The sequence below is a fragment of the Rousettus aegyptiacus genome, unplaced genomic scaffold (assembly GCF_014176215.1).
Source record: "Rousettus aegyptiacus isolate mRouAeg1 unplaced genomic scaffold, mRouAeg1.p scaffold_m13_p_18, whole genome shotgun sequence".
Classification (NCBI taxonomy): domain Eukaryota; kingdom Metazoa; phylum Chordata; class Mammalia; order Chiroptera; family Pteropodidae; genus Rousettus; species Rousettus aegyptiacus.
Genome location: NW_023416293.1, coordinates 15,736,174 through 15,872,385, shown reverse-complemented (window position 1 = coordinate 15,872,385; position 136,212 = coordinate 15,736,174). Strand labels below are relative to the sequence as shown.

The 136,212-nt window shown below is 61.7% G+C and overlaps 5 protein-coding genes and 2 pseudogenes across 13 annotated transcripts; 4 read left to right on the top strand and 3 right to left on the bottom strand.

The window, feature by feature from the left end:
* The first annotated feature begins 1,116 nt into the window (after nt 1-1,116).
* FAM89A (family with sequence similarity 89 member A) lies at nt 1,117-10,324 on the top strand. Its single transcript, XM_016163441.2, has 2 exons — nt 1,117-1,461; nt 9,474-10,324. Exons 1-2 carry the CDS (start codon nt 1,177-1,179, stop codon nt 9,714-9,716), a joined length of 528 nt encoding a protein of 175 aa, XP_016018927.2. The 5' UTR covers nt 1,117-1,176; the 3' UTR covers nt 9,717-10,324.
* A 10,533-nt stretch (nt 10,325-20,857) lies between these two features.
* ARV1 (ARV1 homolog, fatty acid homeostasis modulator) lies at nt 20,858-31,590 on the bottom strand. Of its 2 annotated transcripts, XR_001599237.2 has the most exons (7): nt 31,352-31,590; nt 28,223-28,342; nt 26,394-26,547; nt 23,916-24,140; nt 23,136-23,282; nt 21,592-22,380; nt 20,858-21,460 (listed from the first exon to the last, which is right to left on the bottom strand). XR_001599237.2 is itself a non-coding variant. In XM_016163426.2 (6 exons), exons 1-5 carry the CDS (start codon nt 31,559-31,561, stop codon nt 23,140-23,142), a joined length of 852 nt encoding a protein of 283 aa, XP_016018912.1. In that variant the 5' UTR covers nt 31,562-31,590; the 3' UTR covers nt 20,858-21,460; nt 23,136-23,139. The 2 variants fall into 2 exon arrangements, 1 of the variants encoding a protein (XP_016018912.1); XM_016163426.2 differs by lacking the exon at nt 21,592-22,380.
* Nucleotides 31,591-31,777: 187 nt separating this feature from the next.
* Nucleotides 31,778-85,378, top strand: TTC13 (tetratricopeptide repeat domain 13). Of its 6 annotated transcripts, none has more exons than XM_036235562.1 (21): nt 31,778-32,075; nt 41,408-41,502; nt 44,453-44,528; nt 47,688-47,758; nt 55,757-55,873; nt 56,775-56,885; nt 61,968-62,050; nt 63,331-63,472; nt 63,571-63,745; nt 65,477-65,633; nt 68,156-68,286; nt 69,186-69,318; nt 69,699-69,791; nt 70,353-70,436; nt 71,120-71,204; nt 77,777-77,883; nt 79,764-79,899; nt 80,811-80,890; nt 83,013-83,091; nt 83,228-83,307; nt 84,593-85,378. In XM_036235562.1, exons 1-21 carry the CDS (start codon nt 31,778-31,780, stop codon nt 84,705-84,707), a joined length of 2,448 nt encoding a protein of 815 aa, XP_036091455.1. In that variant the 3' UTR covers nt 84,708-85,378. The 6 variants fall into 6 exon arrangements, with proteins under 6 accessions (XP_036091455.1, XP_016018840.2, XP_036091458.1 ...); XM_016163354.2 differs by having other exon boundaries at nt 77,774-77,883; XM_036235565.1 differs by lacking the exons at nt 55,757-55,873; nt 56,775-56,885.
* On the bottom strand, nt 64,433-64,551 carry LOC118613530 (annotated as a pseudogene).
* Nucleotides 85,379-90,231: 4,853 nt separating the features above from the next.
* CUNH1orf198 (chromosome unknown C1orf198 homolog) lies at nt 90,232-111,401 on the top strand. 3 transcript variants are annotated; one of them, XM_016163439.2, is made up of 6 exons: nt 90,232-90,431; nt 90,540-90,794; nt 91,292-91,581; nt 101,636-101,686; nt 107,610-108,071; nt 109,165-111,401. In XM_016163439.2, exons 1-6 carry the CDS (start codon nt 90,245-90,247, stop codon nt 109,219-109,221), a joined length of 1,302 nt encoding a protein of 433 aa, XP_016018925.2. In that variant the 5' UTR covers nt 90,232-90,244; the 3' UTR covers nt 109,222-111,401. The 3 variants fall into 3 exon arrangements, with proteins under 3 accessions (XP_016018925.2, XP_016018924.2, XP_036091454.1); XM_016163438.2 differs by having other exon boundaries at nt 90,234-90,379; nt 107,571-108,071; XM_036235561.1 differs by having other exon boundaries at nt 90,234-90,431; nt 107,571-108,071.
* A 5,746-nt stretch (nt 111,402-117,147) lies between these two features.
* On the top strand, nt 117,148-117,262 carry LOC118613472 (annotated as a pseudogene).
* A 2,959-nt stretch (nt 117,263-120,221) lies between these two features.
* On the bottom strand, nt 120,222-123,571 carry CAPN9 (calpain 9). The gene is made up of 4 exons (XM_036235338.1): nt 123,410-123,571; nt 122,459-122,601; nt 121,375-121,559; nt 120,222-120,557 (listed from the first exon to the last, which is right to left on the bottom strand). The coding sequence occupies exons 1-4, from the start codon at nt 123,569-123,571 to the stop codon at nt 120,328-120,330; spliced, it is 720 nt and encodes a 239-aa protein (XP_036091231.1). The 3' UTR covers nt 120,222-120,327.
* Nucleotides 123,572-136,212: the final 12,641 nt, after the last annotated feature.

Below are 136,212 nucleotides of genomic sequence, written 5' to 3'. Positions count from 1 at the left end.
CCGTGTCTGCGGGCCGGCCCCGCCTTCCCGACCCCTTTGTCCCTAATCTGCTGTAATTTGGTTCTTCCCAGGAGGGGGCGAGCCTGTTTCTCTCTTCTCTCCCCTCTGAGGTGAGTCGTGGAATTTTCCCGTCGGAGCTTTTGATCCTTTCCTGTACTCTCCGTCTGGAGTTACTCGCGTTCACCGCCAGGCTGACACGCGCGTTTGTTTTCAGTCCCAGGGTCGACCTGGCGCTCTTGGCCGGACGCGCCATTTACCGGGAGGGTCCGCGCGCCCGAGCGAACGAGCGACCCGCGGGGCCTGGCCGGTTCCGCCCTCGGGGGTCGCGGGGGTCCTGAGGCCAGACCTCGGTCGTCCTGCCCAGGGCGGGGTCCTGGCCTCCGCGGACGGCGAACGCGGGCGGGGTTCCCAGCCCTGTGCGACCTTCTCTCCAGCGCCCGGCGCCTCGGAGCGGGGACCTCCGCGCCCCCACCCCCCGCACCGTCGGGCTCATCGGGGCGCGTCTGACGTGGGGGCCCCCGACAGTAATTACGAGCAGCTTTGGTGGCCGGTCGGGGAGCTCACCTGGCCGGCCGGGGGCAGAGGGGCAGGCGAGGGGGGGCGTCCCGCGAGGGGCTGGAGGAGAGCGGGCGCGGACACAGGGGCGCACGGGGGGCGGACAGGGGGTGGGGCCGGAGGAGACCCGGCACCGAGGTGTAGGCGGGTCCTGGGAGAGTGGGCGGGGCTGGAAACGAGCCGGGCCGGTGGGTCTCCGGGGTCGAGGGCGCAGGGCGGGGAGGGAGCGCGAGGAGGGGCGGGGCGGGGGCTCCGGCGGGCAGGAAGGGGCGGGGCATGAGGGAGGGGCGGGGCGGGCGCGAAAGGGGCGGGGCTCCGGCGGGCGGGAAGGGGCGGGGCATGAGGGAGGGGCGGGGCGGGCGCGAAAGGGGCGGGACTCCGGCGGGCAGGGGCGGGGCGGGAGGGAAAGAAGGGGCGCCAGGGGGCGGGGCGGGAGGGAAGGGGCGGGGCGCCAGCGGGCAGGGGGCGGAGCGGGGATGGAGGGAAGGGGCGGGGCGGGAGGGAAGGACCGGGCCCCAGCGGGCAGGGGGCGGGGCGTGGGAAGGGGCCGGGCAGGGCCCGGGAGCCTCGGCCGGGCGGCGGCGGCGCGGCGAGCAGGCGGGCGCGTGGCCGGCTGGCGCGATGAGCGGGGCCGCGGCGGCGGCGGCGGCGGCGGGCGCGGCGCGCGGACTGCGGGTGGACGGGCTGCCCCCGCTGCCCAAGAGCCTGAGCGGGCTGCTGCACTCGGCCTCGGGCGGCGGCGCGGCGGGCGGCTGGCGCCACCTGGAGCGGCTGTACGCGCAGAAGTCGCGCATCCAGGACGAGCTGAGCCGCGGCGGCGCGGGCGGCGGCGGGGCCCGGAGCGCGGCGCGGCCCGCCAAGCCGCCCAACCTGGACGCCGCGCTCGCCCTTCTGCGCAAGGAGATGGTAAGGGGGCCCCGGGCCGCGCGCGGTCCTCGCGTCCGGCAGGTTCCGCTCCGGAAGTCCCCGCGCCCGCGCGCCACTCCCCGCTCCTTCGCCCCAGGGGCCGGCGCGGCTGGCGCGGACGGACGGACAGACACTGGCCTCTCCACTGTCCTGCACTTGTCCTCTGTGACTGCGACTGGACCCTCCCCCAGGGAGAGTCCCCACTCTCCAAAGCCAGCTTTCGGAGACCGGCCAGCCCCGGGCTGCTGGAGGCGCGAAAGTGGGGTTCGCCTGTAGCCTCGGGGGGCGGGGCGGCCTTATCACCCCTCAGACCGCCGCCGGCCCCCTGGGTCTGGGGACAGCTTGCGCCGCGCCCGAGGGGCTAAGAGCTGTGCGGCTGTGTTTCCCCGCCCCGAGCAGAGCAGGACAGCTTTGTCCCAGCGACTGTGGCGTGGGGCGCCCCGCCCCTCCCCAGCGCCCCGGCGGCGCGTGCGGGATCGGGTTACAGCCGGGCCCCAGCCCCAGGCGGCGAGCGCGCACCGTGGCCCCTCCGCGCCGCCTGCCCGGGCTCCAAACAATGGGGCTCGGTTGTGGGCGCTTGGACAGTACGTTAGGTGTTTGTGGACCAGGACACACGACGTAGGGTGGCGCCAGAGCAGGGCAGGAACCTAGGTGTCAGTGAGCCTTTCCGTGTGGCTCCGGCCAGGCCGGGAAGGGACAGAAAAACGGCCTCCGCTCTGACCCTTGTGCTGGCTGGCCACCACCCGCCCCCGGCTGGCCCCCTCTATTTAGAATCTGGCTGCTCCCCCTGTCCCGGCACAGGTCAGTGTTAAAGGAATCTGGTGTGTGAAAGCTAATTTTTCCCCAAGAAAATTTTGCCAAAAGATTTATCACAGGAGTCCTTTAAACATGCATCTAGTGCATTAAGATATTGTTTAGCAAAGTTCAGTTTATGCATCCTTCTTTTCCAGGAGCGTATCTGCTCTGAAAATCGTGACTTTATTAAATCTAGAAAAGCAGCCTTAACACTTTTTAATCAGTTAGGTATTGTCTTCTCACTCTGTAGCTGGCATCGAAGTTATTCTCTCTGAAAAGACTTTTTAAGCTTCTTACGGAATGACTTAAATTCCAAGCCGACCTTTTTATTTACTAATAAACGTTAGTCCACACTGGCAGTGCTGTGTTTGAGTTAGGTGAACCCATGCCTGTTATGGTTACAGTCTGGACCTGGATGTCCCATAGATGTGGGCGTGAAACGGGACAGCCCCTCCCAGCTGAAGTCTGAGACAGGAGGAGAGACAGGAAGACCCCAGGACTGCTGCTGTCACCCTCTCGGGTTGACTGCTCTGGAGTCTTGCTGTGGCAGCTTGCGAGTCAGCATGCCATTCCCCAAAGTCATTTTGCAGGTCCCTCCCGGTGTGACTCAAGCCACAACCTTATAATTATGCCTTGGGCCAGTGCTCTCCCAGGCCTTGACTTCGAGCTCGAGCTCCAGATACACAGCTATCTTAGGTCTGTCTGATATTTAGCTGAGATGAGGATAAGATAGGGCTACAGGCCTTGACGGGTCCCTTTCAGAAAATGTCACAAGGTCTTTGAAAGTATTCTGGTCTTTTGGCTTTTAGGAGATTAGCTAAGCTGGGGCCGTGGGGTCCGAGTGGGCACCTCAAGCTCTGAGGCCCCCACCTTGGGGACCTGGTGACATAAGAGCGGGGAGTCCTTCCCGAATTATCTGTGGGAATTATCTTGTGCCGAGCTGTTTAATGCGAAGGCCCGAGGTCAAATCTGTGACAAGGGAGGTAACTGGAATTCGCAGCGGAATGCGATTAGCCCAGCGTCCAGCAGCAGTGACGGGGAGGCCAGTGCAGGCCGTGGCCTCTCAAGCAAGCAGGAGTCGCGTGCTCCCTCTGACAGGCGGGTTCTACCCGGAGGGGCACAGGGTGTGTGCCGGAGCGCGGCCACAAACCCACCTCATGCGGAGGAAGAATGACGCAGGTTGACGATTCTCCAACTCCGTTCATCAAAACAAGGCTGTGTGCGGTCACTGTTCACGATTTTAGGCCGTAATTACCCCGTTCAGTACTCACCCCCATTCCCGGATCCACCCCCCGAAAGACAACTGAGTGAGCGAGTGTGGTGGTGGGTGTTGTGACAACCTCGTGTGTCTGTGGGGGGGGGGGGGAGTCTGGGGGGGTGGGCTGTGCTCGCTCACGGCTGGTGTTGCAGGGGGCTGGGGGGGCGGGCTGCGCTCGCCCACGGCTGGTGTTGCAGGGGGCTGGGGGGGCAGGCTGTGCTCGCTCACGGCTGGTGTTAGCTCTAAGCGAGGTTTTGCTTAGAATCCCAAGATCTGAAGATAGAAAGGACCGAAATATTTTTTCTGCCACTTTAGGCTTTACCTTTACTGTAGCTACACGTGGGGACCATAAAGTAAGATTTTTCTCAACTCCTAAGCATCTCACAGGTAGCACACCCTTCTGCTCCCCGCCTTCGGCAACAGGTGTTTGTCCGGCAGTCAGCCACCGCGGCACTTCCAGAGGCTCTCGGCCGAGCAGGTGCCAGGTGTGTTTGCATCCTGGGGTCGTCAGCGCGCTCTGGGCAGGCACGGATGTCCAGGGAGGGCCGAGCAGAGGGCTGTGGCCCCACCCAGCAGCAGCTGGAGGCTGTGTGTCTTGCTCCCTGACTGCCCACCTAACTCCACGGGAACCCCAGTGCAGAGAGCTCATTTTTCACGATCCCGGGCGGGACAGGCTGCACACAGACCACAGACCCGGGGGGCTGGAAGCCAATGCTGAGACTGGCCAGGCCAGGTACCTGCCACCCTGGCCCAGCACCATCCCCCGGACCCCTGGCCTCCGCGCACCCGGTCCTGGCCCGTGCACTCCGGACGCACTTGCGTGACAAGCAGTCAGGCTCATTGGGCTGTGTCTCTCCTGAGGCGCGTTCCTTCACTGACACTTGACACAGAGGCTTATTGTCCTCGAGGAGCTTTGGAGACAGAAGGACCCTCAGCCTGCCTTATGGGTCTGCAGAAATGCTTCCGTTTGTTCGGGCGCTTTCTGTTCGCTTCCTTGATTGGCCCAGACGGCTGCGGGCTGGCCTTGCTGTGCAGAGATGCGGGCCTATCTTTAAGGGCTCTGGGAGGGAGGTGCTGGCCTGGCCTGGGGGTGGAGGTGGAGAAGGGGACCTCTGTCCGCCCACCTGCATTCTCCAGGGGAGGGTGACCCTGTGGACACCAGGCAGGGCTGGGCTGAGGAAGACACTGTGGAGATGAGAGGTCATAGGAAGAGGGTGCTTTATTAGGTTGTTGAGTGCGCTTAGACATGGAGGCGAAAATAGCCTAGTTCGAAGCAGTTAAAGAGAAATACAAGGTGTTTCGCATCCCTTCTAACCACAGATGTGGAAATTGAAACAAAGTATCATGTTTTATCTGAAGAAGCAGCGCAGATTTGGAAGAATGGCCGCGAGGACGGGAGGCTTGAGGGAGCCGGCGTCGCCAGGTGGACGCCGGCCACGTTTCGCTTCTGGTGTCGGGCGTCCGGGAAGCACCGGTGCTGGCCGAATGGCCGAAGTGTTCTGTGTACTGCCCCAGAACCGGTTTTCTGGTTTTTGCTTCAGATTTTCTTCCTTAACTGCCCCTGCTGTAACGGAGGGGGAATTTCGGTTAAGTGGGTGTCATTCAAGAACAGGACGGGACACGGGCTGCGCCTGCAGCGTGAGCCGAGTTCCAGCCGTCGCCGGTAGGTCGTCTTTTCCCTCCGGCGGCACCTAATTCTTGGGTCGTCCGTGTCAGCAGTCACCACCTCGGGTCATGAACTTCTGGACCTTCGATGTAAATCTTGGGTGACCGGCCTGTCGTTTGTGGCCCCAGCACTGGGAGGGGATTGGAGGGGAGGCATTCCACGTCCCTTCTCGGCCTTCGCACCCGCAGTTTCCTTTATAGGATAAAAATAGTCACGCGAGTGAGTAATAGTACTTATGCATGGGTATGTATTGCAGTCAAATGTAACAGAATTATGTAATTGTATAGAATAGTGATAGAATACTATACGATTGTGGAAAAGAGTATGGCAACTATGTATATATATGCACATAGATCTTCACAGTACGGAAACTAAGTTACAGAACGGTGCGTGGATACATTTGTATAACCAGTAGCAGCAGCTAAAAGCACGTTGGATGTGCGCAGAGCCAGAGCGACCTATGCTGACATGCTAACCGTGGGTAACTTTAGATCGAGGTTCTTAGTATGGTCTGGGGACCTCTAGGGACCCCCCAGACCCTCTTGGGGGCCCATAATTATATGACGGTCATATTGAAAAATATGATTTTTCAAGTGTTACCTAAGGAAATGTATCAACCTTAGGAAGATCTGCATAATTCAGTGAATCAATTCCCCACATTTTTCTCACAACCGGTGCTCGATGCTGTAAAATCATGCGTGGTCATGTGACCCATCCAAAGTGCGAGACTGAGGGGTTTTTAATTTTTTGTTTCACACCTGCAGCACCCGGTCTAACTAGGCCGGACCCTGCTTAGCTTCCGCGATCAGCCAGGATTGGGCGTGTACAGGGTGGTGTGGCCATACACAAGGGGGGCTGGGGACTGCTGGAGTTTAATGTGACAGTATGAAGAGTTCGTTTGCATAGTTTCAGATTCCACTCCGCAGCCAGCTAAAGGGGAGCGGCGAAGAACACCCAGTGATCGGAAAGGCTGTTAAACACTCCCTTCCCTCTCACGTCTGTGTGAGGCCAGATTCTCTTCAACCAAAACATGTCACGAAAGATCAAAAGCAGATGCAGATGAGGCAGACGTGAAAGAGATTTACAAAATGCGACTGACTTCATAAAAATTTTATTTACGTTAATTTTTAAAGGAGTCCCAAGACCAAAACGTTTTTAGAGTACTGCTTTAGATCCTAGAGTTAGGGAAGACTGGTTTCTTCCTAATGGTTAGGAACCCCTGAATTTTTAATGCGTTAGAATGTTCTATTCTTATAATCAGGGAAAAAAGGACGTCTCTTAAAGCGGTCGCTTGCTTTACTCATCTGTGTCGTCTGCCTGGGACAGAACAAGAGGAAACGGGTTGAATTGGCCCGAAGGTCAGTTTAGGTCAGAGACACAGGGGACCTTCCTGGTGGGGGCTGTTCGGTCGCAGAATGGGCGCTCGGCGGGGCCAGAAAACCCAGCCCAACCCGCCTAGGGAGGAGAATCCGTGGGAAGGTGTGTGTGTGGGGTGGGCCGGCTTCGGGCCAGCCTTCCTGGAGAAGCAGGCGGCCGCCTGGGCCAGCGCCTGCCTCCGAATCCCCAGGGTGCTTCTGAGTCCTGTCCTCAGTGTGGTGAGGCTAACGCACTTGCCGGACCCACGTGTTTCCACTGGGGAGGAGAATGTGCGGGAGACCACGTGACCGGCGGAGCTCCGCACTCTGCGCAGCTCCCTTCCACGCTTCCTTTCACCTTCTAATCCTGTCTCCTGGTGGCGAGCTGGCTCGCGGCCCCCTCCCCGGGAGACAAAGGCTCCTCCCGTTCCTACTGAACGGTATGCAGGTCAGCGCTCCTCTGTCAACGCGTCCTTTATTCAGAAATCAGGTTATGATCCGTTAGGTCACTGCTTTCTTCATTGCCCTCCGGTCCCGAGGACACTTACGGGACACCCAGATTGGATTTGGGGCACTTACCTGTGCGAGCGTCTGAAATAAATACACAAGCGTCCACATCTGCTATCCATTCACTGCGTTTCCGGAAGAGAACTCAAAGTTCTCTCCTAAGTGAATACATGTTCATAGCAGGGAATCTGAAAGATCGAGAAAAGCCGAAAACAGAAGTCGCCTGTGCGCTCGGCCGCTTGCTGAAGTGCGGCCGGCAGCGTGGCCTCTTCCTGCAGCATCGTGGGCTCAGGCAGTGCGGGGCTCGTGGTGGGGGCAGCAGCGGGAGTCCTCCAGGCCTGGCCCCCGCGCCCTCGTCCCCCCCCCCAGTCCGCGTGCCGCTGGCCGCCACCTCCCAGTGCTCCAGCTGCTCCTCTTACCCGACGCGACACCTGCCTCCCAGAACGAGGATGAGGGTCAGGTCCACCTGTGTGCACAGCTGGTGTTTCTTTGCATTCGGCCCCCGGACACGAGTGGCTCAGCCCATGACGAGCGCCGCAGTGTGTCAGGGCTTCCTGTGGCATCGCCCGGCGGCCTTCCGGGCCGATGGCACGAGCGTGCCATCTCACTGCATGCAGAGTGTGCCCATTCGTTACACTTTTAATTGTCACTAGTTTTTAAATTTAAGAGCATCATGCTCGTTGAGAAAGGAAGAGGAGGCAGCAGGGACGGTCGTGAACACCCAGGCACTTTCCCGGAGGCGGTTCTGCCGACACCACGTTTTCCGGTGAACGCTCACGGCAGAGCGCAGTGTGGCACGCGGGCTCAGCCCATGCCGCCCTGGGGCTCGAAGGCCGGGGAGCACGGGGTGGCTGCCCCGCCCCCCATTCCCCCCCATGCTCCCGCCCCGCCCAGCTGCTCATCTCTGATTCCAAGGCCCGGCTTTTACCGTTCGACTGTCACACTTCTCGAAACCGAGCTCCTGTCCCCGGTTAGGTTTGGACCTGAACTGACACACGCCAAGCGTTTTCCGCATCGGTCCCCTTGACTCCTGTACCATGGTGTCTGATTCCGCAGCTTCCCGGGTCCGTGCGCCCTCCGCCCCGCGGGAGGGGGCGTGGGAGGGGGCGCCTCTCTCCTCGGCTGAGGAATTGCAGTGACAGGAGATTGACGGCTGCTGGGGGCGGGGAGGGCTCATGGCAGAGAGCGGCCCAGACCAGAGTGACACCCGCAGACCAGCCCGCCGGCCCCGCCCACGGGCCCGCTCAGAGGAGAGCCGGGCACAGACCAGGCCATTTCCTCTATGTCGCTTAGGTCCCTGCTCCTCGCTGCACTAGGGAAGACGTCGCTTTCGTTTATGCCCCGTAAACTGCTGCTGAATCTCCCCAACTTCTATTTTCAGTTTCTTGTTCTTTAATACAATTATTTTTTTATTTCTAAAAAATTTCCTAAGCTTTTTCCTGATGCTTTGTTTTGAATCAACAAAAATCTCCCTTCAAAGCTTCCTTTCATCTTCTAAGCCTGGATCCTGATGGCGACGTTTCTACTGTAATTCTCTTTTATTTAAGTTGAGAGCTCCCTCCCACAGCAGCCTCCAGAGATACTCAGAGACTAGTGACCCGAAACCCAGCGGGAGCCACCGCCCTGTCTGAGGTGTGTGTCTGCGGCCAGCCTGCTGTGGGTTTTCGAAGCCACTTCTAGGGCAGCTCAGGGCCGTGGCTGCATTGCTGCTGCTGTGTGTGGGCGAGCACCGGGGTGCAGGGAAGTCGGGGAGCGGAGGGGAACGCGATCAGGAAGGAAGCAGGAAGCCGGGACAGAGAGGAAGGAAGCGCGTTAGTACTTCGAAACAATGGAAACCCGTGGACTGTTTTCAGGTCGAAGGTTAGAATGAGGGGCCACGAATTACACAGCGTCTTAGAATTCTGTGTTTTCTTAAACGAGACTGAATTTTTTAAAGGTGTGCTTTCGAAGGAGAGCCGGTCAGAGGGTGGGCGCTCCAGGGGGCGGCACGTGACACTGGCCGGGGAGCCGCTGTCGCTGGGGGGGGGACCGTGTTGCCCCGGGAGCTGACGATGACCGTCATGGCAGGGATGGACACGTGGCCCTTCTCCGGATCTGGTCGTAGCCAGAGGAAGCCACACACTTGCATCTCGGCATCCAGAGTGAGAGCAGCCGGGGCGACCAGAGGGCGGGTGCTGCTGTGTGGCCCGAGGGGCAGGAGGGGCCGAGGGGCAGGCGGGGCCTTCCCCACACGCAGGGCGACGTGGGCGGTGCGGGCACCACCGCGAGGGCGTCTCGGGCCAGGTCCAGGGCGCCCGGGCGCGCTCCGCGGAGTCGCCGCATGCGGGGCGCGTGGGCGGCGCGTGGGAGGAGCGCGCGGGAGGGGCGCCCTGGCGCACCCGCCGCACCGCGCCGCGCTCACCTGCCGGTCGCCCCTCCCCGCCCCCCGCAGGTCGGCCTCCGGCAGCTGGACATGTCGCTGTTGTGCCAGCTGTTCAGCCTGCACGAGTCCATCCAGGAGTACAAGGGCGCGTACCTGGCCGCGCCCAGCCCCGACGCACTGGAGAACGGCTTCTTCGACGAGGACGAGGACGAGGCCCAGGGCCAGAACGCCCTCTGCGAGGGGAGGGCGCGAGGCCCCCCGGGGGCCCTGGCGCCGCCCGCCTGCGCCCTCTCCGGCGGCGACTGCATCTAGACGCCCTCAGGACAGGCGACCCTCAGCGCCGGACGCGCCACCGGCCTCCGCGGCCCCTGCGGCCCGGCCCCGCTCCGCACTGGGGCGGCCCCGCGCGCGGGGTGTCCCCGGGACTCCCTGTGCAGCCCGCCCTGACGGCCGGTTCCTGTGTCCGTGGCGTGGCGGTGCCGAGTGGCCTCCATCTGTGGCACCGACGCCCGGCAGGGGCTCCTCAGGAAAACAGGCAGGGGGGGCCTCCGAGAGGGTCCCCGCGGCACTTCCTGAGGGACAGCACCCGCTGGCTACTTCCTGGCGGACCGGACGCGGCGGCCCCCTCGGCGTGGTCTGTCTCGCGTCCGTGGTGGACCGGGCCCGCCTCCCACGCCCGCCCGCTGTGCTGCTCCTGCGCCTCGGGGCGCTTTCCAGCCCGGCGGGGGGGCGGGGGGGAGGGGCGCGGGGGGCGGCTCTTCGCTCAAGTCAGCCCCATCGCCCACGAGGCTCCGTGCTGAGAACATTCAGGTCACACCAAGCAGCCGCGTCCTCCCCACCCGTCAGAAAAGTGCACCATGGCCTGCGCATCGGATCCAGGAGGGCAGTGTGCACATGTGCCAAGTGGGGGAACCGCGGGCCCCCCCCCCCCCGGGGCGCTCCGAGCCGAGCCCACGGCGGTGGCCAACGTCTTCGTGTTTGGAGTCCGGATGCACCGCGGTGCGTGAGAAACCGAGCCCCTCCCAGTCACCAGTGATCACCCTGAGCCTTAACATATTTATTGAAATCCTTTGTGAACACTTTACACTTTGTAGCTTAAAAATGAGGATAAAACGCTAAACTCTCTGTCCGTAGTTGTGTATTATTTGGGGCGAATTCAGAGTCATTCACTTTAATTACGTCGATGCATTGAATCTAATCAAACGCGGGAAGAAGATCGCAGTTTCGTTTCTTCCGTTTAATGACTTTATTTTCCAGTGCTGCCGCGTACAACACGGACGTAGTTTCGCATGTGCCGCCCGTGATCACACATCCACCTCGCTCCCGAAGCGATCGCCCGGCCAGGGCTGCCGCCCACCCAACACCGCCCGTGGGTGTCGCAATGTTACTGACCAGACGCGCCCAGCCGAGCTTCACGTCCCTGTGACTGTTTGGTGACCCCCAATTTGCATTCTAAATCCCTCCCCCTTTTTCACCAGCCCCCCCCATTCGCCTCCCATCCGGCGCCCCTCAAAATGGTTTCTGTAAGTTCGTTTGTTTTGCGTGTCCGTTTATTTTGTTCTTTAGGTTCTGCACGTAAGTGCGATCACGTGGCATTTGCCTTCCTCTGTCTGCCTTCCTCCACTCCGCGCGATGCCCTCTAGGTCCACCCTCCCCGTTGCAGACGGCGAGCTTTCATCTTTCTCTATGGCTGAGTCACGTTCTGCAGAGCACGCTCACCACCTCTTCTCTATCCGTTATCCACTGATGGGCACCCAGGGGACCCCCACACCTTGGCTGCTGTAACGAAGCCTGCAGTGACCGTATGGAGCCACGTGTCCCCTCGAAGCAGTGTTTTGAGTTTCTTTGGAGAAATACCCGGAAGTGGGATTCCGGGTCCTTCTTTGTCTCTTCTTACGGCCCTTGCTTTAAAGTCCGTGTTGCCCGATGGGAGGATCGCTGCCCCGGCTTCTTCGTGTCCATGTTCAGGAAACATCTTTTTCCACCTTTGCGTTCGGTCTGCATGTGTCCTCAGATCCAAAGGCAGTGCGTGGAAGGGTCTTGTTTCCTTATCACTCGGCCGCCCTATCTTTCGATTGGATCATTTAATCTGCCTACACTTAAAGCAACTGTTGCTAGATATGTAGTTAGTACCATTATTTGTATTTTTGTCACCCCACCCACTTCTTAAAGAAGCCCCCCCAACATGTCCTGGAGTGCCGGCTTGGTGGCGATGAACTCCTTCAGCTCTGTCTTGTCTGGGAAGCTCTTGTTCTGACCTTCGATTCCAAACAACAGCTTTGCCGGGCGGAGTCATCTCAGTTGTAGGTCTTTGCTTCTCATCACTTTGAATATTTCATGCCGGTCCCTTCTGGCCTGCAAAGTTCCTGTTGGGAAACCAGCTGTCTTCTGGGAGCTCCCTTGCGGGTCTCTAACTGCTTTTCTCTTGCTGCTTTTAGGGTTCTCTGTCTTTAACTTTTGCCATTTTAACGATGATGTGTCTTGGCGTGGGCCTTGTTGCGTTCACCTTTGGGACTCTCTGCACTTCCCGGGCTGTATTTCCTTTGCCGGGTTAGGGAAGTTTCCTATTATTTCTTCGAATAGGTTTTCAATCCCTTCCTCTTTTCCTTCTGGCGCCCTATGATGTGAACGTCGGCACACTCGAGGCCCCTTAACCAGTCCTCAGTTTTGGGATTCGTTTTCCTGTTGCTGTTCTGATTGGGTGTTTTCTGCTTCCTTATCTTCCAAATCACTGATTCGATCCTCTGCTTCATCTGATCTACTGTTGATTCCCACTGATGGATTCTTCATTGCAGTTATTATATTCTTCATTTATGTTTGAATTTTTTGTTTGTTTCCTGTCTCTTTGTTAAAGTCCTCACTGATTTCATCTGCTCTTCCTCTACGTTCATCGAGCATCCTTGTCGCCAGTGTTTGGAACTCTGCATCTGGTAGATGGCTCGTCTCCATTTTGTTTGCTTCTTTTTCTGGACCTTTGTTCTGTTCTTTCATTTGGGACGTGTTTCTTTGTCTCCCCGTTTTGGCTGCCTCCCTGTGTTTCTTTCTGTGTATTAGGTGGGGCTGCTGTGCCTCCCAGTCTTGGTGGAGTGGCCTTGTGTAGCAGGCGTCCTGTGGGGCCCAGTGGTGCAGACCCCCTGGTCACCTGAGCCAGGTGCCCCAGGTGTGTCTCTCGTGTGGGTGGCGTGTGCTCTCCTGTTGTCACTGAGCCATGATCGCTGTTGGCACATCAAAGGGCGGGGTCGGCCCTCAGCTGACTGGCTGTGAGGACCGGCCGTGACCACGGCGGAGTTGCTGTGTGCAGGGGCCGACCCCGTGGAGCAGGGCTCACTCTAGCAGGGCCCTGGCGCCCGCACGGTCTGCCTGTGGGTGTGCCGTTTGCGGAGGTGGCCGGGTGCTGCTCCGCTGCGGTCTGAAGCTGGCCGCCAGGTGTGTCGTTTCTGGGGCCGGAACACACTGGGTGTGTTGGTTCCTGGCGGTTGGGAGGGGCTCTGGTGCAGGCCAAAGTCAGGTGCTGCCTGTGTCCTGCCCAGGGCCACCTGGTATGAGCTACAAAGTGATCAGCAGATGGTCGCCACTTGTGCTGGGCTTGGAGGCACGTGGGAGAGGCTGAGCTGTGAACCAAGGCCGACTGCCTCTGGGGCTGGGCTCGGGCTGCTCACCAGGAGGTACGGGGCATGCGGAGGCCAGATGCTGCTTGTTTGGGATTTGTGAACTGTTGAGAGACTTTAAGAAAGTCCACAGCATGAGCCAAGACAGGCTGTGTATATGGAAAAGCCGCAGGTAGCGCCTTGGGTGGGCCTGCACGTGGGTGGGAATCTCGGAATCACCAGGCGGAGCCGTCAGTGTCAGCCAGGTGATGGAGACTCAGGTGTGGAGCCACCTGCGTCTGTGTGCTGGGCGTGGGGAGGGCTCTGCACAGGAACTGTGGCCTCTGCCAGCGCCTCTGCCTGGGAGGAAGCCGCCCCTCCAGCCCTCGCCCTGAAGCCAGATGGCTTGGTCCCTCCCTGCGTCCCTGGTTCCTTTCCAGCTGCGTCCCCAGCGCCAAAGCTCAGAGTGAGTGAGTCCATCAGCGGTAAGTGTGCGTGGGCCCTTTAAGAGGACACCCGGGACTCCGGCTGCCTACGTGTCATTCAGCCACCGTCCCTGCTGGTTTTCAAGGCTGGACGTTGGGGGGACTTCTCTCTCCAGCTCTGGAGCCCCGGGTGGGGGAGCCTAGTGTGGGGCCGGGACTCCTCGCTTCTCAAGGGACCTCCACGGCAGGGACATCGCTCCCGATGTTCAGCTGTCACACGCGGTGTGAGACCTGCCCATTGCTTGTCTACATCCCTCCTGCCAGTCTCAAGGTGGCCTCTTCTGTGTGTCCCTAGGCGTAGGACTTCAGTGCAAGCGGTTCTCAGTGACACCTGCTCTGCAGTTTAGTCGTAATTCTGATGTCGTGGGAGGAGGTGAGTGTGGTTTTCCTCCTCTGCCGTCTTGCCTGGAAGTCAGTTTACTTTCCATGAGCTCGGAAGAAGCGTTCGTACTCCCTCGGCTTTTCTCGGACGTGTGGCAGCCACAGCAGACTGCCAGGCACACGGACGCTCCAGGCCCCCCGGCCCTCCTGCTGCGGGGGTGTTGACTGGTGGTGCCCCTCTTGGGCCGGAGAGGGCGTGAAACTCGGCCTCGCGCCCCAGCACGCTGAGGGGCTGTCGTGTTCGCATCCGTGTATCAGCATCTGGGGCGAGGCGCAGAGACGGTTTCCTGCGTTGAAAGCAGTGACGGGGGCGGCCGTCGGTCACTCACCTTCGGTGTGTGACGTGCTGTCCAGTGGGGACAAGAAAACCGAAAGCGACAAGACCGAGCGAGGTCAGCTAACCCGCCGGAAGCCGGTCCTTTGAGGCCGGGCCCCAACTGTGAGCTGGACCTCAGGTCGGCTGTTCCCAACCCTGATCATACTGGAATCTCTTGGGGTCTTTTAGAAAGATACGAAGCCTGTCCCAGGACCGCCGCCCACCACTGACTCCATAGGAGGGGGTGAGCCCTGGGCCCGCGCCTGGTTCGGGAGGTTACCCCAGGTGATGTTCCTGCAAACCCAGCGGAGAGCGAGGGTTCAGAATGCGGTCCATGGAGCCGGCGTCACCGGAGATGCACAGTCTCATGCCCCACCTGGACCCACTGAGTCAGGCCCCGCGTCTCAAAAAGATGCCACCGATGGGTCTTCTGCACCAAGCTCAGGAAACTCTGCCTCGTGTCCACCCAGCACCCGCACTGCCGCTGTGAGGCCGCCCGAGTCCTGGTGGCAGTGGAGAGCGGCCCAGCCCGCAGGCCGGGAGACCCGGTCCCTCGGGCCGCGCTGACGGCCGCTGCGGGCTCGGGCGGGGAGCCCTCTGCCCACAGTGTGCGTCCCCTGGGTCTGCGCCTCTGCGTTCGCGGCCAGCGCCGTGGGTCCCTGGGCCCTCGCGTCCTCCCGCTGGGCAGCCCGTCCGAGGCGGAGGCGGAGGGAGTCGGGGGCCCCGCCATGGGAAGGCGCTCGCGTCGCCCCGATGGAGAAGTGGCGCATGCGCCGTTTGAAATACACATAAATCGCCCCACACTCCCTCTTACTCCGAGCGTGGCGGGCTGCTGAGACCACGGCGTGGTGGGGCGCTTTCGTCCGCCATACGGGGAAGGGTGTTCCGGCCCCTCGCGGGGGCGCACAGACGACCGGGAAACGAATTGGGGGGGGGCACACAGACGACCGGGAAACGAATCCGGGGGGCGGGGGGCGCACAGACGACCAGGAAACAAGCCCGCCGCTGGCCCCTGCTGCCGTGTGGCATCGGCCGCCGCCCCCAGGTTCCGAGGGGCCTGGCATGCTTCCCGGCGGCCCGCGGAGCGCCCGGCCGGCAGAACGGGGAGGGGGCCGTGCTCTCCCGCGGGCGACACGCGGCCCTTAACGAAAAGCCGCTTTCGCCGCCGCCTGGTGGTCACGAACCGACCTGGCCCCTGGCTTCGGCGCGCGGCCGCGGGTGGTGTCCTTCAATCCACAGCGTCCACGTAGCGTCCTTCCGGGTCACGCCGAGCCAGGCGCAGGGAACAGACGGGTCACGGAAGGACGTCTGGGGACACAACGGTCCCCAAACGGCCTCACGCGCACGTTCAGCGTCGGGATCCGGGAGGTACCGTGGCCCTCGGTCCTCGAAAGGGACTCAGCAAATACTTGGGGACGTCGGAGCTGGCTGGGGCGTGACGAGAAGGTCCAGCCTCCGAGAACAGGTCAGCCGAGTGTCGTGTGGCCTCACAAACCGCGCTCGTTCCCGTCGTTGGAACGCGGGCGGTTTTCCTTGCGGCGGGGCCGCGCCGGGGCCCCAGGCGCGTGAGGTGCACGCGGGTGCTGGGGGACGAGCCGGGCACGCGGCCCGCGGCTGTCCGGTGGCTTCCCGTGCGGTGTGGGCTCCCGGATCGCGGGCTGACTGTGCACACAGGCCTCGTCGCTGGCAGGATCCGTGATGATGAGTCTGCCCAGCGTAGGGGCGACGGAGGCTGCAGCCACCCACGTCTCTGCCAGCCCGTGTGCCGTTATTTCATCTTTTCTGCCCAAAGAAAACTTGCTGATTGCGAGGCCCAAGCATGTCCCGTCTTCCTGTCTGCATGGAAGACTGCGCTTTCCGTTCAGAGACTCGTCCCTGACCCCATCCTGTGTGGCGGTGGCGGAGCTGAGAGACGGCCTCGGAGCCGACCCCGGGGCACCTGCTGCATGGCAGGTGCACACCGGCCTGGGCACCTCCTCCCGCCAGGCATGGGCTCTGGGACGTGCCGGCAGGTGGCCCGGCGCCTTCGTTCTAACCGACTCTGGCAAGAGCGCATGGCCTTTCCACCTTGCTTCTCTGGCCACCGGTCAACTGGGGACAGGTCCCTAGACACCCCACCTCCTACCTGGTTCTCCTGACCCCCTGGAGAACCTGCACGAGCAAGCTTAGCGTTACAGAACATCGAGCAAAGCCATCATTGCACAGGCCGACCGAGCAGTGTTAGGGAAATGGAAGCGTGAGCCGGCGGCCGGGGGCGGCAGGTGCTGGGGGTGGGGGGAAGGGTGTGGGCAGGAGAGTCCCGCCCCGCCCGCGGGGCAGCAGCTCCGAGACCCCGCCCCCTCCCCATCCCACCTCCAAGACGGAAGTGACAACGGGGGTGCTGAACCCCGCAGTGCAGAGCCCCTGTTCCTGGGGAGGCCGATTTTGGCGGGAGGAGACTCGCCTTAGAAACAGCCGCGGGCAAAGCCACAGTCACCATTCAGCCCCGAGAGCGCGTCCCAAGCCCTTACCAGGGGTCCGCGTAGGAGAGGTTAGCGCTTAGCTCTGCTCTGGAGCTGAGGGAGGCGAGGGGCCTCGCCCTCCTCCCCTTCCTCCCGCTGTCGGGATGAGACGCAGAGCGGGTCAGGGGGAGGAGGGAAGGGGAGGACCGTTTGGGACAGCCGGGGCGCCTGGCGCTGGGAACAGGGCCCCAGGGACTCCAGGCCGCAAGGCAGGCTGGGAATGGTGGCGCTTCTCTGGCGTGTCTGAGCGTGGGTGCCCGGGGGAGCCGGGGGGGGGGGGGGGGGGGGGGGGGGGGGGGGGGGGGGGGAGGGTTGGAGACAGGGCCGCCCCTCCCCCGCCGCCCCTTGCAGGGTCCGTCTCGCGCCTCCCGCTGGGCGCTGGCCCTCTGTGGGGCCGAGGCCCATGTGCCTTTCTGGCCGAAATACTAGAAGACAGGTTCGACCGAGCGCCCTGTGCCACACGCCACGCGACTTTTCGACGATCGCCGCACCCCGATGGCCATCTCTGGGTCACTAACCTGTGCGGGCTCAGGTGCCCGACCGAAGCACCTGCAGTCTGCTGGGACCTCACACGGGGGAGGCCGACCCGACACCTGGGACCGAGTGTGTGGCCCCGAGCTGAAGATGGACGGAAGGAAGCCGGCCCACAGGGCGGGAGGCGCGGGAAGTGCCCGAGTGACATTTTAAATGGATCGGCGCGACTTACGTCCCACGCTTTTCCAAAAGCGAATTCAGGCTGCTTTGTAAAAATTCGCACCACACAGGTAGATCAGGACAAAGGGCGTCCGGGGGCAGGGTGGGTAAGACGGAACCAGGTGCCGAGCCCGCACAGAAGCACCTGCCATGGGAAAACGGGCCCTGTTTGCCGGCAGAGCGTTCTGACCTGAGTACAATTAAGGCCACAGGTGGAGGTGAACGCTCCGCTCTGGAGCAGGCATTGGCCTCGGCGTTTTCTGGCCAAACAGGCCCCAGCGAGGGGACTCCCAGAAGACATGGGGCAGCGTGCTTTCAGTGTTGCAGGGGACTCTTAAGAGTTACGTGGGGTCCACTGCCGCCCAAAGCCGGGTCTCCTCCATCCCACGCGTCTGGTCAGGGAGCTTCTGCCCCTGCAGGTCTAAGAGCAGGTGCCTTCTCAGGGCTTGGTCATGCCCTGAAGCCTTTCCCCTGAGACTCTCACAGCAGAGTCCTGCTCAAATTTGGGAGGGTGTGTGTGTGGGGGGGGGCGGGGGCTGCTATTAGCCAGATGATTTGGGGATAGGCTGAACCTCCCCCCACCAAGACATCTGGGCCAAAGACACAATCTCTGGAATCTGTAAACGCTTCCTTATTCGGAAACAAGGTCTTTGCAGATGTGATTAGGAATCTGAGATCACCAGATGATCCTCGGTTACCCAGATGGGTCCCAAATACCATCACGGCGGTGCTGAGGGGCAGAGCCAGACCTGACGCACACGGAGGAGCCTCCGGCGCTGTGAAGATGGCCCTATCGTCGCAGCTGCAAGGCAAAGAATGGCAGCAGCCGGAGAACCTGGCCGAGGCGAGGGACCGGCCTCCCCCTGGCCCGGAGGGAGCGCGGCCCGGCCGACACCTTGCTTTGGGCCCAGAGAGGCGCCCTCTGGACTCCAGGCCTCCGGAACTGAGGGAGAAGAGATGTGCGCGTTTGAAACCGCCAAGCGTGTGGCGGTTTGTTTCACATCTGCAGGAGGCCGACGGGTGCCTGGGCACCTCAGGCTCCTCCCCTCCTAGCTGGCCGTGTGTCAGGAAGGGACAGCGCCATTCGTCTGCTGGCCGAGCACTCTGTGCCCGACGGACTCAGGAGGCGTCTCCGGAGGGACCCTCGGCGTCCGCCAGGCCGAAGGTGTCTTCCAGGATCATCGCGAGGATTAAAGGGGTCGGTGATCATAAAGCGCTGCCGAGGGCGTCCGGCACGAAGTGACGGTCTACACGGATGTGTGTTAAGTGGGAACGAACAGCTGAGGCTCTTCTGGGATGCAGAGGACACCTGGCACTCGGTCCCGGGGTGGGGACGTGCGCCTTCGAGAAGTGCCCAGCGGTACGCGGGGGCTGTGGCCCGGGTCGGGGACGTGCGCCTTCGAGACGTCCCCAGCGGTACGTGGGGGCGGTGGCTAGGCGCGCGAGGTCCCGGGGACACGGCGTGGGGAAACCAGGGCTTTCCACCGAGGAGCGGACACCCCGAAGTGTCATTGTCCTGTGCGGTGTCCTCCCTCGGGGACGCAGCACTGACGTTTCCATCTGGTTCCTGTCCCGAGTTCCCTGTTTATTTAAAACTTGTTCTTTATTCCTAACCTTATTTGAAGAAGAGCAAAGCATCTCTTAACGAGGCGAGAAGACCCAGGGCCCCTCCCCCCCCCCCCCCCCCCCCCCCCCCCCCCCCCCCCCCCCCCGTCAGACCAGGACTGAGATCAAGGCTCTGGTCCTCGTGGTCCTAGCTCCGCCTCCGTATGCCCGTGTGACTTGAGCAGGCGCCTCTGGCCATTCCAAGCTCCAGCTTCTTCGCATGAGACCCCGGTTTAGAACATCTGATTTCACAGTGTTTTGTCCTGCAAATGGCTGGAAAGACCCTTTCTTTGGCTCGTACACAGCACGTTTTCTTCCCAGTTTAGCCCAAAGGGCTTCGAACGCTCTGACGGAAAGTCTCGTGACCAAGACCGCTCGCCCTCCTTCTGCGCCTCTTTCGTCTGATGCTCACAGACTCAGGACTCGGTTCTCTGGCTGCGTGAAGACTCAGGAGCCAGCAGTGGGTTTTCACGCGGCCAGAGAACCGAGTGTCGCCACTGTGTGGCGAGAACCGGCCGGCGGTGCCCGGGGGGGCCGGGTGTTCCAGGGTGGCCGAGCGCACGTGCCTGTCAGTGAAGACGAGCGGCCGAAGGCGGCTTTTTATGCCTTCGAGGGGGTCATCGCGACGCCTTTGTCCTCGAGCACGTCTCGGTCGGGGGGGACGAGGCCTGGAGAGCACGGACACCCCCGAAGCTCCAAGCACCGCCCCTGCCCTGTGACTTCCAGGCGTCACCGAGCGGGCCGCTGGCTCTGAGTCACGTTTAAACAGACGCTGAACGTCGGGGCGAAACCTGGCGATGGTAAGACCCGTGCGGCAGACGTGGTCTCGCTGCGCGACGCCGCCGGCTGTTTCGTACCCTCGAGGTTTTTCACGGAAGCTGTAGAGTCGCCGGCAGCCCGGGGCCAACGCGCCTGGGCGGGCAGTGGGAGGGCCAGGGACTGTCCCCGAGTGTGCCACCGGCCTGCCCTCCTCCTGCACGGGGTCCGACGGGGTGACGGGTAGTGACACTCTGGACGGGGCCTGCCGCCACGCCCGGGGCCGCTGTGTCCCACAGCCCCGAGCTGCCCAGCACTCACGGGCACCTCGCGGCCACCAAGGGAGGGGCGTCTAACACTTGATGTTTTAAAAAAAGACGAACAAACTCCTTTATGGTGATCAAGAAGGACTGGGGATACGCCGAGTAGGGGTTTAAGAGTGGGTGATGGTTGCACTTAGAGGGACCGGGCCAAAGACGTGGCAGCTCCGATCCGTGCATTGCGCCTGCCGCCATCCGCCCCCAACGCCGGCTTCTCCAGCGGCTTCTCCTTTCGGCTGGAGCCCTGAGCCGGGTCTTCTCCGCCCCCCAACGCTGACAGGCCCCCCCGGCCAGCGCCCCGAGCTGGGTCTTCTCCGTCCCCCCACGCTGACAGGCCCCCCCTCCCCCGGCCAGCGCCCCGCCATCCTGCGGCTGCTGTCACCCCCGCGGGCTTTGCTGCTTTCGCTCTGGATCCTTGACTATCTTGTCCCCGGGGTAAACGGCGCCTGGGAGGCCCTCCGTCATCCGTCATCCGTCATCCGTCATCCGTCACTCGGCCTTTACGCGACTCCCAGTGTCGCTTTTAGCCCCCGCTGCCCGCGCTCTCCTCCAGGGACACTGGGAAGCTCCCTGCCCCTCCCCTCTCCCTGGAAGACCTCCTCGACTTCCAGGAGTGGAGGGGTTCCCGGGCACCCACGCCCCCTCTTACAGCACCCCGCGCTCACGCTCCTAAACCCCTCGCCGCCAGTGAACCCTCCGAGGGCCGCGTCGTGTGCGCCAGTGCCCGGGGCGTGGACCCACACGCCGGTGCCCGGCGCTGTCCGCTGAGCGAAAAGCATGTCGTGGGGTGATGAACGGAACGCAGGAGAGACGAGAAAGGCAGCAGCGCCCCTTTATTTAACTCCAGCTTTACAGAGATGTCGTCGCCCGTGCGAACGGCACACTTCAGTTGCTTCTAGTTACTTATTTCTCCATCAGTTAATTTTAAAGAGTAGCTTAGTTACAGGGGATTGAAAAGTTACAAAAGCTCAGTTTTGATTAGAAGTGTTTCTATTGCTGTAAGAACACAAAAAACTACTTTAAATATATTATTTAAAACCATTAACATTTAAATTAAAAAGACATAAACATGCCAAAGGAAGGAAACAGATCTTTTTCATGAGCAAATCACAAATTCGTGTTCCTCTTTTAATTAAACGCTTGGCGGAGAGGTCCGCGGTGTCTAAATGCTCACCCTGCACACGCGAGCCCCTGCGGCAACGCCCCTCGGGCCGGGGTGTCTCTGGGGGCGTCTGTCCTTGGGGGGAAGGGACTGCTGGGAGGGCCGGGGTTTCGCATGCCGCAGCCATTGCTCTGTTTCTTAAGCAGTTGATCTAAATCTTCGCTCATGTCACTCGGCCGGGACGAGGCGCTGGCTCACCTGGCGCCTTCTCTTCTGACGCAGCTGGTCACGCCACGGACAGCTGATAAAACTGCGGACAACGGGAGACGTGGTTAGGACGTCCCAGCTGCTGAAATCAAACCCACGTGCTTACCAGGGCGGGCCCAAGAGACGGGAGGCCCCGAGTCACCCCAGGCTCCGTCTCCTGGCACCAAACGTTACCGGTTTGGGGGCGTCAGGCGCAGCCACACGGGGTTTTAACATGAGACACGGGTGAGTGTAAGACGTGGAGCGACGTGACGGCCACTGGGCGCCAGACGCCGTAGCAGACGCCTGACAAGCACAAGCCTGTGGTGTGGGGGCCAAGCGTGGGGCCCCCGACGGCGCGGGAAGATCCCGGCTACGTGGCCGCGGGCACTGGGTGGTCAGCGGCAGAAGTGCCCGGTCACTAGGAGGGGGCGCGGCAGGGGCAGGACTGGTCACGCTGCTGCCCCGAGGGCCCGGGAAACGAGGATGGCCACACGTGCTAGGCCACGCGGAGGGGCCGGGGCCCAGGCGAGGGCCGGGGAGCCGCGTCTCAGGGCGACGAGGGGGCTGGGCTGGGAGCGAGGGAAAGCCGGCCTGGGCCTCTGCGGGACGAGGCGCCGGGAAAGGGCTGGCTCAGTGGGCAGAGGAGGCCGATGGCCTCGGGGCGGCTGCGCAGGGCACCAGCGGGCAGAGGGCGCTGCTCCACCCGGAAGGGGTCGCACCGGGTCGCTTCAGGCTGCAGTGCCCCCTACGCCAAGTGCACGCAGCCGGACAGCAGACGGGGACAGGGACAGCGCCCGGCGCGGACGCGGGAGGACAGGCCTGCAGGCGGGGACCGGCACAGAGCCCAGGGAGAGGGGATGCTGAGGGCCTGGGCTCCGAGTTCCGCTGTCCTGGGGGCAGCGCAGGAGCCTCTGTGGGGACCCACCGTCTGGAAGGACGCGCTACGCACACATGGACATCGCCCGGCAGAGGACAGGGCCACTGCGGACAGAGGGGGACGGAGGGCAGTGTCTCTGAGGACCTGGAAGGGAAGAGGGTCCCTGCGCCTGCAGGGAGATGGGCCACAGGGGTGCGGGACGCGTCTGGGAGGGGCGGGGACCGAGTGAGGAGGGATGCGTGGCCTCGGCTCCTCCTCGCGGGGTCCCGCGAGGTGCTCCTTCTGGTCTGCGCTTCCCCACCCCGCCCTGCCCCCGCCCCCAGCCCCGCCCCCGCCCCACACCCTGAGGCAGACTGTGCGGAGGCACAGGCTGTCCCGGAAGTGACTGCCCTGGAGGGAGGCGGACACTGCGGGTTGGGGCCTCCCCAGAGAGGGCTCCAGGCTCGGAAGGGCCGGGAACGGCAGAACTCCCGGCACTGCACCCCAGGGTGCGGGCTGGCTAACGGGGGGGGGGGGGGGCCGGGGAGGTCAGAGCAGAAAGTAGAGGTCGCAGAGACCAGGTGCCAAGAGCAGGGAGAGGGCGCGGGAGCAGAGTGCTGGGGACGGGTGCCGGGGCCCGAGGCCCTGGCGGGAGTGAGGCGGACTGGGGCTGTGGGAGGAACTGAGAGGACCGGGCCCCAGACGCAGCAGGACAAGGACACCGACGTCCCTGAGGACGGCCGCGAAGGGCCTGGGGGCCCGGACTCCCGAACTGGCGGCCTCGGCCCAGGATGCCGCTCTGCGGCCCTGGCCACCCACAGTGACACGTCGGGTCGGGGGTGCCCTGCCCGAGGGTGTGCACGCCAAGGTGCCCGTGTACCTCCTCAGAAGTCCTGCGACCTGTAGATGGCACAGTCACTCCCGACGTCCCACTCCACCCGCTGGAAGAAGTAGACCACGGCGCTCTCCAGCAGGCAGCCGCTCAGGATGGCCAGGAAGGACAGCTTCCGGGTGACGTTCAGGGTCACTGGAGACGCAGAGACGGCGGTGAGTCCCCCGGGGCTCGCTCCCGGACACCGCGGTGAGCAGGTGGCGTGTGCTCACGTGGGGCACGGCTGGAACTGCTTTTGTGAGCTTGTTCGGGAAGTCCCCGTTCGTCCCCGCTAACCCACGGTGTCACCCCCTCCCGTGTCTCAAACTGCAAACCTTTCCAGAACCAAAGCGTCTGCTTTAACAAAAACGCTCCCGAGATCAGGACGCGGGTTCCCGCTCGGTTCAAAGGGAAGAGAAAAAGTAGTTTCGCAAGCTGGAAAGAGAACCACGGGAAAACACCGACACCGCCGGCTTTACGGCCGAAGAGATGGCGGTGGGCGCGTTCGAAACGGACCTTCTCGCCGGTCGGGCGGGGGCGCCGAGCGGGGCCCGCCCTGCCCGCCAGCGGCCCGGCCACAGGAACGCGCGCGAGTCGTCCGTGAAGCGGAGACGACGGAGCCCCGCTAACCCCACGGGCGGAGACGGCGCGACCCGCGCGGTTAAACCGCGCCGACACGGAGCACGCGAGGCGCCGCGGCTGCTCCGACGCGCGCCCAACGGGCCGCGTGCCAACCGCGCTCCGGGAACGAGGCTGGGCGGGCGCTGAGGACACGGAGGGGACACGCACCCCGCACCGCCTGGAAGTGGGACGTGAGCACGAAGAGCGTGACGAGCCGCAGGCACAGCGGCGTGTACTCGTGCTCCCAGATCACGGCCGGGATCAGCAGCAGCTTCCCGTAGCTGGACAGCAGCAGCGCCTTCAGCAGCAAGACGAAGTTGGGTCTCGTCTTTTCCGTGACGGGTCGTTCTACCCACAGGAAAGTGAAAATGCCAAGGAAAAAGGCGGCTTGTTCTGAGGAGGAAGGGGAAGATAAAAGTATGAATGTCCCCATCCCGACCGCATCCCCCAACGCAAGCCGGCAGCCGACCGTTACGAAACGCTTTATCAAGATCGATTTCCCCTTCCTCTAAAAAAACACAAAAACAAAACCAAAAACCCTGCCATTTGTGTCAATCCTGCCGGTGTGAGTTCAGAAATACATTTCTGAAGTATTTCACCTACTGAAAAAAATTAAGCCCAGAGGACTGGAGACACCCATGTTTTGAAGCTCCTTGGAAGTCGGATTCTGTTCCGACGCCCGAATGCCAGGTGGACCCTGACAGGAAACCAGAGCGGGGGCGCGTCTGGGTCCCCCACTGGGCCCCTGGGCAGAACCGAGACAGTGGGCTCTGTTCCCGCTCGCCGGAACTTCCCGTCTCCCTGCGAGCTTGTCTTTATCAAGACGCCTGGTCCTCCGGCCCCCACTGCGTCCATTCCGTGTGCTCTGTCCCACAGCTGTGTCCCTCAGGTTTCTGCAGAATGAGACGCGTTTCTCTGGGACACACATATTCTATCATATCCATTATGGGAGGGCCGTCGGCAGCCTTCTAACGTGTTTTACAACCGAATACGGCCAAACCGAAGGGCTTCCAAATATAGGTGAGTAGGATCAACCGAAATAATGTAGGCGGTTAACCTCCATGACATGTGACACAGCCTTCCGGGCACGAGGCTGTCTCCCTTCAAAAGGAGTGGAGGGCTTGTCAACTGCAAGCATCTGCTCAAACAGGAAGGTCTCACGGCCTGGGGTTTGGACAGGAGATAACGAAAGTCACGGGAGAAACTCTGAGCTGGACCACCGTGCGCCAAGGCAGAGAGAGGGGTCTCCGGCTCTGGACCAGGCACCTCCACGCGCTCCTCCTCTAGAACCGGGGAGGCTGCACCAGGCCCGCGCTCCGCATGCGGCCACAGGCAGGCGCCGGCGGCCTGCGCCCCTGAGGGCTGGCATCCGGCCCGCGGGTCGGCCAGGAGCTGTTCAGTCGCCTGCCGTGAGGGCCCCAGTGGAGAAGACGTGGGAGGGGCCTGGGGACCTTCCCGCCCGGCGCTGGCACCACCTGCTGTGGGGCTTCGGGGTGCTCCCTTCCTGTGTCTGTCTCCACAGCGGCAGACAGGACAGGACCCCAACCTGCCCCCAAAGAGGATGGGAAAACTGTGGATAGCACTATCAAAGCGGTGCTCGAACTCTAGAATGCTTCATCTGCGTGTGATGTTTGTGTAAGCCGTTTTAGGGGTTTGGAACCTAATTACAGCTTAGATTTAGACACGTTAAAAAGTAACTAGAAAGAAATTTCTGATTATCGAAATACATACCATAGAGTAGGTCCACGAGAAATTCCAAAGTATTTGAAAACAAACCCGATTTTGAAACAAATTAAGGATGTGAAGCAGTTTATCATTAGAAATTTTAAGAGGCTTTGCTCTATTAAATTTCTGTTAGGTTCGTTCCTAGCGTAGGCGATGTGTTCGAAGATGTTTTTAACGTTGTTATGTACATTTGGGAACTCTCAGCATGTAGATGAATTGTAAAACCACAGGACTGGGTGACAGGACCAAGGGACTGAGGGCAGGTAGAGAGGCCCAGGGGGCCAAGCGCACACACACAGCGGCAACGTGACCTTGGAGTGGACTGGAGACCATGAGTGTTAACCACTAAAATAACATCACGTTAAAATAAAATATGGAAACCGGTTAAGTAATAAAAGTCACAGAAATTAATTCAACACAAATTCTTTTTCTGGAGAAGAGCGACTCCTGAACGGAAGGGATCCTGGGGAGCAGCCAGTTTACCTGTACTCAGCCAGGTAAATAAGTGTCCCCGATTAGACACACCGCGTCAGTACGACCCCCTTGGCACGAAGCACTGGATAAAACCTGGCAATTATCAATCTGTTTCAATGAAGATGGGACCAAGGTCACATTCAGATTGGATAATTAGAACTTTAAGAATTTTGTCAACACTGTTATATCTCAAAGTATTTTATGAAACGCTCTAATCTGGTAATGCCCATCTGATGGATAAAGAGCATCTGACTGATGGTATTTCTGCACGTTTGTGGTAACGAAACAGTAAGAAGGCGGAGTTTCAACGCGCGTGCCCAGCAGGAGGAGGCGGAGCGGAAGCCTGGCTCTCAGGTCCTGGGGGAACCCGCTGCCCCTGCCGCCCTGCGCTTCTGCCAGGGCAGCAGCTGCGAGCCACCCCCGGGCAGAGGCGAGGCCCGTCCCTACCTAGCGAGGCCACCATGAACAGCCTGTAGAAGTCCCACTCCTTGGCGTATCTGATGAAGTCGTCGGGGTCAGGGCTCTGGGTCGAGTCCTGGAGCTGCCACCATCGCAGGTACGCTTCGCAGAGCAGGCAGAAGATGCAGAGTTTCCCGTGCATCTGGTGGCCGGAAACACACCGCCGATCCGTCAGGTAAGCACTCGACCGCGCTTCACCCCAGCAGGTCCAGACTGCACGGAGCTGGGCGCGAGCCCACCTGGCGGCTTCCCAAACCCAGAGGCGCCCGGAGGCGCGCGGCCGGATTCTGTCTGTAAACCGGTGGCTTGTATGGGCCCCGCCTGTCAGAACTGTGCGGGGAGATTTTTCCAGAACACAGGTGCCCGGCCCCGGGCCCGAGTCAGAACATTGGCGCGCGAATTCCAGAGCAGGAAAGTGTGCTCTGACACAGTTCTGGAAGCGGGGGGCTCGGGCATGCACCCCCACCTCAGAATCGCCACGCTAAGCGGCAGGCACCCTTCCATTCCCTACATTCATCCTACACACGGAATCGAGCACAGAATGTTCGTGACCCACGGATGGGTGGGAGGAGCAATCAAAAAGACAGCATTGGACCTGAAGAAACTATTCGTCTGAACAGGAATTTTTTAAAAAATGCCCCGGTCTGCATGAGTAGAAATCAACGTATGGAAAGACAGCAAGGAAAAGGTGCGAATCAGCTGGGAATGCTGGTGTGAGACTGACCAGGCGGAACATTCCGGAACACGAACTGGCTTTGTCTCTCCTGCGGGTTGCGCTGTGTCAGCATGTGGGACCTGCGCATGCTGACCCCGTGCAGCCCAGGGACAAGCGTCACGGTGGCTTCCGGGCCCCCGAGCCAGCACGCCGGGCCTCCTGGCTGCGCAGGACTCACCAGGACCCCCAAGGACCCCCAAAGCCAGACCCCAACCCCAAAGGCTCTGATTTAGTCACTCTGGTGGAGGCTTTGACTTGGAAGGCTTAACCACACCCTTACCTCTCCCCGCTCCCTGCCCCGTAATTACAGTGTGAAGCAAAGCTTGAGAATCGATGCTCTAGTAACTTAAAAACCGCCCTGGTTACTTAGCTGGGGGAAGGGGCCCACGTCAATCCACATTGACGGCTGCCAGATTTAGCAAGTGAAAATACAGGACGCTCAGTTAAATGACTTTCAAATAAACAACAAGTAACTTTTTGTATACGAATGTTCTATGCAATATCTGGGACATATACTAAAACATTATTTATCGTTTATCTGGTTTTCTAATTTAATTGGATGTCCTGTATTTTACCTGTCAACCTGACTCAAATCATTAAATAGTTCACAACTCAATGTACTAAATGTACATTTTGAAAAATCCGACTTTATAAATCAGGACTTTTCTGATTAAGCTCAATGTTGTTTGCCTGTGCATTCACTCCCGAGCAGAGTATAAAATGCAACAAGCTTGTTTTAAAATAGTTTTCTTTTAATGTTTGCTTCTTTCAGGTCTAATCCTCTCCCTACCTGGATATATTTAATTTTGCTCTGTTAAAAACAATTGACATCTGCTTCAAAAGGTGACCTCCTGAACGGCAACCCGGCCACTGTGTGCCAGTCTCCTACTAGTGACGTCCTTAGTCCCTGAACATTGCATTTAAAAAAAATAATCAATGCCTGCTATTTCTAGAAACTTCCATACACTTTCAAGATAAAAGACCCACCCTCATCAGAATTTCTTTTTTAAAACACTGTTCTTTCATCTGTTCAAAATTATTCTTTTAAAATGCATAAGCATCGAGTAAAATTAGAAAATAAAAAAAAATTATCACAACTTACGTTTATTTTAGTATTGAAAAGAATATGCCTGTAGGCCTGGGCTTTGCATAAAATAGCATTAATCAAGATTATAACAGGATCGTACTCGATATATTTGTCAACCGGTTTCTGGCATGATTTCTGAAATAAAACAAAATAATATTAGAACAAGCAAATTTATACATTCGGAAATCTTAAGGGATTTGGGGCTTATATAGTAATAAGGTCATATCAGCATTTGTTTAAATCAATTTCCATTCAGATACAAACCATTCATCTATGTAAGACCTGGTTTTAGAAACGATGAAATGTAATCTAGGCTAGAAATATTAACCTCTTAATCTCATATTTAAGAACCTAAAAAGATATTTGATTTAAAGGCTGATTTGAGGCCGGAAAGTATCTCAGAAAATGCTACTTTTCACTGGCAAGCACTGTTATAAAATAAACTTGGAGTGTACTTTCGCTGATAAATGGTTGCCGTTGGGTAGAGGGAGCCCAGCCCTGCGTGGTTCTGGAAACGTGATCTGGAGAAGGGGCTTCAGGAAAGCACTCTGCAGGGCCCCTGAGAGCTCCGAGCAGCATGAAGAACGTGGCGCAGTGCCCACCGAGGGGTGGCAGGGACCAAGACGCTGAGAACATGGAGAGAGGCCAGTTCTTTTGGGCTACAGTGAAGAGCCGAGAACACTGGACTGCAAGCCAGGAGCCCGTTTCTGGCCTGGGTCTAGGGTCCCACGCGCAGCCCCCTGGGCTCTCAGTAATCCCTCTTCAGTGTTTTCTAATTCTTTTCCGACACAAGTGATTACAATGTTATCAAATCCCAACACCAAAAGAACATGTAAAATGTAGGCAGAGAAGAACAAGCTGGTAAGAAATGTGGCACCCGAAACAGAGTTAGTTACAAAGTTGCCTCAAAGCTACTACTAATCGCTGTGTAAACTAATGGCTACAAGTCAAAGGAAACATTTTGACTCTTTGGGAGGATGCAAGAGGCACAGAAGCCCTGATGGCCATGCTGGTGTGCTCGGATGGCCTTTCATTACATCAAAGCATGGCAGAAACGCGCGGTGCCCCGAAGAGCATTAACCCTGCGCCCCCGATGTAAGGGAAGGCTGCACTCACTTCCGGGTGGCCGAGCTCTCCACTTCATTCCACAGTTACAAGAAATGGGTATGTTTACCCAGTCATCAATGAACCAATGAAGGGACATGTGCCAAAACTTCAAATTTAAATCCACTAACAAGAGTGAGCCATAAGAGGATCGTAATTTTTCAGCTCTTTAGCTGAGCAAAGAGTAAGCCAATGTCCAACTGGGAGCCAGAGAATCAGAATTCCACATTTATGAGAAAGAACGGTTTTCCAGATCCCCTCCCTCCCTGTGCTACCCACACGACACTTCCTCTCTGCAGACCAACCGGAGGGGAAGACCAGAGAGAGGCTGCTTCCTTTTAAAATGAAACTGCGGACCGGTCAAGGGCCCCTCTCTGCCCGTTACCAGTTCTCAGAAGCCCATCTTCAGGCAGCATCAGGTGTCCAAGACGGGGCCTGGACCATCTGTAGAAGGGGGCAGGCAGAAACCCGCAGCAGGAGATGCAACGGTCACTCCTTTTGCACTCGTTGTCTGACGAATGTTTCTGGAGTGGCCGTGGCATTCCTAACAGCTCTCTTAGCCATGTCTGCGGGCCAGATGCTTCCGAGGTGTTCAGTTTTCACTGTGAGACCTGAGTCTCCATCCTCGAGGACTTCGTGGTTCGTAAAGGGAAGATAAGCAGACGCACTACAAGTGCTGAGAGGAACGAGCACAGGCTGCCATGAACCCAAACAGCATCTTGGGACACGCCACGTGCCGTGCTCATCTCCCCTTCTCAGCATTCTGAGAATTTCATAGATGTCGAGGATTCATTAAAGCCAGTGCTACCCGTTTAGGTCATTTTTCCTTGTGCTGCCTTTAGCATTTGCTTTTCCCCGAGTGCTTCCTCCACCTCGAATGTAAGGAGTAAAACCACACACACGAAACAAACAAATGCAGTAAAAACATCCTCTTGGGAGATAAATTTGGTAGACACTTAAAAACATTCTTTTAATATAATTTTGGCAAAATTGTCCCATTCCATGTCATTTACTACCTAACACACAAGTACCCTGAAAGATAAAGCTGTCCTCCGAGACCCTGCTCCAGCCCGGGGGACACGGACAGTGCTCCCGCCACCTCCGTCCGAACACAGGAGGCCTCGCTTCCTGCTGCCGTGCTCTCCGATTCCCTAATGGATCACATCTCTTTCAGAATATAAACTGGCCAAGTTTTTGAAGAATATTCTTGCTGCTTCTTCCTTCCCATTGTGAATAAACTGCCCTTGAGGAGCTTAACTGTTCGTGGGTTCCACTTTTAAGATATGTGTTTGCTCGCTAAACAGATTCGAGAATGGGGAAGTTTTGCCAAGTGAGGGGAACCCTTTGAGGAAGGAACAGGAATTGAGGGTGTGCGAGCCGGTGATGCCACCGGCTGCCAACAGATGCCGTGGCCACAGGTTCACACTTCGTCTACTCCTTTTATTCCCACAGGCCGCACTTTACTAATTTATCGGGAAATCACCAGGGTATCAGAAATGGGACAAAAACGTGTCAAGTGACTTGAAAGCACAATCTTTACTTTCTCATTTTTGGTGTCTGTATACCAACGTCTAGGGTAGTACTTCGTGTACATTCGATAACCACCATGGATGAAAACTGAAAAAAAAGACGTGCTTCAGAATTTAAAGGGCTGCGGAGTACAGGGTGGTGACACTTAGGGAAGAATTACGAAGAATGAAACGGCTTTGGCGTGAACCCCAACGCCTACCAAACCCGATCTTCAAATCTCTGCACGGCACCCATATCCACTTCTGCCCGAGGATCTGGTGGCCGGGTCAGGTCTCACCAGCACACGTGACAGATGTGACAGAGCAGTGGTCACATTCTCGACCACTGCGGGCATCTGTGCGAGGGTCCGACAGACCGCGGACGGGTGTGTCAGGCACCGGACCGACGGCTGCCAGAGGACCCCGGACCTCGGTTTCCGGCCCCCGCGGAAGCCGAGACGGCCCCCACCGTCTTTCGCAGTCCCCAGCCTCGCCACGTCCTCCCAGGGGCGCCGCACGCCCGGCCACTCACGCAGATGGTGATCCTCAGCACTCCGTGGCTGTAATCGCGGTACAGCTCGCTGGCCTCCTGGTCACACTCGATGCATCTGTACTGGCCGGGGCCCGAGGCCGCGGCGGCGGCAGGGGTCGCCGACACCCCTTCCGGGCGCCCCTTGCCCGCAGTCCCCGCGTCGAGGTCCCCCTCGCCGGGCCGGGGCCCACCCCGCCCACCGGCGCCCATCTCCGCGCAGCAGCCGCCGGGGCTTCCGGTTCGGCGGCGCGAGGACGTCAGACGCCGCGCCGAAAGCGTGCGCCGCGCGGTGCCTGATGGGGCGGGAGGTCTGGGCGCCGGGCACAGCCACGCGGCGCGCGCCGCCGGGACCACAACTCCCAGCAGGCACCGCGCGGCGCCCCCGCCCTCCGCCGCCCGCCCGCCGCGCATGCGCCCCGAGGGAAGATGGCACCTGCCGGCGGCTGCTGGGGAGGCGCTGTGGCCGCCGCGGGCGCCGCCCGGTGCGTCCCGGTGCTGCTGCTGCTGGGGGTCCTGTCCGCCCGGCGCGTGCCGGTGCCGCTGCTGCTGCTTGGGGTTCTGTCCGCCGCGCCGCGCCCGGACGCGCAGGCCAGCGAGCACTACACGCCGCTGTCCCTGCTCAAGCAGGAGCTGCAGCACCGGCAGCAGCAGGAGGCCCCGGCGGGCGGAGGCTGCAGCCCGCAGTCGGGGGACTGGGGGGACCAGCACTCCGCCGAGTGCGCCGGTGAGTGCGCGGCGCGCCGGGGCTCCGCGGGGCCGGCGGGGCCGAGGGGTCTGCGGGTCCCCCAGGTGCCTCCGACGCCGGCGCGGCGCGTGCTCCCCGCGAGGCAGCCGCGGGGTGTCTGTCACCCCGGGCCGCTTCCCGCCTCCCGCGCCCGGAGCCGCTGTGGGGGCGGCGGAGAGGGGAAGAGCTGCTTAGCGCTCCCGGGGCCAGCGCGGCCTCCCGGAGCCCTGGCAGCTGTTGGCGGAGGGGATGGCGCGTGGCCGGGCACCCGTGTCCCCGCGGGTGCGTGGAGCAAGGGAGGGGCGGACGGACAGAGGAGGGCGCAGGGCCAGCTGCGGGGACGCCCGGCCCGCGCCGGCCTGTGAATCAGGTTTCCCGACCCCCAGGCCGATGTCGCGTATCAAACACAGGCTCTGAAGATTCGGTCCCCACAGAAAGGAAGGGAACAAAGAGCGAGCCCGTTTTGTCTGCTCCTTGACATCAGGCTTCCAGTTGTTAAAGATTGACCTGTCATCTGTCAGGTGTCTCCCACAGAGTGAAAAGGGCCCCGCCGGCCCTGAGCCTGTGTGTGTCAGCTGTGTGTGGATTGGAACCAGGCAGCTCATTCATTACCATGTGGCGCTGTCGCCTCATTTCAGGGTCATGGCAGATGCTACTGGGGCAAAATACATACGCACATTTTCTGTTTTGAAGCTCTGTAGCGGGTCTTTTCACCTTTCGGTCCCCTCCCCTGTCCCTTGAGGCTGGCTTTTGAAGGGTCTGGGTGTAGTAACTCAGTTTGTGAGGCCCGACAGCAGAGTCGTGTAGCAGTGTGTACCTGGGAAGGACAGACGCAGCGGCACAGCCACTTTTCGGAACCCTCTCCACAGCTTTCGGATTCAAACGGACGAGCTGATGCCCGCCTAAATCTGCGCATGCGCTGTGAGCTGTGTACGTGTTCTCAGGCCAGGCCCAGGATGGTAGGGCCAAGGACCATGGCCCGTGGGAGCGCGGGGGTCCACTGGGGCTCTGGCCACAGCGGGCTGCTCTGTGGACCACCGCATGGGCCCCAGGCCCCTGGGAGCAGCTGCTGTCAGTGGGCTGGGCCCCTGAGGTCCGACTGCAGGACGCGGAGCCGGGGTGATCCCGGTGCCTCGGGCCTGGCCCAGGCCCCTCCTGCTTGTCTCCCCGGCACGTAATTATGCTTCACTCTGTTTGAAAAGCACGTACAACCACAGATTCCTCATCGTGGCTCTTTTTCCTGTGGAGAAAGTAATCTTACTATTTCAAAAATAAATGCAGTGTAATGCACATATATATATATATTTTTTAATAAAAATTGTCCTCTTTACCTTTGTCCTGTTTTTAGTTTGGAATGTGAGAAATAAAGGGCAGAAGCGATCCCCAGCTCCCACCCTCAGCCCTGAACTTGTGAGCACTGTACGTACTTGTGTCACCGTCTTAACACCGAAGTACTGGTGTTTTTATCTCCATTTTATCCAGGGCGGGACTGAGGCAGAGGAGTCGGGGGTTGGACCCGGCCTCCCGACATCCGTGCCGTGTCTCCTCAGCAGTGTTTGCACGTTAGTGTAATTCTTACCAGTGTTAACAATAAAGCCCTACACCGTTCGGCATCGTTGTGGAAAGTTATCTTTTCAAGTAACCTCTTAGGATGTTCTACTCACGTGTATGCAGGGATGCGTCACCGAACCCAGCGCTTTGACCCGTAGAGCCAGGATGGGTCTGTTCTTCCTCTGAAAAGCTGTTTGTGTGTCTACTAGACGCTACTCGGTGTCCTGGACCCCGGAGACCTGGCACAGCCGGCCGAGCTTCTGGGGGCGCCTGTGCTCTGGTGGGCCTGACGATAAGTGCCTTGAGCAGTGAGGAGCGATGTGGGGACCTCCTGGGAGAGGTGGCGGGGGGAGGCCGCCGGTCGTGTGACGTGAGCAGGGACCTGGAAAGGGCGAGGCTGGGAGAGATCTTAGTGGTATCTTAATGCTACACTCGGCGTCAGAGCCGAGGGTTTAAGGTCAGATAAGCCGTCGCTTGCCCTGGGCCGCAGAGTCCGAGTACCGTGTCTGCTCCCGCCAGACGGAGCACGCGCTCTGTGCACGCGCAGCTCCAGTTTGTGGCGGCGCTGCCCCCGCGCCTCCCACGCCGCCGAGCTGGGCGCCAGAGCTTCACGCACACGCCTCTAGTATCGTTCCAGACAGCTTTTGTTTCTCTTCGAAAACGTAGCGTTAGTAAGTACAGTGAGTTTATGCGATGTTCTTCTTTTTACTGCTGCTGGAGACGTCTGCGCTGAGTGAGGCTGCCCTGGACTTTGTGTCTTTTTGCTGGTTTTCACGTAACCGCCCTGTGGCTGGCGGCCGGCGCTCCGTGCCCGGTGCCGCGGCCAGGTTCAGTGAGCAACTTACAACCTGCAGTGATTCCTTTAGTTTGTCAGAATTAATAATCCCAGATTTGAGCTTATTCCCCCACAGTTCTTAGGAAAGGGCATTGTTGTCTGTCTGTCTGGTTTGGGGTTAACTGCCAGGAGGAGGAGGGGCGGCCGTCGGCCTAGCTCTGTGCCTGGCAGCGGCACTTAATGGCTGTCGGTGTGTGCTGTGTCCTCATAAGTGAGGAATCCTGTCATTTACATGAAATCGGCCTCATCGCTCACAGCACCTGGAGCCCGGCCGTGCCTCGGGAGGGATAAGGAACCCGCAGAGGGAAGTTTTATAGCGAGAGCTGTTTCCGTTTCATTCTGGCCGCGAGGACGTTGAGGACCAGGTTTCACGCTCGGCTGCAGCGGCCCTCACGTCCCTCTGTTCGCTCACGCCTTTTCTGCCTCGGCCCTGATTCCGGTGACTGTCACCACAGACAGCGTTGTGGCCAGTCCTCCGACCTTCCTTTAAGGCTGGCATGGGCACGTCTGCCGGTGTGAGTCGGTGGCAGTGACCAGGCCCAGTGAGGAGAAGGTCCGTCTGTTGCTCTTGCCTGGCTTCGCAGGAGCCGTCTGCCTCGGCCGCCCGCCTCCCAGAGAGCCCTCTGGTTCAGGGGTCGCCTTTGCCAGCCAAGCCCAAGAAGATGCCAGCCCATGGTGTGGCCCACCGCCGGCCCTCCACATGCACCTGTCATCAAGAGTCACACCTGCCTCTGCAGAGGCCGGAGGTGGCGCTCGTGTCCGCGTCGGGCGGCGGCCGTTCATCTCCTTCCACTCTGAGGGCAGGAGGCCCGGGCCTCAGAAGGTGCCCCGCGGGGAGCACGGCGACGGGAAGGGGCGCAGCACGCCTACACGAACGCGTCTCTGGGACGTCTCTGCCACGGCGCGTAGACGCGGCTTCGCTGCGCCTCGCGACTTCTCACGGCGTGCCGCGCGAAGGTCCCTCGGCTCCCGTTTGTCTTGTTTTCTTGCAGATAGGAAGCTGCAAAGTTCATCGAAGTAGCAGAGTTTCAAAGCCTTTCCTTTGGGTGACTGCTTCCAGCGCATTCCGTCTGCTATCTTTCCCATCTTTACCTTCTTAATGAAATATGACACGTGTGGAGAAAAGCGCACGCGTTACCAGTGCATGGCGCCACGAATTTGCACAAACCGAACAACTTGCGTAACTAGAAAGAACCGAAATCAGTGAGCGACGTGTTCTTACGCTCGCGGGGAAGGTCGCATCCCTGCTGCCTGCCTTGCTCTGGGGACGCCTGGTGTGGCTGGCTTTCTGGTTCGGGAGCCCGCACGGCGCAGCCGCCCCGGTGAGCCCAGGAGCCCGCGCTCTCCACACACGCCCTCTGCTCGGCGCCTCTTCCTCATGAAGGACCAGCTGGTGTCCCCTGGGACTTCCCCTGCCTGTGTGGGGACATTCTGAGTGACCACGCTCCCTCGTCACGAACCCGCTCTGTCACGCCGCAGTGAGTCTGCGTCAGCGGCGGGGACCCGCGGCAGGCTGTGCGGTCTCTGACGAGATCTTCGGCTCCCCAGTGTCCCTGCCGCGGCGAGGGTCCACCCCGGGCCGCACCGGCAGCGTGGGGCCGGGCCGACACCGCCCGACCCGCCTGGCACCTGGGCTCCCGCCATCCGTGCGGCCGACCGACTCCTTTACTGGGGTTTCAGACCTTTGCGCGTATCGGTACTTTTTGTGGCTTACTGCAGGTTGGTCAGGTGACCTGCATTCTTTGTTAAAAAGCCAGTCTGTCTCTTTAAGGTGATTTTGTGGGTTCTTCTAATGGATTATTATGCATTGATTTTATAATCTAGTTCTCAGGCAGCCTCGATTGTCAGGTGGTTTTATGATACCTTGCACATCCCAGGTGCTGATGAGTATTTTATTAGGATAAAAGAAGCACAAATTCTTCAGAGCAGAATGTTTCCTGGTACCGCTTGTCCTGTTATTGCATTCTGAAAGAAATCTCCCACCAGGACTGTGGTGCGGAGTCACCTACAATGTCCTAAACCGTGGGTGTCCGCCAGCTGCAGATGCCGACGCGAGCAGGGGGCCTGCAGCTCCGTGCTGCTCGGCCCTGGGGGCTCCTCAGCCACCGTGGCACTGTCTGCCCCCCCTCTCTGCAGGGGGCACTACACCCAGGCCTGGGTTGCCAACAGGTGTCTGGCAGCTGACCTCCAAGCTGTGGCCTGTCCCCGGGAAAAGCTCAGGCATCTTTGTTTCCAGGTGAGCGCGGCACCTGTCTGTCGCTGGGAGAGCGAGGTGGCCGCGTGGTCGGTGCTCCCAGCAGCTGTCGTATTCCTGGGGCGACATCTCCTCCAGGTCGGCCAAGGGTTTGCCATCTGCATTTTCACCAGGCTCCACTGGCAGACACGAACCTGTGAGGCGTCCGCGTCACCGCCTCCTCCAGCGCCAGGTGGGAGTGCCCCCCCTTACCTGACTGAACAGGAAGTGATGGGGACGCCCCCGCTCCCCACCTCACCTGCAGCGTCGCCTGGCTGCCGTCCAGGTGTGGGTGTCGCTCCCCGTCTTTCATCCACAGGCGGTTGTAATAGCCCCTCCCCCCAAGGAGAACGCAGCCGGCACAGGGCCACCACCGTCCCTCAGCCGCTGTCACCGGGCGTCCGCGGGAGCCATCGTGCGCCCCGCCTCCACGGCCCCACTGCCCTCGCACCCCTGCCATCGGCCCTGTGGGGAAGGACAGGCCTCTCCACCCTCTGGGTTCTTCCGACAGGAGACAGTTTAACAGGAGAGACAGCAAGTTTAGCTTCGTCCGCAGGGGGCTCCGTTAGAATGCGGGGCCCTGGGCGGCAGGGAGGCTCACGGGCCATCCATTCGCGCCATCCATCCAGAGCGGAGGAGTCGGGGGCCTGGGGCCTCACGGTGAAAGGCGGGAGGTCGCAGGGAGCTGGGAAGGGCAGCCGTTTGGCCAACAAATGTCCAGTGCCATGCGGAGACACAGGGACACAGAGGGGACTTCGGACAAGCAGATCGGGCAGAGCGTCGCCCCAAGTTCACTCTGCTGGGCGCGTGCCCTTCGCAGCCATCTCCGGGCCCTCGGTCCGCGTTCCTTAGCAGATGCGGGGCAGGTAAAGGAAAACGTCCTGAGTCTTTGGTTTCTCAGAAAGGACCAGCCTCCGACAGTGCGCATGCCCCAGAGGCCCGCCGAGCCTGAGGCCCGGGGCCGCAGCGTGGCGGCGCCGCGGGACCCACGCCGCCGGCCGCGCGGGCCCCGCACCCGCTGCGCTACCTGCGCCGACGGCGTACCGGAGCGTGGACGTGCCGAGCCCGCGCTTCGCTGTTGCGTCCTGTGACCTCAAACACGTCCGTTAATGTCGAGCGCATCTCACTGTGCGCAGGGAGCCTGGGGCCCTTCTGCCCGCTTCCAAGGACCGAGGGACGAAGGCAGCGGCGTCTGCGCGGGCGTCCTGGAGGCTGGAGACCGAAACGCACTTGAGGAGGAAGGAGGCGTCAGCGGACTCACCCGACTCGGCCTCGCTGCGCTCGCCGACCTCGAAGCCGTGCTCTGCGGGCCGCGCTGCTGCCCCGCAGCCGGGCGAGGGCCGCGGTGGCGGTGCCGGTCCAACGCGGACGGAGGGGTCGCCGAAGTCCCGCGGCGCGTTGCGCTTCTGCCCGGAGCCGGCCGGCCCCACCGCCCACGCTGACCGCCCCGTTCTTTTGCCTCCGAGCTAATGGGTCACACTGGAAGTCAAGAGCAGGTCTCGATCAAAGAGCTGGTTCTTTGAAAACACTGCTAGAGTTTAGACAGTTACTTTGCAGGGTTAATCAAGGAAAATGAGAACGCATATTTGACCAGAAATAAGGGAGTATAGTGAAAAATGATAGTCGTCATAGCAACTCTGCATAGCTTAACGGCAAAAATGTAGAACGGTTCAAAAAGGCGGATGACCAAGTCGATGCCCCCTCTGCCTCGCGGACATCTCGTCCCCACCAGCTCAGCGCTGCTCATCGGCCTCGAGCGCCCTTCGGGGCCCTGCCGCGTCTGCTGCTTAGTCACGCACCGTCAGGCATGGTTAGCAGGTTCAGGCAAGGCTCCTGTCTGGAGTGTGCTGACCAGGTGCAAGGGGGGCTCCGCGCGTCGCCCGGGCTGGCCCTGGACCGGAGCCCGCCCCGCCCCGGCGCCCGCCCTCGACCCGGCCTCGGCCCGCGGCCGCCCCCTCGCGGCCGCACGGGGTACAGGCTGGAGCCGCGCGGTTGCCTCGCCCCGCGCTGCGTTTGCGCAGAGCCCCGCCCTTTCCGCTCCGGGCATCTCTTTGGTCAGCGGCTGTCCTCCGTTTCAGCCCAGTGGCCTCCGCCTCGGTTCCGACTGCCCCATCTTCTACGTGGCCGCGGCCTCGCGTCTGGTCTCCAGCCCTCTCCTCGCACCTGTCCGTGGCCTTTCCTCCTGCCGAAGCCTGAGATAAATGAACTGGGCACCAACCTTGAGAAACAAGGGGAAGTAAGGGAAGCTGGAAGGAGTAAATCGAACCAACCCAGAATAAATGAGTTAGAAATGCAGTAAGAGCAGAATCGATAAATAGATCCCGGGTGAACCCGATGAGGCTGACTCATAAATAGAGCGGATGCACCTTACGAATGATGAGGAGCAGGCGCGTTTTGAGCTCCCTAGTTTGAATCTCACAGCCCGGCCGTGAGGCAGACACTATTACTGAGCTGTTTACAAACGAACTGCAGATTGAAGAGGCTAAGTCAGCGGCCGCGAGCTAGAGGGCAGGCTTCCGGAAAAGGAGTTGAAGGCCGGGCTGTCTGATTTCAGAATTATCGCTCTTAATCGCAGTTGCCAAAGCCTTCACAGTGGTTCTCAAAGCATCATAGTATTCTAAAGGACTTCTATATCTTGTGATTTTCCTCTATTTTCTAGAATGAACATGAATTACTGTAATTTTTAAAAGTAAATGTTCATGCAGAGATCGGACAGTCACCTGTCAGAGCCGTCGCAGAAGCTGGATAGGAGTGATCTGAACGCCAAGCTCCCTGTTTAAAGCAAGCCCCACAGTGTCCCGCTGGCCACGACGGCCGTGCGGGTGGCTTTCAGGTCACTGGCTTAGTAAGTGGTGCTGGGGAAGCCCGCTGGCCATTCGGAAGATAGCTGGTTAGAAAACTCCGCTCCATGTCTTACGCTGGAGCGGATTCAGATGACTCAAAAATGAGCAAAGGGTGTAAGCGACCTACTAGAGAAGAGACGCGAGCGGCTAGTAGACCGACGGGGTCGCCTTGCTAGCGCTGTTTTCAGGTCGGGGTGAACAGGAAGGGCGGCAGTGGCCCACGGACGGGGACATAGAGGGTCCCGGGGGCGGCGCTGCGCGTGGGGGGAGTCGGAGCAGTGTCCACGAAGGGCCTTAAGATGGTTTATGCCCTTTGCCTTGGTGATGTTTGTCAGGATTTAGTTTAATTGCCTGGTTGGGCAGATCTGTAGGTCACGGGTGCTCACAGAAACGCCCGTGTCCAGGAGAGGGAATGCGCTCCCGGGCTGGGGCCGACGGCTGAGGCTGGGTCCGCGCTGCGGGCCGCGCAGCTGTGGGCGTTTTTATCCATGGACACGCACGCGAGGTGTTTATCCACGGACGCGCACGCGAGGCGTTTATCCACGGACGCGCACGCGAGGCGTTTATCCGTGGACGCGCACGCGAGGTGGCCACGAAGCGGGCGGTGCGGACTCAGCGCTTCCTTCGCCCGCGCCTCGTGCACGGTGGGTTCCCACGGGTTAGCTTTGAAAAGGTAGAAGAAACGCGTTACAAAAATGCACTTCTAAAGCATCTTTCCGTCACGCCCTTATCCTCCAGCGGTCTCCCGACAGCTGTCACCATTCTTCACCCCTGTCCCCCAGCCCTTCTCTTGGGTCCAGGGCTTCCCCAGCCCTGACGCGCCGTCCCTTCCGCCGCACGTGGTTTTGGGGCGCAAGCTCCCTCCTGCACCAGGGCTGCCTGCCCGCGCCCCTCAGCATTTCCTCGGCTGCTTACTCTGCCGGGACCCCCGTCCCGTCCCCCAGCCCTGGCCGAAGCCATGCGCCCCCCAGTCCCGCTCGTGTCCCGCGGCGCCGGTAACTGCTCGCCACGCAGGGCCCTTCGACGTGCCATGTCCTGACCCGGTTCCCGGCACACGCGGACGCAAGGGTTTGGCCCAGTCGGTGCCCTCAGCCCCTCGGAGTAATTCCATGCTCTCCGAGGATTGCTGAGTTAGAGCAGACCTCCTAACGTAATTTATTGCGGCAAAAGCCACTAACACGAAATTAACCGTCTTCGAGGAGACAATTCAGTGGCGGATAGTTTATTCGCAGTGGTGTGCGATCCCCCCCGACGTTCCCATCGTGCTGCGGAGACCCCCATACCCGCGGGTGTAGACATTTCCCGGAAGCGGCGTCACACGCTGTGTGACCTGTGCCTGACTCCTGCACACGCGGTGACGTGCAGCGGTCCCTCGTCCTCCTCAGGCCGAACAGCCTCCCGCTGCGCGCTGGCGTGGTTTGCGCACCGTCAGCTGGGGGACGTCGGGGCCGCCCGCTCCTTCGGCTGCTGCGCCTTGTGCAGCCGTGAACTCGCGTGTGCGCTTTCAGCTCTTTTCGGGTGTCACCCCAGGGTGGGGCGGTGGGGTCAGGGTCGCACAGTAAGTAACTGCGTTTTCGGGGTGTCGCCCCAGGGGCGGGGTGGTGGGGTCAGGGTCCCATAGCAGGTAACTGCGTTTCACCGTCCGCGAAGGCCGACGGCTCTGCTCGTTCCCAGAATGGTCACGAGGACGGCCGCTCGGGTGTGCGTGACGCTCGGAGGCCGCAGCGCTGCCCAGCGCGGCCAGCAGCGGGCAGGACGCCCGTCAGGGCGCCGCGCGCGCGCCCTCGCCGCCGTGGGGCCCTTACGGGCGGTTCGGCGTCGGGCGGGCGACCCCGGGCGAGGACAGTAACGAGGAATGCTTGCCTTTCAGAGTCGCCCTTGCTGAACCTGCACGGCGCAGACTGCGAGCCCAGAGCCTCGGCGCCCTGCGAGTCCCTGCTCTCCCTCCGCGCCGAGAAGGCCCTGGTACGCCCCGCCGGCCGCGCCCTCCGCGTCGGGGCCCAGGTCCCGGAGGCGGGGGTCGCCTCCGGTTCTCAGCAAGGAGCCGCGCCCCGGGGTGCTGCTTGCACAGGACAAAGATAGGTCACCCGTGTTTGGGCCCACCGATTCATTGCCAGCTAGGAACCAGGCGGCCGAGCGTCCTGGACCGAGGAGATTCCACTTTCGGGCTCTCGGGGTGCAGGGGGCTCGCGGCTGAGCCTCGTTCTCGGAGCCGTGCGCACTTGAGATAAGGTGCGACCTTATTCCCGGGGTTTGCTGCCTTTGGTCGCAGCAGCCAGACCTGGCCGCGGCCTCCGCTCGGGTGAGCGCCGGACACTAGCTCCGCCTGGCCTATCCCGGTCAGCACCTCGGTCAGCACCTCGCTGCCCGGCCCCGCCCCGAGGGCAGGCTCCGCCTCCCGTGCTCACGCAGCGAACAGGGCCTGGTTCTCCGCAAGGCCCAAGGCCCACGGCCCACGCGCTTCTCCTCTGGGACTTTTGCTTCAGCGTCCGGTAGTGAAGTTTTCTCCCTCTGTTGAAAATCCCAGTAGAGGATACTCTTTCTTTCCCAAGCTAAGCTTTGCCTTTTCCTCTAAAAACTGCCGAAACTAGGTAGGAATTGCAAACCAGAGAATGATCAATTGATTTTATGTAGCTCGCTGCAATAGCAGTCAACTTGATATGTGGAAAAACTTTGAATTAGACTGGGCTCAAAACCAGGCTGGGCTCTCTGGAAAAGTGGTGAGTGGGCCTTCACTGAGAACGGTTACCAGAGGCCGGACAGCGATTCAGATGTTTTCCGCGGGTCGCATCCGGTTCTAGATGGCACTAGCTAGTGAGTGGCCTACGGGAGAAGGCCAGGTGAAAAGCGGGGGAAGGGAGACGACTCATCCTTCATGCGCACCTGTGACGTGGCAGGTGTTGTGCCAGGGAGGTGCCGGGCACACGGCGGGCCCTGCGCCCATGGCTCCTGTCGCTAACCACGCAGCCTCACCAACGAGCGGACGTGCGAGTGTGCGCGACCCCAGCGGGGACCGGGGAGGGCCGGCGGTGGTCTGCGAGCCCCGGGGGGCCCTGTCAGCGCCTCTGCGCTCTGTCCACGGAGGGCGCGGTGCTGGAGACAGGGAGGGTCCACACTGCGCTTTCCCTGTCCGCTCTGCCACAGGCTTTATTTCGAACGTAACAAAAGCAGTTTTAAGCCTGCGTATAGGAAAATACGCTCTTCACTATATTCCTTTTTTTTTTAAACACATAAATTTATTATTTCACATTGTTTTCATCTTCAGTATATCCTTGATGTTGCCTGGTAAATGATTTTGTCTTTTAATGGGACTTCACTTTTTTCTTTCCATATCTTTTTGCACAAAACCTCGGCAAATGGCAGCCTCTCACTGAACACTGGGTGAAACGACCAGACTTTAGGTGTTAAAAGGACGATTTGTAGAGTGCTCTTCTGGGCTCTGAGCAGTTTACTGAGCAGAAGAGTCTTTTGCATCTGGCTGCTTGTCCTTCATCACCTGATGGAGGAAGGACCCCTGCGGGTCGCCCTCGGGCCTCCGCGTGGAGCCGGAATGCGGCTGCGTGTCGTGGGGTGTGCTCGAAGACGCCTCCCCGAGTGGAAGCTCCCAGCTGGAGAGCCACACACCTGTCTGTGTGTGGCCACCGCGGTCCCTGAGGACATGCGGGGTGACACATCCCCCAGCGGTGGCCCCAGCCCTTCCGTGCTGCCAGACCCCCGCGTGCAGGAGGGCTGTGGCCTCTGAGCTGGGGCGCCCTCTGGCCTGTCTCTTTTTACTTGTGTTTTAACCAGAGGGTGTATTCTTGACCCGTTTTAAGGGCAAAGCGAATTCCTCGCCCTTGTGAACATCGGTGTGGGTTCCAGCATCCGGGGACGCGGGCAGAAGGACCTTTTACCCTGTCACTCGAGCCACTGAAGCCCAGAAGGTGTGGTTAATCCCGGGGTGCATCCTGTCGCTGGCTGGGTCCAGCGCACGTCAGGCAGGAGGGAGTCCCGTTGGAGCTGCTGGGCTGTCCCACCTAGGCACAGGCCTAAGGGAATTCAACCGGATCTAACCCTACAGTGTCGCTCAGAGCAACAGGCTGTCTTGCCTTTCCTGTCTGTGTGTGAACAAGCTCTGACTCTCTTCGGTGACCGGGTGTGACGTCGTGGTCACGTGCAGCCCGTAGGCCAGGCACGTCCCGGCTGAGCGTTGGCAGATCTGTCATCCGGGGAAGTAGCAGCTGTTGACCAGACACGACCTGTCTCCAGAACACGGCAGAGCCGTCATTTTGTGCGGCGCACGAGCCTGTGACGTCGCCCTGGCCCCTAAGCCGACATGCGCAGTTTGCTCCCTGGCGCCCACCTCCGTCTCGGCTCGGGTGTCCTGCCGCGTGCGCATGCGTCTGCACGGACTCCGCACGGCGAGCCCCGCACCCCGCGGGGTGCTCACGTCCGGCACGCGCTCTGCGGGGTTCAGTGGCGCGTCCTGTTTCTCGGTCAGATTTTGTCGGTCCTTTTATGTTGTCATCTCTACGGCCTGCAGCTCTTATTTGTAAAATGCTTTTAGGATTTGGAAGTCGTATTCTGTTACCGAGCCACATTCAGGAACCAGTCACCAGAGTGTGGACTTCGCAGCACGGCTGAGGCCATTCAGTAGTCTGTGAAAAGGCGGAGGGCGCTTGAAGCAGCCCGTGGGATGGGCCCTGTGGGGGGACAAAGACCCCAGGTCCAGGACTCGGGACCACGGAGGGCAGGGAGCGGGGCGAGGCCGTCACTCGCAAGCAGTGCCCTCGGAGGGTGCGGTCGGTGTGACAAAGTAAACGTTTTCTTGCTTGTGAATCAAGTGTAGCTTTAACTTCCCAGGTTACAGGCTTTTATTACGTTTCCTCTTCATCTGTGATGCGCTAAAATGTATGTCTGTCTTTTTTGATTTCAGAGTCAGGCCAAGTCTCTTGCAGAACAAAAGAGGTTCCTGTTCGCTCCTGATAACGACAGCACGAATGAAGAGCTAGGTGAGACGTGAGTGCGGGCGGCCTGCGGGGCGGCGAGGGGCGGCGAGGCGGAGGACACGGAGCCCCCCCCCCTGCTCCGCCCTGGGGACACGGAGACGCCCCCACGCCCCGCCCCCTCGGCTCCACCGCGGGGACACGGAGCCTGGCTCTGCCCCGGGGAGTGCCTGGGTCTCGTGAGGCTCCGTGGGTGATGCCCCGTGACCTGGAAGGTCTGAATAAGCTGATGTGGCAGGACCGTTTCATCCGCGTTTCTATGGAAACGTGTGACTGTGGTAAAGAGTTCTTAGGCGCTGCTGTCACTGGTGAAAAGGTCGTTGGTGTGCCGTCGTCGGGGCCGCGCAGGGCCGACGCGAAAGCAGGACGGCGTCGCCGCTCCTCCCGCCGGCCGCGCTGGAGCGGAGGACAGTCCCGGGCGTGGCCGGCGACGCGGCTGCAGGGAGGCTGGGCCCGCTCCGACTGACCACGGAGGGCTGACCACGGGGCGTCCGCCGGGCTGGCCGGGGCGCGGGAGGGAGGCGCCGTTGGAGGCGGGCGGGCCGCTTCGCCCGGGAGTGCGCGCAGCCTGGGGCGCGCGTCACCTGCCGCCAGCGTCACCGCCACGCGAGGGGCGGAGCTGAGCCTGGCCGAAGCCGCTGAGCACGGCGCTGAGCTGGGCAGCAGGGCGCCCGCTCCCGCGGCCCCGGCCCAAGCACCTGCTGCCCCCGGGGCCCTGTCGCCTGCCGCGGCCAGCGCCTCTTCGCGTCCTCCTCCCCCCTCCCCCCCCCCCCGCGCGGACAGGGCTGGGGGCCGGGCTGGCGGCCGGCTGCCGGGAAGGACGGGCCACTTCTGCCGCGGCCCTTCCAGTGGCTTGGAGAGTAGTTCCCTTTAGGGCATCAGGTTCGGTCTTTTCTGAAGCCCTCGGACGCCAGTTGCCTCGCGGTCGCTGTGGGTGAAGACCCGAGCCCCGAGCTGAGCCCGGAGCCCCGAGCCCCGAACCCCCAACCCGGAGCCCGGAGCCGGCCCTGCTCCCCGGTGGCCAGCGTCGGGCGCCTCGCTGCTCCCTTCCCCAGAGAGCCTGTCTCTGGGGGGCCCGTCTCCGCGGGGCTGCCCCCCCCCACCCCCGTTTCCCTTTGTGTCGGATCAACAGCCAAACCCAGATCCTGACAGGTTCTGGTGCTTGTGCAGGATTTGGATTATTTTTTTAACGGATGCCTTTGGGTTTTTCTCAGGAACTGTTTACTCTTGGATGGAATATTTGGGAGCTGCAGTTGGTTCTGAGTGGAATTCAGTGGGCAACAGTTTAAACGTGTTGCTAAGTGCAGGATTTCCCCCTAAAACTGGGTTTGTTTCTGTGGGTCGCTTACTCATTGTTCATTCCCCAGCAACGTGCTGATTATGGGAAGAGAGATAGAAAACCCAAGAATACAGATCTGGAAGGCGTCCAAGAGCATTTTCCACAGGCTTGGTGAGCAAGACCCAGAGAGTGAGGAGGAGCGGCCGGGCCCGGGGTCACACGGCCAGGGTCTGAGCCCAGTCTGGCTCTGCATCACCGCGTGGCCTCCCGGCACTCAGGAGCCCAACCCTGTTCCGCCCCCATTCTTGCCGCCCCCGAGGGACCCACAGCGTCCCGCAGCCCAGCCAGACACCACGCGGCAGCTCGGGTGTAGCCAGATGCCACGCGGCAGCTCGGGTGTGGCCCTCGGCTCTTCGGCCACGCTGGGTGGGGGCGGAAGGGGGAGGGTCCCGGAGCTGGGCAGCGGGGCGGCGGCCTCACTCGCTGCTGGAGTCTGGGACAGTCTGCCTCACCGCTGGGCGCCTCGCCGCTTGTCTGCAGCCGTGGGTAATGGCTGTACCTACCTCGCTGCAGTCGAGGGCTGAGTGAGCTGGCGCGTGTGAACGCTTCGCACTGCGCCCGCAGTGTCGAGTGTCGAGTGTCGAGTGCAAGACTGAACTGTTACTGCTCGTTGTTTTCACCAAGACCCCTCCTAACCCCCCAGGCCCCCGGGGGCGCCTCTCGGCTGATACGACTGTCTGAGGAGTGTCCATTCATATTATTTGGAATGTGAGTCAGACCTTGATGTATCTTTTTAGAGAAATTAGGATAAAACCAGTTCTCTTTTTATTTTGAGAATGCCCCCAAAAGTCCAGAACCGTTACGATGCTCAGTGTTTTTTAACTTTTGTTACGAAGATGCTCTAGACTTCTCTGCATTTAATGGGTCTACCGCATTTAATTTTTGGCTACTTTTGACTGTCCGGAAATTTGAGCTCTTAATGATAGTAAAAGTTTTAGTTACCCGTTTTGTCGAATACCTGTTAGGTCCTAGAATTAGCTGAAAAATAGCTTTTTTTTTTTTTTTTTTTACAAAGAAATGTAATCTAAATAGTATTATATTGAATGAGGAATATATTTTTTTCACATGTTTGGGGATTTAGGGAGTTAGGGCAAATATAGATAGGAATATAACCTAGAGTATTGAAATTTATTGTTTTTTGGCTAGTTGGAAAGGTTTAGTCAACATATTGTCGTGTTTTAGAGATTGTCATGTCTCTGATTTCAAAATACCACTCATCTAAATAATTTTATCAGAAACTGTTCACCCATCTTCCGTGTATATTTTGAGTAGCGCGTTGACTGTATTTTGAGTATTAGAGGTAGAACAGAGACCCCTGCATTGCTGTTGTGTGAGTTGTCACCTCCGTGTGTGTCAACCCGAGCCTCTGGGTCTGTTCTCACTGGCAGTGAATTCAGCACCCCCAGGAGTCGAGCCACGAGGTGCCGTTTGGGTCTTTCTCTCAGCTTCACGGGAAAGGCACACGGTCACGTTTTGGGGATGTCGTTCAGGCTTATTACTGGATCTTGCTCTATAGCTAGGAAACATCGTAAAGGTTATGTGGTACTGGAAGGTGAGTGATGAGCTTAGAAAAAGGTAATTACTTCTTCGAGGCAGATGTTTTATAGATGGTCTGAATAATTTAAGTCTGGATAGAGCTAGGACTCTGACGGGCAGGCCCTGCGTGACAGAATGATTAATCTAGTCACACCTCGTTACCTCCTAGGTGTTTTTAACCGCTCCTAGCCCTCGGAACTCCCTTTGAAGATTCAATGAAGAATTTAGTTACTGATTTTGGTCTGAGGTGCTTCATTCTTTCTCTAATATTTTTGTGTTTTGTTTCACAGCTATTGCTTATGTGTTGATTGGCAGTGGTCTCTATGATGAAGCAATAAGACATTTCTCAACAATGCTCCAGGTAATTTTTCCTCTTACTCCTGTAATCTCAGGTGTGCAGTCATGACGAGGCATGGACTTGTGTGTGGCGTGAGCGCTGCGTGACGCCTGCGTGGCGGTTGCATGAGGCGGGGAGACCGGCCCTGGCCGCGTGTCCGGAGCCGGCCTCGTGGCCCGCGCTCGTTCAGGCTTCGCGAGATCCCGGGGGGCCACGCCGTTCGCGATCATCTCCCCACTGAGGGGTTCAAGTGCGAGTTCAGAAAGACAGCTGGTGGCTTCAGCTCACTCACCCCTCTGCCACGGTCTCGCCGTGACGCGTGGGCTCGGGCAGCTCTGGGAATTCCAGACGCCGGCTTTGCAGCCGGAGCCGGGCTCGGCGGGCCCAGCGCCCCGGGGTCTGCTTCCCACCTTAGGGGTGATTACGAGACCCCTCAGCGGAAGCATTGGGCCTTAGTGATTGACAGCTGCGTTAAAATCTGGTTAATTGGGTGGTTGATTCGATCGTTGTTCTCAAACAGTTGCTAAGGTATCACTAAGTCCTCAGACCCCGGCAGCGGCGGTTCGGGTGGTCCGTGGAGAGGTGGTGCCCCTCGGGGGAGTGAAGCATGGCGGGCAGATCACAGCTGGTTCTTACAGTCACCGTTCCGTTTAGCACTGCGACGTTAGAAAGGGTCAGCGGGCACTTTTACAGTGACACCGACCCCGGGGTGAGAGGGAGGCTCCGCTACCTCGCAGGAGCAAAGGTCACTTAGCCTGCGGTGACCAGCCGCGGAAGACCGGATGAGCCCCCAGACGTCTTCCCAGGTCACTTGACTTTTTGAAAAATATTGACCGTTGTAGTCACAGCCAAATAACAACGTTAGGGAAAACACTTCAAATGATAAAGTGTTTTCTGATCCTGCCACTCTGCCATTGTTCATTTTTATGAACTTTCGCAAAGTATGCACTTGCGTTTTATAGTCTGAATATTTCTATTCCTTTTTTGTATGATCTGTACCATTTTGCATTGCTTTTTTGCTCAACGTGATGCTGGGCGTGATTTTCACGTCTCCCTCCGGTCCCGTGATGTCGGCAGCTCCGTGCGTGCCTCGGTGCTGCCTGTCCCCGGCTGTGGAGCACGTCCCCCGGGGTCATGTCAGACGGTGGGCGGCACTTTCTGTCTTGATGCCCAGAAGAGACGCCCCTCCGCCTCCGCGAAGCACCGTTCAGCACCTTGTCAGTCTGCGACTCGAGGGGCTTGTCCCACGAGGATGTGGCAATCGCAAGGTGGCTGCTTCTCTGGTGATTCGAGCGCCTGGGGGGGGCAGCAGCGAGGTTGGGGGAGCAGCGTAGGTTCAGACCCGGCTGGCCAAGAAGAAACCTGGGTGAGCACTTGCTCCCCGTTTTCACGGGGCGGGGGGCCTTGGGCTCTCCTGCTGGCGCTTCTCTTGGTGACCTCTCCCCTCGCCGTTTCCGGCTTCCCAGCCTCTCCCGTCATGGCACACGTGACGGGTCCTCTCTGGGTGGCACACGCGTAAACAGGCAAATTTAGGGGCGTTTCCATAGAGCTTGATGGGAATTTGTCACCTTGTGATATGATAAAGACAAAATGCAAAGATTTGATATTAAATGCTAAAATTCTTTTCAAATATTTTAATAAGAAACTGGACCCTGCTTTTCCGGACAAAGCTCCTCCATGCCGGGTTTTCTGTTTGAAAGCGATGCACACAGTTCCTGTTGGAGCTTTTCGCTCTCGCGTTCACATTCTTGCCGGCTGGCCTCCGCAGGGCGCCGTGCCCCAGGGCGCCGTGCCGGGTGGCAGCAAAGATGCTCCGCTGCTTCCCGGCGACCCAAACTGCTCCTCTCAGAGCGAATCGGAATTTGCGGGAGTCGGTCTCTTGAAATTGTGTGAGGGTCTGGCGGTCCCCAGACTGCTCTCTCGGCCTGCTGGCAGCCGCAGGGGTGACTTCCTGCCCTTCGGTTCCTGCCCCACGACCCTGCCGCGCCCGAGGCTCCTGTCTCCAGCGTGCGTGCCGCCACGTGCCGCGGCTGTCCGCCTGCTCCTCGCGGTTCCTTCCTCGTGGCTGTCCGCCTGCTCCTCGCGGGGTCTTCCTCGCGGCTGTCTGCCTGCTCCTTGCGGGGCCTTCCTTGTGTGCGGAAACTCTGTTTTTGCGCCAGCAAGTGGCCTTCGCAGTGGCCACTGTCGGCACACGAGCTTTGCGTGCCTGCCAAGTTCACTCACTGCTGACAGCTTCTCCGTGGGCAGCTCGCAGAATCCGGTTCCGGCAGCAGACGGCTGAGGACAGAGGGGACCGCAGGGGCCCTGGTTTCAGGAGTCGCCTGGTCTATAACGTCGTTTACCGAGGCTTTTGGATAGATGCCTGCGGGCGGAATTCCAGAAAGACCTTCCAGTGTGGAGCTTTCATCCCTTCCCGCTGTCCTTGCTCTGCCGGGGCAGACACATTTCCTTCACCGTCTCTGTTTCAAAGTGTTCATTTGAATATTTAGTCAAATTTGGTTGGTTTGGTTCACCTGTAAAGGGTTTCACCTGGGCACAGTTTCAAGGCTTAAAAGATCTGCTAGATTAATGGGAAACTCGATTTCAGAAGCGAACGGATGTGTCGCTCCGGCGTGAACGGCCGTGTCCCATCCCCGTGCAAAGTTCTTGCAAAGCGGAGCGGCCTCTGAGTCCGGCGCTGCTGCCCACGCGGGGCCCAGGGACGCGTGTGGCGGCAGCGTCGTGAGGCCACCGGCCCTTCCCGTTCATCGCGTGACGGGATTCCGATCTGACTCTGGTGGAACCCACTGCACGGAGGAGCGCGGCGTCCTGCTGGACGTCAGCGGACAGCGTCTGCCAGCCCCCCGCACGCGGCATCTGAACGCCGGCCGCCCAGATGTACGCCTGTCCCACAGCCGCCCACGCAGGGCTGCGCCTCGCTGCGCCCCGTGTGGAGGCTGTTTGGCCTTGTCTGTGATCCACCGACTTTTGAGTTTTAACTTCATGCGCCCATGATGTGTGCCCCCCGACACGCGCCTCCGACATGCATTCCCCAACACACGCCCCCAAAGCGCGCCCCCGACACACGCCCCCCTTACACGCGCCCCCCAATGTGCACCCCGATGCCCGCCCCCCAATCCGTGCCCCCCAACGTGCGCCCCCCTACGGGTGTCCCCCGATGCGTGCCCCTGATCTATGCCCCCAACGTGTACCCCCCAATCCATGTCCCTAACGCGCGCCTCCCCGACGTGTTCCCCCCGATCCGTGTCCCTGACACGCACCCCCCAATGTGCGTCCCCGACACACACCCCTGACGCGCGCCCCCGTTCGGTTCGAGGCGGCCTTCTCTTTCCCGCGCGTGGCTGCTCACCTCCGGCGCCCCCGCCGGCTTGCAGAGCCGGGCGGCCCCTGTCAGACGAGCTGCGCGCCAGCCCGGCCCGCGCGCCCGTCCGCTGCAGGCGTGTTGCGTTCTCGAGCAGCGTCGCGCGCTTCGCGCGGGCCCTGGGAGGCCTGTCCACTCTCCCTTCGCAGACGCGCGGGCGGGGCGCAGCCTGGATGGAATCGCGGAGGCCGCGTGGAGCCGGGCGCCGTCTGCGTGCGCGCCCCGGCCTGCGTGCGCGCCTCAGCCTGCGTGCGCGCCCCGGCCTGCGTGCGCGCCCCGGCCTGCGTGCGCGCCTCAGCCTGCGTGAGCGCCCCGGCCTGCGTGCGCGCCTCATCCTGCGTGCGCGCCCCAGTCTGCGTGCGGGGGCTGGCAGCAGCACCGGTAGACGCGTGTCCGTGGCCCTAGAGGCCTTTCGTCGCGCGTGTCTGAGAGTTCCCTCAGACCAGTGCCACCCACGTCCTGCTCCCCGGGCCGGCCAGACTCAGGACAGGCTGGGCAGGGGCGCGGCCCGGCCCTCCTCTGGCTCTGTCCTCGCCGAGAGGTGCGCTTGCCGGTGCCGCCAGCCGTGGACCCGTCGCGGGGGTTACGTTTCCAGTGGGATGATGAGGCGGCAGAAGCCAGCAGGAGCCCAGTGCGGCCGGCTCTCTTGATTTCAGTGCTTCTATAATGCAAATCTCTGACCGCGTGTCTCAGCCCAGTGAGCTCTGAGCCCCGACTTCTCCGGCGCGGGCAGTGTGCTGGCTCCTGGGTGTGGCGGCGTCAGCTAGAGCCGGTGCTCGTGGCCTTCGCGCGCTTCACGCAGAAACTGACTCGTTTTGTTTTGCGCGTGGTTCCTGACGTGTATCTGTTTCAGTCTGACCAGGAGGAGCCTGATCTGGTCAGTGCACTTTGGGGCCTGTGTGTGAGCATAGAAGGGTCACCTTGCCTCATGCCTCCGCGACCCGGTTCGGCCAGGGCTGGGTGGGCCACTCCCTGCTGGCCAGGCCCCGGTGGGGAGCGCCGTGCTGGCCGGGCCTCTGTGGGGCACATGGTGCCGTCTTCCGGTTCGCAGACCCGCGAATGGCAGGGGAGGCTTGGCGCCGGGTCCAACGGCCAGGAGGTGGCAGGCCGGGGTCTCCCCTGAGGTCAGAGGTCAGCACGGCCATGTTTTCTGTTCCAAGAGGGCAGCCCGTGTGCCCTGTGATGAGCGGGGCCTGGACCGGATCCCTGGGAGCTATCACGGCCACGGGTGGGCAGTGGGCCCCAGTGGTCAGCGGGCTCAGAGCCCCAGCTCTGCCGCCACAATTGTTAAAAAGGTCGAATGGGAGAACGAAAGCTCTTTCCGTAAGGTTATTTTTACTCGTTGTCACATATTGTGCTTCCCCCAGGTAGCCATATCTCTGCATGCTCTTTGCCTTTATTTCTGAGAAACGCAGGAAGGTTATAAGAAGCAGATTTTGCTCAGCAAAGGCACCGTGGGGAGAACATGAAACCTCTCCTGAGATTACATAGTCAGTTATGAAGGGGCCTGAGATTCAGATCTCCACGTTTTCAGTCTGGAACATTCTACGTAAACTTTGTCCATTTTGTATGTTAAAATTCAAATGAGATTATGCTCCGAGGGAGAAACATCACTTCTGCATCATTTCCAGTTTAAAAAATCGTACTGATTGGGTGCCGGCCGGTGGGAGAGAGTTTGCATAACACTCGTACACTTCTGAGACGCAGAGGCCTGGGAGGGGACTCAGGTCCGGGAACGACGGAGGTGTGTGTTTGGGGGGCGGGGGGGGCGTCAGTAAGTGAGCAGAGTGGCCCCAGCAGAGGTCAGGGGTGAGCCACCTCCCCCTGCCTCTCATCTCTTCAAAGAGGTAACACGCTCGTATGTTTTTAATGTAAAAGTAACGCGCAGACTTTCCAGACTTGCCCAGACAGACCTCCTTGGGGCAGGCTCGGGCGTGGGCTCCTCGCCTCCGGTGTCCACGTTCCCATCCCCTGCCATCTCTGGGCTCGTCCTGTGGCGGGCAGACCGGATGGGGTGAGGCCCCTCGCGTGACTGGTGCGTCTGTCCCATGGAGGCCGAGGTCATGCCTGTGTCGGACTAAGTCGCCCCGTCAGCACCGACCAGGTATGCGAGGGGGTCGCTGTGCCCGGTCCCGGGTCCCGCGTCTCAGGACATGTATGCCTGGTCGAGGACGTTGGGCGCCCGTCTCGCCCCGGGTGAGCCGGGCCGCGTGCCCCGCCCGCACGGGGCCGTCCAGGGGCAGCCGGGCCAGTGCGGCTGCTGCTTCCCTCTGGCCTGACTGGGCCGGTTGCATCTCAGACCCTCTTCCCTGTTATTCGATTGCTGGGGGTTTCAGAGCTGCCTCGTGCCTGCTGGGTTTTCCTCCTAGGTCCGCAGTGTGTTCACACGCGGTTGAAATGACCAGAAGCCTGATCTCACACGTGACAGTAACACTCAGTCCTGATCCGCGTTCCTGACACCACCGTTGCTGTCGGTGGTCACGGGGAAAGTTCTATAGGACACACGATGTTCATTGTATGTGTGCGTGACAGGATGGTCAGAGTGACGGCGACAGCCTCTAGAAGCGTGCGTGTGCGTGTGCGTGCATGCGTGTGCACGCACGCTTATGTAAAACCCTCCAAGACACACCTATCCATGCAGAGACACAGACCGACGCGGACCAGGTGAGGGTGCTGTGACCAGACCTTCGGGACTTCCGACTCAGCCGGGATGGGGGGGCCCCAGGCACACCTGTGCGAGGGGCCCAGCCAAGGCGCGTCCCCTGGGGCAGAGGGCGGGGCCCCCGTCGAGGGGACGCCAGGTCCCCCGCCCTGGGGCGCACAGGGAGAAGGTGTTCAGATCAGAGATGGGGGCGTGTTGCTATTTGCAATGACGCGCGCTCGTCCTGCTGGCACGGAGTGACTCGCTGTCCTGTGCGGTTAGCAGTGCATGTTCATGCACTGAGCCCCGGTGGAGCCACCGGGCACCCGGGCTTAGGGCTTCAAAAGTTACTGCTGTTTCCTCTTTCGAGAGAGAAAACTTAGCAAGTAAGAGAAACAGGTGTTCCAGTAATCTAAAACTGTCGGTGATGCCTTGCACTCAAAATTATAGTGTTCCAAATTATAGTTCGCTTTCTTAAAGTGATGTCAGTTTTACTGGGGCTTCGGCTTTCTGAATGAACGCCTTCCTCAGCTAACGACGTCATGATGCGTTACCTCTGGTCTGAGCCAGCGTGTCCCGCCCAGGGGCTTCGTGGAGCCCGGGAGCCCGGCCGGGGTGCGGGGTGGCTAGGTGGCTGCTTTGTGATCATCTCTCTGGGGGGGGGCGGGGGGGTGATGCTCCTGCTCCCCGTTACTCCAATGCTATGTTAGAAGGTCAAGGTGAAGCATGGACTTAATGTCTAAGTTTACTTAGGAAAAAGACTGACTTAGCAGATTTTAAACTTGTGTATACCTAATAAAGAGCTAATTGTATATCTAAAAATGATGTTGGTGATTAGAACAGTGATTTTCATCGCTCTTAAAAATGTGTGGCGAGACCCCCTTTCTAGCAGTATTTGGAATAAGGACACCGTGTGGTGTTTTTCCAGCTAAATCAGCGTGCGATCACCGGAGTCAGATCCATTTTATGAGAACCCTTTCAGTTTCCTGCTTTCTGAAGCGGTTTGGGCGTGGTGAGCAGAAACATTTCAGCCACTGGGAGGTCGTGATTCAGCCACGCACCTCGAGGCTGGTGAACGAGGCGGGGTGCTTTCTCCAAGAGACACCCCCAGACCGCTGAGCCGCTTCGCGCTCGGGCGTCCACGCTCTCTCTGTGCGGGTCTCGCGCCGGGACGAGCCTCCCCGACCGCCGCTCCGGCTGGCGCTAGGTCCCTGCAGAGCAGGAAACTGGTCAGTAAAACTCGGGAACACGGCCCGCACTGCTGGGACCTCCGCCCAGCGCGATGGCTGGCGCGGGGGGCGGGGACCCCGTTTCGGGCTTTCTTGCTCTTCTGTGTCTCGGCCCTCAGAACCGTCTTCGTGGTCACGTCGCCTCGCGCGGCCGGTTGCCGCATCCTCCCCGACTCGCTTCTCGCCCTTTGCGGAGCGTGACCGGTGAGCTGGGACGTGCCAACGCCGCAAAACCCCCGGAATCTTAGAGATTGTCACCCAGCCCCCGGCGCCCAACGCCGCAGGGCTCGCACAACACCCGGAATCTTAGAGATTGTCGCCCAGCACCCGGCGCCGCAGAGGACGCGGGGGAGGTCGCGGGGGGCTCTGCGTCCAGCAGTCTCTCCAGGGGTTCAGAGCTTCCTCCCAGGCTGGTTGTCACGCGCCAGATTTTTATCTGGAAGAGAAACGACAGGTTGGGGGGGAACGGTCACATTTCACGGAAAGCAGCATCCGTGGTGACCCCATGCACCCCGCGTGCCCCGCGGCCACAGTGTGTGGTTTCCGTGGTAACCCCGTGCACCCCGCGTGCCCCGCGGCCACACCGTGTGGTTCGCCAGCCTCCCCGTGGTGCAGCAGGTGCGCAGCCACTCAGCCCTCTGCCCGGGACCCTGGCCACCCAGCGCAGGGCGTCTTGGGTGCTGGCCTACTGAGAGGGGGGCCGGGCCGCGGCGCCCCCGAGGGGTCAGCGCCGGCGGTCCCGGGCGGCCGACCGGACGTCGTCTTCCCTAACTGCGTGTTTGGGTTCATAGATTCTGTCCCCTCTGGGCCGAATCGGCGAAGTGGTGAGCGACCTCACGAAGGCGATCCAGCTGCAGCCCTCGGCCCGGCTGTACAGACACCGGGGGACCCTGCACTTCATGTCGGAGGTGGGTGCCCAGCACGCCCCCTTCTGTGACGAGAGGGGTCTCCCTCCCCCGCCTCCCCGGGAGACCTGGGCTCGGGGCCTGCGCCGATGGGTTCGTGAGACCCAACCGTCGTCAGAGCATCTTCTCTGGCTGAAAGGAACCTGCAGAGAAGTGTCAAGTACCAGGGACACGTTTTCTCGCCTGGGCCGTCAGCAGTGGCCGAGCACACGAGGGGGGAGAGAGGGAAAGAGAAGGGAAGCGTGGCCCGGCCGCGTGGCCCGGGTCCTGCAGACGCCAGACGCCAGCACGGGGTCGCGCTGCGCCTCTACCCGTGCGCCCGTGACACCTCAGGGTGCCGTGCGAGGTCCTTCGGGTATCACAGCCCAGGAGCCGTGGCCTGAGCCCAGCGGGCCTCCCAGGCTGCGGCTTCTGTCTGTGGGGGACCCGAACCCAGCGAGACCCCTTCACCCTGACAGCGGGTTTGCCACAGTTAGATTTTGGATTCACGGCGACTTTTGTAACAATTTTCTAATGCAAAAGAAAATATATTTTAAAAATCTCAGCATAACACATTTTAGGGTTGACCAATGACGTAATTATTTTAGAGGTAGTCAGTCTAATGAAATGTTAGTACCGGAAAATAACTTTTAAAGTTTCTCCCGCGAATTATGACTTTAACAGTAATTTAAAAATATTTTTTACAGTTGAAACAGTATACTTACATTAAGCCTTTGCGAGCTTTTCCCCTCGATTTCCTAAGCAAATCAGCTATTTCGACAGGCGGTGTAAGCGTTCACCGTACAGCATTTGTGATCATGAGACGCTCCCTGTCAAACCGGAAACGGGCCGAGGACGAGCCGGTCGCGAGCGGGAAGCGTGCGATGTGTAACGGGCGCTGCTCTCTCTCCCCGCTCCTTCCTAGGACTACGCGACAGCCCACGAGGACTTCCAGCTGTCCTTGGAGCTGAACAGGAACCAGCCGATCGCTATGCTCTACAAGGGCCTGACTTTCTTCCACAGAGGCCTGCTGAAGGTGACCGCGCCGTGCCTCACGTGTCCCGGAGGATGGCTCTGCGTGTGCTCTGCGGGCGGGAAGAGCTGCGGAGCATTTAGCGTGGCAGGTCTTGGAACGACGTCTCAAGTATCTCGAGTCGGTTCATTTCAGAAGGGCGTCTGCATCGGCATATTTTCCGAGCTCCCGTTCGGCCCGGAGGGGCGAGGAGAGAGGTGGGGGGGGGGGACGTCACGCTTCACACTCGCCAAGGGTAGTCACAGAGCCTTCCACACGTGACCCGTCGACGGTAAACATGCTGAAGAGAGTCACAGACACAAGGCGCTTTGGCAGAGAAGACAAGAAGGAGCCACTTAACCCGCAGAGTTAGAGAAGCTCCCGGGGAACCACTGGGCTTCGTCCTGCGCCTTGAAGGCGGGCTGGGCCTGGCGGGGGGAGGCGGCAGCCGTGTCTCCGGGGGAGCGGGGGGGCGTGAGCGGTGTCGGCAGCCGGCAGCTGGGTGGCCGAAGGCGGGGAGCGAGCCTGACGAGGTGGGGCGGGAGACGGCTGCGCGTCCTGACTTCAGTCCGTGGGCCTGGAGGGGCCGCACGGGCTAGATTCGGGGGAATTATCTAGTCGAGACCAAACCTGTTTTCACGACTGGGTTCTGACATGATAATGGCCAAGGGGTTGGGGCTGGACGGGGGGCCAACGGGGGGCACTGCTGGCCGCCGGAGGCGGGCCGACCTGGGCGGTGGTGGCTCCCTGGGCTGGGCCGGGCTGGAGGCGGGCCGACCTGGGCCGTGGTGGCTCTGCGGGCACCGGGCCCACACAACCCCGCACACTGTCATTTCTGAGCGTTGGAGGCCCTCAGTAGACCAGTCCTACCAAAATTATTTGAAGGGAACAGGGAAGGCAGTGTCTTAGCTGACTCGGGCCAGGGCAGAAATGTCACCTCCCGCCGTCCCTCCCTCCTGCCCTGCATTCTCTGGGCGCGTGTCTAGAGCCGTTGTAGCAGGCTCGTCTCGAGCCAGGAGCGAGCAGGCCAGAAACGCGGCCGGGAGCTGAGCCTGGGCCCATCGGTGCCCGGGGCCTGGCACGCAGCAGGCGCACTGTGGGACACACCACGCTGGCCGCACGGCCGAAAGTAGGCGGGCCGTGCGCCGTTCCGGCCGGCCAGGCGGGCCGTGTGCCGTTCCGGCTGGCTAGGCGGGCCACGCACTGTTTCAGCCGGCCAGGCGGGCCGTGTGCCGTTCCGGCCGGCCAGGCGGGCCACGCGCTGTTTCAGCCAGCCAGGCGGGCCGTGTGCCGTTCCAGCCGGCCAGGCGGGCCACGCGCTGCTTCAGCCGGCCAGGCGGGCCTCCGCAGGGACGCGGGGACGAGCCCCAGCTGCCCCTGGCAGGAGGATGCGCGTCGTTTCATTGGAAAGGGTTCTGAGGTGTCAGGCCCGCGTGATCGGAGGGCGGGGACAGGGCTCACGTGTGGCCACCCTTAGCTGCGACGCTGCCTGTCACAGGGTGGCTGCCCCGCGAGCGCTGGGGGACAGTCATGTTGAGGACAGAGCGCTGTGCCCCTCAGGCAGGGGCGGCTCCTCGTGGGGATTAAAAACAAGATCAGCGGGAAGAGCTCTGTAAGCTCTAAGGTATCGATTATCACAGATTATCGGACATGTGAAAATCTAATCTGAGTTTTGTGGACTCTAAAAACATTAACTCCTGTCCACTAAAAACCAAACCAAGCAGAAGATTGCCAGTCTCGCTTCGTGGCCCGCCCGCCCTTTGGCGGGGTCGCCGGACGCGGGCTTCGGGGCGGAGGGTCCGGCCGTCTGGGGTCTGCCGCTGTCCCTCCACCTCCTCTCCGTCGCCGTCGGTAACAAAGCCCCAAATCGCGACACTCTATTCAGAGTCTACCCCCCACATCTCTCAGAGGAGAAAAAATTTTAATAGGAAAAATGCCAACTCTTAGTATTAAGAGGTTGGAACTGTTTTTTAAAGTAAACAAATGCAGACGGATGATTTCGCTTATAACTGTGAAGCCAGGTCTGGCACGTGGGCAGCGCCTCTGTGTTATTTCAAAATGAGAATTATCCAGAAAAAAGCTGTAGTGGGGGCACCCCGGACTGGGCGAGGACCGAATTCAGTCTGGTGTATTCCAGATCCCATGACAGGACCCGGGAGCAGCTCCGGGAGCGGCTTCGCCCTGCGGTCGGTGGACCCTCCCTCCCCCCGGGCCTGTCTGGGCCGCTGTCCATCCCCAGCTCGCGAGCACAGCGCCAGCGTGTGTGACGGGTGGGCACCGTTCCTTTGGGTTTTCGTAGATCTGCTCCACGGGAGGTCAGAGTGTACGTGTCCCACACACCCCAGCGGCGTCCCCGGGACGCAGAGGAGCAGCTGGGGGAGTCTCGGTCACACAGACTGGGAACCCGAGTCAGCGGCGACGTGTCTCCTGAGGGGTCCACGGCAACTTAGACGTCACCTCGGTGGGCGATGGCTTGTTTGCTCTGTGACGTGATACATTGAAACATGTCAGGCAGCATGACGTGACCGGTGCCGCGGCTGCGCGGTTCAGTAGACGCATCAGACATCCGGAATTTTCCTAGGGGAAAAACAGCAACAATTTTTTCTGTTGAGTTCTCTGTTTCATGTGCGTTTCAAACACGGTCCCTCCAAGCACGTGCTTGTCGGCCGCGTCGGGACAGTGGCCTGAGCCCGTGCCGGCTCCGTGAGCAGCCTCGGTGGCCGCCGCCCTCCAGCAGGGTGGGGCGGTGACGCCCAGGGTGGCGGCCTGGCGTCCTGCGCGCGGGGCCTCAGCCGGTGCCATGCCCGCGCGGCACTCGAACGCAGCTTCTCTGTTCCCAGTGGCTAAAAGTCTTGATTCTGCTGTGTCCCCTCTTTGGCAGAATGAGGTAGAGAGCCTGCAGTGATTAGACAGGAGCCCCGAAACCCGAGCCTCTTAAAAGCCGGAGAGAAATCACTTTGAAGAACCGAGGCGGCCGAGCTCGCTGTAAGTGCGGCGGGCGGCGGATGCCCCCGGGCGCCCCCCCGACGTGCACGGACGCTCCAGGCTTGGCACACGCCGCCGGACGCCTGCCGCCGGTGGCCGTCCTCCTCCTGTCCCCCTCGTGCTGGTTGCCGCCGGCCCTGCTGGGCTCGGCAGCTTGAGTCCCGCCCCCCACCACCCCCTCCCCGGCCCCCGACAGGACAGCCCAAGCCCGCCCTGGCCGCCTCCGCCTCCGTGCTGGCTCCGCGTCCTGTCTTGGGTTGGTTGGTCAGTCGGTCGGTTGGTCAGTTGAGCCATTACCTTTGGCCGGACTCTGACCCTGCCGCCACCTGCCGCTGTGGCCCCTCCTCTCCCACCGCCCCCAGGCCGCGAGGCCCCGAGGGGGCCGACCCTTCCCCGTGGGTCCCAGCTCACGGCACCAGCCCTGCCCGCTGGACCCCGCTCTCCTTCCCCTGCTCTCCTGCCCCCCCTCCTGCCCCCCGCGCGCCCCACTGCCCTGCGCCTGCGCCCCGCGGGGTGCCTCTCCCTGTCCCGTCCCCCCCCCCCCCGCTCTCGCCACACTCCTTCTCACTCTCTGGGACCCGGCTCGGTGGCCCCCCCTCCGCGAACCCTGTCCTGGGTCCCCGGTTCCCTGGCCGCCTCTCCCTCTCTGTTCCGAGTCGCTGACTCGCGCTCTGCGCAGTTCTTCGTCTCTGTGCCCCGGCGGCCTGGTTGACGCTGGCCCCTAATTGGACTTAACCGTTAGAGGGCAGGGACAATGGCTTGCTCACCTGTGTGCCCCGTGCCCCACCTGTGCCCCGTGCCACACCTGCCCCCCGTGCCTCACCTGTCCCCATGCCTCAGCCTGCCCTGGCACATAGTAGGCGCTTAGTACACGTCTGTCGAATTAAAAATATAGCTGTAAAAAATCTTAAATCCAGACTGTTTCACAGCAGGAAGCCTCATTAACAGTGGTCTGTAACGTTTCTTAATGTTAGAATCTGTCCGTTCTCTTCCTTTGACAAACAGCAGACACCGCTGGATCCTTAATGAGCAGCCTGTTACCCCGCTGTTGCCTTTGAAGTTTCAAAAAGCCACCCTTTTTCTTTGATGCCCTCCCCCCCCCAAAAAAAAAAAAAGTCAAGAAGGAGGGTAGGAATGACTTTTTGGAAGGGACTGAGATTGTACTGCTTTTGCACAACGATTTTCTGAGCCTGCCCAATCATTGACTGTTTCTGGAGCGCCTACCACGTGCGAGGCGTAGACATCTTTAGTAGTTTCCTGCCGTGAATTACCTGATCAGGTACAAAGTGATTATCACAGAAGTTGTAAAGTCTTTCTCGTTGAAACTGTCGGCAATCAGAGTACTTTGTAGCTGTTAAGATGCATCTTTTCCTGTGGAAATGCGTGAAATGTCTTCATGATTTTTTATCACAGTAAATAATTAAATCATAATGAAACATACATTTGATGCCGGTTTAAGCCTAGGATGTTGATTCTGAGGCAGAGTGTCAGGTTGTATGAGCAGTGCTCACAGGGCGAGTCCGGGCAGCCAAGCACCCTGTGTTCCAGGGCTCACCCAAAGCCTCGCGCCCCCAGGCCTTCTCGCCCCCTTCGCCCCAGGCCTGAGTGTTGCCGGAGGCTTCCGCCCTGTCTCGTCTCGCTGTGTGTCTTCCTTGTGGACCAGGGAGGTCCCTCCGGTAGCCAGCACAGGAGACTTTTTGCTGCTTTTATTATAGTTTTACCTTGGGCTTTTTCTTTTCTTTTGTTGGCTTGATTTTACTGCTGTTAGTTACGACCATTTTGAGTCATTTCACACAGCGGTTAGGGCTTTCATGAATGAAGGACGTGATCTTTATGTGAAGGCGGCGTTGTCGGACCGAAGGTCCTAACGAAAGGACGGCGAGAAGCCGTTTTCCTGATCGGAAAGGCCCTGCTGGTGGCCGTGGTGACACACTTCTTTATGCCTGAGATTCAAGTCCCCCGAGTCAGTTTATTGCACTTTCTACCCCGTTTTTCAAAAGTCCTCCTATGTAAAAAAAAAAAAAAAATACTGCGAGACCACGTATAAGTCCTTCAGTGAGGTAAGGGAAGCTCAGTGTTGCAGTTATGCGTGTGAAGTAATTTTCTATGTACTTTTTGCAGGAAGCTATTGAATCCTTCAAAGAAGCGTTGAAGCAGAAAGTCGACTTCATCGATGCGTATAAAAGTCTGGGGCAGGCCTACAGGTCAGTGCCGCAGTGGCGCCTGGGCGGGGGGCGGGCGTAGGGCGGGAAGCGAGCGAGAACCTCACGGCTCGGCGACATCCAACAGACGTCGTTCTCCTGAGCGCGGGCGGCGCCGGCGTGCTGTCGAGGTCGCCTCCCGCTCGGAAGTCACCGTGTGCCGGGACATCGCGACGCACCGACTCGCGTCTTAAACCGCCGTCGCTTTGCGTGTCGGTCTGGAAACTGTCGGTCCCCCTGCGTTACCGCGTCGCGTGGCGGCGGCGTGAGCTGTCGGGTTGTGGAGGCCGGAGCGCCGGTTCCTGCCCACGCGGCTCTGCGCCGTCTGAGGCCTCGTGGATGGGGACACGGGCTACGCGGCTGTGGGGCGTCCGACTTCGGCTTCGGACACCTGTGCGCGCCAGTGTACACAGAGGTGCCTAAGAGCCCCGAAGGACAGCGTCTTCCCCCGCAGAGCTGTGGGTGCCTGGCGCAGGAGGGCCGAGCCCAAGGGCTCGTCTGTCTGACACAGTGGCTGGGGGAGCGGCTGGGGCAGCGGCTGGGGGAAGCGGCTCGGGCAAGTCACTTGCCCTGGAGAGCGCGTGTGGAACGAGCGTGTGCGTTTGTTTGGGGTTCGCGGGATGACGTTTCCTTCCGGTCCCGCGGAGTTGTTGGGAACGTGAACTGACAGCAGGTTTGAAAGCTCCTGGGAAGTGAGAGGAGCTGTGGCGTGTCAGCAGGCGTAACGTTTTTTCGAAGTGCTCATTATTTATAGAAGGTCGACGTGGGGTATTTTGAAGGTTCTTCTATTATTTGTAAAAATTTTAACGTATAAAAGAAGGTTGGTCAGTAATAACATTTTAACTCTGAAGTAATCACAGTGCTAAAATACATTTCTTGTTCCAGAGTTTTAAGTGACGTAGTAATGTTCTAGACTTAAGCAACGTTAGCAACAGAAACTATACGTTTTAAGCCCGTGGGTCCGATTCAGAACGCTAGAGCTCTGTGTGGTTGGAACCTACATGAGTATTGGAATTTACACACAGTTTTTAGGGGTTGGAGCTCAACGGGAAATAGGGAAAGGGATTCGAATGAGCGGAAGATGAATTTTCCCCCAAGAATTTGGGGAGCGCCGAGGTGGCCCCGCCGGGGAGACTCAGGGAATGTGAGTGGCAGGTGCCGTGTTGGGCGCTGCGCAGCGAGGACGGGGACCCCTGTCTCCCCGCAGGTCGGACCCCAGCTCGGGGCGCCGTTCTGCACGCGCCGCGGTGCCCACTGCGTCCGTGACTCTGTCAACTCCGCAGGGAACTGGGCAACTTCGAGGCGGCCACCGAGAGCTTCCAGAAGGCGCTGCTGCTCAACCAGAACCACGCGCAGACGCTGCAGCTGCGGGGCGTGCTGCTCTACCACCACGGCAGCCTGCGGGAGGCGCTTGAGAGCTTCAGGGTGAGCCGGGCCGTCCAGGCGACCCGCAGGGACAGCGCCCCGGTTCCAGACGGGGCCAGGGCGCCGGCGCTGACACGGCTTTCTCCGCGCCGCCGCAGCGCTGTCTGCAGCTCGAGCCGTACAACGAGGTGTGCCAGTACATGAAGGGGCTCAGCCACGTGGCCATGGGGCAGTTCTACGACGGGATCAAAGCGCAGACGAAGGTGATGCTCAACGACCCCCTGCCGGGCCAGAAGGCCAGCCCCGAGTACCTCAAGGTGAAGTACCTCCGAGGTGAGTCGCAGCCCCGCGGAAGCGTCCGTCGAGGGCTCGACGCTGTAGAAATCGGTTGCTGTCTGTCCCGCGTGCAGAGGAGACAGCTGCGTGCTGGAGAGGCTGAGCAGCCCGCCCCAGCCGCCCCCAGGCCACCCGCAGGGCCCGGACGGGACAGAGTGGCATATCTTGTAAGGACCTGTTCAGCGGTCTTTCTGCCACGTCCTATGCATTGTCTTTCTAAAGTTAAAAAGCTTTTGCTCAAGTCAAAACAATGCAGTCTGAGCTAAATGTGACCATCACTGGGGATCCACGTCTCGTCACATGCCACCCAGAGACGTAGGGATGACAGGAAAGCGGCCTTTCCTGAGGGTCTCACCATGAACGGTGAGCGTGTCCTCTGTGACCCGTTGTCATTTTGTACCGGAACGCGCGCGTAGTCTGGAGGAATGACACTGGGCTGAGGAGGAAAGCGGGTGCCCGAGGTATCCTTCCTTCAGTCATGGCCTTCGCCACCTTCTCACGGCCATGCGTAAAGACACTTCTGCTTTTCATGTAAAGCCCAAATCTTTACTTCCATATCTTCTCTCTTTTTTCTTTTTTTTTTTAATTTCTCTTTAGGTGAGGCAACCCCCTTGGTTGACCTCACAGGACCATGCAACCTGCAAGGACCACGTCAGCTTACAATCCCTTATTTTTTATTTTTTATGCCCACAGCACCCGGTATTCCCAGGCGGTCTCCCATCCAAGTACTAACCAGGCCCGACCCTGCTTAGCTTCCGAGATCAGCCGGGATCGGGCTTGTTCAAGGCAGCAGGCCTGTAGACTATATTTTCTCTTTCGTTTGTTACCTTTACCCACCTGAAAAAAAAATCGCAAGCCGTGTATGTAATTTCAAATTTCTAGTATCCACACTAAAAAGTAAAAACAAACAGGTGGAACGAATTTTAATAATACATGTCATTAAATTCAACATATAGACATTGTTAGTTCAATGTATAATTAATATGAAAACGGTATTCATTAGATACTTTACTATTGTTTTTTTATACTGAGTCTTTGCAATCTGCTGTGTATACATCTCAATTTGGATACTAAATTTCCATTGGAAATATTTGTTTTAAATTTAGATTTCGTCAAATTTGAAGTTAAAAAAGTAGATTCATATATGCAAGTTGTTCCAGACATACTGATATTTTCTAATAATTGACTCAAATACCAATTTTTCAGTTTAAATTAATTCAAATTAAATAAAAATGTTTAATTCAGTTTCTCAGTCACCCTCGCCCCGTTTCGAGTTCTCCGTCGCCCAGTGGTTGGGGTCTGCGCCTTGGACGGCCCAGCGCTTTGCTCTTAATTCCAGTTCCCTGTCCTTTCCTGGCTTCGGAGAACGTGGACTCGGGCCGTAGGCTGGAGGGCGCTTCCTGCTCGCTTCGTGGGGACAAGCAGCCCTTGGGCAGGGACAGAGCCAGACCCAGTCTGACGCAGACTCGAGTTTGGCGTCGTTCGTGGAAAGGGGGTTCCGTCAGCCGAAGCGAGCAGGTTGACAGGCTCGCGCTTCGCCAGCCAGTGGGGGGGGGAGGTCGCTCCGGTGGTCTGCCGCGTGTGACAGCAGCGGCTTACCGCAGTTTGGGGTCGTCGTGCAGAGTTCGTGACACAGACGAGTGGTTGCGAAGCGGGTGCTGGCGGCGGCCACGAGCGGGTGCTTCCGTGGCGGCGCTGGCGGCGTCTGATCGCGTCTCCTGTCCGCAGAGTACTCTCGGTACCTTCACGCGCACCTCGACACGCCCCTCACGGAGTACAGCGTCGACGTGGACCTGCCTGGAAGCTTCAAAGACCGCTGGGCCAAGAACCTGCCCTTCCTGCTGGAGGACTACAAGGAGCAGCCGGGGCTGCAGCCCCACATCAGGTGAGCGGCGGACGGGGCTCGTCCGCCCTTCGACACCGAGCCGTGGGCCGGTCCTGACCCCGCTCAGTCGGCGAACGGCTTTCCGCATTGCACTTGACACGTCTGCAGACGCTCCTTTGGTTTATAAGGTACCTCAGGCCTTCATCTTCCCTCTAGCCTGATCTTCCCGGCCAACTTTGGGCAACCTCCAGCCTTCAGACGTGCTTGCGCGCATTGGCGGTCTTTGAAATGCGCTGTTTGTACCGTGTTACTTTTAAAGCAAATTGCTTAACATATTGGAAGTTTGAAATTTCTCTCCTGGCCAAGAACTGCTGCAGCATGGCAAAGCGGACATGCGAAAGGCCTGTCCCTTTCCTAACAGTTAGATCCAGAATAGGTATTAATTCCTGGGAGTCCAGCAATGCCTTAAAAGTTAAGAAAACTCTGTAAAGGTCAACACCCTCACTCTCCAAAAAGAAAGAAGGGGAGATTCAAACTAGAGCGGGGATCCACACTACAGGGAAAGAAAGTGCCCCGGGGGTAGGCATGTCCGGCCGCTGCTGCTGGGTCCCCAAACTCGACAGGGCTCAGACCCCACGTTGGACGCACTTCCAGATCCTTCCCGGGGAGGGATTAGGGCCAGTTTGGGTCCAGAGTATTCCCACAGATTAGGATCATTCGTATGAGAATCAAAAATCGAGATTACCACAACCACACATGAGAACCGGCAGAAACAATGAACAGCCTTCAGCCCTCAAGGACTTCAGACGTCGGAATTGTTGAACACAGACTCTAACATAATGCCAGATGAAACGGTTAAAGAAATCATGAAGAAATCACAAACATGGACGAGGAAGTTATACAAAGTGACCAGGCGGATAGATTAAAAAAATAATAATAATAATTGGAAGCTTTAAGAATAGAAAGTATAATCATCGAAGTGAGGAATTCAGTCCGTGGCCAAGCAGCAGATTAGATGTAGCAGGGAGACGTCTGCAGGTGGAAAACAGAGCGTTCCAAAGTATCCAGAATGGAGCAGAGTCAAGGAGTTAGAGAACGCAGGGGAGAGAAGGTGTGGGAAGGTCTGGTGTCTGACCGAAAGCTCAGAAGGAGAGAACGAGGGAGAGGCCATTTTCGATGAAATAATGGCTAAGAATTTTAAAGGAGTAAGGAAACACATAAATCCACAGATATTCTAAAACGCAGAGTACATGAAAAGAAATCCACATCCAAGTACAACAAAAGTAACTGGAGAATATGGATAAGCAGGAAAATGTCGAAAACAGTCGTGTCACCTACTTCAGGTCGGTAATTGGACTGACCGACCGTAAACCCCTCAGCCTCAGCAGGGGCAGCTTGACGCTGATGGAGTCATGGCTTCGAAGTCCTGAAAGGAGATAATGTTCAGCCTAGAATTCTGTACCCAGCAAAGCTACTTTAAAGATTAAAGACCAATCCACATACACGTATATTCGAAAACCAAAAACTGACTTAACCACGGACTGGCATTCACTGAAGGAGCGTCAGAAGCATATAATTAAGGAAGAAGCCAGGTGACCCGGCAGGTGACCTCAGGAGTCAGAGCTAAGATATGAGAAGTAATAATGAGAAAAAAAAAGGGTAAGCATGGCACATGGGTAAATCTAATAAACATCGTCTTTGCAAAATGACATCTAATTTGGGGGCTTATGAAAAGGACAGAAATAAAATAAGTTGAGGAATAATAAGAAAGCTTTCTAAGCGAATGTGAGTTAAATGTTACGATACTAAGTTACTTATAAATCTTTAAAATGCCCAGGCTAAGTACTGAAAGTCAGAAACAGAGTAGAGGGCACAGCTTCCATACTAGAACAGACGTGAAAAAATGAAGAGAAAAAAATCCAAAATGAACCTGAAAAAAGGGGGTGGGGTGGGGGGCATCATAAAAAATTGGGACAAACAGGAAGGAAAAAGAATAGGTTGAAATAAATCCAGACGTATCAGCAGTGACAATAAACACAAATGGACTAAACATCAGTTAAAAGGCAGACAGCTGGATTGGAATTTGTTCGATTCCAGTTCTATGCTTTTTACAAGAGGCGCCGGACTGCGCAGGACAGCAGGATCGAAAGGCCAGTGCCCACCGAGAGACCCCGCGCGGCCCTGTCGGCGTCCGTGTCGGCGTCGATGGGTTCAGTCATTTAGACCTCTGTCGCAAGTCACCATGGGAAAATTAAATGCGGAAAAATGCTGTTCACGAGCGGGAGGCTCAGCGACGTCAGTAGGTCCGTCCTTTGCAAATTAATTATAGGCGTAACGAAATGCCATTCAAAATCCCCAGAAACTTTTTGGAGGAACTTGGTGAGCTAATTCTGTAAGTTGTGTGGAAGGACAAAGGACGGAGAGTCCCCGGGATAACCCGGGAGGGGCCGGCGCCCAGGCTGGGAGCTGAGCGTGGAGGCGGGTTATGCGGTCCTAGGTTCCGGGTGGGTTTTCCGTTTCCCGGTGAACCTGGACCGCCGAGGCCCCGCCGAGCCCTCACCCGCCTGCGCTGTTTCTTCCAGAGACGTGTCCCATCAGAACTTTGAGAGCTACAAGCCCGAGGTGCAGGAGCTGGTCTGCGCGGCTGACCGCCTGGGCTCCCTGATGCAGTACGAGACCCCCGGCTTCCTGCCCAACAAGAGGATTCACAGAGGTGCGTCGGAGCCGCCGGAGGAGGAAGCACTGCCTACGAGAGGGCGAGGACCGCTGAGCCCCAGCGTCCCTCAGAAACGCCTTTATCGGCCTCGCGCAAAATCTCCACGTGACCGTGGCGGAAATGGGCAGATCCCCTCGCCCGGGTCCCGGGGGGCGCGTGCCCCCAGGCCTGGCTCCCGTGCGGTGGCCGTGGCCTCGCTGTGGGCGGGCGGGGGGGTCCGGGCCAGGTGCTCCGGTGGGGTCAGCGCTGGGAGGAGACAGCTGCGTCCGGGTGTCCTCCGACAGAGTTCGTTTCGGTGCAGCCGTGGGGACGGCCACGTCCTGGCCTCGTTGAGTTGCCAGCACTGACCCTTCGTGCAGCCGAGCCCGGGGCGACACGGGTTTGCGTGCGCGGTCGCTCGCTCACAGGGCTGTCCAGTGAGCGTCCTGGCGGACCTCGTGGCTGTCCCCTCCCCAGCGGGGGCGCCCGCACGAGCCGTGGCCCCCGTAAGCGGGCGGGAGTCTCCTTCCCACGGTGCCCTTTCACCCCGCTGCCTGGTGTCAGTGCCGCAGGCAGACCTCCAGGGTTCGGTGTCCCGCGAGACACCTGCGTAGCACCGCCTGTCTCGTAAACGCGCCGTGCGTCCCCTCCCTGCGATCCCCTCAGTGCTGCCTCGCCCGGCTCCCTGTCAGGCCGCGGCCCGGCGAGCGGGTGCCCCGCGGCCGCGAAGGCTTCCGCGGCGGAGGCCATGAGCAGTTCGCTTTTGGGGGAGTCAGAAGTTACACTCGGAGCGCCGGCCGCGTGGGCCCCGGCGCCCCGGACCCCGCCCGCGTGGTGCCGGCTGCTGCCACCGGGGCGCGGCGGCCGTCCGTCCCTGCGACGGGTTCTTAGGCTCGTTTCCGCTGCCGCCCCTGCAGCCATGGGCCTGGCCGCGCTGGAGGTCATGCACGCCGTGCAGCGCACCTGGGCCAACGCCAAGGTCCGGACGGGCGGCCGGACGCGGCCCATGCAGTGGCGGGACATGTTCGACATCGCGGTCAAGTGGAGACGGTAACGCACGTGCTGGGCGGGCGCGGGCCCCGCTGTCCACCGACCGCGGCCCCGGAGTCGCTGTCCTCTCCCGGGCTGGACTAACTAACACGTGTGACAAGGGGACTGATCTTCCCAGGCGTGTCTGACGTGCGGCCGCGGGACAGCGGTCTCGTTGCAGGGACGTGTCACACCTCTGGCACCGCGCGTGGCCTTCCGTGCATGGCCCCATGCGGCTGAGCAGCTCTCCCGGCGGCCCAGTCAGGAGGGCCGCGTGGCAGCCACGTCCCCGGCCGCAGCGGCCGCCCTCGCCCCGTGCCCGCAGGCGCTCCGCGTGTCGCGTGTCCAGCTCTCGGCACAGCCAGCGAGCGCGCCCACCTTCACACAGCTCTGTTTCGCAGGGTCGCCGACCCAGACCAGCCGGTGCTGTGGCTGGATCAGATGCCCGCGCGGAGCCTGAGCAGAGGCTTCACCAACCACATCAACCTGATCAGGTAGGAGCCGCCCGTGCGTTCCGCCTGGTCCGGCCACCTGGCCCGGCCGCAGGAGGAAATGTGGTGCCCGCCCTGCTTGCCCAGGCTCAGGCGAAGGGCAGACTCCAGGGGTTTGCCTGGGACGTCAGTCTTTCCAAAACGTCAAAGAACATAATCAGATGGGGACCATTTCATTCCCCACGACGTCCTCATAACGGTGCTTGGCGCAGAGGGGTCTTGGCGAGTCTGCTGCCGGGGTCGCCAGCGGCCGCGGCTCAGGCCACCGGCCCGGAAGGGCCAGCCGGTGCCCGGGCTGCCGCTCCTCCGGGAGGGCCAGCCGGTGCCCGGGCTGCCGCTCCTCCGGCCAGACGCTCTGCGCGTTAGGGGCGGGCACTGCGCTCCCCTCCCCACCCCGCCGAGACGTGCCTTGCTTCTCCAGTCATTGGTGCAAACGCGTGAATTCCCCGGTGTTTTGCTACGTTATTCTCAGAGCTGCCCTATTCTTTTGCATTAACTTGGAAATTAGATGGTGTTTGGAACATACACATTTGTAAAAAGTTCTTCATTTCTTTTTTCTTACAGGGGCCAGGTTATCAACATGAGATACCTGGAATATTTTGAGAAAATTCTTCATTTTATCAAAGACAGAATTCTTGTTTATCATGGGTAATCCTCTAATTTTATTTTCCATAGTAATGGGTGCATTGCATAAATTTCACAGTAGTTATGTATATGAAACATGAACACTAAACCTATTGACAGACTAAGCGAAGTACTCCATGTTCAAATCATAAAACCTTTCATTTTTAACAGCTTCAGGAAATCATGGGCCTCAGAGAACATGTTTAATCTTACACACCATACTGTGGCTTTTCTGATCTCATTCTTCCAAAGGCAGGATGTTAGAATTTCTTCAGGAGGGACAGAGGCAGATTGGTGAACAGAATCCTGGGCAAAGAGGAATTCCGAGTAGATATAAAACTGGTATCAAAACCAGCCAGGGTACTTCGTTTGAGCAGCGTTGGAAAGAAAGAACATTTACTTGTGATTCTAGAGCTGGAATAGGAGAGTCAGGACCTATGACTAAACCCAGACGGGTGCACCCCTCGGAAGGCTGCCGTCTGGTTCCATAACTCTCACCTGTGGCCCGAGTCTCGTCAGGCTCAGAGCACCCCATTAGCTAGAGGCTTTCATTGTGGCCCAGCACGCTGAATACTGAGCTATTCGTAGTCAAGGACTTATGTAAGTCACAGATAATGGCGTAATCGTTACCTTTCTGTATTAATTTTGCCTTCTCTCTCTCCCTCTCTCCCTCTCTCTCTCCCTCCCCCCCTCTCCGCCTCTCTCAGAGCTAACAACCCTAAAGGCTTGCTGGAAGTGCGAGAAGCCCTGGAGAAGGTGCACAGAGTGGAGGACCTTCTTCCGATCATGAAGGTAAGTTTACCATCAGAATCGCACCACGTGCTTTCTGAGAAGTCGCACGCCACGCTTAGTAACATCGTGCTGTAAGTGTTTTAAAATTTATAATTGTGCTACCTGAAAACACGAATATAAACACAGTGAATCATAACCAAAGTAAAACAGAGCACAGGCCTCAGACTGTGAGTAGGCAGTTGACGTCGAAAACAAGAGAACGTGAGAGTGTGCGTGGCTGAACTCCGCTCCCGCCCCGGCGGAGTGGGTGGCGCTGGGCTGCCCCTCCACACCACGCCAGTCACGAGACTGGGCGGAGCGCAAAGCCTCCGTGTTCGGGGTTTGCACGGTCACGAGACTCGAGATGGAGAGAAAGGTGCGCGCGGTGGGCCCCGTGCTCACCTCGCTCTCTGCCTGGGATCGCATGCCAGACTGCCACGCAGGTCTGTGGAGCCCACGCAGAGTGCTGCTGAGCGGAGGGGACCGAGACTGGCATGGGGGGCTGCGGAGTGGCTGGGGTCCGCAGGGCGGAGATGGGCGGAGGGAGCCCTGCAGAGCGGGGAGTGCCAGGAGTCGCTGTGGGAGTGTCACACCATCCTGGATGAGGGGGGCTGTGTGTGTGCGGGGAGACCCCGGGACAGCCCACGGGGAGGGGCTGCTGTGGGCACAAGGGCTGAAGGGAGCTGGCAGGGCTTTGCCGTGCTGAGAGACGCGGGCGTCCCAGGCCCGCCGGATGGAGGACTCCGCCGGGCACCGTGGGCATTTCATTAAGACCATGGAAAGGACACGCCATGGGTGTAAGGCCACACTCTAGAGGAAGGTCCGTATCCTAGGACAATTTCTAAATAGATCACCCCAGCAAAGAATGAAACCAAAGCTGAAAGGATTAGATGGATTTGCTGGTGATTCGACTGCGCACTAAAACAAAGTTTAATGCCCTGTAAGAAAGGCAGCATGACCTAGATTCCTTAATTATTAGATAAGTGAAGAAGCAGGAAAATGTGACCCATAACCAAGGAAAACAAAAGCACTCACCAGGAGCAGAGGCTGAGAAGCTGGAACTAGCTCTTTCATTAAGGTCCTTGTCTGCTTCACAAACGTGTTTGAGGATGTAAAGGAAAACATGCACACAGTGATGGAGAACCAGCAGCGGAGTGGCAGCTCCGAGGGACCAAAACGTGCTTCCAGGACCGAAGGGTCAGTGGTCTCGCATTCGGATTGGTGATCGGCTCACGAGACGCTGTGTCCTTGCCGCGGCACCAGGCTGACTTAGCAGGACAGAGGACAGTCCTGGGCAGGGTCTGCCGTGTCGTCGTGCGACCCAGGAGGGCCCCAGGTGTGGCCTCCTCGCACCTTGCCCCTTGGTGTGCATGATGAGACGGGCAGAGTCGGCGCCCCCAGAGAGAAGCCGCGCCCGTGGTTTCGCGAACGGCCCGAGGCCCGTGTGCCAGTTTGCAGCGCCCCTGGTCTGGGGTCGTCCAGGCCGGGGCTTCGCGAGGCTCGGCCGCCGTTTCTCAGGGAGGGCAGGGGCTGCCGGAGACGCGCTCAGCGACGAGAAGGGAGCGAATGCTGCCACGCGGCAGGCACGGACCTCAGAGGCATGCTGAGTGAGGGGAGCGGGGACGCGGGAGTGCATTCCGCCCGGAGGCGCAGGCGACTCGCAGGGTCGGACGGCAGGCCAGCGATGCTCCCGAGGGCAGCGTCCGCCCGCGGGGCGGGAAGGGGCCGGAAACGCGCTCTCGGGTGCAGCGCTGTCCCGTGGGCGTGGGCGCTTGTCAGCATGCACGGGCTATGCGGCGTGGGTCACTGCGTGTGGAGTTTACTCCAATAAAAACTACATGATGCGATTTCCTGAGAAATCGCAGTATCGTGAGATAGAAGCAAAAGAAATCATCAGAATTCTCTTAATTTTTAAAAAAAACCTCGGGTAGCTGGACTAGCAGGTTGAAGACAGCTGAGCATCAGACACGTGAGCCGGAAGGTCAGACCCGTGGGCCCTTCCGGGGTGCAGAGCAGGAGGACACAGGCAGAGAGGGCAGAGGCGCAGGAGGAGCGGGGGTTCGCAGACCGCGGCGGCGGCAGTGTCGTGGCGCGAAGGCGGAGTGAGTGTGCAGGTGCTCACGCCTACACGTTCTCGTGAGTGTGGGGGCTGCAGGTTAACGAGCGTTCTCTGAAACAGGACACGTAGAACTCCCCGGCGACCCAGCAGTTCCGCTCTGGGACACCCCACAGGGACCCGCGTTCCTGGCGGCTTGACTCACGGTCACCCGGAGGCGGGAGCGACGCGGGTGCCCATCGGCGGATGAGTGGACGTGGTCCGTCCACTCAAGGGAGTGCCACTCAGCCTTAAAGGAAGGAGATTACGACACAGGCTGACACGCGTGACTCTTGAGGACGTTATGCTGTGTGGAATAAGCCAGTCGTGAAAGGACAAATGCTGTGTGATCTACTCACGCGAGGCATCTGCAGTAGCCGGATTCACAGACACAGAGCGCGGGGTCGGCCGGGGAGGGGAGACGGAGAGCCTGTGTGCAGCGGGCGTGGGGGTCCGTGCGGTAGATGAAGCCAGTTCTGGGGGGGACGGCGGCAATGGCTGCCCAGCGGTGCGAATGTCCTTAGCGCCATCGAGCCGTGCACTTAAGTGGTTAAAATGTCAAGTTCACGTCGCGTGTATTTTAACACAGAGGGAGGAGAGGAGAGAGAGAATAAAGAAGGCATCTTAAATTGCTTCCAGAGAAGAAAAAAGTTAAATTCTAAGAAAGGAGAGGCCCACCGCTGCCCGACCTCACTCGGCCCACAGCGGCTTCTTGAAGGAAAGTCATGAAGCAGCCGCAGCGACACTCAGGTGTGAGGCCAAAACAAAGGTGGTTTAAGCCCACGCGTGTTCAGAGATGTCTTCAAACCCAAGTCTCTTTGTCATCAAAGACGTAAGTACTCACACGAAACGAACCCTGGAAAGAACACACGAGCTGTAAGAAGTAGTGGTGGACAAATAAACCAGTGAGACGAATTGTTAACGCGTGGCGTTAAAAATAAATAAATGTCATCTGAAATGAAAATACCAGATGATGTTGAATTAGGAGGTTGAGGAAAGTAGAGAAAAGAAGTAAAAATGTTACGAAGGTATTTGGGTTTTTTTCCATGAGAAAATATAATCACTGACTGACCCCATGATATTGACGGAAAACTATAAGTAGTTTAAATATACATGTGTTAAAAAATTAAAGGTAAACACACAAAGAATAGGCCGCATGTATAATCTTCTAAAGCCCTGGAAGGTAGGAAAAAGGAATTAAAGTCAGTTCAACTCAAACCTCACAAAAAGGAGGGAGAAATCACGTGCGCGGGACGCGAGGCGCGGGGGTCACGTGCGCGGGACGCGAGGCGCGGGGGTCACGTGCGCGGGACGCGAGGCGCGGGGTCACGTGCGCAGACGTGAGCGTGCGATCCGGGCTGAGGGACCGAGGCGCTCAGGCTGGCTTTTCATGCTCAGCTGCGTTCGGTTTCGGGGGACACGGAATGATGCTGAGGAAGGCCGAGGGGGTGCGGTCTGCCAGGTGGAGGCCAACGGGAGGAAGCTGGTGTGGCCACGGCAGCGTCAAACGTCCGAATTCAAGGAAACGGACACTTCAGGGGACAGAAGTTACAGTGTTTAAAAGGGAAATCCATTAAGAATTTCTAATTTGGGGAGCCTCTTCTCCACCTAGGAACATACCCCCAAAACGTGCCAACAGCAGGTAGATTTGATTTTTCCAGTGAAAGGTTTGAACTCTGCCGTGGCGCGGGGACGCACGTTCTCACTGCAGCGGGCAATGCCGACCCGGATCCCCTCCCCCCGCCCTAGCGCATCCGCGGAGCTGAGCGCAGACCCGGCCCCCGGCTCCGGGCCTCGCCTGCGGGGGGCGGGGGGGGGGGGGTGGGCAGCGGGGCGCCCCCTGGCTGCCGGTGCTTCTCAGCCTGCTCGGACCCCCTGACCGCACCCACCGAGTCCGCAGGGGCCGCACCCCCCTCACTTAATGCTGACGAGCAGCGCAGTGCGTGCGGGCCACACCGGGCACCCCGGACGCTCCTCACAGGAAGCCACGGCGGGCAGCCAGTGGCCCGCACCCGTCTGGAATGGCGGTGACACAGGCTCAGTGCGCGACTCTCGCCTGCACTGTAGGGAACGGGGAGGGTGGCCCCCACCCACCTAGTCACTGCGGCCACTGGACTTCGCGTGACCCCAGATGCCGCCTGGGGCAGGACGGCGGCGGGGACGGCCCTGGGCTGCGCCAGGAGGGCGGACCCTGGCACGGGTCCCGGGTCCCAGGGTCCCGTCACGGGCCTTCCCGTGGGCCTTTCGGGCACTTAACTGTGCTGTGTTGGGCAGAACGGGCGGTGACGTCTTATGTGTGTCCCTGTGAGAAGGACGGCGTAAGGGTGCAGTGGCTCGGAGGGGCCAGGCACCGCCTGCCGTGCCGCCTGTCCCGTGTGGAGCCCGGGGTGACCGGCCACGCAGCCCCGCCCCGGCCCCCAGGGCTGCGGGGTACCGGCGTTCCCGCAGGCCCACGGGGCAGGAGAGACACCCAGTGTGCGCGGTGCCGTGGCTGCGTGGCCGCCTCCCCCGACGCGTACGATACACTCAAGTTATCAAGTTAAAGGGAACCTCGGCTCCCCCGGCCCAGCCTGTTAGCAGCGTGGGCCGGAGGCCACGAAGGTGCAGGCCCCGTCCCCGCTCTGCCACCACCCCCCTCGCTGACGGGGCCGGGGCCTCCCGCCAAGCTGGCCTCTGTAAGGTCCTGCGTTACGAGCATTGAATGAGACTTGGCAGAAAGCAGGTGTCAGCCCATTACTCGCTCTGCAGGTCCTTTCTTCACGAAAGCGACCTCCTGCCTGTCCCCGCTGGCTCTGGCCACCTGTGCTGTCCGGCCTGACCGTCCCTCCCCATCCCCAGCCCCCCTGGACCGTCAGCACCCGCTGGTGCTGCAGGTTTCAGACAGCGGCCCCCCAGGGTCCTCTGTGAGGCGCGACCTCGTCTCATTGTCGGTCCTCTGAGTCATGTCTGCAGCAGCCTGAACAAACAAGGTCGGCACCAGCGAGGGACTGAATTTCTGCAGTGGCGACAAAACCGATGTATCGGCGTCAGCGTTTCTGTTCAAACGTTGTAAACAGAAAGCAGAACCTGAAGCTGCCTTCATGCTTATCACCCCGGGGGCCACTCTGAGCTCTTGTAACTCCTGCAGCGTCCTTGTCTGTTTGCAGTCAGGGGCGGAGGGGGAGGGAGGGAGAGGGACCGCATGTGTGCGTGAGTGTGTGTGCGTGTGCGCCTCTGTATTTGTGTGTGTGCCTGTCCATGTGTGCGCGAGTGTATGTGAGTGTGTCTGTATCTGTGGGTGCATGTGTGTCTCTGTATAGGTGCACATGTGTGTGTGTGCATGAGCATGTGCATGTGTGCGTGTATGTGTGTGTGCATGTGTCTTTGTGTGTGCATGTGGTCTCTGTGTGTGTGCCTATCCATGTGTGCATGTGTGTGCATGTGTGTGCGTGAATGTGTGTATCTGTGTGTGTATGTGCATGTGCATGTGTGCATGAATGCATGTGCGTGAGTGTGCATGTGTCTTTATCTGTGTGTGAGTATGTGTGTCTCTGTCTTTGTATTTGTGTGTGTGCTTGTCCATGTGTTCATGTGTGTGTGTGTGTGAATGCATGTGCGTGTTTCTGTGTGTGTACGTGTGCGTGTGAATGTGTGTGAATGTGTGCGCGTGTCTGTGTGTGCGTGTGTCTGTCTTTGTATTTGTGTGTGTGCCTGTCCATGTGTGCGTGTGTGCATGTGTGTGTGAATGCGTGTGCATGTGTCTGTGTGTGTGTGCCTGTGTGCGTGAATGCAGGTGTGTGTATCTGTGTGTGTGCGTGTGTGTCTCTGTCTTTGTATTTGTGTGTGTGTTTGTCCGTGTGTGCGTGTATCTGTGTGCATGTGCGCGCGCGCGTGTCTCAGTCTTTGTATCTGTGCGTGTGTGCATGTCCATGTGTGCGCGTGTGTGCACGAATGTGTGTGTGTATCTGTGTGTGCGTTGTGTGCATGTGTGTGCGTGAATGCATGTGCGTGTATCTGCGTGCATGTGTCTGCGTGGATCTGTGTGCGTGTGCCTGCGTGTATCTGCGCGTGCATGCGTGTGCATGTATCTGTATGCATGCGTCTGCGTGGATCTGCGTGCGTGCGCGTGCGTCTGTGTGTGCAGGGTTCTCTCCAGTTGGTAACCTCCGCGCTGTGCTCTCCAGCGCACTCACTGCTCTGGAGCGCTGCACGCGGACACAGTGCTTTGCTGGGTTAGAGGGCGTTGGGTGCGAGTCCTGCTAGAATCAGAGTCGCGTCCTGTCGAAGTGACATGAGGAGAAACCTGGGGTGCACTCCTCGAAGCCGGGGTGCAGGGCCGGGCGTCCTCTGCAGGGCATGGCTTGGGCCCTGGGGACAGGAAGAGGTGGCCTCTGGCGCTGCTGCCGGGTGTCTGGTGTCACGGCCTCCGTGACCGTGGGACGTGACGTCGGGTCAGCCGCTGCGGGGTGCGGTGCCTTATGCTCCGGTGACACACATTTTCTTTTTCCCTTGAAAGCAGTTTAACACTAAAACGAAGGACGGCTTCACTGTGAACACCAAAGTCCCCAGCCTCAGAGACCAAGGGAAGGAACACGACGGATTCACAATCACCGTGACGGGCGACAAGTACGTATGCTTCCCCATACGGCCGTGAGGACGGGCTGGAGGCGGGCGCCGTGCAGCGCCCGGAGGTGTGGCAGCCCGGCGGGCTCTCGCTCGGCCCGCAGTGGCCGCTGCCTGCCTGCGGCCTTTACCGCGACGCCGAGCGTGTCGGGCTGGCAGAGACCGATCCCCACGCGCTCGGTCTCGCAGCTCCGTAGACGCGGCGTCTGGCGTGGTTCGTGGACAGTCCCCTGAGCCCGCAGCTCGTCATGGGCAGGGCTCCCGCCGACCGAGTGAGCGGCAAGATGCTGGGTGGCTGCGGGCCGCTCCGAGATGGTCTTTAGCGCAGGTTTTCACGCATGGCAGGAACAGCGCGGCCCACACGCACGCCACGGAGAGGCGTGAAGCCCGGCACGCGGTTTCCCCAAACGCCGCGGGAACCCCGCGCGCCGAGCGCGGCCGGCTGCTCGTCTGCCCTTCCCGTCGCTTTGCGGCGCGTCCCCGGCTCCCGCTCCCGCTGGCTGCCCGCGCGGCGCCCGCCTCACGCACGTCGCGGTCTCTCCTGCCGGTTTCTCCGCTGCCGCCCTGTGAGACGTTTCCCGGTTTTTCACTTTGTAAGGAGCGCCGCCGCGAACCTGTTATTGGCCGTCCCATTTACCTCTGAAATCCCAGCTTCTCCCAGGAGCCCCGAGCCCCTTGCGTTGGGGCGACACGTGGCCCCTGGCGCCTGGCCCGGCTCGCTCGCAGCCCGCCCTCGGCTCCGTGCTCGGCGGGTACAGGCGCCCCGAGTCCACTCCGGTTCCGCCCCTCAAACCGTACCCCAGCCCCGTCATCAAAGGACTGTCCAGGAAAGGTCGTTCTCCCCCAGGAGGAACTCTGGGGTTCGCTGTGGTGTAGATCGCCCCCTGCCCCGCCGCCCAGCGGTGACACAGGTGTGGATCTGCACATGCCACGAAACGCCGGGCGGGCCGGGGTCGTGGCGCCCGCCCTCGCCCTGGGCCTCGGCCCCCCACGTGGACGTGTGCTGGCGTGCCCACACCCACCCCACCCCCCGCGTCCTGCTGCCTTCCCAGTGCTTCTCCGGGGCCCCGAGGGCCCCCCAAACTACCCCCTGCCAAGCAGATGCTGGCCAAGCATGCAGGCCTCCCGGCACGTGCCTCCAGCGGTGCCTCCGGCCTCACCTGTGCCGTTTCCTCTGATGCAGCTGGGCTGCTGGTTCCCTGAGGCCACCTCCCACCTCCTGTCCCTGAGCCTGTCACTCCCTCCCTGATTCAGGAGCCAGGCTTAGGCCCCTGCTCCCCGTCGACACCCGGTCTCGGGCCATGAGCTGTGTTTGCGGCCCGGAGCCCAGTCCCTTGCTGGTCCGTCCCCGCCCCCCCCCCCCGCCCCCGCAGTGAAGGCAGCAGCTCTGCTGGGCTCTTCACAGGGTCCGAGGCCTGTGTCCAGCGTGTTCACGCTGGCATCATTCAGTGACCGCTCTGGCCTCAAACGTACGCCCCACACCAAGGCTCACACGGAGCCAGACGGGCGGCAGAGGCCCAAGTTAAAGACACTTTGACGGGTGCCTGGGCTCTGCCCTCACTCCTACTGCCGACCTGCCGTCACGACAGGCCTCTGGCGGCTGGGACGTTCACGCGTCCCTCGAAGCCTCCTCTTCACTGTGCGGTCATCTCCTGTGGCATCAGCTCGTGCAGTCGGATTCGTGCCAGACTGTGCCCGACAGCGTGTTTAGTGACAAATAGCGTGTTCACGCGGCACGTGTCACCGTGCGGTTGGACGCGTAGGGTCCTCTCGGGTACGTCCCGTGCCACATCAGGGTGCCGTTTGCTTCCTGTTTTTACCTTCGCGTTTGGCTCTCTGAATTGGATGACACGAGCCTTTGACACACAGTCTTATATTTTTAGAATCGGCAATATACTGTTTTCTGTGGAAACTCAAACCACAGAAGAAAGAACACAGCTATACCACGCCGAAATGGACGCGCTGTACAAAGACCTGACGGCGAAGGGAAAGGTGCTCGTGCTGTCGTCGGAACTCGGGGTAGGTCTCGCGGCCCGCCTTAGCCGCTTCCTGTGGGTCTCCTGTAAACTTTTTAAAGCCTCTGCCCTTTCATTGGGATTATATTTATGCCTGGGAGTAGCTTTAGTTGACCTATAAATCTCCCTTTTTTAGTATTGTAGAACCGACTCCCGTATGTAGTGATGACAGCCATCATATCTTCATAAGTTTGGGCTTTGTCACAATTTAAATGAAAGATTCGGTTCATACTGAAATGGCTTGTGCTGCACTTAGCGGCTTCCCCTGGTCTGTGACCTCTGCCCTCCATCACCCACCCCAGCCCGGGGGGATGGGGGGGGTGGCTGTTGGAGGCAGGATCTGACATGTCACCTTTGCGGCTGTAGCTGTCACGGTGCCACAAGTGTGGTGGGCGCTCCATCTGCCCCGGAGTGCGTGCCAGCGGCCTGAGAAGTCACCCTGTTTCTTTAGCGTTTAAGCGTTTCCTACATGTAATGAAACATCTAAGTTATTATATGTAATTAAGCACATTTACCACCTAAATCTCAGTTCAGAGGCAGGGGGCTCATCAGAGAGGGGCTTTGGGGTTAGCGAGGCTTGTAGAAAGCATATTGCGTATTAACAAGTGCTTTGTTTTATTTTAATCTCAATATAGATTTTTCGACATTGCAAATAACATTATATTTATCAGAAAAGTCGGCAGTTTTAAAAATATTGCTGGGAAAATATTACTCTAAGCTGGACTATATGTACACCCTTTTATTAGAAAAAAAGGATACGAGAGAGCATAGAACACTCAAGAATGTGAGAAACCGGTTCTTGCAGGAGAGGAAGATCACTTTCCGCCTGTAAACGGGCCGTACGTGCCTCGCCATCTCGTGAAAACCTGCCTCGTGACATAGTGTTACGTTCACGAGCGTCTCTTTTTTCCCTAGGAGGCTGACGCTGTTTGTAACTTAATCTTATCCCTGGTTTATTACTTCTATAATCTGATGCCACTCTCTCGAGGATCCAGGTGAGTGAGACCCGATGACTCTCTAAAGTTTTCCATTGAGAAACGTGCTCTTTGCTGCGCTTCCTGTTGTGGGCGTGGGGACGAAGCGCCAGGAGCAGCGGCAGGAAGCCCCCGTTTGTCCCTCCAGAGTCCACCCAGAAGTCGTTTCCTGACCCACCACATCTCAGGAGGACAGTGGGTGGTTCTGGTGCAGCATGCCTGGCACCCGCAGGCTGGGGCTCACGCCCTCAGAGGCGCCCCGAAGGCCTACTGTGTGCAGGCGTCATGCGCCCCGAAGGCCTACTGTGTGCAGGCGTCGTGCGCCCCGAAGGCCTACTGTGTGCAGGCACCGTGCACCTGTCCTTTAATTTCGACATTCATGCCGACCATCGCCTTGCTCCCTTCTCCCCTCCCCCAGGCTTTGGCCGCTAATTGGCCTTTAGCCCGAACGTGCCCTGCCTCTGATCGCCGGCCCTTCCATGTGGTCCGGTTCTGCGGGTGGATCCTAGCTTCGTATGAAGCCATCGGGAGGTTTTGAGACGTCAACACATGGGCGGTGTCTGCCGCGTTGCCTTTCCGCTCTCTTCTGCCCGGTCCCGTGCGCAGCGGGCCGGGGCAGGGCACCTGCTGCCGCCAGCACACACTCGCGTCTAAGACGTTTCGGCTAAAACGATACGCTCGAATGTCGTTATCTTTAATACTTTAAAAGTTAAAACTCTCCCAAACGTGGCAGTGAATTTTGTCATAACATTAAAAAGGCAGCGAGGCTCAACAGGGACATAAACGTGACGTCGGCACAATCACCAGGGGCCGTGTCCACCGAGCGTGTGGCGGCGTCAGGCCCGAGCCCTCGGCCCGGTCGGCCCTCATGCGCCTGTGCAGCAGCCTCTGCGCCGGCTCCCGTGTGGCATGTGAAGGGGACCCATCTACAGCCATCTCGCCTGGCCCTGGGCCCTGAGCCGGTGGGCCCTGTCCCCTGCCCGGCCCTCTGCCCTGAGCCGGTCAGCCCTGTCCTCTGCCTGGCCCTCGGCCCCGAGCCGGTCGGCCCTGTCCCCTGCCCGGCCCTCTGCCCTGAGCCGGTCGGCCCTGTCCCCTGCCTGGCCCTCGGCCCTGAGCCGGTTGGCCCTGTCCCCGGACCCTCATGCCTGGCCCTCGGCCCCGAGCCGGTCGGCCCTGTCCCCTGCCTGGCCCTCGGCCCCGAGCCGGTCGGCCCTGTCCCCTGCCTGGCCCTCGGCCCCGAGCCGGTCGGCCCTGTCCCCAACCCCCATGCCTCAGACGCTTGCCGCCTGCCGCAGTCCCGCTGGCGCTGGCGCCGTTCCCCACCGTCTCCACTCTGCGCGCCCACAGTCCACATGCTCCTGGCTCGGGTGCGGACTCAGTGGCATCGCACAGGGCCCTGGTTTTCCCCCTTCGTTGACCTGCCCTTTCTCCCCCTAACCCGCCCGCCTTCCCTCACACTGGGGCCCCCGCGCCTGCTCCTCCCTCTGCGCCCACCTCCCCACCGGGCCCTCCCTGCGCCCCCTCCGCCCCCTGGGCGTGACCCGCTCCTCTGGCGTCCACTCCCTGCTCACTGCCGTGCCGCCCGAGCTGCCGGCTCCCGGGCCCCAGGGCCTCAGCTCCGGGCGCCTTGCACGGGGCACGCGGCTGGCGTGCAGCGAGGGTGCCGGCATCGAGCCGAGTCCGCACAGGCCGCACCCCGCTTTCGGCCCGCCCCGTTGGCAGTTCTGGGGAGAGGCCTCACGCCGAGGGGAGACATGCGCTCGATGTTTGTGTCCGCAGCGTGTGCTGTGTTGTACAGCCAAGCCGTGGGACGCGCTAAAAATTTAAGCAGGCCCATTTCCTGGTTCATGGTGCGAGAACCGAAAACCCAAGTGGAAAAAAATGTCCTGATTAAAAGCAGCACTTCTTTGCTGCTTAGAAAAAGAATATTATCGGTTATATTTACCCTTAAATGAGTAAATCGATACTTACTTTTCTTAGTAGTAAGTCAGTAATATTTTTTAAATGAAAGTATTCTCATATTTAACGTCCAAAGATTGCTTAAAAGAAATAGAATTCTGTGTTTTATGATGAGAAAACCATGGCGACTGCGTGGTTGCCGTTCGCAGGTGGACTGATCGGTGACTGTTCTCTGTCTGAACAGCGTGATCGCTTACTCCGTGATCGTGGGAGCCTTGATGGCAAGCGGAAAAGAAGTAGCAGGAAAAATTCCCAAAGGGAAGGTATGTCGGGGCTGGAACGGAAAAGGCAGGTGTGTTTGAACCCCAGTCTGTGGGCTTCTGCGATGAGAGGCGGAGTCCAGCAGGTCTCAGCCTCTCTCCTCATGTAATCAGAGTCCTGCCTTCCTTTCTTTTCCAGTTAGTTGACTTTGAAGCCATGACAGCCCCTGGTTCAGAGGCCTTTAGCAAAATAGCCAAAAGCTGGATGAACTTGAAAAGGTAACACGGGATGGGAGTCAGCGGGAGACGTTGCGTTCGGGGGGAGAGGAGAGGCTGTTGCTTCTGAAGCTGTTTAAACGGAATCGCAGGGTTTTATGAGTTACTGTTACACAGAGAATCTAATCGCTTTTTCCAAGGTTAAAATGTTTCACTGTTGCATAAGACCCCCTGGAGGGCGAGTGCATGGATAAAAGTGGATAATGAGTGACAGATAAGGAGCAGCGCGTTTGGCGTTTGTGAAGGGAAGTGACAGGCGTCTGAGTGACATTCTCGGACACTCGTCCCTCAGCCAGTTCACGCTTTACCCTGGTGTTCGCGGGACATTTGAAAACTTTCCGACTTCCTCTGAGTGGCAGTTTGGTGGCGCTTTGCCTGTTCGGCCAGAGCTTTTCACTGCCCTCTCGATTCCGAGGACGTGAACGCTGAGTGGAAGTTGCCCCCGGCGAGGAGCCCGGCCGAGCCGGGCCCTTCCTGCCCCTGTGCGCAGAGGAGCGTGTCAGCGTGGGGTGAGACCGAGCCCACCCGTGCTCCTGCGTCCGCAGAGAGCGAGCAGCTTTCTCTGCTTGACCCTCCTTGTTTTTGCTCCTCCTCTGTATTTTTCAAATCATAACCGCGACCAGTTTCACCTTCATGTGTGTTTGAAGTAGCAACAACTCCAAAAATCGCGGGGTGATTCAAGGTCTAAAACGAGAGCCGGGTGTGCAGCCCCGTCTTGCTCAGTCTGCCCTGCTGCGTCAGCTTCGTGATGGGACCTGTGAGGGTCGCCCCTTTCTCCAGCGCACGCTTGCTGCAGGCTTGCCACGCGACGGGGGTGCCCCCCTGTGTCGCCGAGGCCCAGCCTCGCTTCTGTGCTCACGTGGCTACGGCGCCAGTCCTCCCACGGCCCCAGAGAGCCCCAGCGCCTCCCACTGTCCCTGTCCCCCCCCACCCCGCCCCGCGCTCGACGCGCCCTCCCACACCGCACCCGGGGAGGGGGGGGCGCTGCGCGGGTCCGCACTGGGCCTGGTGTTGTAGGCGGGGTCTGGCCTAACCGATGCTGGGCGGGCGGGACCGAAGCCTGTGTCTCCCGGTCCAAGGCCAGCGTGACAGACGAGGACTCTGGCCGGACTTCGAGCAGCTCCGCCGGGGCAGGTCCGCTCTGCCCGGGCCCCCTCGCTCCCGCAGTGACTCCGAGCGGCAGAGCTGACACGGGCGTCGGGAGGCGGCTGGGAGGGGGTGACCGGGGCGGAGGCGCGGCCTTTCCCGCAGCGCCGACACTCACACCCTCCTTTGTGTCTCCGCTCAGCATCTCGCCGTCGTACAAGATGCTGCCGCCGGTGTCGGACGCGTTCCCCACGCTGCGGGCGATGGTGGAGGTGCTGGACGCGGACGCCTCGGCCCGCTGCCTGCGGAAGCTCTAGCCCGCCGCGGCGTCGCGCGCCCCTTAAGTTATTTTTTAAAACGTGGGATTATCGAGAAATTAGGTCCTTTGTTACTTTTGATACCAGCTTTTGATAGGAATTGCATACTTGAAATCATTTTCTTCACCTTCTGAACTGTAACGGGAATCACGGAGGAGGGTTTTGGGGGCAGCGGTCCCGCCCAGGATGCGCGGTGCGAGGCGGAGCGGCGGCGGCTTTCCACGCACGCGCCCTCCAGCCCTTCCTTTCACAGAAAGTTTACTTCCGAGGCCAAAAACCAGTCATCGGAAGGATAAAAGCAAGGGTGGGCGGGGCGTTCGGCTCCTCCGAGGTCCCTCCCACGCCCTGACGGCGTCTCGCTGTCGGTCACGGGCCCTCGCGTGCGGCCCCCCGCCTCCCAGGAGCCGCGGGCAGGCACCGCGGAGCTCACGGCCAGGGACACGGCAGCGACCCAAACACTGAGTCACTGAACCGCGTGCTTTTCTCTGTGCTGGGAAAATAAACAGCCGATTTCTTTTATGTCCCCAGTTTTTGACACTGGATTATGTATGTTTTTGTGAATTAGTTTCACATTCAGGTATGAGAATATTCAGAAAATTACTGATTTTTTTTTCAGACAGAGTAAATGACCATGAGTAAAATGGATTCATTAAACTGTTGCCATTCACAAATCGTTTTCATTTCTCTTTGATTTTTGTTAAAGCGTTAAACCGTGCACTGCTTTCTGTTATTTAGCTTTTGTCTTGTGTAGGGGTGGACGCCGCAGGGTGTCCGTGCTCTTGGGGACGTCAGACGAGGCTGGACGATGGCCGATCGGCCGCAGGCCGGGTGGGACGCGGCCTGGTGGGTGGGGCCGGCCTGGTGGGCAGATGCCGCTCTGGGCCCTGACAGGACTCCTACCGCCCGCACGATGTGGTGCACGCTGCCACTCCTCCGGGCGCCACTGGGGGTGTGTGACAGGCCGGCGGGCAGGCCGCCTCCACACGCAGACTCCACAGCCGCAGGTCCGCTGTCTCCTGCGGCTGAGGCCGCACCCGGGTGGGGAGACAGGCGCCTTTGCTCTCATTTTGCCGGCGAGGGAGCTGCGGCTCAGGGCGGTTGGTGACTCCCCAAGGTCACCCTGCCGAAGCGAGTACCGGGGTCCCAGCCCGTCCTCTGACCCCAGGGCAGGCCCGCCCACCATGGCCTCGGGGACCAAAGATGAAGTTCTCTGGCTCTTCGCAGGCTCAGAGAAAAGCTCACATCACACCACTCAGCGTTACCCGTATCCATGACCTCCCGTGCCGTCAGCTTCGGGCTGCGACCTGGAGACGGTGACCCCACAGGGAGCCGCCCCCCCCGCTCTGCTCGGTGCACGGGCTTAACGGTAGCGGGGACTCCGTTTTTAGGCCCTTTCCTCTTTCTGCTTGGTATCTCAAAGTCAAATTCTTCAATTTTCTTCATTTTATCACTAACACTTTAAGATTTTAAATTGTGAGATTCCCTTTTCTCAATTAGGGGCTCCTTTCAGATTTGGGGCACCGCACACAGTCCTGAACACACATGCAAGGCCCAGGACGCCCACACCGTTCTTGCCAGGACACCAAGGTCCACTTGAGATCGACTGCGAGGGGGCCGGGCTGTCCCCTGGGGCCCCCCTCCATCTGGGGCAGGCGCCATGCGGACTTCGCGGGCAGGGGGCCCTGCGCTCGGCCTCACGGACGGGCCGGCTGCGTTTGGGGAGAGGGGGGCGGGATTGCAGGTGATGGGAAAAAGGAATGAACAATTGCCTCTGGAGCCGTTTGTGTTCCCACGGAGGATCAACTCTCAGACGTTTCTAGACGTGAGACTCCGGGCAGGCGGAGGGCATGTAACGTTCCCAGGGACTGTGGCGTCGTTCCCAGAGCAGCGAAGCCGCTCCTCCGTCTGGGCTGCAGAAAGGCCGCCAGGGGAGGGCAGGGCCCACCCCGGAGCCCCGCGTGGGCCCCACAGCTTTGCCCAGAGGCAGCTCCGTTCCTGTAGGCGCGGGAGGGGCCTCGCGCCTGCCCGGACCTGGTGGCAGACCGGGGCTGTCTCGGCAAAGGCTCTCCCTGCAGTGGGGAAAACAGACCAGCCCCTCGAGCTGGTCAGAGCACGTTTTCTGCCACTTACGGTGGCATTCTGAAATCACCTGTCTCTCTCCCCGTCTCGGTCACGAACACTGGGCGCCGGCCGGTCTTCCGAGTGAACCAGGCTCACTTGTCCGCCGTGGGCCGTGGCCACCGCCCTGGAGCAGAGGGGGTTGGCGGCTTCCGGAATGACCAGGATCAGGTGCGGGAGTGAGGATCCCTCAGGGAGGGCAGAAGGCGCCGGTGAGGAAGGCCGGCTCCGCCTGCCGCAGACAGCCCTGCCTCGTCACCGACGGGCGGCCTTGTCCCCACTGCCGGCTGCTGGCCACGGTGCCTGGGACCTCGCCAGGTCGGCCACCGGTTCTCCAGGCGGCCACGCCGATGGCCCGGCTCTGAGAAGCGGGGCCAGAGCGCTTGCCCGGTGGTTCCATCACCTCGCGGGGTGTCCCCGTGGAGGCGGCAAAGTCCTTCAGCAGACGTCCGTCCCTACTGCCCGCTGGACACTCGGCTGCGTCCCAGGCACTCTGGGAGGGGCGGCAGACAGGGAAGAGAGGCCCTGCCCTGACTTCAGCTGAGACGGGAGTCCCAGCAGCTGTCCGTAAGCACCAGGGGACCTGGCGCGCGGTGACCACGACCAACGAGCCGCGCCAAGTGCGTGGGGTGTCAGGCCGTTCGCCGGCAGCGACCGAGGGGCGGGCTCCCCCACCCGTCACCCCTCTCTCTCATCTGACGCTCATGCTGGAGGGCCGGTGGTCATCCTCGTCTTGGGGGACGGAACCGAGGCTTCGACAGGACTTCGGCGGGGGCTCTGTGTCAGCCACACCAGTCCCCTTGGCCCAGCTCCGTGGCGGGCGGGCGCGTGATGAGCCCGCCTCAGTATCCCCGCTTCCTTGCCTCTGGGCTTCTCCTGAAGCCGGCGACCCCGGTCGGCCCCCAGAAGGGCCCCCAGGGCACCTCCAGCCTTCGTGTCTCCCTCCGTGGGATTTAAAAATGGGGGGTCCTAGAGGGAGGAGCTCCAGGGCGGCACCCGGGGCAGGGACACGTCCATCCCATCCTGGATACTCCCTCGTCCTACTCAGAGTCAGTGCTGCGTCACCAGCGAGTGACTTAGAAGCGTTAATAAATGACAGCCGCAAACCCAGTTTATCGTGACTAATTAGTAATTAACCTCGGACGTGGAAATTAACAGATGTGACAAGGCAAAGAAGTCGCTGGTCTGCGCAGGTCAGTCCCAGCTCCGACTAGGCGGCGCGTGGGGAGGCTCCGGGGTGCGTGTTTCCCTCCGATGCCTCAGTTTCTTTATGCGTAAAGGGGAGATAATATCAAACCATAACATCGTTCGTTCATGATTCATTCAGAAAACAGCCATTGAGCCCTTCCTCTGAGCCAGGCCTTCTTGTTCTCAACGGTTCTAAACGAGATGAGATTCTCCTATCATTTCCATTCTGGTGGGGACACGAGGTCACTTCTGAAAACAATGACTGGCCTGGCGCCTGCAAAGGCAGACACTGCAGGTCGGGCCGCCGGGCGCCGCGGGTCGGGCCGCCGGGCGCTGCAGGTCGGGCCGCCGGGCGCCGCGGGTCGGGCTGCCGGGTGCCACGGGTCGGGCCGCCGGGCGCTGCGGGTCGGGCCGCCGGGCGCCGCGGGTCGGGCCGCCGGGCGCCGCGGGTCGGGCCACGGTCCTCACTGCGCCACGGTCCTCGCCGCGACGCCTGTTGCGGTGTCTCCCTAATTTCTCAGAGAAGCATTTCAGGAACTAACACCCCATTTGGGTCCCGGGGAGCTGGCCGTCGGGGGGACGCTGCCCGCCCTTCGCCAGCAGAGCCCGTGAAGTGACCCTGCCGCCCCCGCCCACGGTGCCTCGTGGGGAGCAGCCAATGAAACCTCAGGGAGAGCACAGTGAGGGAAGGCGCTGTGTCCGCGACGAGGCCTGGAAGCGTTTCGGCGTCGGGGTGCGTGCTAGACTCTGCACGTCACCTAAACGCGAGGCCGGAGCGAGACCCCAAAGAACATCTGTTTGGCAAGCGCCGCTTCGGGTGGAGACCCAAGCGGCGTTCCAATCAGGAGGTGACGGCAGGGGCCGCCCGTGAGAGAGAGACGGGGGCGCGACACCCACGGAGGAGGATGTTTCGCGGGCGCGGACGGGCAGCCACGGCGGCGCGGATTCTGAAGGACGTTTTCATTTTCAGTCCCGGGCTCGGACCTGCGTTTTTCTCATCACCTCTGTCGGGGAAAAGCGCTGCCTCAGGCCCGGACCCAAGGTGATTTTGCCCCGTTTTCACATTTCAAGGCGTCGAGGAGGAGGACGTACTTCCTCCGAGATGGCAGCTCCGAGTCTGTTTGACGGTGGCTCTGTTTACATTATTTTTTATAATACTTAGCACTAGAGTCATCCCAGTATTTACCTTGTCACATATTTGGAATTCGTCTATTTTTATTTCTCTGCTGGGGTGCGTGAATGTATTTATTCGTTCCCCGCCCGCCTCCTGCCCCCCGCCCGGTTTCAGCCAGGCCATCCGTCAGCGCCATTTAATTCCCCGGGTTTCTTCTGAGAATCTGGAAGCACTTTTCTGTGTGGCCCTTGTCACCCGGTCACGGACTTCACAGGCTTTGGCTGATTGGCTGACGTCCCTGAATGATCTCCTCCCATATTTATGTTATGACTTCTCCGGCCATAAATCATGATCTGAAACACTTAATTGGGTTGCACTTTTTTGAAAGCAACATTCGTTTTTTGCAACCGCTTCAAAAACCACGTGGGACCTCTCCTCTGTGGATTTTGAAGCAAGCTGGAAGATGTTAATTAAATTTCAAGAGTCCATATTTGAACATAACTCACGTTACTAAACAAGGATTAAGGGTAGAAATCAGTGGGATTCAGGTTAGTGCCCAGGGCATATGTAGCAACTTAAGTAGAGACCAATACCGAAAATTCTTCTCAGCCTTCGTACATGGTCCTTTGCATACCATGCGATGCAGGCTGCCCTTTCTGGTGGCTTTCCTTACCGCTTCAATATATCACGCTGATAACATTGTTGATAGCAATATCTTTTATTGTAGAGCTCGTCACATTCATGACATTCCAAAAATATTTTCTTAGGATTCCTGGGCCAGAAGATGATAAGGCCATTTCACATTGAAAACAGAACTTTGAAAATTATTTCTACTATTGTGTTCAGAATTATCCAAGTGTTAGTTTTGGGGCAAAGGTAGAGGCAAAGTCATTCTGAAATGCAATTTCTTGTTTTAAGAGCAGACACTGAATTCTCACCGGAGCCCTGTCTCAGTCTTGTTCAAATCAGCCAGATGGCGGAGCGGATAAGGGCTCTGTATAATTTTAACTTTCGTGCCCCGGGGGCATGCTTCGAAATGCCCAGCCTGGCCCTTGCTGTCCGGACGTCCCTCTCTGCCTGTGAAAACTTGCGTCACCCGTTTGTGTGCGAACTCTGGATGCTGAGAGTTCTCTCGCGATTTCTGAGATCCCAGAAGAAATCTTGTCATTTCATTTGTGGAGTCGGGAAAAGCAGAGGCCACGGGAAGGCTTGGGAACAGCCTCTTCACATGCGGTGGCCACGCGCAGTGCAGGTGTGCCCAGCTCCTGCTGCTGGGCTGGATTTCGAGCCTGGCACTGCACTGAGTAGGAGCAGAGGGGACTAATTTTCTTTGAACACCCCGATGCTAGTCCAGCCCCTCAGGTCGGCCCTTTGGCCTCTTGGCTGACCCCTGCCCACCCCTCCTCTGCCAGCTCCCGGCCCCAGGACCCTGGCCCAGTTTCGTCGCACGGCTCAGAGAGTAGAGAAGCTGGCTTATAAGGACAAGGACCGGAGAGGCATGGGCCGGCGGCTAGGTCCTAGCTGCCAGCTTCCTTTGTCAAACCAGTGGCCACGTGGCGCCATGGCAGTCACCACCAGCGATCCTGTCAAACCGCAGGGTGCGGACTTGGGGAGCCGTGGGGGTGTTGCGGAAACCCACGCCGGGAGCCGTCGGGGTGTGGCAAGGGGTGAGGAGGGCTGGGGTCCCCGGGGCTGGGGGTGAGGAGGGCGGGGTTCCAGGGGTGGGCGGGCGGGAGCGGGAGGCGGGGTTCCCGGGGATGGCGGAGCGGAGGGCGGGGGTTCCCGGGGGTGGGCGGGAGCGGAGGGCGGGCTCTCGAGCCGGAAGGCGCAGCGCTCTGGGCTGCGGGGAGGGGCCGGGGCCAGGGGCGGGAGCGGAGCTCCGGGGCGGGGGCGGGGGCCGAGGCCAGGCGGGGGGCGGGGCTCCGGGGCGCGGGGCGGGGCCGGGGGCGGAGCTCCGGGGCGGGGGAGGGGCCGGGGCGGCCGGCCGGCGGGGCCGGGGCTGCGGGGCGGGGCGCGGGCGGGGCCGGGGCTGCGGGGCGGGGCCGGGGGCGCGGGGCGGGGTCGGGGGCGGGGCCGGGGCCCGGGGCGCGGGCGGGGCCGGGGGCGGCCGGCCGGCGGGGCATGGCGTCCATGGCGGCGGCGATCGCGGCCTCGCGCTCCGCAGTCATGAGCGGGAACCGGCCTCTGGACGACCGGGAGCGGAAGCGCTTCACCTACTTCTCGTCGCTGAGCCCCATGGCCAGGAAGATCATGCAGGACAAGGAGAAGATCCGCGAGAAGTACGGGCCCGAGTGGGCGCGGCTGCCGCCCGCGCAGCAGGACGAGATCATCGACCGGTGCCTGGTGGGGCCCAGCGCCCCCGCGCCCCGCGACCCCGGAGGCCCCGACGAGCTCGCCCGCTTCCCGGGCCTGCGCGGGCCCACGGGCCAGAAGGTGGTGCGCTTCGGGGACGAGGTAGGCGCGGGCGGGCCCCCCCCCCCGCCCCCCCGCCCCCCTCCGCCCCCCGCACCCGTCCTGCACCCCGAGGCGCCCGGGCGGCGCGGCACCTGCCCGAGCGCAGCCGTGCGCGGGCCGCGGGGGCGGGGGCTGGAGAGGCGAAGGCGTCGGGATGGGAGGGGGTGGGAGGGGGATCTTGGAGCCAGAGGTCGGGGCGGGAGCCCCCCGGGAGTCGGGAAGAACCGCCGAGAGCAGGAGGTCTTCAAAGGCCCCGCATCCGGACCCGCGCGGCGGGCCCAGAGAGCCCTCCCCCCGCCCGGAGCCGAAGGCAGCTGCTCTCGGGCGAGGCCGACTAAAGTGGAAACAGCAGGAAATTTAAGCCAGGGGAGCCCGGGTTCTAATCCGCTCTGCCTCGCAGTGTACGGCCTGGTGACTTCGCCCCTTAGAGGCTCAGCCCCGCGTGTAAGCCTGGGCGTGACGACGCCCACGCCCTGCCTGCGCGGAGGGCGCTCGGCAGATGGATCGCGTGTCTGGTAGTGATGTTTGTGAGCCGGGTATGGACGGCGACATTGCCAAGCAAGGCTGCCAGAAGGAAGAGGTGCCTTCCAGTTCAAGGAGGCAAAGCGCAAAGCCCCCCATGTTTCCTGAGCGAGCACGATGCCTGCGGCTTCGTTGTGGGGCCAGCGTGGTGGCCCCGTTTTGCCACGGAAAAACTAAGGGATGCGTTTAAACGCGCTACGGCAAAACTTGGTACTTGGAAGGGCACGTGTGGGTGTCTGTCGAAGGGCAGGCTCTGTGAAGGAGGGGGCACTGGGGCCACACGGGGAAAAACCTCAGAGACCACCGTGCCAAGGCCGTCTCGAGGGCCTGGCCGTTCTGCCTTGCTCAGAAACGGGCGTTCTCTTGGAGAAGCGTTTAAAACCTGTTTGGTGGCATTACATTTTGCACGGTGTTTATTTGGCCTTTCAAAACTCCACATTTGCGGTGAGGGACAAAGACAGAAAGCCGGGCGAAGTGTGGAAGTGGGCGGCGCTCCCGCGGAGGCCGAGGGAGGAGCCCCGGGCCTGGAGCCCCCGGCGAGTCCCGGCTGCCGGAGGAATTCTAGCTAAGAATGAGCGTCTAGAGCGACTTTCAGGCTTGGGTGTGCTGAGACGTGTACGAAAACAAAATGCTTGTGGCCCTAAAGCCACTTCAACGCGGGGGAAGGGCGAAAGGCCAGAAATGCCGCCAGCATGGCCTTCCCTGCGGAGTCGAGGGCAAAGGCTCCACTGGGCTTTAAGCTCCGAAGGCTTCGCCAGGAAAAACAGGGCGTGGCCCATGGGACGAGGGGTGCGTGGGCTTCGGACGCGTCCGCAGGGTCGTGGCGTTCTCAGTGTGAACACACGCGTCTCTCCAAACACTTCTGCGGGGCTCGCGCTCAGATTCCGGGGGTGAAAATTTGGAAAAGTCACAAATAAATAAACATGAGGAGAAACAGGCCTGTAAGTGCTGTACTCACAGGCCGCGGCCAGTGTTCCTGAGTTTGGTGTCTGGCTAAGAATATCCTCAGGCCTGCTCATCATCAGAGCCCATGCCATATAAGGGCCACTGTCACCGATAAGAAAAGATGACGCTGAGTTCGTTTTGTGCTGATTCCTTCTCTGGGTGCCAGACTGAGCGGTCTGAATTTGTACACCCGGTGTGACTTAGAAGCAAACGGAACTGTTCCGGACGGCGCCTGCACGCCCTTCCACGGCCCCGCCAGCCCTGTGTTTTCAGAATCGAGCTCGGCATGCCCGCGAGGGCGCGCTCCGGAATGCCTCTCGCCAGCCTGGGCACCGACGGCAGAGGCAGGGACACAGACCCCGAGGAGGGTGCGTGGCGCGTTGTCCGGGGTGCGTTTTTGCCTCTAGCGGCTGTGTGGTTTGATGGAACTGGGGAGTTTTAAATGCACCCCCGGACCCGGCAGAGGCTGGCACTGAAGTGGAGTCGGTGGTCTCAGGCCCAGGAGGGCAGCCTTTCCTGCGGAGGGCGGCGCCTGGGGGCGGAGCGATGGGTGAAGACAAGGTGGGGGTGACCCCCGGGTAGGCTGCTGGACCGAGCGGCCTTCATAGGTGGCCCCAGGTGTGTTCAGAAGGGCCTCAACCAGGTCAACTCGGGCACTCTGTCCCTTCCCACTTGATCTGCCTTCTGAGGTGGCCCCAGGAGCCTCCACAGCTAATCACAGAATGGGAGATGCTCCCAGGGCCCCAACCCCCACCCCCCCCCCCCGGCAGCCATCGATGGCTTCTGACCGATAGGCGCTCTGGGGGGACCACAGCCCTCACTCTGGCCAGTGTCTGCCCTTAGCAGAGAGGCCGGGCGGGGCCTCGCCCACCGGGCACATGGGACCCCCACGGCCTCTCCTGAGGCTGCAACAGAAGGAGCTCGGGCTCGAACCTTGACCTTTTGACAGTGGTCGATCCCTGACTTCCCTGAGCTTCAGTTGTCTCCTCCGCAGTGGGTGAGGCAGGAGCAGGGTGGTGGGCGAGACGGCGTGTGTGAAAGGCCCGTCCGTGGTCTTGAACGGCGGCGGCCGCTGCGGGTGAGAATGTTCCTGTTATTAGCTAATCTCCCCCTTTCCACTGGGGAAAATCACTGACTCTTCTGAAATAAGTAATTCCTGCTGGTGCTAAGCCCGGGGTTGGCCACGTGAGAGGCGTCTCTGCCCTGGTGGCCCCATGACGTGCCGTGGGGCACGCATCCGAGGCCTCGGCTTGCTCTGTCCGCAGTGCAATGTGGCCTGTCTCCCGGTCAGCAGTCACACGGGCCGCGGCTCGTGCCCCCCTTTCCCCTGCTCGGGAGGACAAAGACACCGCCTGTGCCTTTGAATATACGGCCCCCCACCCCAGCCACCCTGTCACTGGTAACATTTTTGTATTTCATATGGAAGCATTTTAAGTGAGATCACACGGCTGTAGCCTCCAGATGTGACCATCGCCAGGCAGTCTCGTTCTTATGGGCTGCAGGACCAGCAGCTAGAGACTTGGTAGTGTTCTGACGATGGCCGTGGCCCTCGGTGGCTGTACCATGGCCCTTGGTGGCTGCATCATGGCCCTTGGTGGCTGCTAGCGAGGTCGGGCCCCGCCCACGCATCGCAGCTGCTCTGCGGAGGCACCGCCCCACCTAGGGCGGCCGCACCTGTGTGCGGTCTGTGCCCTCGCGGTCCGTAAAGGGACCAGCCATGCAGGTGACTAGCCTGGTGCACAGCGGGGCTGGCTGCTCTGGAAAATTGAAGTGACGAGGGACCCATCGGATGTTCAGCTCTGTCCGTGGAGTCGTTTGTCCCGGGCGTCAGCTGAGCAGATGTCTTTCGGAGCCTGTTGTGTATGAGAGAGAGGCTAGAGGCATGCGAGCTTAGGCCCCCCCCACTCTTCACCAGCTACGTAAAAACCCCCCGCCTGATGGTAGGGTCGCATGCAGCTTCAGGGCAAGGCCACCAGCCCCTCCCGACCCTGTCATCTCTCATGTGCGGAGAACAGAACGTCCTAGGAGCCTTAATCCCTGCAACAGAAGAGGGGCGCCCAAGTCTCACCTGGAGCCCAGTCCTGTCCTAACCACGCCCCGTCCTGGCCACGCCCAGGCCACGCCCGCGCTTTCTTTGGGCCCTTCCTGCTGAAACCATGGCCCCAAAAGTTTCCCTCTGGCCCTGGGGCCAGCCTTGGAGCAGACACAACACTGGGTCATGTGTCCAGTCCAAACATTAGGGCATGTTTACAAACATGCTTCTAGCAGCGCCTCGCTGGGACCCTCGCTGTGCTCGGAGGTCGCCGCGCCCTCCCTCCAGCAGTCGGGTGAAAAATTTGCATCTTGGAAGGGTTTAGAGATTCCCCGAACTTGCTTCCCCCACACACACCCCGCTTCCTTTTATCAAATAGAGAAAAAAATAGCCTGAATTTTAGGAAGGTGTTGCTCTCTGCTCCCTGCCCCGCCCCGACTCCTGGCCAGCCACCTAGCGGGGTCTGATCAGGGCCGTGCAGGCCACCGGGCTCCGGGCTATGCGCCACCTGCTCGGCTCCCTGTAGGCCATAGGCGGGAGACCCCGGAAGTTCGGGCGCTTGGTGTACACGTGGCTAGGTACCCGGATTCCTGGGCCCTGTCACCCCCGCCCCCTCCGCGTCAGCACTCCGCCTTTGCTTTTTTTCAGCTCTTGGCAGAAAAACAAACAAAAATTTGAGGGTTACTTTCTCCGTACCCTGAATTTTTCTTTAAGGAAGGCGACATGTATAATTATGGTTCCCACCTCTGTTTGGCAGGTCCATGGACTTTTCAGAAAAGATGACGGGGTGGGTGTGGCTCTTGGTGTCTCGCACCTGGGGTTCTGCGCCCCGGCCCTGGGCGGGGGTGAGGACGTGGCCGTGGCCGTGGCCGTGGGCCCAGATCCAGCACCACTGGCTGCGCGGGGAAGGCTGCCCAGCCGCACCAACAGGGCAGCTCCCGGGAGGTGAGCCCTGGGAGCGGGCAGTGACCTTGGCCTGGCTCCCGTGGGAGGCAGGCGGCCCTGTGGCGCCCGGGGAACAGGTTCTGCGAAGAAATTAAATGACTAGCTCACTGTCACGCAGGGAGGCAGGGGACAGCTGGAAAGCACTGCATGCTGGCTGGTCCGGAGTCTGGTCAATCCACAGGAGTCACTTTCACACTCCACGCAAGAGGTTCCCTTAGTAACAACGACAGCAAAAATATGTGTCCGTTTCTCAAAAAAACAGATGAAGACCAGACCTAGCTGTTTACACTTCCTACTGGTTCTTCGTTCATTCTGAGACAGTCCCCCGACCCCCCCGCCCCCCAGCCCCTGCTCCGGCTCCGAGCCGACCCCTGCTCCGGCGCCGAGCCCGCCCCGTGTCTGCTGCCGCCAGTCCCCGTGGCGCAGCGCCCGCTTTCCTGGTGTAGCACGCGCAGCTTGGACCCCGCTTCTGGGCGCGAGTGGCAGCACTGTGACCCGGAGGGGAAGCGCCCGCTGCGCGGAGCTGTGAACAGCGGCCCCTGGGCGTGGGCACTCAGCAAAGGAGCCTGTGGTAGCGATTTTCCTCCCGCGCGCGCCGGGTGTTTTAGCGGACTCGTTTTATTTTGTTGTTTGTTTTGAGCAGATTTAGGTTCACAGCAAAACTGAGCAGAAAGTGCAGCGCCCCCACACGCCCCTGACCCCCCCACACACCCACACGTCCCCACTCATCCCTGCCCCCCACACTCTGAGCATCCCCACCATGTGGTGCATTTGCTGCAATCGGCGAACCTACAGGGACGCGTCATCGTCACCCACAGTCACTCTTGGCGGCGTGTGCTCGGTGGGTCTGGACAAATGCACAGTGGCCCGTGCCCACCACCACAGTGTCATGAGTCCTTCGCAGCCCTAAAAATCCTTCATGCTCCCCCCAGCCCAGCTCCCAAGTCTGGCGGTCGGGAGTGTCACAGCACATGTCACACATGTGTCCCTGGCGTGAGTCACGGCCTTTACTCTGAAGAGGAAAAGAAGAAAGGGAAGGAGACTCGGCCCGGTTCCGGCCCGCGGGAGCCCGCGGCACGCGGGGCACCAGCCTCCGCCGTGGCCGGCCCGCCGGGGCGCAGGCCGCGATCTCGTCAGCTGCGGGCGGGGCGCGAGGGAGCTGGCCGGGAGGCCTGGCCCCCCTGTGAGCAGCGGGACGCAGCTGGTTTAGGCGAGGTCCTCATTTGGGGACGATGAGAGCCGCCCAGCAGTATTGATCGTGGGCACCTCGGCAGTGAGCCCTGAGGCTGGAGGTCAGCGAGTGCAGCTGCGTGGCCTTGTGGCCAGGTGTCCCTGGGGTGAAGAGGGCATCGGGCATCACAAAGGACAGCTAGGTGACTGCCCAGGGGAATGGCCGCAGGGGAATTTCATGGGGAGCTGTCAGCTTTGTAAAACGGAGCCAGGTGGGACCCATGGAAAGGGCACCTGAGGCGATGTGGTCTGCAGCCCGGCCGGGCACCGCTCTGCGGGACACTGTTCTGCGTCCCGAGTGCGGCGGTTCCAGTGTGAGCCCAGGAAGGGGCTGATCCCCCGGCACCTGCCACAGCGCGCCCGAGGGGGCGCCCGCGGGAAGGCGCGGCGGTCCAGGCGGCAGCTGCAGGAAGCCCCCGCCTGTCCTACGAGAGGCCAGTCCAGGCGAGTCCGTGGCTGCCACCGGAGAGGCGCCACGTGCTCCGCGACACCGCGGTGACCTGGCCGCGCCCCGGCGCTCACACGGCTCCCGCAAGCCCACGCTCCCCGCTGCCCTCGCGGGCTCACGTGAGGAGGACCTAAGGGACACCCGCGGGTGCCGCCTCGCTCGCTCGCGCTTGAGGTGCCGCAGCACGGGGCTCGGGCGCCCTGCTGGCAGAGAGCCGGGGCGAGGACGCGCCCGGAGGGTCCGCGCAGGCGCGCGGGGGGCGGCGGGTGCCGTTCGAGCCCGAGGCGAACTCGAAGTCCGGTTTCTCCCTCTGCAACCCTGGAACCGTCGTGGCTTTCCAGAGAAGTCGGCCAGTCGCAGCGGACTGACCTGTAACCCAGTGACCTAGAAGCAAAATTACCGAACCCCTTGGGAAGGCGAGTCGCCGAGGTTGCAGCTGCTGTGGCGCGCGGTGAGCCGGCCGCGCTGGGCCGCGTGCTTAGCGGGCGCGCATCGGAGGGGCCCGCGCTGCCCGGCTCACCGCGCGCCGGCCCCGGGCGACTGGCCGACGCCTGGCGAGGGGCGTGGCGACGCCCTCGTGCGCGGTGACGCCCTCGTGCGCGGTGACGCCGTCGCGTGCGGGGCGACGCCCTCGTGCGCGGTGACGCCGTCGCGTGCGGTGACGCCATCGCGCGTGGTGACGCCCTCGCGTGCCGTGACGCCCTCGTGCAGGGTGGTGGGTGCCCTTTCCGTCCCGCGGCCGTGGTGGCTGCGGACACCCTCACGGGCGTCGGTGCTGGTGAAGGTGCTCGTTAGGAGAGGCGGCCTTCGAGCATTCAGCACCTTTGTGGGGCTTCCCCCGCACACGCACGCATTTCTGAGACACACGCATTACAGCATGGGACAGTGTCATTTCAGCACCCTGAACCCCTGAGCTCACCCTCCCACCCCTCCCCCGCCCCCGCCACCTCTGATCCTCGTCCTGTACCCGCCACTTTGCCTTTCCAGAAGGTCACGTCGGTGGGAGCATACAGTATGGAGCCTTTTCCGACTTTTTAGGTTGTGGTGAACTCTCCATGAGTGTGGTTAGTGCACAGCCAGCAGTGCCCCAGGGCCCCCCAGAGCGGCGAGGGGCCACAGAGGCGTAGGGCGTGGCCCCTGCTCCTCACAACCCGCCCCCCCATCCTTGCTGGCTCCTGCGAGCGTGCACCCCAGGACTACGGCGGGGGCACAGGCAACACTTTTAACTGCTGTCTCTGTGTGGCCCAAACGTTTCTGAGACAAGCAGGCCTCTGCACGGAGGGCCAGGGTGCTCGGCGCATGTACACCCCGCGTCCTCGGAGCCCAGTAGAGACCCGCCTGGCCACACACGCCCCGGCCTCTGGGGGCCCTGTGGCCCTCTGCGCTTGCCCTCTGCTGCTTGTCCCATGCAGGGCTCCAGAGAAGATTCCAGAGAGAGTCAGTGTTGTGTCTGGGGTGGGTGGCTTCCGCAGAGCGAAGTTTGACATGGGGGAGAGCTCCTGGCAGGCAGCCTGCCCTGTGCCAGGGCCACGGCAGCAGAGATGTCTGGTGCTGGGGTGGGCTAGGGGCAGGCGGGGCGGGCGGGGCGGCCTGCGCAGAGCACACGTGATCGTCCAAAGACGTGTGCCTGGCCACGGGCTGCTGGGCGGCTGGCCGACGTGGGAGCAGAGAGAGTGAGCTGTGTGTGCATGTGTATGTGTGATTGTGTGTGTATGCATGCGTGTGTGAGGGTGTGTGCACACATGTGTGTCCGTGCATGTGTTAGGGTGTGTGCACGTGTGAGTGTATGTACGTGTGAGGGTGTGTGCGTGTGCATATCTGTGTGGATGCACGTGTGAGTGCATGTGTGTGAATGTGCATGTGAGTGTGTGCGTGCGGTTGTGACTGTGCACACACATGCACAAGTGTGTGCACCTGTGAGTGCGTGTGTGCATGTGCATGTGTGTGTGAGTGCATGAGTGTGTGCACATGCACGTGTGTGTGCGTGTGTGTGAGCTGCCACTTCGCAGTCTGCTGCTGTTTGGCATCCGAGTGTCCGGAGGGCCTGTACCGGCTGCCAGCGCTTCGTGGCTCGAGTGTGCGGCCCCTGGCTGACATCGGACCTTCAATCACATTTTTGTTTGGCATGGTTATTTTTGGTAAGAGCTTTATTATTTTTTGTGAGGTCAGAATTGCAGAAATCTAAGGAATTTGCCTCTCGACTCAGTTTCTTGCTGGAGCAAACAGGACACTATTGACTTGACACCAAGTTGGGAGGAATCACGGATGACCCTCTTTCCGTCAGTGACCCCCTTGAAGTCGCAGCCAATGTGGCTGCCTGCAGCCCCTGGAGGCTGCTGGCCCCCCCAGCCCCGGCTGTCTGCCGCTCAAGGTCTCGCCGTCATTCACCTTCCGACCCAAAACCACCAAAACCCAAAACCTTATTCTTTTAACCTGAGCCGATCAAGGGGACTCAAGATGTGTGACTAACATTCAGAAGACAACCACACCCACGAGAAGGGTGACCCAGCTCCAGAGTCCCCTGGCCCGCGGTCCTGCTCCCTCCCTGGCCCCTGCGTGCTGGAAACCCCTCCGCGCCTCCTCTGTCCGCGGAGGTGGCCCCTGCAGTGCCCCGCCCGTGGGGAGGCCCCTGCCGCTTGAATGTCTCCACTTTTCCGCCGGTTCTAGGAAAAGTGATGTTTACGTGTCCTTGGCCACCTTTATTTTTCCCATCCGAAAACAAAGCTCCCCTTGTTTCATTGCTTCTACGAGGAACTTCGAGCCCCACGCCCCGCTCCCCAACACTACACACACGTTGACGGGGGCGCAGGAGCCACGGCCTCTGCTGAGACGTGCAGCCACAGGGTTCGTTACATCGCGGTCCTCCGGGCAGCCTGTCTCCATTTTTGGAGGAATGGAGTTTGTAAATTGAAAAGTAACTTGGGTTTAACTGAAATTGCAAACGGGAGGGCAGCGGTCCAGGCTCCCACTCACTTTTAAGGTTGGCGGGACGGCGAGGCACGGTGCAAGGACAGCCAGGCACCTTGTGGGGACAGCCAGGCACCTTGCAGGGACAGCCGGGCATGGTCCGGGGACAGCCAGGCGCGGTGCGGGAACAGCCGGGCATGGTCCGGGGACAGCCGGGCGTGGTCCGGGGACAGCCGGGTGTGGTGCAGCCGTGCGGGGCGGCTGGGGGCTCTGACCAGTGGGAAGTGGCCTGTGGGGGGCGGGTGGGGGAGTCGTAAGTTACTGGGCACCTAAGGAAGGGCAGCCCCCACCCACACCCCGTGGTCCCCCTTTCAGTCCGTGTCTCCCAGTTCGTCCCAGCGTTTGGGGCAGGGAGCAGGGCCCCCGTGCCGTGGAAGCTGGGTACCGGCGAGTCACGTGCCGTGCCGGGACGGCCGCGGGGGGCCGGGGGTCTGCGGGGAAGAGCCGTCGCCCGGCTCCTCGTGCCCTGCTGGGTGGGGCGGGAGACATCAGGGGCCTCGTCACAGGCGCTTGCATGGAATTGGCGTTTTCCTCATCGACTGCTGATCAGCTGCTGATGGCGCCATCAGCCCTCGGGGGAGGAGGGCGCTCAGACCTCTTGGCGTGGCCTGCAGCCCCTGCCTGGCATTGTCTGGGCCTCACGGCAGCCCTGTGAGGGAAGAATGGGTCTCCTTTGGCAGATGGGGAAACTGAGGCTCAAAGGGCTGAGTCGCCGTCCCATGGGGGCTCGGGGGGGTGGTACGCTCAGGCCTGCCTCCCTTCCTCCCCAGCTTCCTGTCACCGAGTCCCCAGGTGGCCTCCCAGACAGAGGGGCTGAGCCCACCCTGAGAGCAGCAGAGGCCGGGCTTGCGTGGGGGCGGGAATTGGGGTTCTCTGTGAATTTGGGCTCCCCTGTGGCCTTGGGGGATGTTTGTGAGGGGTGTTCGGGTTCGGATTTCAGACTTTTTCTTGAATTTTTGTTTCAGGACATAACTTGGCAAGACGAGCACTCTGCCCCTTTCTCCTGGGAAACGAGGGTAAGTTGGGTTAAATTTAGATTTGTTTGTCTTTTTAGAAGAATTGCGTTGCTGTATGCATTCCTTTCCGTCCTGATGGACGCAGGAGGCCACGACCCCACTGCCAGGCTGCGGGTGACGCGTCCGCTGCGGGGCAAGGGCGGGGGCGGAGGGGGGCGGGGACGGGGTGAGGCGCTGGACGCGGGCGCCCGCCTGTCCCCGACAGCAGGGTCCCCTCCGCCCCCGGCTCCGCCCACCGTGCTCTGTGCCTTGCCGGGGCTTCTGCGCAGGCACAGCTGTGAGGGGCACGGCGGCGTTTTTTGGGGTGCGAGAGTAACAGCTGCTTTTATTGGGGTGGAATCAGAAGGGCCGCAGGGACAGGCAGAAGTGGGGACGGGGGAGTGGCAGAGACGGGCCTGCAGCGCCACTGCGGCCCGGAGCGTCGCTGGGCGGTGCCGGAGCGTGGGGACGAGGGGACGAGGGGAGCGGACGCGCCCTCCGCCCGGGGGGGCCGTGGGGGCCGTGGGGCCGCGGGGGCCGGCGGGCGCGCATGCGCGTGGGTCGGCCCCGCGCCCGGCGTGGGGCGCCACTGTTGGCCCCCCAGTCTTCCGTCATCGTTGCCATCGTCGTCGCCAGAGTCACGCAACTGTCCCGCCTAACTGGTTTGAACTTGTTTTCGTCCTTCCTAGAAGTGCATCCCTAAGCAGCAAAATGACCAAAAGGCAGGTGTCTCTAACCCAAGGAAAAGCCCAGGATCCTCTGAATTCTAGAACATTCCGTGCTGTGTGTTGGAAGGTTCTTTCCGTAGTAGGGGCAGAGGGACCCCTGAAGGGGCGCGTCCTGGTCCTCCTTGTGTCCCGCGGGCATGGGGGGCCTCCGGGCGGGGGGTCTGCGGGGACGCGGCAGTGAGGCGGGCTGGACCCCGCAGAGGGGGACTGTGCCCTAACATGGAGCAGCGGCCGAGGGGTCAGCGGGGCAGAGCGGCTCGCTTGGCAGGGCACAGGGAGCGTGCGTGACGTCACAGTCCCGTCACCTCGTGACTCGTGGGGGCGACCGCTGCGCCCCGGCGGGGTGAGGGGCCTCAGGGCGTGGAGGCCGCCGGGGCGGGGCGCAGGCCCTCGCGCCGGAGCTGGGGGGCGCGTGAGCCGCGAGGCGGCAGCGCGGGCGGCCTTGCTCCCCGGGCGAGCACGGTCCCCTCAGCCCCCAGCGGACCCCGCTTCCGGAAACAGCGGTGCGGCCGTGCGCGTCCTGCAGGGGTCACCCTGTCCTCGCTGCGGGTTGGACACCAAGGCCCATGCAGGGCGGGGCGAGCGCCAGGGCGTGGCCGGAACCCTGTGGGGGTGCGGGGGTGCGAAGGATGTCGGGGAGCAGGCTGGGGACGCCGGGGAGCAGGCTGGGGACGCCGGGGAGCAGGCTGGGGACGTCGGGGAGCAGGCTGGGGACGCCGGGGAGCAGGCTGGGGACGTTGGGGAGCAGGCTGGGGACGTCGGGGAGCAGGTGGGTATGCTGGGAGCAGGCTGGGCTGGAGCAGTCCCCGGGTCCAAGTGAAACCCTTGTGTGGCATGTGGGAGGTCACGCCGCGTGCGGCCGGGTCCTCGGCTTCCTGTTACATGGGTCCCCAACGGGTGCCCAAGAGCTTGTTTTCCATCCACACCTAGAGAAAGACTTTATCCAGAAATAAGGACGTTCCATCTAGAACCTTATTTTTTTTTTCCACTTTCTTGTGCCTGACGCAGGGTCCGGAGGGGTCCCCCCAATAGTCTGTCACCTCCACGAGGCAGGGCTGTCCCCTCCCGTCCACTGATCCACCCCAGTGTCAGAGGTCCTGGTCTCAGACCCTGTGGTGTGGCGTGACCTTCAGAGGCATGCTGGGAGGTGAGGTCACACCCCAGAGCCCCAGGCCCCTGGCTCTGGGAGAGTCCCCAGGACAGGACAGTGGCCTGAGCACGGAGCTTCAGTGGACACTGGGCACCCAGAGAGCGTTTCACCCCAGCTCCGCCGTTCGGGCGCAGACGCCACCTGCCTATCCCAGCTCTGGGGACAGTGTCCGCGTGCCACACTGGTGATCAGAGAGAGGTGCTGCAGGGGCCCCAGGACTGTGATCGGAGGTGGAGCTGAGCTCGGACCTTGGGAGCCAGGAGCACAGGGCGGCTTCCACGCTTCCTCAGCACCTACTGTATGCCAGACAATGTCCCCACACGCAGTGGGCACTGCGCATCTGACCCTGTTCCCCTTATGCCAAAAGAGGGAGAAGCCAGTCTGGGGGGTGGGAAGCTGAGTGGGGGGCTGCCCAGCAGGGCAGCCGGCGGCCAGCTGGCAGGGGTTTTGCAGGAGGAGCAGGTGCAGGGGTGCATCAGTGGGCGGAGTCTGGAAGCATCTTGTTGGAAGTGGAAAGCAGTAAAACCATGGAAACAATGCGGGCAGCCCGAGTGACCGAATGACCACAGGCAGGACTTTGCGTCTCCGAGCCATTTCCGGCTCCGCCCTGGCCTCCTGTGCTCGGCACCTTTACCGGATGAGACCACGGGGCTGCAGTCCAGGGAGAGGCTCAACCGGACCAGCTCCGTGGGTGGCGCTGGAGGTCCTGGGCCCAGGCAGGTGGGCCCGCCCGCCCTCCACCCTCCCAACGGGTGTGTGTTTTAAGCACAAGAACAAAACCGTTTCCTGGTGGTGAGGAGGGGCAGGGCGCCTAGCACAGCCAAGACTTTTTAAAGGCGATCTTAGTCAAATTTTATTTGCAAAATAAAAAACATGCCCAGGGACAAAGACTTAGAGGCAGAGATGCACGGACTCTTTTTCTTCTGTGAGTTCTCGGTTTCCCCATTTTCACCCCAAAGCCCCCCAGACCAAGTAGCCGCTACTTCTAACCTGGTGACGCCACCCCCGAGGATCTGTCAGTGGTCCCCAGGGGCTCAGGGAGCCGAGGGAACAGCCCTTGTCTGTCAGAGGGCGTCACGCCCGCTCTGTGCTGCTTGGGTGCCCTTTCGACAGCGTCCAAAGCCCCTCGGAGCCCTGTGACCTCCCTCGCACCCCGGCGACCCCGCGCAGCCTGCTTCTGCCCTCCACGCGGACAGGTGTCCACCCCGGCCTTGCAGAGGCTTCTAAGCAGAAGTCTCTGTCAGAGAAATGGCTGGCTCTAGGCAGGCTCGGGGCTTGACGAGCAAGCTCGGTAAGTGCCTCCCCGCGGGACAGCTTCCGGCGGCTCTGGCCCCCGAGGGGTCAGCAGGTGGCCCGTTTAAGGAGACCGTCATCTCTGCCCCCGCAGTGGCTTTCTGTCCCAGTGCGGAATTCGGAAACATGCAGAGCGTTGCAAATGGTCCACTTAGAAAGAGCCCGGACATGCGCCCGGAGGCGCCGCCGGGGACCCGGCTCTGGGCTGCCCGCGGCGGCATCCCTGTGGCCGCGGGCTTGTTGTGTGCGCCGCGGTGCCCAGCATGGCCCGGGCCTGCACTCCCCGCTGCTGGGCAGCCCCCCACTCGGCTTCCCACCCCCCAGACTGGCTTCTCTTTTGGTACAAGGGGAACAGGGTCAGATCGCAGTGCCCACTGTGTGTGGGGACATTGTCTAGCACACAGTAGGTGCTCAAGAAGTGCAGGTCTCAGTCCCAGACGGTGGCTCCTGATGGGCTGGTGACCGAGGGCGCTTCGCTGAAGGGCTCCGGACCTCCATGTTCCTTTGTAGAAGAAAACATTTTAAAAACTCAAAAACCGACAAAACGTGCTGGCCACGCTGGACGCGTCCCGTGTGCCCTGCCCTGCCGTGGCCGCGGCGTCCGGCATGGCCAGGCCTCCGCTGTCGTCTTCTCGGGTTTTTTCCTTACAACGTTGAGCTTCAGGGCAGCCTGGGCTTGCGAAGTGGCCTTGTCCCCTCGCCGCTCGGCCTTGAGCGGGGCCCTGGCTGTCGGAATCCAGGCTCGGACCGAGAGCCGGCCGCCGTCCGGGTGCAGGGTCTGCGGTTTCCCCAGGAAAAGCCGTGTTTTCGTGCTTGTCCTAATGTGCCCGTGCCCACTGGGGAGAGTCTCCGGAGAGCACGGTTTGTCAACACGGAGAGACCCAGACCAGCCACGGGCCTAGTGGAGGAAGGTGCGCTGAAGACCAGAGCCACGGTTCTTGCGCCGTCGCGGGTGTGGTGACCGACAGCGCCCCCCAAAGGCTGCCTGGCGGTGCTGGCACTGAGGCAGCTCCCGGAAAGCTGATCCGGTAACGGGTACGCGCCAGAACCATTTTCTTAGAAGGGCCTTTTATATTTTGACGTTTTATTTCTGGAAATTATCTGAAGAGATGAACCCCGTGTGTGGGAAGATGCTCGCGGCGACGTTAATTATAATGAGGAAGATGAGAGGCCACAAGTCGGTAATGAGAGAGTGGCCGGGTAGGTGGTGGGGCAGCTGCTCGCGGCGTTAAAAACCGCGGCGCAAAGACGGCGTGACGCCCCGGCGAGGCTTTCCGTTAGGTGAGAAGGAGCGCCCCGAGCCGTGTGCACGGCGGAACGGCCACCCCACAGAGCCCGTGCGTGACATCGCACCGGGATGCCGAAGGGCGCGGCGGTTACGGGAGGGGGAGGCTCGCCGGTGACGTTTTCCTTCTAAGTCTCAAAATTTCTGTAGTGTAGTGTAATTTTATTTTAAAACGATGGGGGCAGCGGGGACGTGTGAGGGAGGAGCAGTGGCAGGAGCAGGGGACCCGTCGGATCTCTGCAAAGGGCGACGGGCGGCAGATCAGTGTCCACGGGGCACGGGCGCTGACCCCCCGGGGTGCTCTGCCCTGAGGGGGCAGATTCCATCCAACCATGCGCCAGGAGGAGCAGCTCAGCGCCGTCAGGGGGCGTGGGGGGTCATGGGGACCGGGCGTGGTGTGGGCCAGGTTGTGGGAGGTTGTGGGGACCAGGCACGGTGTGGGTGGGTCATGGGGGTCGTGGGAACTGAGTGCGGTGTGGGCCGCATGGGGTCCGCCCTCGGAGTCCGGGGCCCGGGCCGGGTGCAGGGTCCAGGACCAGGAACAGGGTGGGAGCTGGGAGCAGGGCTTAGTGGCCGCGTCTCGGGGGTGTACGTGCGGTGACAGCATCGTGGTCGGCCCGGGCTCGGTCACCGATCCCGCCGCCGCGGCCTGAGCAGCCCACGTCTGCCTCTCCGTGTGGAGCTCGGACAGGACTCGGCCGGTGTGGGCGGGCCCTGGCCAGAGTCTCGGGGCTTGCCACTGCTTGCGAGGTGCTGACCCAGCGTGGCCCCCGTGACCTCTGCAGACCTGTCCCCTCCCCAAGGCCCAGCTCCTCGCACCATCGTCGTTGCGGTTTCGGCTTCGGCGTGTAAGTTGGGGACGTGGTTCAGCCCCTGGCAGGTGCGAGGCCGGCTGCCACTCAGCCTGCCCCTTGACCTTCCTGCCTTGGTCCAGGAAGGCGGAGTCTGGCTCCCCTGGACTTAGGTGGGGAGGGGAGAGGCCGGTGGGGGCTTGACCTGTGGCGGTGCCCTGTCAGCCGGGGCGTGCACCTGTGTGTGGGGGGGGCGGGGTGACCGCCCTGCAGCCCCTCCTCGGGAGGCACTGGGAGGAGTCCCCAGGCCGCAGGCGGGTGCCAGGCAGAGGGTCCCCAGGGCCAGTAGGGCTCGGGGTCGCTGAGCTGTCCGTAGTGGGCCGTGACGGGGCCGTGGGATCGGCTGCTGCCGTGTCCCCGGGTGCAGCGGCAGGCGAAGCTGGACACTCAGGACAGCCAGGCAGCAGCCCGCGGCTTCTGCACGGGGTGCCACCCGGGTCGTGAGCGGCTCCGCAGAGCCGGATTTAAACTTAAAGAAACAGGACGCTAGAGCAGATGGGCCCCAGCGGGGTCCTGGCTGCCGGGCGGCATGCGAGCTGGCCAGCATGCCCGGCAGTGTGATGGTCATTGTCCCCTCTCCTCCTGTGTCCTGCCGCAGAGTCAGATGGAGTTCAGCGTCTGCTCCTTGTCCACCCAGGAGCCCGGCGGTGCCGCCAGCGAGCCCAGGCAGCCGTGCAGAGCCTCCCAGGGCAGCAAGGCAGCTGGGCCGGACGCTCCGGGCCCTGCCTGGAAGGAGGAGGAGGCCCCCTTCTGGAAGATCAGGGCCGCGGGGCCCCAGGCCGAGTTCCCGTCGCTGACGCCCAGCCAGATCAAGTCCATGGAGAAAGGCGAGAAGGCCCTGCCGGCCTGCTACAGGCAGGAGCCCGTCCCGAAGGACAAGGAGGCCAAGGCCGAGAGGCCCGGCCACCTCCGCCAAGAGCCGCATGTCCTTCCCAGTGCCAGCATGGAGCGCGAGGGCCCCCGGCCGGTCCAGGCCTGCCCCGGCATGGTGGACGAGGCCACCGCCTCCGAGCCCGTGGGCAAGCCGCCCGCTCCCGAGGCCGGCCTGGAGGGCGAGGAGGACACAGACGCTCTGTTCTCAGACCCCGGGCCTCCACAGGTGGGTGGCCCCTTCCTCCGGGGGTGACCCGGGGAAGCCGCCCCCAGGATGGAGGGCCGCAGACACCCTCCCCCGCCCCCTGCCCGTGCCCAGGGGCTTTGGGGTGAGGCCCAGTTGTCACTGACATGTGCAGGCGGCCGAGTCTGTCGTCCGTCTCAGGGCTGCGACTCGTCTGCCTGTCCCCGGCCAGTGACCTTTCCCAGACCTTCCTCGGGGAGGGTCTTCCTCTGAAGGAGAAATATCGTGGGAGACACAGGAAGGCTTGGGGCGTACAGAGGCAGAGACGGCACGTGGCGTCTGCTGGGCGAACGGCTTAGCGCACACAGCACCGTGTGACCTGCCACCGCCCTGGAGAGACGGGGCGACCAGAGACAGGGAGCCCCGCCCGAACCCGCCGTGTCGGACGCAGCGGGACTGGGCCTGCGACAGGCGTTGGGGCCGGGGCTGCGTGTCCACTGCCGGCCAGCCGCGTGGACGGCGGGCGGCCAGCGTCCATGCCCGGGCAGGCCGGCCGCAGCCCGCCGGGGGACGTCAGCATGGTGTCACCGGCGGGAGGGGCCTCTAAGGTCACAGGCGCTGGCGGGAGCCTGCAGCCAGCTCGTGGGCCTCAGGGCAACCCCACGTCACTATGTGGGCGACCTTTGACCTGAAGAATGTCCCCGGGCTGGGGAAAATCACTCCAGAACCTTCCACTTACTCTGGAAGAAGTGAGCTTTGCGTCCTACGTCAGGCCCTCGAGTGTGCAGGCTTGCGGGACATTAGGAAGACCGTTTACATGTCCTCGTCGTCCGTGGAGATGCCGGAACCTGCCCGGCACGCAGAGAGCGTTTTTCCCCTCTGCGGGCGGGTCTGGGAGCTGCTCGCAGACACATCCGGGTCGGTTCCGGGGGGCGGGGGGCTGGGGATCAGACCCTCGCTTTGAATGGTACTTAATTTTCCGGCTCCAAGCACTGCAGCTAATGAGGCCAAGGAGCCTCTGAGGCAGGAACAGCCTCTTTCATTTGGGCCATTTTAAATGAGGTGCTGTTTTTAGATTATGCGTAACCGAAAAAAAAACCGTCATGCCTTACTTTGCTGTTTGTCCTTTCTGCAGGTCAGCTCAAGTAATGTCATCTTGAAGACGGGATTTGATTTTCTGGACAACTGGTAAAATGCGTTAGACCCAAAAAAACCCCACAAAAAACCAGGCCCCCAGGTTGTTTCCCAAAGCGGTGCGGCGGTTTCCCAGCGGGCCACACCGCCGGCCTTTCCCAGGTTTCCGTTTGCTTTTCCGATGCTTGGAAACTGGTGAATATCGCCTTATCCAGGTTTCCAGATTTTCCACTTTTTGGTAAGACCAGATACAGATGCAATTTTCAATGATTTGATAACAGGAGTTTTATATGTGGAATTTTTAAAACCTATTAAGAATTCAATAACTCTCGCAAATAAAACCTCTGTCCCCCTCCTCAGAGAGAGGGTTTGCTCAGCCATGTCACCGAAGTCGTAACAGTGGCCCCCCCTGCCCTCTCCTTTAGCCCCTCCCTCTTCGAATGTATGGGGTCACCTTTGATGAGTGATCCCAGGGATGTCCTCAGCCGGCGACATGAGCATGCTGGTTGTGGCTGTGGAAGGCTTTGCTCCCTATGCCCCGAGTCCCCCCAGCCCCACTCAGGGCTGCCCTCGCTGAAGCCACAGTCGCTGCGTGTGCCACCCCACCCTGGTGTGTCCCAGGAAGCGGACTTGGCATCTCCACGCTGCCCCGAGGCTTATTCAGACTATTAGCATTGTTTAAGTGTTGCATGTGTAAACGTCTGTATCAGCTTTTCCTTTTGTATCAGCTTTTCATTATTTTGTATCTAGACTTAGCGGTTGTAGGGTAACCACCTTCCTTGGGTCTGTGCCCGATTCCTGGCGGAGTCCTCTGCTCAGATGGCCTGGGGGTGCCCCACCCCGGGCCTTGCAGGGCAGCCGATGGCAGGTGTCGCCGGAGGACAGTCTGACCGGTCCCGGTTGTGTCAGACCTTCCCGCTGAGACCTGCGGCCAGTGGCCCTGACCAGCTTGTGCAGCGCCCCCCACAGACCTCCACGGTCATGGGACAGTGTCTCCTGGACTGGGACTTAGTGGCCCCTCCCCAGGCCGGCAGGGCGGAGGCCGGGCCTCGCCCTGGGGCACCGTGCCCTGAGGGGGGGGCCTGAGTGGCCTGAGCCTGCAGGACGCGCCCCCAAGTGTGACCTCCACTTCGCCTCTCACTGTGCTCACCCGAAGCCTTAACCCTGCGTGCCCGGCCAGCCAGCGCCCGTCTGTGCCACGCCTGTCTTCTTAAAATGCCTTTCCGTCCCGTGGGACCTTCCGAAAGGGCTTCCAGCTGCCACGGAACGCAACGTGGCACCTTTTTTTTTTTCTGGGAAAGTTTCTGCCAACGCTGTGGCTTAGCCAGTGTTTGGTTGGGTCCCTGCCAGGCGTTCGATGTCCCTGAATCCCATCTGGTCCTTTGGGGCTTGGATTTGACCTTGCTGCTCTGGGACTGTATCGTGGCAAATGCAGGTCCTTTTTGTACCGAGTAAGTACGGTGAAAATGAGAAAGGGAAGAGAGTTTTCTAGCACGGTGGGGGGAGGAGCCCTGGAAGCCCCACAGTCAGCAGGGCGGGGGCCCCTCTGTGGGGCTGTCAGTACCCACACATGAGAGCAGGGCCCCTCGGAAACCAGGGGCTGCACAGATGCGAGGCTGTGCCCTTCGGCATTGGTGGCAGAGAAGAAAGATGTGCCTCTCACAACAGCCCGCAGCCACGTGTCTGCCCGTCGGGGGACAGGTCCGGTTTCTTTCACCGGGTCCTGCCCTCCCTGCCCTCAGGGCGGCCCCTCAACCCGCAGCCTGCACAGAGATGGTCCCTGTCCCCTCTCCCCGTGATCCCCGTCCAGCGTGTCCACTTCGGCACATTAAGCTCCCGCGTTTGCCACCCTCAAGCTTCTAAAGCCAGGAGTCTCATTTCTAACTTTAAAAGCCGCTTTTTGGCCAAAGCCGGCGCGGGGTTTGGAGTCCCCTCCTGCTCCCCCACACCTGGGACTCAGCTGGGCCTCATGTCTTGCTTTGCGTGACTGTATTTTGCAAAGTCTCTCCCGAGAAGTCAGAAGCCAGCCTCAGCCCTTTGCCTGGGGTCCGTCCCCTGCCCTCGTCTGGCGGTACCACCTGCCCTGGGGACAGATGGGGTGCAGCCCCAGCCTGCGGGGTGTCGGAGCGGCCTTCCTTTCTTTGATACGCGTGTTCAAAAATGAAAGTTCTTACCGACCGCTTGTACCTTGGTCGTATTTTGTATTAACAGCCTTTAATAAAGCCATTTAAAATATTGTAGACGTGTCTGTCTGGGCCCCTGCGGGAGGCTGGAGGCTGGCAGGGTGCCCGCTGGGAGCAGAGAAGGGAGGGTTCACGCCTCTTTGGGGGGCCCACGCGGAGTAGTCCGAGCGGGTACCCCCGGACGTTTGTGGCCCAGGCAGAAGGGGGGCGCCTCCTCGGGGTGACAGGGACGCCAGGCCCATCTCAAAGGACAGACGGCGCATCAAGTGACTGTCTGGAAGCAGCAGATGCCACTCCGGACAGCCGCCCCCCGGATCCCGCGGAGTTGAGTTGCTGCAGAAGCAGCGGTGCGAGCCCGGCATGGCCGCCACCCCCTTCGGGGCGGGGTGCAGGCGGTGAGGTTGAGCTGTGTCTGGGGGTCCATTCTCCACATCAAAGCTGTGTTTGAAACTGACCCCCTCAGGAAAGTAGCGACTCGGGCTGACATGTCCCCTAACCTAGTGTCACGCAGAGCGGGGTCCCTGCCTCCAGGGGGCCGGCAAACACGCGGGTCTTGCACTTGGCGGGAGGACCCGGGCCGGCCCCCAGCCCATCGGCATGGCAGTCTGTGCACCAACGTGCGTTTGAAAACGCTTGTGCGAGAGGGAGCCGTCAGCATGGAGACGTTCGCACTTTGCAACCAGGAGGGAGGGTGCTGGGTCTGGGGCGGAGTGCTCCCTGGGGGTAGGACGTCCTTGGGCAGGGCTCCCTGGGGGCGGGGCTCCCCGGGGGCGGGGCTTCCCCCGGGGGCGGGGCTCCCTGGGGCTCTGCTCCAGTTTCTTTGTTCCCACCACACTCAGGTGCCGACTTCTGAGCTTACCAGGTGGCTTGATGCCAGGGGACCCCAACCAGGGGAGACCAGTGATTCTGAGCCCCCCAACTCAGGCAGAAAGAGGTGTGTCCCGCATCTAAGGTCAAGCTCGCAGAAACCGGGAGCTGCGATTCCAGCTAGAAACAAGTGAGAAACACCAACTCCTCAGGGCAGTCGGAAGTGCCAAGTGTCCCAGAATCAACCTCAGCATACGGAGGCTTTTCTAGGGAAACTGTTAAAATGACGTAGGAGACGGGGAGGATCTGAGCGATCCTGGGCGGCATGGCTTAGTGTCCTGACAATGGTCGCTTTCCCCAAGTCACGTAGGAAGTCAGCTCAGCCTTAACACAAAGGGCAGTTGCTTTTGACACATTTACAGAAAGTTGTAGGTGGAGAATGACAGGTCACCGGGGGCAAGGAGGCCACACGCGCTGTCGTGAGAACCAGTCGCCAGGCCACGGACGTGCAGAACCGCCCTCGAGCGTGCGGAGGCCGGTCTGGACTGAAGCACAGGGAGGGGAGACCAACAGCCTGCAGCCCCGCCGAGGAGAGGAGAAGGGGCTGGGCATGGGGGGCCGAGGGCTGGGCCCGAGGGGCCAATTCCGGAGAGGACGCTCCGGGGTCTGCGTGGGGCCCTCGAGCCTCCGGCCAGAGACCGGTCTGCACTGCAGGCAGAAGCCCCGCAGCCGGCCCGGGCGCCCTCCACCCGGGGCCGCGAGACGCGCGAGGCGCCTTTCATCCACGGCCCCCCCCAGGCCATGTTGCAGAGGTGGGCTGCGCGTGAGAGCTCCTGGCGGGGCGAGCACGGGAAGGGGGACTCAGCGAGCCTTCAGAGCTGGCGTTCTCCGTCTGCCCGAAAACAGCAAGGCGTGGGAGGGCAGAGCGATTCGCCAACGGCGGAGCTGCCGGCGGAAGGAGCGTCCTTCGTGGGAACATTACGACACCCAGCACTGACAGTAAAATTCACCACGTTCAGCAACCACTCAAACGCACCGGACGTACAGATAAGCGGGGAAATGTGATTCATAAACGGAGGAAAAGCAGTCAGCAGAGTGACCCAGAGTGACGGCGGTGATGGAGTTAGGGGTTAGGACGGCTTTCATGCACAGGACCCGTGAGCCCAAGAACGTGAAGGAAAATGACGGGACACGCATCTTCCACAGGTAAAAACGTCTGACGTGCGACGCCCCCTGGTCATCGCTCCTGGGCCTGCTCGTCTCCCGCTGTCCCCAGCTCCAGCTCCAGCTCCGCGGGGCAGGACTGCGTCTCAGTCACACGTGTCTGTCCGCAGTGCTGAGCGCCGCGTGGGCCGCAGAGGCCACTCGCTGTCCCTGCCGGGGCGGTTCGTCCTCCCAGCTCAGTGTCCGTCTCAAAGAGCTCACGAGGCCCCTGCTGGTAACAGACGCCCCCCACCCCCCACCCCTCGCCCGAGTGCCCGCCTTGTCCTTGCCGCCTCATCGGGCCTCCCCCTCGGCCGTGGGGCCCCGCGGTCCAGGCTTCCAGGCCCCTCCCCGGCCCAGACCCCTGCGCCCGGCGCCTTCCGCCCCCTCCCGCCCGTCCAAGCTCTGCCTCGGCCTCCCAGAGCCGCTCTCACTGCGGTGCCAGCGCTCGCCCCATCTCCAGCACCTTCTCCTGGGGGCGCAGGACAGGGTCAGAGCCCGACCTTTTGGCCTCGGAGACACCCAGGGTGAACCCTGACTTAACGCCTCCAGGTGTGGGACCCCAACCCAGGAACGGAGCGTCTGCCTCATTCTGCCGTCGGTTCTCCCCCGAGCCTGCCTGCGGGCTGCGGCCTGAGTCGAACCCTTTTTCTGAAGACCTGGGGGTTTATGGGCCCCCAGAAGCCACTGCGCCTGAAGAAGGGGGTGAACAAAGCCACCGGATCTTGTTCTGGAAGTCGAGGTGGGAGGGACGAGGACGGGGATGGGTGTCCCCTGGAGCTGGCACCGTCCCACAGAGCTGTCAGCCCGGTGCTGAGGGCGGCAAGCCGGTGGTGGCAGTGTGCTGAGTGTGACCGTGACCATGACCAAGGCGGGGACCGTGTGGGAGGTCGGCTGTGAGGAACGAGAGGGAGCTAGGACCCCGTGGGCCAGTCGAGGCCCGGTGTGTGTTGGCGGTGGTGGGGGCTGAGATGCTGAGAAATGGCGGGGGTGGGGGATGGGGGGTGGGGATTGGGGGGTGGGGGTGGTGGCGGTGACAGTGTCCCAGAAGCCAGGTCAGATGTGGCCCACACTCCGGACACCTGGTGCTCAGAGCCCAGACAGACCTCCAGCCCCCCCAATTCCCCGCCCCTCGCGGTCTCTCCATTCGCCTCACTGGGCGGGGCCGGCCACACTGGACTCCCCAGGCCCCAGACCCCGGGGCTCCGGGAGGAGTCGTGGGGCACAGGGTGCGAGGCAGCCCCGGTGACCCAGCTGGAGGTAAACGCCGGACTGGAGCACAGGTCCTCGGCCTAAGGCCAAAGCCGGCGCCGCTGAGCGATCACGTGATCACGTGCGGGAGCCGCGCGCTCGGTTTCCCACCTGGGAGGGGCCGACCCTCCCTCCAGCCGAGTCCGGCTGCGGCTGCGCGGCCTGACCGCGGAGCCCTCCGCGCCCTCTGCAGGAGCGCGGCTGGGCCGGCCTCGGTACTGGGGACCCTGCCTCCCCCGCCCCCGCTCCGCCCCCGTCTGCCCCTCCTACTCCCCCTGCCCTCTCCCCGCCTCCCCGCCCCTCGCCTCCCCGCCCCTCGCCTCCCCGCCCCTCGCCTCCCCGCCCCTCGCCTCCCTGCCCCCCCCCAGGAAGTAGGGGGAGGAAGCCGCCTTCCCTTTCAGAAGGGGGCCTGGGAAAGTGCCCAGTGGGCATCGGTGGCGAGCGCACAGCTGTGCTGTCCCAGCTGCGGTGCCCGGCAGCCCTCACGCGGCTACTGGCCGGGGGCCAGCTCAGCAGAATGGCGCTTTGTCACCGCGAGCGACCCAGTGCCCTGGGCTGAGCTGGCACCGAGGGTGGTGGCGTCCTGCCCAGGCGTCAGGTGCCCTGGAGTCTCCTGCGGCCCCGGCCCTCGTTGCCTCTCCTGGCTCTGCAGAGGACAGGGCAAAGGCGGGCAGGGGGGTGGGGGGAGATGTCTCCACTGTTCCGACCAGGGTGCTGGGGGCCGGGGGCTCCCCCCTGGTGAGGGGGTTGGGCCGAGGACCTGTGGGGAAGCCAGCCGGCCCCTGGGTTGGATGCAGGCTCTTCACATGTGACCACAGGGCTGTGATAATGTCAGGCCTGGACAGGTGGGGATGGGGGGGTCGGTCCTCTTTGCCCCCAAGGAGAGAGGTCTGGAGGCAAGCCAGGGGCCCTGTTGCAGCTTGGGGCCCAAGGGCGGCTTCGTGTAGAGGGTCCCTTCGTCGTCCTTCACCGAGGACGCACGGTGTTGCGACATTGCACACATGGATTTCAACTGATCGTGGGTGGTACAGTTTGCCTCGAGGAAGGTCAGGTCGCTGAAGCGTTGAGATGCAGACAGACAGGCAAGGGCGCCCTTTGCTGCTGGGCTGGCCAAGAGGACAGGCCGCCGCCCGCCCCCCCCCCCACAGATATGCGCCCCCAGAGCCTGCGGCCCCAGGGGCGGCTTCCTCAAGATCTCTGTGTCGTTAGCCCCCCAGACTGCCGGAAGAGGAGTCTTCGGGCCATTTCGTAGCATCTCCGAGTCCCAAATCTGGAAGCTGGCGGTTCCCCCACCCCGTCTCCCTTCTCTGCCCAGTCAATACCCCGTCTCTCGGCCCCACCCCCATCTCCACCCCGTCTCCACCCCCTCGACCCCACCCCGTGCCCCCCCTTTCTGCCCCGTGCCCACCCTGTCCCCACCCCGTCCCCCGTCTCTGCCCAGCGTTTGCTCCAGCAGGAAGCAGTCGGCGCCGTGTTAGAATCGCCTCCGTTTGGGTTGTTTTAAAATCCGTTTTACGGAAATGGGAAAACCAAGCTTGGAAGAGAATCTGAATCTTAAACGAGCTATGTGTGAAACATGAGCGGAGTTTGCAATGGATCGGAGCAGAACCAGAAAGCGCCCCCGTTGTTGTCCATTGTAACTCGTTGGCCGGGTTCTTGGCTGGCCCGGGACGAGTCAGGCCCCACGCCTCCGCGTCTTCTCCAGGTCACGGGTCCACAGACCCCGGGGGGCCAGAACTCGCAGTCAGCTCAGCGGCCGCGATGCCCGGCCAAGCTTCCGGGCAGGCAGTCAGGGCTGAGTCCGCAGAACGCGGCGGCCCGACCCGACGTGATCACGTGCTTTTATTATTGGCTTCAGGTACGACGTCGACACTCCAAAAACACCCCCACCGCGTGCAGACGCTTCCCGTGCCTTTCCGTTACCTGCCCCGCACGCAGCCCACTCCGGAGCCTCCTGCACCCCGAAGGGCCCCTCATGCCTCCGCGTGGACCCCAATAGTGAACGTATAATTTGCAAATATTTTCTCCCGGTGCCCTAACTGAGCTTCCTCTCCTCCCCTCTCCACATGTGTCATGAACCCAATAACGTGGGTTATAATTGTTGCTTTATGAAGCTTCGTGCCTTTAACAGAGTTAGAAGAGAGAAAGAACGCGTCACAGTCTCTGTAATTACTCAGATACCGTCTTTAGTGCTCTTTATTCCTTTGTGCAAATTCCAGTTCCCGTCGCGTGTGAGGCCAGCAGATCAGATCACTGCCTTGTCATACTCCAGGTGCCGGGGCGGGGGGCACGCAGGGGCACGCAGGGCCACTTGGGGAAGTGCCAGGTCGGCCAGGTCGTGGGCACGAGCCTTCGCTGCGGGTCCCGCGGGTAGTGGTGGGCGAGGCCATGAGCAGGCTCAGGACGGGCAGGTTCGAGTAGATCCAGATGTGAGCAGATCTGGGCTGGTGAGGGCGGCGACGTGGCAGTCGGAACTGACCTGGCCTTCCGGGAGGGGAATTTGCAAAATATGAAAAAAGCCTTAAGAATGAGGCTATCCCATCTGTAGCCATATTGCCTTGAATGCGCCCAATCTCGTCTGATCTAGGAAGCTAAGCAGGGTTGGGTCTGGTTAGTACCTGGATGGGAGACCGGAAATACCAGATACTGTAGGCATTAGAAAAAAAAACGAGGCTACCCTTTTGTCCTTTTATCCTAGTTTTAAGGATCCTAAACAAAGAATTGCCAGTTAAGATTTTTATCTTCAGGTTATTTATCATGCCAAAAATTAAGAAATGATCTAAATGACCAGTGGAAGGGTGCGGACACCGGGTTAGGTCATGGCCACAGGTCTGGTTCTGAGCTTGACTGGGCTCGAGTGTCAGACCCGTCGCCCCGGAGCCTGCCAGGCTCACATGCTGTCTCCTGAGTGTCCGCAGCACCCCCAGCCAGAAGGGTGGAGAACCCGCCCCGAGCTAAAAAGCTGGCGAAGGCCCTCAGCTGCAGGAGGCCAGCCCGAGGCCAGCCCGAGGCCAGCCCCACAGCAGCACTGCTGGGAGCTTTGAAAGCGCCCCGCGGGGCTCACCCAGAGCCTGACCTCAGTCTGGAGACCTGGGGGTGTGGCTCTGCTTTGCAAGCCCTCCAGGGGCAGGTTTCAGAGCCTTTTGACCTCAGGCTGTCCCCTGAATGCCACTGAATCTCAGTGTCCACAGCCCTTGAAGCCCTTAGAAACGCAGAGTGTCAGGCAGCACCTGGACCCCCTGCCGAGGAAGTCTGCATTTCCTGGTGCTTGAACTCAGACCAGCAAGTGACCTGTGGAGTGACTTCCACATGGCCCGGAGGCCAGGAGGTTGGGGACAGGGAAGTCCAGCCCAGTGAGGAATCGCTCATGCCCCCCAAGCCCCGCCGGGGGTAGCTGGAGCCAAGCGCAGAACCAGCCACCGGCCTTGGGGGGCAGCACCGTCCCCGGGACACTGGTCAGCGACCACCCCCTGGGCCCCGGGCCCTGCGGAGATCCACAGGCTGGCTGGCTGCGCGTGTCCGAGGGTGGCTGCTGGAAAAGGCGGCGCCTGGACCCCACGCGGAGCCGCCGCAGGGCGTGAGCGGGGTGCGGGGAGCCGCACTGAGCCACCGCGGAGTGACAGGTGGCCGGAGCCCTCGACCAGAGCCCTCGACCGGCCTCCCCTCTTACGAGCTGACGCTTTGCGATGCGACGGAAACACCTTCCGTTCGTGCACGCGCCTTGCTGCGTGGCCTCAGCCAGGCCGCAGCCTGCGGGCCGGGCCAGCCGACTGCCCACGAGCGCTCAGGGAGCAGTGCCCGGCGCCCCCAGCCCCCGAGTTTCGCCCCCGCGGCCAGCGCGTCTGTGTGGCCGCCACCGCGGGTCCCCACATCGCTGTGCTGGGCTCTCGGGGTGCCCCGCCCACTCCCTGAGGACCGCCCTGGGGATGACTGGGAGGACGGGGGAGCAGCGCCTCCCTGGCCCTGTGCGGGGGTGAGGAGCAGGGCCAGGAGCCATCATCTCCTCTGTGGCTCACCGGTGACGGCCCAGGGGACGGGAGGGGCAGGGGTCAGGACGGGACAGCCGTCACCCCGGGGCTGCGTGGGACCCTGTGACGGGGTGTCACCCTTGTCCCTCCTCTGCGTTCCCAGTGGGGGGAAGGGGACCCCTGACAGCCCTCGGCCCCGCGGACCTCTCCAAGGCAAGACGCCGCCAAGCCCGTTCGCGCGTGAAGCCGGCTCACCACCCCTGGATTGGGCGTTGCTGTTCCTCCCATCTCTACAAGAAAAGGGGGGCTGAGCCCTGGCCCCCTCGACCTCGGTCTGGCCCGATTCAGTCTCTGCCACGTCTGAGAAGTCCCGAGAAGGGGACGCCAGAGAGAGAGCCGGTGCAGGGCCTCGGGCAGCGAGGTGGGGGCGGGGGCACTCCCGCTGTCCCAGAGGGCCCCGGGCTGCAGCCCCGTTAATTCGGGCACCGGCACACTGGTGGCGGGTGACCTGGGGCTTCGTCGGAGCTGGGGACGATCACCAGCTCAGTGTCATGCGGTTCCAGACTTTCTGCAGGGCTCCCCGGAGCTCGCTGGGAAGTGGGGGAGGAAGGACAGCAGAGGACCCTGGGGGGAGGCGGGAGTCGGGGAGAGACAGCTCAGGGCCGGCCCCGCCCTAGCACACCTGACCCCAGGTGCCTGGGCCAGCTCCCAAGGGACCAGGCGGGGACGCACGCCAGGAAGGCACACCTTTCTTGTCAACTGGGGGCCAAATAAATAGCCCTGGTTAACACTCTGCAGCGGACGAGTCGCCTAGTCCACTTCCTCCGGCTCCCTGCCCGCCGCTGGGCCTCTGGGCAGCGGTCAGTGCCGCGAGGGAGAGCCCTCTAGTGACCCGCTCCGCAATATCTCGGGGATTCTCACACCAAAAGTACTTGCTGCCGCGGCCGGCCTCTCCCAAAGTGTGCATGTGCGTGCACACGCACATGTGCTCATGCACACACACACGCGCACACATGCACACACGTGCACACACCGCTTACTGGGGCTGCTCGTGACGCGGACACCCATTCGCAATGTCGCGGGGACGTGACAAGTCCCATGGGCTCCAATGCTCGCTGACAGACATGACAGCGTGAGCACTGAGGAGCAGCTCAGACGCTCGAGGGTCAAGTTTGCAGGGTGGGCCCAGGGTGTGGCCAGGTGCTCCTTCTCCTGCACCGGGTGCGCCCTCCCCCCCCCCCCCCCCCCCCCCCCCCCCCCCGCCCAGTCAGCCAAGGGTTCCGGGCTCTGATGAGCTCCACCCTCTGGCCGCGGAAGCTGACCTAGAAGGGGAAACCGTCAGGGAGGTGAGAAACGATAAATCCACCCATGAGCTCGCCGGCCACACGCCAAAGCCCGGCCAGACTCGGTCCCATTGAGCATCATGGCTGCCGTTGCCATGGTCCTGCGTCGGCACCCAGGGCGCTCGTGCTGGGTCCCGGGATACAGCAGACTCGAGATCAGCATGAATCAGTCTGCGTGAGTCCCCGAGAGAACAAGCTCTAGGCTGCGTTCTCCCGAGAAGGCAGTCCACGTGAGCCGGTTCTCATGATGGATCCCCTCCCCTCCCTCGCTCTCTCCCTCCCTCACTGCTTCTGTTTCTCTGGAGAACCCCGACTATCGACTATCGACTATAGAGGGACTGGAATCAGGAAAGAAAAGGAAAACCAGCCAGGCTCTCAGCCCGGATCAACGGGTTTGGTGCTGTGGCGATCACAGGTTTCTGCCCCCCACTCCGTCTTGCTGTTTTGAACCTGCCTTAGTGACACATTCTCTGGAATGCGAAGCACTAAGTAGGCGTGAGGGACCGGGGCTGTTGAGTCTGTCCTTGCGCAAACAGGGGGCCATGTCACCTACCTGGTCAAGTCCTGTCACAGTGTATGCGTGGCCCTTAATGAGACCGAAAGGCGTCCGGGCTTCAGATTCTGCAGTGTTTCTGATCTAAGCATGAAGAGCAGCGTCAGACCCGGCATGTAGGTCAAGCCTGGTTGCCCGGCCAGCCCGAGCTCCGTGCCTGGCCGGGTCCCCCGCTCCCCAGGTGAGGCCGCGTGCCTGGGCACAGGGCCCCTAAGATGGTCACGGTGACATTCAGTGACCCCCCCCCCACCACCACCCCGTGTCTTCTGGGCAGAGAGACCCTCATTCCCAACTCAGTCTCCAGCGACGAGTTTACTGTTTTGGCCCCAAGCAGAACCACCAGCCGTCCCCATCATGTGGCCTGTGACAGTGCTGGACACAGCCCCATCGCTGAGCTCCGAGGCGTGGATGGTCCACTCTCAAGGCTGATCCAGGAGGGCGTCCAGCGCTCGAGCAGGTTTCAGAAACAGCCGAGGAGACTTGTATGCGTGTGGGCCTGTCGCGTAAATGAATTTGTAAAAATGCTGTCGGATGCCTACCTACTGATGTATTATTTTCATAATGTGTAGAGCAAAACAAACCGGTTTGGGGAAAGTATATGGTGAGATTCCCTTTAGGGCCATCGAAGCGGCCACCCCGCGTCAGCGCCTTGTTCCCCGGAGCTCGGAGAGCGGTGACCACGCCAGGTCCCCGGGGGGCTGCAGGAGGGAGACGGAAATGTGGCCTAGGACGGCTCAGGGTGTCCCGCCGCACACGGCACGGCACGTATGCCTTGGCTTTGCAATTAGAAAGCATCCGATAAAAACTTTTGTTTTAATTAAAATAAATAAACGTGGACCCCACCCCGGGATGTCCTGCCTTTCCTGTGTGGCCCCCCACAGGGTGGGGGGGAGCCACGCCCCTCGAAGGAGCAGCCCAGCAGAGACCCCTTCTGCAGGGCCTTCTCCGGGATCTCGTAGAGGTTCTGGGGGGCCTCCCGCGCGGCGAGGACCTCCGCCGCGCCCCCCCGTGAGTCCTCCATGGCCTCCGGGGCGCCGCCCCGCGTCTGAGCCTCGTAGCCGCCGGTCAGCCCGCAAGGGCGGTGGGAGCTGCAGGAAGCCAGGACGGCCACCGGGTGGCGCCCCGGCCGCGGTTTTCCCGCTTTTCTACCGTAAAAGGGACGCCGCGCGGCGCTGGCCGGGGAGGAGGGCGGGCTGAGATCTGGGCCCCTGGCTCTGGGCGAGCAAGGGCGGCCTGAGGGAGGCGGCTGCTGTGGGCCCGGGGCCCCCCGGCTGCGGGGCGAGCTCCGGCCCCGCCACGCACGTGCCGGCGACCTAGGGCTCCCGGTGCCGCCTCCGGCTCCCCATTCGCAGAGGATTGACAGCTGTGGGCGGCGGGGGGCTCGCTGCGCCCCTCTGTCCCCGCGTGGCGGCCGAGCGTGTGTGGCCGAGCTTCCCAGACTCACCGAATCCCCGGGGACAGAGGGCCGAGGGCGCGCGCCAGGTGCTGGGGGGCGCGAGTTGAGTTTCACGGGGACCGAGCGCCCCTGCGGGAAGACGGCGGGGTGACCGCTGCACCCCGGAGTGCGAACGTGCCCAACGCCACTGAACCGGAAATGCTGAAAACGGTAAATTTTACCACGACCGTTTTAAAAAGTGAAGAAAAGGTTCATTCTGGGGGCAGAGCGGCATGCCGGCCCCGGGGGGAAGAGGCGCAGCCGGTGCTCACGGGGTTGGGCGGGGCCTGGGGTGCCAGGTGCTCCCCGCGGGGTGGGGGGGCACCCCGCCTCTCCTCCCGGCTCCCCCGAGGGCCAGACCGCGACGCGGGGAGACGGGGACGTGGGTCGCCCCTGTGCCCGAGGCCGCGCACCCCAGGCCACGACCGGCTTCCCTCCCACCTCCAGCTCCACAGTCACCACAGATCCCCCCACCCCCGCGAGCCCCGCGAACCCCGAGCCCCGCGGCCCCCGCATTTCTCCCCCCCACCTCGCCGCGAACCCCGAGCCCACGGCGCGCACTTGGGGTACGCCCTCTCCAGCCACGCGCTCCAGAACTCGCTGCGGGCGGCCGAGTGCAGGAAGACCCCGCGGCCCCCGAAGGTCGGCAGGCGGCCATCGAGCACCACGTCCAGCCACTCGCCCCGCTGCCTGAACTGCCCCCGGGAGAGAGGACGCTGCGGGTGGTCCCGGGAGGCCCCGGCGCCCGGAGTTCCTCCCTCCAATCAATCAAAGCACCCGCCCCCTCCGCAGGGGCGTCAGGCCTGGGCTTCTGATGGGGCCACCTGGGCCCGGTGCTGGGCATCTGACCCACCCCCGACATCAGCTCAGTGCCCACCCAACAGCCAGGGGAAGCGGGACCTGGCCACAGTGGACACCTGTGACCCAAATCCCCCTCCTCCTGTGGGGACCAGGCTGTGGGGGTTGAGTGGGCTCTCCCGCGCGCCCCCCCACCTCCTTGCAGCCCCTGCTCTGCAGGAGGGAGGTGGTGCCTCTGAGGGGGACAGGCAGGTAAAGCCCCGGCCCCGGCCCCAGAACCTAGCGACAGCGTTGGGGGCTCAGAGCTGGCCTTCCAGGGGACAGCTGGCTCAGGGGGGCTCACGGGCAGCTGAGGGACCAGACCACCACCCAGGAAGGCTCTGCTGGCTTCCTGAGCCCAGACACCCAGACGAGAGCTGAGGACACTGAGCACCAGAAAGGGGACTTGCAGGAGGTCAGCGTGTGCCGGGCAAGGGCCGAAGGGGGGGCCACCGCCTGACCTGCCGGGCAGAGCACAAGCCTCAGGTGGGGTTTAGAATGCGTCCTCGGGCACGGCGGACGGAAAGGGGGACGCGCACTGCGATCCTGGGGGTGGGGGCTGTGGGAGGAGTGGGGGGGTAGGGGAGAATTCGCTGACCCCGCCACGCAGCGGCCAGCCCGGGGTCCCTGAGCTCTGTGAGCCCTGAGGTGGCTGCCGCCTCTCACGCAGTGTTGGGCGGCCAGGTCACCAGGAACGGGCCCGAAGCCCTGGTCCCGGGGCACCAGCCTGGCCACCTGGCCAGCGCCCTCCCGTTCAGCGCGAGGGAGGCCACGGCGGCCAGCAGTCCCCTGAGGCGCGGAGCCACGGAGCACAGATTCGCTGCTCATCCCGGCAAATGGGGTGGGGGCGTTCCAGACGCCGCCTCGGCTTCTCCGCGGCTGGACCCCCGCCCGCCGTGCCCCCACATCTGCCCCGCCCGGGCCACCGTGCACGCTGTCCCTGTCCTCGGCGCCACGCTCGGGCTCCACACGCGTGGGCCCTGTGAAGCCGCCGCGTTGGCTGCCTCCACCGGGGATCGTCGGGCGGCCGCTCAGCCCAGGTCACGTGCACGGGGACTGGATCGCAGGGCTCGCAACATGCGCCCTGGGCGGCAGTGGGCGCAGCGGACGAGGGCAGGTCCGGACCCCGCCTGCCTGTTGCTCCCGAGGCTTCGGACAAGCGCCTTCGCGTCCCTCAGCTGCGGCTTCTCTGTGACTTCGGGGGCGGGAGGCGCTTGGGAAGGTGGAGCCCAGCCGGTGACCGGCTTCGGGCAGCAGGTGCTGGCTGTGCTGTGGTGTGGGACAAACAGGCCATCACCGCCGGTGTCTCCGTCTCTGTAATTGTCCCTGTGACCAAACCGTAGCCCCTGACCACGGGCGCGTCTGCCCCAGGGACCAGGAGCGCACGGGGCGGGCGTCACGGGCTGCACGGGGCCGGAGAGGAGCGCGTGGGGGGGCAGAGGGTGCCGTGGTGCCGTCCCCGCCCCCCAGCCCGAGACCCCGGCCCGCTCCTGCGTGGTGGCGGCTCAGAGGCCCTCGCGCTGGTCCCCGCAGGCTCCGAGCGCCGTCTGCTCACACTCGCCGGGCTGCCCTGGCAGATGGCAGCCCTGGTGGCCCGTCCGAGAACGGACTCTGGGCTTTTCACTATTTCCTGGAAGGACGAGGGTGTCGCTGAGGCGAGACGCCCTGGCCGGGCAGCCGTGCGCCCCGCCGGCCCAGGCCCCCTCGCGGAGCGGAGAGCCTCTCCCCTGCCGGGACGCCCCCTGGAGGGACACGCAGAGGCGAAGGGGGCGGGGCCGCACGCCGTGTGCCGGTCACGGGCGTTCTGCGTGTGCGTGTGCGTGTGCGGAGGGGGCCGGGGCCGCACGCCGTGTGCCGGCAGCACTGCAGCTGACCGATGCGTGGCCCCCCCCCGTGCTAAGTGCGTGTGGCTCGCACAGCCATGTGTGCACATGTGCTCACGTGCGTGCCCCTGTGCATGCCAGTTCCGTGTGCCCTTGGCGTGTTGCGTTCGTGCCCGGGGCCCTGAGTGCGTGCGGGGCCCAGAGGGGGGTTCGTCCGCGTGACATGCGGTTTGGGCCTGAGGACGAGGACTCCTTGAAACCACGGCGTGTGACAGGGGGATCGGGGGATTGGGGCTCCCGACACCCCGAGGGGAGCCCAGCTGGGGCCCAGGACGGGGGCGGCGTGTGCCTCACCGGTGACTCTCCCGCAGGACCGAGGACCCGCGTCCGGTCCCGGCGGGCTGGCGCTGCGGCCCCGTCCTGTTGACCGTGTGTGTCGCCCGGGCTCAGCCAACACATGGACTTTTCTCTACTAAGTAGCTAATTTAAAAAGAGAAAAGTCACCCCCCCAACAAGCTTGGAGAGGCTGAGCGCTACGACCGAGAGCTGTGTGCTGCCCTCTGGGGCACACCTGTGACGGTGCTCGGGGACGCAGGGGCCACATGGGGGCCACACGGGGAGCAGGGAGCATCCTGGGCGGGCTGCCACGGCCACGTGCCCTGCTGTGGCGCCTCCGGGGGCCAGGTGCCCGCGGTGTGGGCTGAGCCATGGGGGAGGGACTTGCAGGAGGAAGGCCGAGGGCAGGTGGGCGCAGGCTGACCGGGCGTCTGGGAGGAAGCAGAGGCCATGCCCTTGTGAGCCGAGGACGGCAGGCTGCGGGGAACCATGCGTGGCTGTGCCCCCCACCAGGCCGAGAGGCCCCTGCCCAAGACCCGCCCCCCTCGCTCAGACCACAGCCCCTCCCGTGGGGCCTAGAGCAGACTGCACCCGCCAGGAGTGAGCTCGCCTCCTCTCCAAGTCCGGCAGTCCGGCAGGTCACCCAGGCCCCCAGGTAACCCCGCCGTGGGCTCCTCGCCCTGGGGTCCCGGGAGGGCGAGGCTGGCGGCCTGTCCCCTCCTGGACTTTGCTGATCAGGCTGCTCCTGTGAGCCACGCGCTGGCCCGGGGCACAGCTGTGTTTGACAGGAAGGCGGGCAGGGGACGGCCCCACCCCACGGCACGGGGCAGCGGGCACCTGCTGCTGACACAGGCGCCATGGTCCAGGGGGGCAGCTGTGCCCCAGGGGCCTGGGGGGCCGCGGACGCCCCCGAGTGTTTCCCACGGCCCCCATGCCCCGGGCCTGGCGCTTCCGCTCGTGAGGCCTCGGTCTCTCCCACACCATGCCCTTCTCCACACGTCTGTGTGACACGGGGCAGAGCCCCCGCCCCAGACCCCCGCAGAGGGAACCGGTGTGCGTGGGACCGGGCGGTGGGGTCAAGTGAGGCTGCGGACGGCACGGGACGGCGGCACACGCGCCGGCACACGCCTCGGCACACGCGCCGGCACACGCCCCGCACACGCCCCGCACACGCCCCGGCACGCGCCCCGGCACACGCACCCCGCACGCACCCCGGCACACGCGCCGGCACACGCCCCGCACGCACCCCGGCACACGCACCCCGCACGCACCCTGGCACACGCACCCCAGGGGTAGGCAAAGCACAGAACTCGCCAGCTCTCGGGGTTTGGGGGTGCAGACCCAGTGCACCAGGGCCCCCTGCCATCTGGGGCCACGCTGGGAGGAGATGGGGACTTACGATGACCACCCCAGGACTGACAGCAGGACCCCAGACCCCCTGGGGAGCCTGTGGGCCTGTTCCAGGAGGGAGACCTTGAGGAGCCAGGACAGAGCCGTCCTCAGGCCTGGCCTCGAGCTCTGTCCTGGGGAAGCTCCAGTCTTGGTGAAGGGAAGGTGGGCTGTAGGCTGAGGGGTTCCACGCGGAGCCAGGGGCCCTGCGTGTGGAGTGCGGCCGGGGGGCTCCTTGCCTTCCTGCCCTGAGCAGGGAGGGGGTGCTGCTTGGGTACAGATGCAGGCGGCTGTCACCCAGCTCGGGGGCCCGAGGGGCCACCCCCACTGCAGGGCAGGCCAGGCGCGTGGCTGAGGCCTTTACGCAGACCCACGGAAACCCACGGACACCCACGGCTCCTGCCCTGTCCCGCCCCTTCCCTCCGCAGGGGCTGGTCCTAAGAGCCACCCTGCTGTCGGTCAACGTCACTGGGGCCCGAGGAGGTCCCCGAGCTGAAGACCCACCGTGAGCCGGTGGGCGGAGGCGCCTTCCCTGCCCCAGGGGACAGAGGCAGAGGGCGGGGCGGGGCTGGCACTCTGCTCGGGCCCTCGCTTGCCTCGGGCGGTGCGCCAGGCCCCACTGTGCCAGCTGTGAGTGGACTCGAGGCCAGCACGGGGTCAGCCCTGGGGACAGCCCGGGCTCCGCGTGTCGGAGGCCTGTGACCCTGGCCCCAGGCAGCATGGGGACACAGCGCTGCCCCGCCCCCAGGGCCGTTTGGGATTGAGTGACATCACTTGCCACCAGCAGAGTCGCCCGGACCACAGGAACCGTTGGTGGCCGCCGTCGTCCTGGGTGTGCTGGGTGGCTTGTGAGGCTGGGGGCCGTTGGGACCGCGATAAACAAGGCTCCACCCGCAGGCCGGGCCCTAAGGCAGGACATGGGCAGCCACTCGGACTGTTGCATGAAGGCCCCAGGGAGCGGGGGGACCACGAGGCTCCACACACCCTGAGCAGCGTCCAGGCCTGCCCCAGTGACAAGCCTGAAGGGGCGTGGGGACAGGGAGGCGGGGGAGTGACCGTGAAGGCGGGGTGCGGGGTGCAGGGACAGGGGCAGCCCTGCCCCGTGCAGGGGTGATCCCAGCCCACCGAGGGTGCCGAGCGGGCGGCAGAGCCCTGGAGGCGGCGGGGGTGGCCGACAGGCCGGGACTGGGGCAGGGGGACCACGAGGAGGGAAAGAAGCTACTGGAAGCTCCCAGAAGCAAGGCTCAGGCGTCCGTGAAGGCGTCAGACCCAGAAGCCACTGGGGAACCAGAGCGGCCGACGCATGAACCAGGGCAGGTGGCGTGGAGGGGCGTGTGCGACACACGCATGCACACACATGCACACACGCGCACAACACGCACAACCCACACGTGCACGCACGCACACACATGCACACACGCGCACAACACGCACAACCCACACGTGCACGCACGCACACACATGCACACACGCGCACAACACGCACAACCCACACGTGCACGCACGCACACACATGCACACACGCGCACAACACGCACAACCCACACGTGCACGCACGCACACACATGCACACACGCGCACAACACGCACAACCCCACACGTGCACGCACGCACACACATGCGCACACGCGCACAACACGCACAACCCACACGTGCACGCACGCACACACATGCGCACACGCGCACAACACGCACAACCCACACGTGCACGCACGCACACACATGCGCACACGCGCACAACACGCACAACCCACACGTGCACGCACGCACACACATGCGCACACGCGCACAACACGCACAACCCACACGTGCACGCACGCACACACATGCACACACGCGCACAACACGCACAACCCACACGTGCACGCACGCACACACATGCACACACGCGCACAACACGCACAACCCACACGTGCACGCACGCACGCACACACATGCACACACGCGCACAACACGCACAACCCACGCGTGCACGCACGCACACACATGCACACACGCGCACAACACGCACAACACAGAGGTGCACGCACGCACACACATGTGCACACACGCACAACACACACAACCCACACGTGCACGCACGCACGCACACACATGCACACACGCGCACAACACGCACAACCCACACGTGCACGCACGCACGCACACACATGCACACACGCGCACAACACGCACAACCCACACGTGCACGCACGCACACACATGCACACACGCGCACAACACGCACAACCCACGCGTGCACGCACGCACACACATGCACACACGCGCACAACACACACAACCCACACGTGCACGCACGCACACACATGCACACACGCGCACAACACGCACAACCCACGCGTGCACGCACGCACACACATGCACACACGCACACACATGCGCACACACGCACAACACACACAACCCACACGTGCACGCACGCACACACATGTGCACACACGCGCACAACACACACAACCCACACGTGCACGCACGCACACACATGCGCACACGCGCACAACACGCACAACCCACACGTGCACGCACGCACACACATGCACACACGCGCACAACACGCACAACCCACGCGTGCACGCACGCACACACATGCACACACGCGCACAACACACACAACCCACGCGTGCACGCACGCACACACATGCACACACGCACACACATGCACACATGCGCACAACACGCACACGCACGCACACACATGTGCACACACGCACAACCCACACGTGCACGCACACACATGCACACACGCACACACATGCACACATGCGCACAACACGCACAACCCACACGTGCACGCACGCACACACATGCACACACGCGCACAACACGCACAACCCACGCGTGCACGCACGCACACACATGCACACACGCACACACATGCACACATGCGCACAACACGCACAACCCACACGTGCACGCACGCACACACATGTGCACACACGCACAACACGCACAACCCACACGTGCACGCACGCACACACATGCACACACGCGCACAACACACACAACCCACACGTGCACGCACGCACACACATGCACACACGCGCACAACACACACAACCCACACGTGCACGCACGCACACACATGCGCACGCGCGCACAACACACACAACCCACACGTGCACGCACGCACACACATGCACACACGCGCACAACACACACAACCCACACGTGCACGCACATGCACACACTCCACGTGTGCATACGAACACACCCGCATGTGCGCGCCCGCACCCACATGCACACACATCCATGTACACATCCACACAAACATCCACACATGTGCACACATACACACCCTCACATGTGTGTACACACATGCACACACATGCATGCACACCCATGCACATAAACCACTCTTTTGCCACATCCATGCACACACCCACACACGCACACCCACACACGCACACACATGCACACCCCTACATGTTGCACACACACATGCACACAAACCACCCATGTGCCACACACGTGCACGCACACGCACACTCACACACGCGGCCCACAGCCGGAAGTGGCCACGACGCGCTCACCCCGCACTGGTGGTGGCCTGTGTCCTGTAGCCCAGCCCGAGGAGCCCAGAGGTTGTCGGGTTTTAGGGCTGACGCGCTGTGTTCGAGGCCCCGGCACTGTCTGAGGTCGGGAGGCAGACGTGGTGACCCTGGCGAGCCCGGCTGCTCCTGCGTGAGATGAGGCTTGGGGCCAACCACAGAGGTGGTGACGACGGCGCCAGCGAGAGCGACGGTGACCAGCGCCGTCACCTACCGAGAGCATCTGGGCGCCGGACGCGGGGCCCCCAGTGGTCCAGGTCGGCAGGCGAGGAGACTGAGGCGCGGGCAGTTAAGCGACGTGACCATTCACGGGCTACGTTCACGGCAGGAAAGGGGCTGGCTCTTTGCTGTCCCCGCCTGGCCCATAGTGACCTGTCCCCACAGGAGCCACCCCGGGGAAGGGGAGCCACGGTACTGGGTCAGAGGTCGCGCCCTGGCTAACGCGGCACAGCAAACATTCACTCCACGTCCCAGGCGCTGGCTGGCGCCCATGGGACCGTCGCCGGCAGGCCGCTGGGCGGCTGATGGCTCCCCTCCGAGAGGCGGGGCCTCACCCCTGTCCTGAGCTCCTGCAGAGGGAGTGTCCGGCCAGAAGCCACTGAGCCCTGTGCACGGCGGCCTCAGCGTCACCTCGCAGGGGCTGGAGTTTGGGGGGCCCCGCCATGTCTGCAGGCTCGCCCTGGGTCCCGAGGGACGGGTCTCCTGCGAGTTGTCCTGGCTGCAGCTTAGCCCCGCCCCCTCCGGTCTGGCCTCAGAGGGAGACAGAGCGGAGGGCGGGTGCAGCCCGACGCCCCGGGGACCCCCAGCGCACCCCACCAGCCGCGTGTGCCAGCAGACGCACGTCCTGTCCGTAGCGGGCGCATGCGGCGCGTGTGCCCGGCCCTCCCGGGCCCCTCCCCCTGCAGGCCGCTGGGCCGCAGCTCTCACCCCTGGTGGTCTCCACTCGAAGGGGACCGGGGGCCTCTCGCTGTAGAAGAGGGACGAGCTGTTGGGGAAGTGGGCGTCCTCGAACAGGACGCCCTTCCGCCGGCACGCCCGCCTCAGCGGCTCGAAGCTCTGGCCCGAGGTGTGGGTGCTGTGGGCGTGCCCGGGGGCCGGCTGCGCCTGGCACCCGGGGACCCAGTGCAGGCAACGCATGGCCGCTTCCTGGCCGGCGGGCTCCGGCCGGCGCGGGTGGCCGGAGCGAGGTGCCCGCGCCAGTCGGGGGGAACCACTCGGCCGGTGTGCTGGGAACCTCCCCTTGACGTGACACAGGACGCGCCCCGATGGTGAACGAGACAGAGGCCCCGCCCGGGGCTCCTGACACCTCAAGGGACAGGGGAGCCGGGCTGGGGCGGGCGCTTCCTGGCCGGGGCGCCCCGCACGAGAGCCGGCTGCTGCATGGGGAGAGCCGGCAGGAAGCCATGGTGGCCCGGAGGTGGCGGCCAGCGCGCGCTTGCTCTGAGCGGGGGGGGGGCCGCGCCTTAAGTCAGGACTGCAGCTTTGCGGTCGGCAGGGGCTCGGTGACGGGTGGCTTGCGGCTCCCTCACAGGCCACCATCGTCGGCTGCAGAGGGGTCGGCAGACCGCGGCCACAGCTTCGTGGGCCAAGGTCAGGTCATGACGACGCAACCGCTAGCGTGTGAAGGTGGCCCTGGGTGCCACGGCACAGGCGGGCGGGCTGGGGGCCCAGGGGTTCCGGGGGGCCGGGGGTTCCGGGGGTTCCGGGGGGCCGGGGGTTCCGGGGGGCCGGGGGTTCCCGGGGGCCCGCGGGCCCGGGGCGTCCGGCTGCAGGCGGCGACCGAGCCCCAGAGCGGGTGGGCCCGGACGACGCCCGCTTGTCCTCGAGGCGCCGGTGCCGCTGTCCTCCGGCGGTGCGTGTAGCGGAGACGGTTTGGAAGCGAAGTCGGAGCCTGGGAATGTGTCACTTCTGTGGATAACGCCGTGCCAGCACCCCCGCCCGTCTCCATGGCCCTTTGGTAAGTTTCACGACAACGCTGGCTTCGCAATTCAATGATAGTTACTCCTAGGTCAGCGGACGCAAGCTGGGCGCGAGCTGCAGCCGACTCGGGGTTCAGCCTGAAGCCACCCCGTGGTCTCAGCGCCTTCTGCTCACGTATCCTCGTCCCGTCCCCAGAGCGCGGAGCCTCGGCCTCGGCCAGGCGGGCGCGCCCGCCAGCTGTGTGTCCCCGAGCGCAGGTCCACACCCACCCCCGGGGTCTCGCCGCTCCGGCCACCAGACGTCCTGCCAGGAACGTTCGTTCGGTGCCGCGGGCGCCTCCTGTGGCGAGCGGGGCCTGGGAAATGCTGGCGGGGGCCCCGCGGCCCCGCCCCGACGCCCGCGGAGCACCTCGTGGTGGGGAGGGCACGGGCGCCAGTGTGCGCAGCCGCGTGCCGCCCGGCGCCCCGGCCCCCGCGGTGGGCGCGGCTCTGCTGCTCGTCCCCGCTGGCGTCTGCAGGGGGCGCCACGGCAGCGGGCGCACCCGAAAGCCCGTGACGCCAGTGCCCACGGGACCCTCGTTCCCGGGAGCCCTCGCTCCGTTCCGCACGCTTCTGCCCTGTGAACCCCGCAGACTGGTTTACGGGGCAGGCGGAGCACGCGACGGGGTGCCCGGCCCGGCTGGGGCCCGTCCGCGCGTGAGTCAGGGCGCCGGGGCCTCCGGGGGGTGCGGGGGGCCCTGGGAACGAAGCGCCTTGCCGAGTGCGACTGCGCAGTGTGCGGGGCTGCCCACGCCTCTGCTCCTGGCCCCGCCCCGCCCCGTCCCGTCCCGGTGACACCGGCTCCCCAGCCACCTCTGCGCATCCCTGGCTGTCACTTCCAAAGGGCGCCGTGCCTCTGCGTGCACGGCGGGGACCCCGCGTCAGGGTTGCTGTCCTGCCGGACGGCCGACCTGGGCAGACGTGCGGGCCGTCCATGTCTGGGCGACCAGGGGCTGGGCAGAGGTCACGCCGGCTGTGGGCACTGGGCGGCACCGGGCGTCGGAGTCCACGGGACAGAGGTGCGGTCGCTGTGCCCGGAGGCCGCGCAGCCTGCGGGCTCGGATGGTGGGTAGCAGCAGGGCGAGCGAACGGCTGTACGGGGCAGGGATCCGGAGCTTCCCCCAACTGCAGCGGCCGCCTTCGGGGAGCCGCACCCCGAGAGGCGGCGACGTGGCCGACGCCGAGGAAAGAACCCACACCGAGCCGCGCACGTGACGGGTCGCGGGGAGCGGTGGCCGTGGAGTCCGGTTCGGAGGCCGTGGGACCTTGGGGAGCCAGTGCGGGGCTCACAGCCCTGGGGCCCTGCTGGGGACGCTCAGGCTCCATCGAGTCTTCTCCACGAGCCGGGAGAGGGAAACGCTCTCACTCCTGAATCAGCATCAGCCGGCTCTGTGCTGGGCGATGGCGAGGACGAGGCGACCTCCGCCCCACACGGCCAGGCAGCCGGGCCGCCACACGCATGTCCTCGAGGGGCCAGGGCCGGGCCTTCTGGTGGGAGGACCTGACGGAGCTGCCGGTCGCCCCGATCTGTCCCGACGTGGCCTCAACAGCGGTGGCTGAGCGTGGTGGCCGAGCGTGGTGGCCGAGCGTGGTGGCCGTGCGTGGTGGCCGAGCGTGGTAGCCAAGCGGCCTCATTGGAGGGGAAGCAACTTCTTGGTCTTTGGGGCAGGAGCTCGGGCTGCAGCGTGGAGCCCGGCACCTAGGCCAGGCTCCTGCTGCCCCTCGGGCTGGGAGAGGACGCTGCCTCCCTTGGGGTGACGAGTTCCCTAAGGACATGCCCTGAGAGCGAGGACGGGGGGGGGGGGCTCTCTCAAGGGGAACAGTGAGCCTCTTGGCACTGGGTCGGATTTGTCCCTCCAGGGCCCAGCGTGTGCTGGGGACGCAGCCTGGGGTGCAGGGGGGTGGCAGCAGCCGAACCCCGCCGGCTCTGGCTGGGTGTGGATGGAAGTCCAGGGCCCAGGGACCCCTGCAAGGGAGGCAGGGGCCCCAGCCCCAGTTGGCCGGGGGGTCAGGATGCCTTCGTTTTCTGTCCACTGTTGGCCAGAACCAGTGAGTCCCACGGCCCCTACGCCCCTCCCCAGCCCCCGGGCTGAACACCCCGGCACAGCGGTCCTGGGGAGCAGAGCAGCCCTTGGCTTGCCAGGCCCCGCCCCAAACACGCGCTCGGGCTGAGCAGGGCCACCCTCAGCCAGCGGAGAAAGGAAAGTTCTTCTGGGGACAGGAGCACGTGCCAGACAGCTAGGACACGGCCCCTCTGCCCGGCTGGGGGCCCCACGCGGGGCGAGGAATGAGCAGCAGTTCTTGGCACAGGGGGTCACCGCGTCCGAGCAGGGCCCGCGGGGGGGGTCGTATTTTCTCTCCTTCCGGGCGACGCCGACACCGTGTCCCTCGTGCGAGGCCAGGGCCTCCGAGGCCGCCGCGGTGGCGATCTCGTGAGACCATGCCGGATGGCGTAGGGCTTGTCACCCACGGTGGACCTGCCTCCAGGTCCCCACTGATGAGAGGACGTCCAGACGCCTCCGGCCGGCGCGGACAGACAGCCGCGGCTTCTCAGGGGCCCGAGGGCACGGCGCGAGGTGGGGCGGGGGGGGGGGGCGCGCGGGCCGGGTCCCCAGCGAGGCTGGGCAGACCTGCAGACGAGGCGAACGGGGCGCAGGGGGCGGCTCTGGCGGTCGTCCGGGCTTCGTGGCTCTCTCGATGTGAGGGTGCACAGACGGGTCTCGGGGACCACAGATCAGCGGCCGGGAGGGACGCGGAAGACCCCCGGCCGTCACACGGCCGCGACGCGAGGGGCCGGCCAGGCCGAGCGTTTTCATTCTGTGTTGCTCTCTAAAATATCACCGAGTGACGCCCGAGAGGAGCTGGCGATGTGAGGCCGCGGGCCGGGTCGGCGGCCGGCGGGAGGCCCCGGCGGTGCCGGGACGGCCCCCCGTCTGGCCGGCTCTGGGGACAGCCTTGCCAGCAGCCCTTGGGGACCGGCCACCTGCCGCATCTCCCTGCTTCCTGCTTTCAGCACGAGCTAATATTGTCTTTCCCCAAATTTCCTTGCAATGTTTTCATAGAACAAGAACTGATCATTAAATAAATATTTTTTTCCGGAACTTGGTTTTCGCAAGAGAAAGTGCCTCAGGCCCACAAGGACAGTGTTCTTGTCTTGTCACAGCCATGGAAAAAGGGTGACGACGTTTTTCCACTGGGACGGCCGTTTCTTCTCCCAACGTTTTAACCGCCGAGCAGAACGAGCCTCCGCGGACTTTTCCCGGCTCCGGGCGAGCGCCAAAGCAAACGCGGGTTCGGCCACATTGCAGCAGAGGAAGTGCAAGAAAACAGACCTGGAAATAGTGTTTTCTGCATAGATTTCACACTCCAACTCTCCCGACACAGAAACGGCACCCCAAACCAGGAGCACACCCACGAAACCAACTGCAGACACCTGAGAACGTGCCATTTGAAACGAGAATGCTGTGTTCAGGTGCCTATCTATGGCTACCGATGAATTTTTAATCATTTTTATTTTTCTGAAAGTTAATGAAACGTTTTTCATTTTAAAAAGTTTTTTCCGGCAGGATGAATTTTTCCGTTTAAAGTCTGTAATGACAAGCCCATTAATTAATTAGCTTTTGTTCTCATCAAATTTTCCCGACGGTGGCCTGCGCCGCTGCGAGGATTTTCGTTTATTTTGTCCTTGTGTTTATGGCCAAATCAGAAGCTTCCTGCATTCGCCCCCCACCCCCCGCACGGTCCAGTCCAACGTCCAAGGCCTAAGCTTTGCAGAGCTATTTTTAAAACCAATTTTCAATCAGTGACAAAGTCTGAACGTGCAGTTCGAGCCGCCGACTGGACCGTGAGGCGAGCGCGGTTCCTGCCTGCCACGCTCGTCATGTCGGCCAGACCGCGTGGAATCTGGCCTTTCGCGTCATTATGTTCCGGAATTCCCTGGATGGTTATCTTTTGATGTAGGAACAAAATAACAAAATGCCCCATGAAGCAAGTGCTGTAAATACAGATGTTCACGAAGCTAGTTTTTAAATGAAAGGACGGCATGCGAGTGTATCCTCTGCCGCTGGCGACCGGGTTGACAGGTCAGGGGCCGGCAGGCGTTTCCCGGAAAGTGCCAGGCGATGAGTAATTTAGGCTTTGCAGGTCCCGCCTTCTCTGTTGCGGCTCCTCAGCTCTGCACCCTGCAGCCGCACCACATGCAGACTAATGAGCGTGCCGTGCCAATAAAACTTTATTTACACAGACGGCGGGCCAGATGTGGCCCGTGGGCTACAGCTTGTCCATCCCGGGGACCGGCGAATGCGCGTTCTGTTTGTGTCATGGGCCGGCCAGGACTGCGCCGAGGGCAGCATAACCGCAGCTCTCCCTGAATGCACAGCACACGGTTTCTTTTCCCTCGTCTTTCGAGATCGCAG

Excerpts from the sequence above, each read along its gene's own strand:
- FAM89A (XM_016163441.2), top strand. The coding sequence starts at position 1,177 with ATGAGCGGGGCCGCGGCGGCGGCGGCGGCGGCGGGCGCGGCGCGCGGA. Across the intron at positions 1,462-9,473 it reads CCCTTCTGCGCAAGGAGATG|GTCGGCCTCCGGCAGCTGGA; the intron begins GTAAGGGGGCCC and ends CGCCCCCCGCAG.
- CAPN9 (XM_036235338.1), bottom strand. The coding sequence starts at position 123,571 with ATGAGCAGCGAATCTGTGCTCCGTGGCTCCGCGCCTCAGGGGACTGCT. Across the intron at positions 121,560-122,458 it reads GCGTACCCCAAGTGCGCGCC|CTCCCACCGCCCTTGCGGGC; the intron begins GTGGGCTCGGGG and ends GGCTTCCTGCAG. Across the intron at positions 120,558-121,374 it reads TCTGCTGGGCTGCTCCTTCG|AGATCAGAAACACTGCAGAA; the intron begins AGGGGCGTGGCT and ends CTCTTCATGCTT.
- ARV1 (XM_016163426.2), bottom strand. The coding sequence starts at position 31,561 with ATGGGCGCCGGTGGGCGGGGTGGGCCCCGGCCCGGCGAGGGGGACCTC. Across the intron at positions 24,141-26,393 it reads GTTCATGGTGGCCTCGCTAG|AACAAGCCGCCTTTTTCCTT; the intron begins GTAGGGACGGGC and ends CTTCCTCCTCAG. Across the intron at positions 23,283-23,915 it reads CCACTTCCAGGCGGTGCGGG|TGACCCTGAACGTCACCCGG; the intron begins GTGCGTGTCCCC and ends CTGCGTCTCCAG.
- CUNH1orf198 (XM_036235561.1), top strand. The coding sequence starts at position 90,245 with ATGCTGAGAGTTCTCTCGCGATTTCTGAGATCCCAGAAGAAATCTTGT. Across the intron at positions 90,795-91,291 it reads CCGTCGGGGTGTGGCAAGGG|TCATGAGCGGGAACCGGCCT; the intron begins GTGAGGAGGGCT and ends CGCGCTCCGCAG. Across the intron at positions 91,582-101,635 it reads TGGTGCGCTTCGGGGACGAG|GACATAACTTGGCAAGACGA; the intron begins GTAGGCGCGGGC and ends TTTTTGTTTCAG.
- TTC13 (XM_016163354.2), top strand. The coding sequence starts at position 31,778 with ATGGCACCTGCCGGCGGCTGCTGGGGAGGCGCTGTGGCCGCCGCGGGC. Across the intron at positions 41,503-44,452 it reads TCCGCGCCGAGAAGGCCCTG|AGTCAGGCCAAGTCTCTTGC; the intron begins GTACGCCCCGCC and ends TTTTGATTTCAG. Across the intron at positions 68,287-69,185 it reads CAACAAGAGGATTCACAGAG|CCATGGGCCTGGCCGCGCTG; the intron begins GTGCGTCGGAGC and ends CCGCCCCTGCAG.